The 131,722-nt window shown below is 34.3% G+C and overlaps 9 protein-coding genes, 1 long non-coding RNA gene, 1 other non-coding gene and 2 pseudogenes across 30 annotated transcripts; 10 read left to right on the top strand and 3 right to left on the bottom strand.

Annotated features, from left to right (window-relative positions):
* Positions 1–15,101: 15,101 nt before the first annotated feature.
* LOC121262942 (protein ECERIFERUM 2-like) lies at positions 15,102–18,961 on the top strand. The gene is made up of 2 exons (XM_041165649.1): positions 15,102–15,771; positions 17,958–18,961. The coding sequence occupies exons 1-2, from the start codon at positions 15,340–15,342 to the stop codon at positions 18,876–18,878; spliced, it is 1,353 nt and encodes a 450-aa protein (XP_041021583.1). The 5' UTR covers positions 15,102–15,339; the 3' UTR covers positions 18,879–18,961.
* An 8,187-nt stretch (positions 18,962–27,148) lies between these two features.
* Positions 27,149–29,908, top strand: LOC121263211 (annotated as a pseudogene).
* A 1,944-nt stretch (positions 29,909–31,852) lies between these two features.
* Positions 31,853–38,326, top strand: LOC121262888. Of its 2 annotated transcripts, XM_041165564.1 has the most exons (6): positions 31,853–32,168; positions 32,354–32,546; positions 34,412–34,498; positions 34,775–35,158; positions 36,245–36,395; positions 37,221–38,326. In XM_041165564.1, exons 1-6 carry the CDS (start codon positions 32,098–32,100, stop codon positions 38,126–38,128), a joined length of 1,794 nt encoding a protein of 597 aa, XP_041021498.1. In that variant the 5' UTR covers positions 31,853–32,097; the 3' UTR covers positions 38,129–38,326. The 2 variants fall into 2 exon arrangements, with proteins under 2 accessions (XP_041021498.1, XP_041021499.1); XM_041165565.1 differs by lacking the exon at positions 34,775–35,158.
* An 831-nt stretch (positions 38,327–39,157) lies between these two features.
* LOC121263153 lies at positions 39,158–42,660 on the bottom strand. Of its 6 annotated transcripts, none has more exons than XM_041165967.1 (3): positions 42,348–42,660; positions 40,730–41,237; positions 39,158–39,787 (listed from the first exon to the last, which is right to left on the bottom strand). In XM_041165967.1, the coding sequence occupies exons 2-3, from the start codon at positions 41,196–41,198 to the stop codon at positions 39,738–39,740; spliced, it is 519 nt and encodes a 172-aa protein (XP_041021901.1). In that variant the 5' UTR covers positions 41,199–41,237; positions 42,348–42,660; the 3' UTR covers positions 39,158–39,737. The 6 variants fall into 6 exon arrangements, with proteins under 6 accessions (XP_041021901.1, XP_041021902.1, XP_041021906.1 ...); XM_041165968.1 differs by having other exon boundaries at positions 40,730–41,205; positions 42,348–42,489; XM_041165972.1 differs by having other exon boundaries at positions 40,730–41,215; positions 42,348–42,485.
* Positions 42,661–44,971: 2,311 nt separating this feature from the next.
* On the top strand, positions 44,972–52,168 carry LOC121262857 (mechanosensitive ion channel protein 3, chloroplastic-like). The gene is given in 15 exon segments (XM_041165518.1): positions 44,972–45,259; positions 46,303–46,446; positions 46,545–46,604; positions 46,894–47,051; positions 47,632–47,755; positions 47,848–47,945; positions 48,046–48,159; positions 48,344–48,404; positions 48,830–48,979; positions 49,149–49,259; positions 49,362–49,529; positions 49,624–49,737; positions 50,343–50,399; positions 50,939–51,775; positions 51,777–52,168. Coding segments are annotated over 14 exon segments (2,169 nt in total). The 5' UTR covers positions 44,972–45,259; positions 46,303–46,368; the 3' UTR covers positions 51,816–52,168.
* A 1,508-nt stretch (positions 52,169–53,676) lies between these two features.
* On the bottom strand, positions 53,677–65,453 carry LOC121262817 (probable ubiquitin-like-specific protease 2B). Of its 11 annotated transcripts, none has more exons than XR_005940178.1 (17): positions 65,125–65,452; positions 63,668–63,999; positions 63,488–63,578; positions 63,336–63,385; positions 62,330–62,527; positions 62,189–62,249; positions 61,594–61,702; positions 61,019–61,075; positions 60,220–60,351; positions 59,743–59,943; positions 59,596–59,651; positions 59,428–59,521; positions 58,162–58,252; positions 57,192–57,311; positions 56,282–56,707; positions 54,006–54,988; positions 53,677–53,921 (listed from the first exon to the last, which is right to left on the bottom strand). XR_005940178.1 is itself a non-coding variant. In XM_041165434.1 (17 exons), the coding sequence occupies exons 1-17, from the start codon at positions 65,273–65,275 to the stop codon at positions 54,107–54,109; spliced, it is 2,811 nt and encodes a 936-aa protein (XP_041021368.1). In that variant the 5' UTR covers positions 65,276–65,453; the 3' UTR covers positions 53,677–54,106. The 11 variants fall into 11 exon arrangements, 10 of the variants coding, with proteins under 10 accessions (XP_041021368.1, XP_041021364.1, XP_041021363.1 ...); XM_041165434.1 differs by having other exon boundaries at positions 53,677–54,434; positions 54,675–54,988; positions 65,125–65,453; XM_041165430.1 differs by having other exon boundaries at positions 53,677–54,780; positions 54,868–54,988; positions 65,125–65,453.
* A 1,903-nt stretch (positions 65,454–67,356) lies between these two features.
* On the bottom strand, positions 67,357–72,350 carry LOC121263115 (MADS-box protein SVP-like). Of its 2 annotated transcripts, none has more exons than XM_041165908.1 (9): positions 72,023–72,350; positions 71,643–71,889; positions 68,903–68,981; positions 68,469–68,530; positions 68,291–68,390; positions 68,119–68,160; positions 67,844–67,885; positions 67,596–67,759; positions 67,357–67,500 (listed from the first exon to the last, which is right to left on the bottom strand). In XM_041165908.1, the coding sequence occupies exons 2-9, from the start codon at positions 71,822–71,824 to the stop codon at positions 67,482–67,484; spliced, it is 690 nt and encodes a 229-aa protein (XP_041021842.1). In that variant the 5' UTR covers positions 71,825–71,889; positions 72,023–72,350; the 3' UTR covers positions 67,357–67,481. The 2 variants fall into 2 exon arrangements, with proteins under 2 accessions (XP_041021842.1, XP_041021843.1); XM_041165909.1 differs by having other exon boundaries at positions 72,094–72,307.
* A 27,497-nt stretch (positions 72,351–99,847) lies between these two features.
* On the top strand, positions 99,848–99,942 carry LOC121263895. The gene has a single exon (XR_005940381.1). It is a non-coding gene; the product is annotated as a small nucleolar RNA snoR118 (small nucleolar RNA).
* A 1,248-nt stretch (positions 99,943–101,190) lies between these two features.
* LOC121263044 lies at positions 101,191–103,078 on the top strand. The gene is made up of 2 exons (XM_041165820.1): positions 101,191–102,445; positions 102,655–103,078. The coding sequence occupies exon 1, from the start codon at positions 101,278–101,280 to the stop codon at positions 102,223–102,225; it is 948 nt and encodes a 315-aa protein (XP_041021754.1). The 5' UTR covers positions 101,191–101,277; the 3' UTR covers positions 102,226–102,445; positions 102,655–103,078.
* Positions 103,079–114,211: 11,133 nt separating this feature from the next.
* Positions 114,212–115,492, top strand: LOC121263094 (transcription factor bHLH30-like). 2 transcript variants are annotated; one of them, XM_041165887.1, is made up of 2 exons: positions 114,212–114,697; positions 114,877–115,492. In XM_041165887.1, exons 1-2 carry the CDS (start codon positions 114,452–114,454, stop codon positions 115,360–115,362), a joined length of 732 nt encoding a protein of 243 aa, XP_041021821.1. In that variant the 5' UTR covers positions 114,212–114,451; the 3' UTR covers positions 115,363–115,492. The 2 variants fall into 2 exon arrangements, with proteins under 2 accessions (XP_041021821.1, XP_041021820.1); XM_041165886.1 differs by having other exon boundaries at positions 114,850–115,492.
* A 131-nt stretch (positions 115,493–115,623) lies between these two features.
* LOC121263027 (beta carbonic anhydrase 5, chloroplastic-like) lies at positions 115,624–119,486 on the top strand. 2 transcript variants are annotated; one of them, XM_041165795.1, is made up of 10 exons: positions 115,624–116,056; positions 116,165–116,305; positions 116,464–116,516; positions 117,600–117,761; positions 117,855–117,903; positions 118,041–118,154; positions 118,265–118,318; positions 118,444–118,526; positions 118,649–118,754; positions 119,072–119,486. In XM_041165795.1, the coding sequence occupies exons 1-10, from the start codon at positions 116,012–116,014 to the stop codon at positions 119,270–119,272; spliced, it is 1,008 nt and encodes a 335-aa protein (XP_041021729.1). In that variant the 5' UTR covers positions 115,624–116,011; the 3' UTR covers positions 119,273–119,486. The 2 variants fall into 2 exon arrangements, with proteins under 2 accessions (XP_041021729.1, XP_041021730.1); XM_041165796.1 differs by lacking the exon at positions 115,624–116,056 and having other exon boundaries at positions 116,220–116,305; positions 117,442–117,761.
* A 2,521-nt stretch (positions 119,487–122,007) lies between these two features.
* On the top strand, positions 122,008–123,911 carry LOC121263233. Its single transcript, XR_005940202.1, has 3 exons — positions 122,008–122,643; positions 123,368–123,494; positions 123,805–123,911. It is a non-coding gene; the product is annotated as an uncharacterized LOC121263233 (long non-coding RNA).
* A 100-nt stretch (positions 123,912–124,011) lies between these two features.
* LOC121263212 lies at positions 124,012–125,685 on the top strand (annotated as a pseudogene).
* The last annotated feature ends 6,037 nt before the right edge of the window (positions 125,686–131,722 follow it).

The raw sequence follows: 131,722 nt of genomic DNA, 5'->3' as shown, positions 1-131,722 counted from the left end.
TTTATTTGTATATGACTATGTACAGAGAGACATATATTAAAATTTTGGAGCGAATTATTAGGACTGTGAAGTGTGAACAATAATCCGAGAGCTATTCCTAAATCCCCACTACGAGTGTTCCTAATTTGTTTGATTTAATATTTATTTTGCATGAAAAAATTATTATTGTTAATTTATGATATTCTAATTGCGTTGTAAAAATAGTTTTATATAAATTGAGGAAGGATGAGTGAACTAAAACCTAAATTAGAGTCTTAAACTTGTGATGTTTGTCATATTGCAAACTAGCTGCTCTGTAATTATAATTTGTGTTATGCACTATGTATAACACATGTAAGTTTGTAACATTTATATTTGTTTTATAGATTAGATAGATTTTTCGTCGACTCCAATTGACGTTGATTCAAATGAACCAACCATTAATTTGGGAGATGATTTGAGGGAGACCCAAACATCAAAACCCCATAGTGCCCCTACTAGAAGTACTTGTCCATTACCCAACCATCAAAACCACCTGAAGAAAGTTCATGATGAGTTTTGTGCTGAGGAGTTGGTGTCGAATGCGAGACAAGTATTAGCATATTTGTATGTGGAGTATAATGCTACATTCAGTTCTACTACGAGTATCCAAGAACATGAACCCCCTCCGACATCTAGAACCATGAATGATGGTGATGGCAAACGTGAGACTAAATGGTTCTACGAGATGTATAAAACATCTTCTATCATGGGATCTACTATGGCCAAAATAGAAGTGGATCATATTTATTAGTGTGAGGCACTCATCCTGTCGTTTAACTTGTTGACTTGGTGAAAAATTAATGAGCCTAACTATCTTATACTCGTAAGGATTGCACGAGTCAACATTTAGTACGGGAGGTCGGGTGCTTGATCCTTTTCGGAATTTGTTGGCTCCGAGAATCGTTGAGACACTTATTTGTATTTAAAATTGGTTAATGCATCCGTCAACAACCATTGATATCTGGGAGGCTATAGATAATGTGTAGAGCGTCATAGTAAAATCAGGTAATGTTTTCTTTGTTTTCATTATAATTTAATTTTAGTATTTTTCATAATCCGAATTCACTAACATTTGATGTTTTATTCTTATTATTCAAATTTATTAATGTTTGTATATAGAGTTTGGCGCACAATCAAATATAACAACTATTGAAAATTGAAGGTTGAAGGAGCAAACATGAATATCACTCCCAATTTGTTGTCATTTATCTATGTTATATATATATATATATATATATATATATATATTTGCATTGTTGATATGTTTAAGACAATTTGTTTTTATTTATTTATGTTATATTTTTTACTTGTGTTGTGCTATGCTTAAGACAATTTGTCATTTTTTTTGTAATATATATTATGTAATACTAAACATCTAGTGAAGTTATTTTTAAATTTTTTAATTATGTAGTAAGTAGTAAGTAATATAGTTAAGAACAGTAGAAAATTACAAATGATATTAAAATTAAAATGAAATTGATTATTAAAATGGGTTTTAAAAATTCAGCAAATTTGAATTTGAAATCAATTCAAAAAAAGCTAAAAAATATCTTGAATAATGAATTGAGAAAAAAAAGTCTAAAAAAATATTGAGTTGGGCAAGAACAAATGTCTAAAAAAGAGTGAAAAAAGGAGTTCAAACCGATCGGTAACCAGTGAGAACCGGTCCGGTTGGTTTCACCCCTCTACATGGGTCGTTTTCAGCCAGTTTTTTAGGGTAAAAGTAACCGGTTAGTCGGCTAAGATTTTGGACCAAAACATCCCTACGAACTCTTGGCGTGTGCATTCAATTTGTGATTAGTTATCAATACAGTTCTTTTACAGGTACACGGGGGGGAATTGCAGCCGATAAATTATTAAAAAAAATAAAAGAAGAAGAAAGACGAAAAATACAAAGTGAGAGGAAAGTTCGGAACTAAAATCGCAAAACCACAGCAGAACCTATGTGAAACACTGAAAGCTATCGAATCCAGCCAAATCCTTTCGTTGGCATCGTCGTGGGTAGGCGTCGTTATCGTCGTTGTGGGAAGCCAATGAAAGCCAAATCCCGTTGTTGGCGTTGTTGTGAGTCGGCGTCGTTGTGGGTAGGCAGTCAAATAAAACCACCAAATTTGCCCCAACTGTTGGTCGTCGTTGTGAGTAGCCACTGGATTTTTTTTTCCTAGTTGGTACTTCAGTGTGTGTGTGTGTGTGTGTGTTTTTTTTTTTTTTTTTCCTGGTTGGTATTGTTTATCTTTGATGTGAGTTTGCTCTTCATAAATTAGTTCGTTTATATTTTTGCCTAAGAAACAAATGTTACGTGGATATGGGTTTATAGATCCTCATAGCATGAAGAAAGATATGGGTTTAAAGCTAGATCTTCATATTCTCCATTCAAGTTTATTAGTCTGTTATAGCAGCTCATAGCATCTTGGAACAATAACTGGGGATAAGTAGAGCAGAGATAAATTGAGGCATTTTGACATTGAAGTGGTTTCGACCAAATAAATCCTGCTATATTTTTTTTCAACATTGCATTTTGACATGAACAGAGATGAATTGAGGCAAGGCCAATGAAAGACTAGATGTTCACTAACAATTTATGTGTGTTAGTTCAAGCAAAATCTCTTATGAATATGTTGCCTCATCAACGTCTCTTATGAATATGAAAGACTAGATGTTCACTAACGATTGCAGTGGCTCGTTTATTGTTGCTTGGTGGTGTCTGTGACGAAGACGAAGGGGAGTCTATCAGTAGAGGGCTGCAAATCAAACGTAACGTTTCTAGTGTCCATGTGGAGGCCCGTGTACGCGGGGGTACCCCTCCCGAGTGCAAATAGAGTTTTTCTATAAATAACAGTGATCACTGACATAATAACATGTCTTTGTGTCGATCAGAGCCCATGTATGGCCCAACCTCGGGCCTTCGGTCTATATTTTTGTCAATGCAATTATCAGCCATAACACAATAGAGTGTGTTTGGATGTTAAGTTGAATTCTTTATGAATAGTAATAAGTTGAAATGATAGAGTGAATTTTGTAGAATCTACTTAAAATGAGTTTAAATATATTTAGATGTTAAGATGAGTTTAGATGTATTTATGATAAGTTAAAAAAAGTTATGGGTCCCACGGGCCACATGTAAAGAAGTGTTGAATTGAAAAAAGGTTGTGGGTCGCACGTATAAAGAGGTTTTGAGTTAAGAGGAGTTTAAGAATTTGAGAGTTGAGTATTTGGATGTTAGACTAAACTTAAAATTAGACTGAACTGAGTTGAACTCAGATGAGTTTAACAACTAAGCGAGATCTTATAGCTTAACCCAAAAAGCCGCCCAAATACCTTCTAATTGGCATATATAAAAATTAAAATAATAAAAATGCTTTAACTATAAAAATATTTCACAAAATTAAATTTATAACTTGACCTAACTTAATATGATATATTATGTTATAAAGTTACTTTTATTGTAAAGTAAATTTAACATATCATATGAAATTATGTTAGTTTGTAGATTTATTCTGGTGGAATATATTTATGCCGCTAACATTTACCATAAAATAAAGTTGGATCATCCCATCAACCTCGTTAATGCACTCATAACATTACGAATTTCAGTCTCTATTATGTGTATTATATATATATATATATATATATATATATATGTATATATTCTACAACGACGTGCACCTTACTTATTCACAATTTCCATGCCTTATTTTTAAAGACTTTTCATTGTGAAAGTGATTCCAAGTTGCTTTCAGAAAAATCAGGAAAGTGAGGCAAATATTCTAGGAAAATGATAGGTTACTGCATGGTTCTTTATACGTTACGCCCAAGAATATTAACAATACGTATGGTTGTTTATATGGCAGATTTGCTTCTACTGACCAATCCGTATTCCTTTTTATTGATGGTATTGCCGACGTACTCCCAAATATCTCTCCATGGACCCTCACGATAGCATTTCCATAAGTTCATGTCAATCTATCAAAAATTATTAGGTCTCGTTTGGAATTTAGATAATTTAATTTTAAAATGAGTCAAACATCTAAATATCCAATTTTCAAATCACTAAACTTATTTCAATTCAAAACTTTTTTACATGTAAGATCCGTAATTTTTTTCAACTCAACATCTATTTACACACAAGACCCACAACTTTTGTCAATTTTTTATAAATACATATAAAATCATTTTAACATCCTAACATATCTAATCTCATCTTAGAAGTGCTCTACAAAATTCATTTTACTATCTCAACTCACTACTATTTATAAAGAACTCAACTCATCTCAACTCAATTCAATATCTAAATAGACGTGTTGAGAATGACAAACTCAAATCTTTAGGACTCTGACGTTGTAGAAGTCCGAGGAGAGTATTATGGACACATTCCAACCAAAGCAATAGGATCTAAGGTTCAAGTTTTAGTCCGCTATAAATGCGACTTGCGATCCATGTGATTAGATATTCTCCAAAGTTTGATACTTCACAAATTATGCTCATTAGAAATTCCTTTGTTTGTTCTTTGCTATATCACGTGTACCAGTGACATGCGTTGCATGTCGATATTTTAGGGTAGAGTAGTGCTACAGATAAATATATTATATAAAAATAAATTTATAAATTGAGGTATTTTTATGTGATTTGTTAGATCTATTTTACAATAAATATAATTTTATAATTTGATATACTGTATCAAACTATGTCAGTTTATTAGTTTACTTTTATGTAATCTGTTTGTAGTTAAATTATTTCTCTTTAGGATAAAGATTTATAACACATCCACGAGATTCACACGTATTCTCTCGCATAAATAATTCACATGAATAACAAATATGTGTAAATCTTGTAAAATGAGTCTGTGCACAGCTCATTTATGTAGCATAAATCACTTATATGTATAGTGGGGAGATAACTTCAATAAATAATTAAAGTCAGTGAAACGGCAGGTTTGGGAGCAAAGATAACATAAAATTATAATTTCATTTCATCTTATTATTACAACTTTTTTCATGTTCTCGCACAAAATATTATAAATAATTCAATTTTTTCAAATCTCAATTCAACTTTTTAAATCTCAAATAAATAATAATATTAAAAAATAATATTTTAAACTTTCATCTAAAATAAAATATTATCATCTCACTCTCCAATTCTCAAGAGCGTCATTTTTGTCTCTATAGAGGAATTTTTTTTTCATCCTACAACTGCCACGCGCCCCACCACCAGATTCTTCAGTCGCTGATCTGTCGGACAGTAGAAGAAAACTGACCAAATGAGCGTCGTGTGCATCTCACAATGAGCGCGAGGCTCATGAGCTGTCGCGCCACGAGGAATTTGTTGCGGCCACGCGTGGCACCATCGAGTTCAACGGCTTCAGATCTCTTAGATTTGACTTTTACCTTCTTTCCAAGAATGGCGTGTGTGTTACACGCGCCTCCACCACCAGTGACGGTCTTATGTTGGCGTATTAACCCATCTTCCGATTGCTACTTCCCTATGTTCTGGTTTTTCCTAATCAAAGATCAAGATAAAGTAGTCGTGGAAGTCTCCTTCACCCAGTCCAGACCAGTAAAATGCAGCACACAACAATTTACTGTGACTTTTAACCGTAGTTTTATAGTCTGTTAATCAGACTATACAAAAACTATTTCGAGCGGCTCCCCCTTGTTGGGAAATAAGTAGGAGCCAATTTTTTTTTTGGCTCCATATCTTTCTTTTTTTTTTTAATTTCTCTTATGTTGCATTTGCTTATTTTGAGATGATTGTTGAGGACTTCCACCCCATTAAATCTAGTATCTTGTAACCACTTAATTTATTTATGAAATACTTGCTTAGGATAAAAAAATTAAAGTCAGTCAAAACATTTTCTAAGAGAAAAACAAAAAGATAAAAGAGAAGGCTCGAACTTCAAAATGTATTGATTCCAAAATTTATAGCTAATTCGTGTTGGAAAAAATCTACACAACTTTCTATTATTCACACAACCTCCACACACCACATTTTTTTTAATTTTTATTATTTTTTTCTTTTATCAAATATTTAATATATGAATAATGAATAGAAGAATTGAATTATTTTAAAAAGAATAAACTCAAAAAAAATTTAAAAAAATATGATATGTAAAAATTGAGAAGGTTGTGTAGCATTACTTATGTTGTGGTGAAAACAGATTTCGGATCTGTGTATATTGACTATTAAGCCATTGGCTACGCTTTCACGTTAACGGGTCAATTTCAGGAAAAACTTAGATGATCACTTTCAAACTCATGGACTCTCGGGCCCAACACATCCCAAAATAAGCCCCAACACAGGTCAACATAGGTCTTACTTTGACAATTCCAAACGAGTATTACTACTATGTCACGCTATTTTGTGACATCCCAAACGAGTATTACTACAATTCCAAACGAGTATTATACCGCTCATTTTGTGGTAGTATCATGTCGTCTATTAAGATAAAAATTCGATTCAAATTTTCCTCTATTACTGTGTTTTAAATTTATTTTTATTTTTTTAATAAATCACGTGACACTACGTTAATGAGACAATATCGGCAAAATAGTGGCACTATGTCAATGAGACAACATCGGCAAAATAGCATTTCTCATTCCAAATTGTTGTTTTTTTAAGAATTTTACTCATCATTCACACACCACGTACCACATATAATTTTTTTTTTATTTTTTGTTTTCTTTCCAAATGTATAGTGTATAGATGATGAATAGAAGAATTCAATTAGTTTAAAAAGAATAAAACAAAAAAAAAAAATAAAAAAAAGTGTGATGTCTGATATGTGAGAATGATTAGTAGCAAAACTCTTTTTTTAAAGTCGCCAAATTTTATGCTCTATAATACTTGAAAGGAAAGAGTCCTAAAAAAATTAAAGCTAAAAGGGAATTAGATCAGACGATGCTGCACCTACATCGATAATCTTTTTAACCGTCTAATTATTTTCTTATTTATTTTTGGGAATATTGATACACATAAAACACATTTTCAAAACATATTTCACAACAATGTTGTAAGATAAGGATATTTTTTGGCTCGACAAGGAGAAGCAGGTTTGACATGCAGATATGAGATAAGGGGTTGCTACCCAGGCAATTGCGAGGTATTATTCGGCTGGACAAGATTGGCTTTCCTAGTCTTAGACCTTAATTGTGTCATTGGTTTGTTTGGTTCTTGTTTTTCGTTAAAGGTTTTCCTTCGCCATAAGTGAGGGTGGTTTTCAATAAAGATTTGGAAGTGTCGTCATCCTTTGATTAAAAAAAAAGAAGGTATTTTGTAAAGCAATGCTACTTTTGTAAATTGTTTTACAAAATTACTCTTCATTTAATACATTGTTGTGAAATGTATTGTGAAAAATGTTGTATATAAATCATTTTCCTTATTTTTTGTGAGGTCTGAGCATGTGTTGAAAGTGATACTAAATTAATGTGAAACTTTTGCATCACTTTCAAGGTGATTTTCCCTCTTATTGGTCCATATAGCAAGCCCATAAGGAACCTTGGGGGGAGGGGGAGCGAGCCCAACCAGGCCCAATGACCCTCCTCTAAAAATGAGTCATTGGACCTCTACAATACTTGACCCGTGAGCAAAACCGACCCATGAGCAAAACCAACCCGTAAAGCAACCCTTACGTGGGAAAGACGGACGATAGGGACAGATGTGACTCGCCCCTGACACTCCCTAATGACACCTAGCCATCGGGAACCTATACTGGCAAGTGGACGAGAGATGCGGGGGACTCTCGATCTACTAACAACAGGCATGGTGAGGCTTAACAAGGAACATTTGCAGCATAAAGTGAGTCAGAGAGTCACGCCGCATTAAAGGATTCCGACTAGGCAAATAGTTGAAGTGACATGAACTCCCTAAGACAAGGTATGTGTTGTCCCCACCCAAAAATCTAGTATAAAAGCTAATCCCCAAGTACGAAGAACTTTGTCTGACTCATTTAAGTTCTCGCACAAGCTACTAAGGAGATATATTAACTTAAGCATCGGAGACTCCCCAGCCTCCACCAAAGCCTTTACACTCTCTGTGTTTTCTTTAGTGTGTAGGTGCGAGGACCAAGACCCGAGTTGCTGGAACCCGACCCAAATGCGTACAAAACACGACGTTAACAGTAATGCCATTTGTGGGATCCCTATAGACTTCACATGTTCTTCGTATGCCTGCGATAACTAGTTCTCAGACAACTCGGAGACAAGAAGAAGCAACGTCAACAACCATGGAAGCAAGGCTCACAGGGATGTAGTAACTAGTAGGAAAGCTAACTACCGAAGTAGAGACCCTCTGAAAAGAGAACGAAACACTCAGAGTAGCCACCAACAGACTAGAAAATGATGCAAGGCCAAGCAACAGTGAACACATATGATCCAGAAACACAGGAGGGGGAGGTGATGCGGAGGAAAAAAGAAGAAACATGCAGAATGAGCTACATAACCTCAAAGGAAAATATGAAGATATAACAAAAAAGATGGGCACATCTTTATCAGTAGACCAATTGTTCACTAGCACAGGCCTACCCTACAGTGAGGAGGTGATGGTCGTGCCCCTACCACTGAAGTTCTGAGTTCCTCTCATGGACATGTACGATGGGTTAAGGACCCCCTTGAACACCTAGAGACCTTCAAACCTCATATGACCCTGCATGGTTTCCTAGGAGAATTGGCTTGTATAGCTTCCTGCTGACCTTGAAGGGACCGACAAGAGTATGGTTCAGGTCTTTGGCGCCCGGGTCCATAAACAACTTTGAGGAGTTGGCTCGTTTATTCCTCACACAACTTATACCAAGCAGAAGAAGAAGACGTCCTACAACATATCTCCTTACCATCAAGCAGGGGGAAGAAGGTTTGAAAGCATACCTATCCAGGTTCAACAAAGAGCACATAACTACAGACGACCAAGACAAGAAGATAACTTTAGCAGTGCTCTTAGAAGGGGTATGGGCCCAATCCAGTTTATGGTAGAATTGGCAAGGAGAACTCCTGCCACGTTGCGAGAGTTTATGGATCAAGCCGACAACTTCGTCAACGTCGAAGACACACTCTGGGTCCTGACTGAACCAAGGAAGAAAAAGCTGGAACAGGCAAACAAGAAAGGGAAGGCACCAACTAAGAGCAAGGCTTGCGAGAAGTAGGAAAAAGGACTACGTGACAATAGGAGGAAGGAAGCCCCCACGAGAGGCCTACGGTTTCAATTTGATCGGACAAAACTCACCATCCAAAAAGATGAACGATTGGCCATCCTAGAAGACAACTACATGAGTACTAGTCACCACTATTGCACTTTCCATCAGTCCAACACTCCTAACACAGAAGATTGCATTTCCTTGAAAGGGGAAAGAACAAGCTGGACACCTGAGGCCGTTGTATCTTCCCGATCGAAGACCAGAGCAGGAGTGGAGGAAGAGATTGCAGGAAAGAAGTGCAGAGAGGGCCAACAGGCCAAGGAGGGAAGGAAGCCTGAGGCAAAAGGTAGCCGAGGGTTCGCTGGTAGGGGAACAACCTCATTCGGCTGAAAGGCCCACACCAGGCAAGCACAATACCGAGAAGTGTACTCAGTCGAGTATCACCCCACCAAATATAGGAAAAGTGAGTCGGCCCCTATCATCTCCTTTAGAGAAGACGAGGAGAAGGGGGTCCTCTATCCACACGATAACGCCCTGGTAGTGACTATGTTAGTAGCCAACTTCACTACTAGGAAGATCCTTGTCGACAATGGTAGCTCCACAGATATCCTCGTCTGAGAAGCCTTCACCCGGACAAGGATAGACACCACTCGACTCCAATCAACTCCCATGCCGCTGAAAGGGCTTCTCTGGGGACATGGTCCAGCCAGTCAACACCATCACAATATTTGCCATGGCGGGTAGAACCCCCTGTACGGCTTCCGACATGGTCAACTTCTTAGTGGTAAAAGCTCTCTCATCGTACAATGCCATACTTAGCAGACCTACCCTCAACAACCTGAAGGCAGTGACGTCGACCTACCACTTGAAATATATGGCCAGTGGTAAGAAACATCTCCTTCATCTCCGCCTTCTCCTTCGCATGCCTCTTCAAATAATCTCGTATTACTATATACCGTGATGGCATGAGAAATTGTGGCTCAAGAGTGTTGAAAAATTTACTAAAGCTTTTTTTGTCAACTGTGGTAAAATGCATCTCATCACAAATGATCATTTCTACAAGTAATTTCTTCAACATCTTCTCAGTGTATTGATGGATTGACAGTTTCTTAATCTGCGTACCATCAGTGGCCGTAAAAGTTTCGTAACTGAGGTTGGTCTGATCAGTGGCCTCCAATCTCTTGTGTATCTTATACCATTGGCAACCATTAATATGTGCTATTAATACAGAGGTGCAATACTTCTTCGAATGACATCCACAAAGTTGCCCACAGTGGTGGTATCTCGCCTATGGGTTCGTATGATAACTAAGAATTTTGGTGAAATGTTCACATGTACACAACTTTTTTTAGTAGGTCATAGTGGTAGATCGTGCTCAATATGCATCTCATCCTCCTCATTAAACATATCTCCATCTTCTACATCTATTGAGACTCGACTACTTGCACAGAAAGTAGCTGTTCTAGATGTGGGTCTAGGGGTGGAAGTACCTGTCGGTGTAGGTATTGTGGCATCCTCTTGGGGACGAGCGTCCCCACTAGGTGTATCATCCTTATCTATCTCAATTGTTCTGGAAAAATAAATTAAAAGCAAACAAATTAGAAAAAAAAAATTTATAGCATGTTATGTATATGATGCATTGCATGTATCACAGTCTACTTAAAATTCTTATGCGAACTCAAGGGTTTCAAGTTCTTACTTAAACTTGAAGACTTCATGTAAAAAAATAGGCACATTAAATAAGTCCTAAACATATATTATTGTCCGTATAAATATTTCTAGTAGTATTTGTTGATGTAAAAATGAGTGTGTTAGCATATTCTTGTGAAAACTTTTGTTAAATTGTGTTGTAACAAGTGTTGAAGTGTGTTAAAGTGAAAAAGGGTTGAAGTGAGCTCAATATGACTCAAGCAGAACTCATACAGAGAGTTCGCTTGACAGGCGCTCAACATAGAGCTCGAGCGGTAATCCAGACAAAGAGTTCGCTCAACACTCGCTCGACATGGAGCTCGAGTGACTTTTGAAGTATATCGTGCGCTCGACACATGCTTGATGCGTAGCTCGAGCGAATGTTAAAAAATTCTCGAGCGAACGTTTAGAAATTCTCAGTGACATTTTCACAAACACCTTTCGTTCACTGTCTTATTTATGCTTTTGTGAACAAAATTTGATTATAACCATTTCCTCAATACACATATTTCTACATCAAAATCAAGAACCATAACAATATATATGCTTGTTGAATATTCCATGGTAACAAAATTTCCAAAATTGAAAACTCTAAAATTCGAAAATTATAAAAAATAAACACCAATTGCAAATCAAATAAGGAGCAGAGGAGGTGGTAATATACCAATTGATGCTGACGATAAGTATTATACAGTGGCCCTGGGCCCCTGACGACTGCAGGAATGGCGCGGCATGAAGAAAATGTGATCCAAATAAAGAGAATAGAGAGAGAACAGTGGAAGAGTGAGGGGGAAGAAGAAAATGAAGGACGTGTGAAGAAAACGACATCGTTCCATTTCAAGTGGAACGGCATCGTTTTCTTCACACGTCCTACATCAAATTTTATTTTTTTTATTTAAAGTCAGAGTTCGGAGGCACTGGAAAGACGATACGGAGCAAACCTGTTTAGTTGTTTTAGTGAACCCGGTTTATATGTCATGTGTGCAATGGATGCAGTGAAATAGTAGCTGCTGTGAAGATTATTTCATAATAAAAATAAAATGTAAGCGTGATAAATAGCATAGCATCACGAAATGACTTACATATATCACTACTACTGATCATTAGCGAAATCGATAGGATTAACTTGAAGAGTTTAATTTCCAACCAATTGAAATGAATTCGACAATAACGTTTACATGGGTCCAATTAATATAATTTGGCTTGGCCTTGACTCTAATTGGTGATTAAAATAAAAAACTCCCATTACTTGTACACACGTACACCAGAATCTTCCCCTATCTACCCAACTGAAAAAAAAATTAGATGAACGAACGCTACGTTTGAATATTGAGATGAGTTGAATTAAATTGAATTATAAATAATAGTATTTAGTGAGTCCTATTAAGATGAATTTAATTTTTTTAAGTTAAGATGAATATAACTTTTGAGATTAAAATCATGTATGAAGTATGTTTGGATGAGTTTAATTTTTTTTTATAGAAAATTGAAAAAGTAATGAATCTCATTAATAATTAGTTTGAAATGAGTTGAATTTGATTCAACAATCAAAACACAACCGAAGAGAACGTGGCTTTTCAATCGATCACACATGCATTCCCTCTTTTGGTGATCTTTATAATTCTTTCATGAGCAGTAATCAACAGCTCTCTCTCTCTCTATTCAAACACATGTTCTTTTGGAGGACTTATATTGTTGTGATAAATTGAGATTTTAGGATTGCCAAAAAGTATAAAATATGTGAATAAATTTAAGCACTAAAATTTAAGTGGTTCGATTTGAATCAAATCTACATCAACAAGCAGAGACATGAACACAAAGAAACCCACTAATAAAAAAATAGAGTAAAAAACGAGCAGTTATAATCATTAAAACCCAAACACTTAAGATATTATTTAAAGAGTAATCCTATATATACTTACACTTTTATTTACGAGACTCATTTTGTTAGTTTTCTTTTAAATTTTAAATTTTAAAATTTAAATTTTATGATTTTCAACATATCAATAACTTACACGTGGATAAGTAAGTCTTTTACAAATTTTTCTTAAGTATATTTAATATTTTCTTTATCTAAATTGTTAACAAGTGCAACACAAAATAAAGTATTATTTGGTTATACCGCTCTTCTCTTACACGTGATTATAAACTAAAAGACCTCAAACTTTCTTCTATATATATTGTTTATCAATTAAAATGTTCAAAACTCTTTGTCGACCAATAAAATTAACATACAACTGAAAGGAAACTAAAGAGAACAACTATCTCTTTCTGCATATTTTCCTTCTCAATATATATTCTTTGTAGCTTAATTCTACATTCAAATGCATACTATTGAGTTAGTTGAGTTGTGAACAGTAATATTTTATATGTTTCATTGATATATGAGTTTAACTTTTTTAATTTAAAATGAGTTGAAGTATGTTGAGATGAATTTAACTTTTTTATGAAAAATTGAAAAAGTAATGGATCCCATCATATCAAACTAAAAGATCAGACAGAGAGAAGACCTCAAGCTGCAAAGGAAATAAAGAGTTTGAAAAAAAAATAAAAAATAGATTTATTAAAAGAAAATTGATATTTATAATTCTAAGATCATGTACAAAATTCGCTCACTCTCTTTAAAAAATAATTAAATATGAGATTTACATAAAAAAAAGTGATATTTTTTTCAAAAGGAGTGACAATTATATATAGCTTACGCACCCTATAATTCTATGTAGCATTACTCATAAATATTGTAAAATAATATTATATTTAGTTGCGTTAATTCATGAGTTTTACTGTTTTACTTTGGTTAAATATGTTTTTCAACCTGTAACATTTATAATTACATTCATAGCTTATCAACCATAGATAGGATTGCATTTGGATTGTTTACATCAACAGTACACGTAGATAAACATGCAATATTTTGTTTTATTTTTTGAAGAAATAAATCATGCATAAATCTTGAAGAGGCCATACCAACCGGCAACCATTAAAAGTACCTACATGGCTACATGAGTGGACGTCTGTGTCGGAGCTAGCCAGTACCACTATTGCATAATGAAACTCATAACCCACAGGAAATTAGGGTCTCAACAACTCAAAAGTCATGAAACATAAACTCCATTCACGAGAAACTCGAAACTCGACGGCCTCTCAGATGTTGTCGACATGGCCATCATGGTACTATATATTATCTGTGACTAAGGTCTAAAACACGCGCAAAAAATTAATATCGCTCCAACAATGTTATAAAAATTAATATTTATGACCTGATGAGAATAAATTTATTTTTATAAAAAATAATTAACAATAAATAAACAGTTTTTTTTTTAGTGCAACTTGCAAATTGGACGAATACTTCCGGCCATATATCCCACATCCATTTTTCACCATTTTCGTTGGTCTTCTTCTTCTACGCATGCCTCTATTCTCCTTTCACAGAGTTATCATTTTCACAAGGAGGGTCAAGTGGATAAGCCAAGATCTTCGCCACCATTTTTATAAATCGAGAACACAAGTGTTCAAAATTGCACGAAATTTATGGATTTTTTCACGAATAATACTGAGTACAAGTCTCAACTAATAGATAAGTCTCAAATAGATAAGTTTAGAGCACTCTTAATGAATTCTTCATCCTATCTTTTAAAATACGTATATTACTAAAATCTATTTTTTTTATTTTATATATTGACTTTTACAATATACTATATATCAACTTGTCTATTAATTTTTTTTTATGTTATTTAAATATTATACTTTTTAATATATTTGATTTATTTCAAATAAAGTAAAAAGTAGAAAATAGAGAGAGAAATGAATTAAATATTTATATAAGTATGAATAGTATTTTATAGATGTAGAAATGGTATTATAGCAAACTGGATATTAGTTATAAAATATATAATCTATTAGATAGATTATATTGAGCTATTACTTTCAAATTTAAAAAAAAATAATTTTTACATAACCCATTAGAATGGTGATAGTTATTTATAAAAAAGTGAGTCTCAATAATAAAAAAATATTTTTTATATACTTTTTTAGATGAAATGTATTTTTTCACAAAAACTTTTATAAAACTTTATCTATTTAGTACTTAATAGAAATCATTTTCTCCTTTTCCATATGCATTTACACATGAGTCGAGCCAGCCCGCGTACCCATACAACAACGGACGAACACATTCAATTGATCCAACCGTTACCGTCCTTCTCTTTCTCTCTGATCATTAAGATATCCATAATACTTGGGCACTAGGGGGTGCCCCACATTCATGTTAAGCTAGTACCGACACAGCTCGATGCAGCATGCATGGCGTCTCTGCGCTCTGCTTTAAATGCAAATTATGGAGACTTAATTCCTTCCCCCGGCCAGGAAAACTAATTCTCTGGACAAATCTCCTCAACTCTGATCAGGAGTACTATACTGCATGTTTTTTCATTTCCCTTCCACATTCTTCGTCCTGATCTCCTTTAAATTCTCCGGGCAAACTCACCCAAAAAACGTCACAACGAAAAATGGGCTCGGAAAACATGGGAAGCCTGGTTTCTAACTTCAAGTTATCGTCGGTGGTGCCGGCCACCGTAACCGGCGAGAACAAGGTGCACGAGCTGACGCACATGGACTTGGCCATGAAGCTCCATTACATTCAGGGGGTTTACTTCTTTAGGCGTGAAGCAGTTGAGGGGCTCTCAATACTTAACCTAAAGGAACCCATGTTCCAATGTCTAGACCACTACTCCACCGTTTCCGGGAGGGTTCGGAGATCAGAAACAGGCCGGCCATTCATCAAGTGCAACGACAGCGGTGTGCGTATTGTTGAAGCGGATTGCGACGCCACCATTGAAGAGTTTTTGGCCATGAAAGATCACAGCTGCTTTCATGGTAGTCTTGTTTATAATCAAGTTCTTGGTCCTGATCTTGCTTTCTCGCCTTTGGTCATTATACAGGTACTAGCTAGATATGATTTAAAATTTTGGAAGTACGAAATTTCTGCTGAATTGATTATATATATGTATGATCTGTTTTTTCAATACATTTATGTTGTGTTTAGTTTAAGGATGAATACTGATGATCATTAGCCCAAACTTTCACAAGCATTCCTTCTCAAATTCATTAACATTATTTGAATCTCGTACATACGTGTAGTTTATCTTATTTTATTAATATTATTGATATGAATTATTGATAAAGGGAAAGAAAACAGTAGTACTTATACGTACGTACTTTCTGTCATGTCGATTGTCTGGCATTATTGAATAAAGAGTGGCTCGACATTATAATTTTTGTTTTTTGTTTTTTTTGGATGTTTTTTACGTAATTTCTAAACACTTTTAAATATTTTTTTTAAAAAAGTTTTACAACATCATAAAAAAAAAATGCTAAAAACAATGTCGGTTTAGCATTTCTAATTGAAAAAATAAGAGTAGATATGTGTCTAGAAAATTGGAAATATTAAGGGTTAGTTTGGTTACATAAAATAGTGCTTTGTTTATTTTTAGAAAATATTTTATTTTATTTTATCTCATCTCATCTAATTATTACAATATTCTTAATTTTCAATATAAAATAAAATAAACAATTTAAGTTTTTCAAATTCTAAAATAAAAATAATATTAAAAAATATATTATAATAATATTTTATTTAACTTTTTAACTTTAATCTCAACTTATCTCATCTTATCTTATCTCATCTCTGAAAACAAATGAGCCCGATCTCATCTCATCTCATCTCATATCATATCATATAATCATTATAATTTTTTCAAATTCTCACATAAAATATAATAAACAATTCAATTTTTTCAAATCTTAAAAAATTATATATTAAAAAATTATATATTAAAAAATTATATAATAATAATAATAATAATAATAATTTATTTAATTTTTAATAAAATATTTTATTTTATTTAAACTACGTGACGAAACGAGACGGATAAGCCATGGAGAGGAGTACTGTATATAGACTTTCGAGAAAATGAATTTTACAGCTGATCACAGTGATAAAGCACGAATTAGGAAGGTGGAATGGAGGGACAATGATCAGTAAAATATTGGTGCTCTCGTCTTGTTTAGTAGTTTAATCAGTTTTTTTTTCAAATAATTTATATTTTATTCTTATTGTAAAGGAAATTTATCCATGATTTTCTGGAAGTAATAACTAGCAATGAAATAAGATTTGAAGCTAGAGTTGTTTGAATATATAATATAACTAGATAATATCTGAATTTAAGAGTTTTGGCCCTTAGCAGGCCGACTAGCTAATTAGATAATTCTCATTTTTTAGTAACGTTAAACATAAGTTTTAGGTATACAAACCCTAACCATTTGTAAAAATACGAGTCCTATTAGAAAAAAATTATTTATTATTTATTTTTATTTTTATGATGGGATTCATTTTTCTATGAAGAGTCTGCTCTCATGCGAAACTTATATACAACTTATATAAATTATTACAATTTCTTTTCTCGTTGAGAACTTGCTGTTAGGTATCTCGTTTGTGTTCACAGATGAGATAAGATGAGTTGAACTTAAAGTTAAAAAGTTGAATAAAATATTATTAAAATATATTTTTTTAATATTATTTTTGTTTTAAAATTTGAAAAAATTAAATTATTTATTTTATTTTGTGTGTAAATTTAGAAAAATTATAATAATTAAATAAGATAAATTGAGAAATGTTATAAACAAACGAGGAGTTTTTGTCAAGTTTCTCGTTATTTTCCCTTCGAACTTGCAGTTGCTATTAGGTCAAGAACTTGCTGTCACTTTTTGAAAATATGGATCGACAATATAATATCTGCAAAAGGAATTCTATACATAAAGCACTATTTATTTTTATACTCTATACTTATAATTTTTTTTTTTTAATAGAATGTGGAGTTGTTTTTTATAAGATATGAATGTGTTTTTTATAAGATGTGAGGTAGTAAATAATGATCAAGAAGAATTTTTCTATATGCAATCAGTCCCCTCACCTCGAATATATGCATTACACTGTCCGCCTAGCACCAAATGCATAACACCTAATTTTTTTCTTTTTCTTTTTTTTTATAACCCCTTTCGGAAAAATCTTGAAAGTGAAAAAATTTGACTGCTTTTTTCCATGTTGTCACTGCATGCTTGCAATCAGTTCACCCGGTTTAAATGCGGAGGAATGACATTGGGGCTCAGCTGGGCACATGTTCTTGGAGATGCATTCTCAGCCTCAGCCTTCATCAACATGTGGGGTCAGATATTGTCTGGTCAAATGCCACCCAAATCTCTCCAAACCCCAAATCCAGTGAAAGCGAAATTCCCACCTCCAAGTTGTGAGAAATCAGATTCCATGAAAAGGGTGGACCCGCTAGGAGATGATCACTGGCTAACTGCCAATGACTGTAACATGGAGACAGACTATTTCCCAGTAACCGCCAAACAACTTGAGCATATGGTAACAAATATCTGTGCAGATGACAAACTAGCAGCCAAGACCTCACATTTTGAAGTTCTCTCTGCAGTAATATGGAAATATATATCTGAAACCAGGGAAGATTTGGGTCCAAGGATTGTCACAGTCTGCACAAGTACTTCTCACCACAGGCCTAGGGAAAATGAGTATCCAACTAATGGCCGCATGGTGCTGAGCATGGTTGAAGCAGATTTCTCAGTGGCAAAAGCTGATGTTTCTGCAGTGGCAGAGCTAATATCTCAAAAGATAGTGGAGATCAATAATAATAATATTGGTAGTGTAGATGAAGAAATGGTGGAGAAGGGAAATGGGGAGGCAGATTTTATAACATATGGAGCTAACTTGACTTTTGTGAATTTGGAAGAAACTAATATTTATGGATTGGAGTTGAAGGGACATTGGCCTGTCTTTGCCAATTATACCATTAATGGGGTTGGAGATGAAGGTGTTGTTTTGGTGCTTCCAGGACCAACAAATGGCAAAGGGGAAGGTGGTGGTCATGTTGGTGCAGTTGCAGATGGAGTGACAGTGTCCATGGTTTTACCTAAAAATCAACTTGCTCTGCTCAAAAGCAAGCTTGAAAGGGATTGGAATATCGTTTGAAGGAAAACACGCGCGTGCGTGTTCTGATATAAGAAAACTGAGATGTTTGGTAATAATGAAACGATTGAGGAACAGGATTCTTAGGTTGTTTGTCAGTAAGAACGTTTATTTTATTTTATTTATTTATTTTTGTGATGTGCTGCTTTTGTTTGATTATGGACTCTCATGTATGTATCTTGTTAATTACCAAGTTATATTCTCAACAGTTTTTCCATTTGGTACTTTGAGGTCCACTTTATATTTTAAGCTAAAGTGATGGTATCCATGTATTTAGTGCAAAATATTGAGTATTTTTTTTATGTAGATTTTACGAAAGTAAATTTATAATTGATTTAATTTAATGTGATACGTTAAATCTATTTTGCGTTAAAAGTAATTTTGTAATTTGACATACTACATGAGGTTATGTTAAATTGTAAGTTTACTTTTGTAAAATACTTTTATGGTTAAAGCATTTTTCTAACTGATGTTATAATTAATGCAACCTAATTTATATTGTAAAAGGCAAACACACAAACTTTAGCTAAATTGGTGTAATTGTAGGTTTAACCATGCAACCCATATTTTTATGTTAGCTTTGTGATGTTAATTAGGTGATGTTTGGAAATATTTTTCATTTTATCACATCTCATCTCATGCCATTTCATCCAATTTCATTTACTTCTCAAACATCATTCAAGGACAAATACTTTCAAATTAATCATTACAACTTTCTCAACTTTTTAGATAAAAAATAAAAAACAATTCAATTTTTTCAAATTTCAAAATAAAAAATAATATTAAAAAATAAAATTATAACAATATTTTAATTTTCTAATATTTTTTATTCAATATTTTCTCTTTTGTTTCTCAAAACTCAATAAATATTTATCTCAAACTATCTCACTATTATTTACAAATCATCTTATTACTATTCATAAAATTTTTATCTCATTTCATTCTTCAAGCATCTCCTATGTGCCAATAGGTCTCCCTGACATATAAAATCGTGCATTATAATAAATTGTAATTCACACGGCCCGGTTTAGATTCACAACTCATCTCAATTCATCTCAACTCATCTCACTACTATTCACTACTATTCATCAACTTTAACTCACAAATATCACTACTATTCACAACACATCTCCCTACTATTCACAATTCATCTCAACTCATCTTCGAATTCAAACGAATTTTTATTTATTTTCATTTCTAAAATAGAGGATGTACAGAAAAAAGAAACACACACACAAATTAGAAATCTAAAATACCTATTCAAAGACTGCTTTTTAAATATGTTTTACATGCATCTACCGTCTACTTATTTTTTATACTGCTTATATCTATATATATATATATATATATATATATATATATATTTGAATAACAATAAAGAAAATAAAGAGAAAAAATAACAAGAAAATAGAGAGGGAGAGAAAAAAAATATGAAAAAAATTCATGCATTATCGTTCTAATTAATATGGAATATTGATCCTTAGCAGAAATACATAAAAATATTTTTGAGATTCAATTAATTATTTTACATAAAAATGCGAAAATGTATATATACTGATCACTACAACAAAAAGGCATTTTTCCCATGAAGACTTTTGTCCGAAATAGTTAGCATTATTGCTAGAAATGATTTTTTCCTACCATTTCGACTCGTAGGAGATTCCCTAGAAATAACTGGCAATAGATCCTGTCAGTAGCCACGAATTTAAATTTTATCCAAAATACTATTATTTCTGGCATATGATAGTAGTTGGAAATATATAATTTTTGTGGGAAATATGTCACACACGAGTGGAGCTTGCTCACGAGAAAAGTTTATTGTGATGAATGATGTTGCCGAAAATGCCTATTTCAAACAATAAATATGACAGGAAATTCTTTTTTTCCGCATGAAAAAAATATTTCTGGCAATTTGTTCTCATCAGAAATAGTCTTTTACGAAATAAAAAAAAATACTAGCAAAATAGTATCATAGGCTCACAGCCTTATACCTAAAATATATAAAAAATGTGAACAATATATTACAAAAAAGAAAATATTGGAATACAAATAACAATTTTTAGGTAGTTTTAAAAGAAAGGGAAAGAAAAATAAGCACAAGTACTAAACATAAAAAAATGAATGGAAGTGTGCGCCAATTGTTATCTAATCAGCCGATCTTAATGACTAGAAAACACGAGCAAATGAATAAAACTTAAAAGCAGGTAAACCTTTTTAGCATGAGCACTGAGTGTAGATAAGATCTGTCTTGATGATCGATCAAAAAGTAATGTATTTGTATCAAGCCCTCCAATTACGAATTATGTCCTAGAAAATAGAACGAAATGGTTTTATCAGTGTCAGAACCATACTTGATCAATATGAACACTATCTAGAATGTAAATCATTGTTAGAGTACCAAATTACAAGTAGCATATAACTTAAAAATAAAACAACTGAACCAAATGAAGCCAAATGATAGTTTGAAACTCCCCAAGCTCCTAATATCTACTGTAGAAATAGTAATTCCAGCAATCATACATGCATTATCTCAAAAAAAGACTTATGTAGCAGGGGAAATAAATATTTTACCTGAAATTTTTGTCATAAAAATATCTCAAAATCTTCCCAGGAATCCAATCAAAATCATCATGATTAATTGACCTATCAGAGAACTTCACAAAATAGACAATAATTAAGCACCAATGACTCATAGGCCATTAAGCACCAATGGCCCATGAGCCTAGCTAGTGGCAGAAGCAAAAATGAGGGTTCTATCATCAAACCAAGGCACTATGCCCTTAAAAAATAACCTAACAATACAAGACACTAATTTTGATAGGGATGTCTGCAGAAAGACCAAGAATGGCAAACGCTATAACTTGCAAATAAATAATTTTCCATGGAACTTCAGGAGTTTTTTTCACTTACCATTACAATAGCAGCACTTTCTTCATCAACAGTTGAGACGTTAAATTATTTGAATAGAAATTTCCTGTAAGTTGCATTGTCAAGGTATATATTAGTAGTGGAACCTCTCAATCCATATACAGCTTTTGGTGCTTTAGGTAGACTATGCCAAATTTCCAATTTACACATTCAAATATCTACAAATCACTCCATCTTACAACAATAAACTATACTCATACATCTTACTTATATTGACAGATACACAAAATTGAATCGAAACTACATAGCAAGAGCATCCATATTAGCCCTTATGGCCACAAAAGGGGCTCCATCAGTCCCAATGAAGTCGATAACACCAGTAACTGTAATTCAATTCTGGATTTTCGTGTATTTTTCTTTTGATTCCCACATCTCCGATCAAATTTTATGTATATATCTTTTTTTTTTCCAGCCCCAATAAATAATAAATTCCAGGGCATTTCAACAAGTATTTTGAAAAAGTCTTCTAACCAGAAAATCATGTGCTTGAAACCAAATGGCAAAAACTATTAAGAACCCAACAATTACTTGGTCAAGAAACACAAGACTACTAGCCAATCACAGCAATCTCATGATAATAAAAATATCTAATTCAATAAAATCAATAACCGATACAAAAAAAAAAAAAAAAACAACCCTTGTCATAAATGCACTTCATAGGAAAAAACAAATCCCATTTATATTTTCATAAGTACTAAGATCCTATTAAAAAGCTCATAAGAACATAACCCAAGTAGATTGGACTCATTCAAGATAAATGAATGGGAATAGCAAACGTATAAAATTACCTGAGCCACAACTTTAATCACTAGGATTTTTTTCCATCCCAATCTAGATTATCAGAGCACAAGTCATTATTACAACAAAAACTAGCACAATAAGAAGGTAAATAAGAAGTGAGTTAATGGTATATTCCACTAAAATTAGTCTTTCTGATGGGTACATAAGGACAATACAACAATAGTCTATCTTAAGAAGCATATGTAGATACTAAACAAGAGATTTTTTACCATATGACATACCACTATCACAATCTTTTGGTGGCTTCCAACATGGAGACAACGAAGGGTAAAACATTTTCTACTAAAAAAATAAGAAAAAAGATATTTACAACTGTGAATTGTGTAACTGTCGTGTAATCGTTTTGACAAAAAGTGAATAAAACATGAGACCCACATAAAAAAATTAATTTTTTAATAGTGGATCCCACTCTTTTTCAAAGCGATTACTGGACGTTTACGCACTTCACAGTTGTATGTAGAATTATTAAAAAAAAAAACTGCACTTCTTATGGTTCTATGTTTGGGTCTCAAATTAAAATAATCGATAAAAATAAATTAGCCTTATTTGGATCTAAAATCCTTCACTATTCAACTCCATTTCGAAGCCAACAACCAAAAAACCACTTCCATCCAGCATGGTTGTTGGCTTCGTTTGGTTATTGAACTCAACTGAGTTTAGCTGAGTTCATTCTAATTTTAAGCTAAGTCTAACATCTAAATACTCAACGCTCAAATTACTAAATTCATCCCAGCTCAATACCTTCTTACACATGAAACGCACAATATTTTTCAACTTGAAACATCTTAATATGTGGGACCCACAACCTTTTTCAATTTTTCATAAAAAATATTAAACTCATCTTAACATCTAAACACACTTAAAACTCAGTTTAGATGGGTCTCACATAATTCTCTTTACTACTCAACTCACTACTAGTCATAAAGAACTTAACTCAGTTTAGTTCAGTTTAACATTCAAACGTAGCCTAACAACTCGCTCACTTCCATCTCAAAGTCAACAACCAGATTCCATCCTACAACACAAATCAGACTCCACAAAATCTGATTAAACATGAGAATGCTCTCAAGCTTCTCCATATTACACATCTCCTTCCCATTTGTTGGGAACCAAACAAGTCGAAAAAAAATCTAAATTTAGAACGAAAAAATTTACAAATGTCAAAAAAATTAAAAATGAGAAATATTTTAATAATAAAAAAATTACATAAAAAATAAAAATAAACTATAAATTGATGATATGATAAATCAGATTATAAAATCATTTAAAATAAATCTAACAAATCTTATAAAATATTGTCAATTTATAAATTTAATTTTTTATATATTTTTTTAAGTAGCGTTCTTTTAAAAAAAAAAAAAAGTTGGTTGCATTACTGTAAAATGTTAAGATAGTTGACCGGTAAAATTAAACAACGACCGGTATTTATCCTTTGAATTGCCAAGAAATTCTACGAAGAAGTAATAAAGTGGGAAATCTGCTCCATTAAAAGCGCCGATAAGTTTTGGTCAAAGTCGGCAGGCCCACCCGCAAGTAGCTCATGTCTCCACACCTTTCCGAGTTAGTTTCCTTGTCTCTGTCTCTGTCTCTCTCCATCGCCGACCACTATCTTTCTAAGGCTCTCTCGTAAAGATCGATGTCTTTTTGGAAGAGAGAGATTTGAAAAAGAGAAGATATTTGACGTCTCATAAAAAGCGTAACGAACTTATGTGAAAGCTCTTCTTTTGTTTGTTAGGAACTTGAAATCCCAGCTCGAGCTTGAAATTTGGATGGCGAAGCCGGGTTCCAATGCGGGTTCGTTCGTACAGGCGCTAGAGTCAGCTAATTGGATATTGCTAGATGGGTCAGAATCGGACTCGGCAGTTGTGATCGTGACGACGTCGGTGGCCGTCATGATCGGGCTGTTGGTGTTGGTGTTTGTATGGAAGAGAACGTGGGATCGTAGTAGTAGCGGCAGCGAGGTGAAGCCGGTGGTGGTGCCTAAGTTTTCGGTCAATGATGAGGAGGACGATTAGGATGCGCAGTCCGGGAAGACCTTCGTTTGGTTACTCAAGTTAAGTTGAGCTGAGTTAAGTTTAATTTTAAGGCGAGTATCAATTCTCAAATTACTAAATTCATCCTAACTTAAAATTTTCTTATATATGGGACTCACAACTTTTTCAACTTAAAACATATTTATACGTAGGACTTACAAATTTTTTCAATTTTTCATAAAAAGTATTAAACTCATCTTCACATCCAAACACTCTTTAAACTCAGTTTAGATGAGTCCTATATAATTCTCTTTACTACTCAACTCACTACTATTCATAAAGAACTCAACTCAACTGAATTCAATTTAACATCCAAACGCAACCTAAAGTTTCCATTTTCTTCGGTACTCAAACTGGCACAGCGGAGGGCTTCGCTAAGGTGGTCAATTTAGTTCTCCTTCTTTTAGGAAATTGATTTTTTTATTTAAGTGTGCATTCGTGTTTTGAGTGGTTTGCGATAATTCTTGTCTTTTGTCTATATGTGTTTAATTTGGCTCACATGGTCGATGCCGATTCATTGTTGAGAGAATTGCAAAATGTTTGACGCCATGAAATTTCGGTTTGTTTAGAACAGGGATTAATGTGGACGTGATACTGGGAGTTAATTAGGCATTTCTTGCATTTAGGAAATTAGGAGAAAACTTTGCCGTTGTGTTTGTTCACAATGTGAGAGGGGCACTCTATAAATGTAAGCCAATCTGTATCTGGGTTAGTTTTGTTGAAATTACCACATGATACCTCTCAAGTTCCTCTGGTTCCTCCACACGAGCAAATCACAGAACAAGTACCACATGACACTAGAACGTAGTGGTGGAATATTTTCAGTTATAGAGTTGTTACAATGAGATGTAAAATATATTCTTTTTAGTCATTCTTTCTTCTTCTTTTATTCAGTTAAGCATTTGTCTATAAATAGCAAAGCACTTGTACATTCCTGATGTGATAATAGAATCTTCATTGCCTCATCTGCACTTTGTCATTCTGTTATTGCATTGTTCCCTTGCATCTTTTACTTCATGCATCATTTTCATTATGGTACTAGAGCTATGAGTCAAGATAATCCCAAAACCGATTCAAACATGCCAAATCCTGAGAGTAATCCTCATCATCCAGCAAGCCCATATTTCATTCAACCTGGTGAGGGTGCCTTTTCTCCCCTGGTTCCCGAGCTCCTAACAACAGAAAACTATGTCACCTGGGCAAGAACTATCTAACGTGTCCTCAACATCAAAAACAAGCTTGGTTTTATTTATGGTAAAATTTCTAAACCTATTAATTCATCTAACCCTCTCTTTACTCCATGGGAGCGCTGCAATGACATGATAATAGCTTGAATCCAACACTCTATTGATCTTGAGCATCGATACACCATCGCCCACGCCGACACTGCTGCTAATGTTTGGAATGACCTTCGCGAGCGTTTTTCTATCCAAAATGCACCACACATTTTTCAACTCAAGAAGGCTATTTCTTCTTTAGTTCAAGATGCTGATCTGTAAGCATCTATTATAACAAACTCAAAAGTTACTGGGATGAACTCAAAATTTACGAGCCAATGCCTTTATGCACTTATGGCTCGGTGAAGACCTTGATGGATTATCATCATCATGGCAAAGTGATGCAGTTCTTGATGGGACTCCAGGATTCCTATGACTCTATTCGAGCACAGATCCTTCTACATGATCCACTCCCTACTTTGAATCATGTCTTGTCTCTGATTCAACAAGAGGAACGACGTCGACAACTGCACTCCATTCCAACACCAATAGCAATGGCCACATGAGGACTTGACTAGCGGAACCTGCCTTCATCTCGCAAGGACAGATTGTATTGTTCTCACTGCAATACTTCTGGCCATTCCGTGGAACGATGCTTCAAAACTAATCCAAACCTTCATATTTGTTCTCGTTGTCGAATCTCTGGCCACACCAAAGAAAAATGCTACAAATTACATGGTTTCCCTCTTGGACACAAAAACAGTTTAAAAAATAAATCCTATGCTAACAACATTTTTCTTTAGCAGGACCAAGTTTCCAATGGCTCACCTATTACTCAGGAGCAGTACAACCAACTTCTTGCCTTGCTCAAGCCAACACCAAATGACAACACCTCTGCCGCCGTTAACCAAGTTCAAGCCATCCAATCTGATCCAAGCACTACTTTCATGTCTGTTAAAATCTTTTGTTTATCAGCACTCACACATAGCACCACTCAATCTCCACCATGGATCATCGATACAGGAGCTATAGATCACATGGTCTGTAGCCCCAAGTTCTTTACACATAATATTACCCCAAGCCACTCATATGGTCAAGTTGCCCAATGGCACCAACACCGCCACTACTCACATTGGTGATGTTCACCTTTCACCTCATTTAATCCTAAAAAAAGGTGCTTTGTGTTCTTGATTTTTCTTTCAATCTTATTTCTGCAAATGTTTAACTACACACTCTAATTGTTGTCTAATTTTCTTCTCGAATCCTTGTTACATCCAAAGACCTTTCCTCTTGGATGACGACTGGACAAGGTAAGGTGCATGATGGCTTGTATCATTTGCAACTCTAGAGACCTATCCCAATTGCTCTACATTCCTTTCTCCATACTTTATTTCCTTCAAAATCTACCAATACTGTTGTTGTTACAAAGTTTGATGAATTTACTTTATGGCACTATCGGCTTGGACACAGCTCCATGACCCAACGTGTTTTAAATGAAATTAACAAAGACTATGTTAGACCTTCGGCTATTGCAAATCTGCCATGTGATATTTGCCCCCTTGCCAAACAACACAAATTACCCTTTCCACAATCTGTCACCAAAATCACCAAAGTTTTTCAACTTATAACAGCTGACATATGGGGTCCTAATCCAACGCAAGCCCATGATGGCTCAAAATACTTCCTCACCATCGTTAATCAGTTCACTAGGTGCACACGGATTTATTTGTTAAAAGCTAAGTCTAAAGCAAGGGGTTCTCTTCAAAACTTTTGTTCTCTTGTTGAAAACCAATTTGAAACTCATGTTAAAATTATTCGAACTGACAACGGAGCCAAATTTCAAATGCCTAACTTTTATCAAAACAAAGGTATTTTCCATTAACTTACATGTGTTGCAACACCACAACAAAATGCCTTAGCCAAAAGGAAACATCAGCGTATTTTAAATTTGGCAAGAGTTTTAAAATTTCAATACGGTCTTTCCATGAAGTATTGGACTAATTTTGTACAAACAACAGTTTATTTAATCAATCGAACACCTACCCCAACTCTTGATTACAAGTCACCATTTGAAGTCCTATATAATACCAAACCTTCATATTCACAGTTGCGTGTATCGGGAGTCTTTGTTTTGCTTCCACTCCTAGTCATGCTCGAACAAAATTTGATCCACGAGCTCGTCAATGTTTATTTTTGGGGTATTCATATGGTATCAAAGGATACAAACTACTAGCTTTAGCCACTTATTTTTTGGGTATTCATATGGTGTCAAAGGATACAAACTAAGTTTGTTTGTTTTTTCACTCGTCCTTGCCCTTGTTTCATATTTGTCTTTTGTTATGTTCTTGTCCATATTTGTCTTTTGTTATGTTCTTGTCAATGTTTATCGTGCTTTTCATTTTCCAGGATGACTAGTCAAAATGGGTTGTTGGGAGTCAGAGAAGTCTTCTTGAGATAATGGGTGAGTTCCCATCTGCAAAGCCTCCTATTGGTGTATTTTTTGCAGCAATGGCACCTCGTTTGCAGCCCCGTTACTATTCAATCTCATCCTCCCCTAGGTATATTAGTCTTTGTACTTACAGTACTCATGGTTGGTTACTCGTAGTATACAACTTCAACTAATATTACTGCTTCTATATTTGTTTAGGTTTGCGCCCCATAGGGTTCATATGACCTGTGCTTTAGTTTATGGTCCAACTCCCACCGGCAGAATTCATAAAAGAGTATGTTCAACGTTGATGAAGGTGCTACGCATCTTTTTCATGTTCCCTTATACTGTGCTAATTGTATATGGTGGTTTGTCAATGCTACACATGCATCATGTCTAGTAATACAACTTAGGTTTAAAGTTTTAACATTCATTCATATTGAATGAGAACAGAATGTAGTTCCTCTGAAGAAGAGCCATGGCTGTAGATGGGCTCCTATTTTTATTAGACAATCTAATTTCAAGTTACTAGCTGATCACTCACTTCCCATTATCATGGTGGGACCTGGTACTGGCTTGGCACCACTCAGAGGATTTCTACAGGTTTGGAATAACTTTATGGCTAATAGGGTTTCCCTTACGGTGTATGAATAGATGAATATTGAAAGGTAAAATTGTTTGTCTAGGAAAGAGTGGCCCTTAAAGAGGTGGGTGCGCAAATTGGCCCTGGATTACTCTTCTTTGGATGTAGAAATCACCGGATGGTAAGGTTAACGTTGCTATGTGCACCTTCAAGTCCTTTAGTATTTGGAAATAAATGTGAGTACTGTTTATTCTGATTGATCGATGTTGATAGGACTTCATTTATGAAGATGAGCTAAATAGTTTTGTGGAGAAAGGCATGCTATCAGAGCTGATAGTTACATTTTCAAGGGAGGGGCCACAGAAGGAGTATGTTCAACATAAGATGATGGAAAAAGTAAGTAGTGCAAGCAAGCAAGCAAATGTTGCTGTTGGTGAGATGAATTATATAATCACCCATTGCATCAAACAAATTTATTTTTTCATGCACAGGCTGCGTATATATGGAGTCTGATTTCTCAGGGGGGATATTTTTATGTTTGTGGTGATGCCAAAGGTATGGCCAGAGATGTTCATCGGACTTTGCATACAATCGTCCAGCAGCAGGTAAATACTTTGTGTGTGTGTCAAAAGGTAACCTCTTAGTGCTATATGTAAATATGGTTCAGGGGTGTTTGCATGTATGTATTGGATTGTTGCAGCGTGTTACTTCTGTTCTTTAAGTTTCATGCCATCACAAGTGTCTTGCTTCATTTATATCATTAAACATATAATGGGCCAGGAACTTATTCTGAACGTTTATTTGCTTAATTTGGTTGGTGTCATGCAACATCCAATTGGCACTTTCCACTCCTCATCCCGCTAATTTTGTTAAGTGCTATTATTGCTGTCATGGACCCCATGGTGGTTAGTAGTCTGTTAGAGGAATCTTCTTTTAAAATCTTTTTCCGGTATATGTTTCAGGAAAGTGTGGATTCATCAAAGGCTGAGGCCATGGTGAAGGAACTCCAAATGGATGGACGATACCTTAGAGATGTATGGTGACAGTTCCGCTTTTTAATAGAAACTGTCACAATTCAAAAAAGTGTGGATTCATCAAAGGCCGAGACTATAGTGAAGAAACTCCGAACGGAAGAACTATACGTGGTGGCAGTTCCACTTTTTCATTTTCTATCCATGGCTGTTTTCTAGCCCAAGCCCTTTCGGTTGGTATCTTTCTGCCCTCCCGGTATTGTTGCAGCAAATTGGGACAAAGATGATGGTGGAAACTGAAACATGGCTTCCTATTAAATCTAATTGCGATGCAAGATCTTTGCATCCTCTCTCTCCAACCAAATAAGGGTGCACATTCATTTTTTAGGAACAACATAGTAGCAAATTACAAAGATGCCAGGAACAGAATAATCACAGGTGAGTATTAGGTTGTTTTGGATTGGATTTTTTTGTATGAACAATTGTAGTTAGTGGGGGAGTGAAAATATAAAGCCTGTACATTTGATTGACCAGCCACTGGTTTTCTATAAATTTAGCAGGCAGATCGATTCATCCAAAATGAATGGGGTTACTATCTGTGCATACGAGTTATCAGTGAACTGGTTCTGATGGTTGAATTCTTACTCTGGTCCTGCCTTTCAAGTTGTGCATCCGGGGGCTCCTGAGTCCTGACCTTTTTGTTTCTAAAGAGTTACTTCATGTATTATACTTTTGTATCGCTTATTACATTGTGTTAACGTAATATTGTTTATCAACCTTTAGATCATATTAACACAATGACACAAGTATGATGGGTTATAGTACATAGCATTTTTCAGATTCAGAGTTTTTTGCTTGGAACTCTAGAATCTAGAACAGGAGAGAGATAAACTTATAAAATGGGTTTCATGGCTTTTATTGAACATTTAATGCTATCTAATAAATTCACTCGAACAACATTAAATATTTAATAAATATTATGGGATATATTTTATGTATTTATTATCTCTCTCACATTTTGGATTCTAAAGTTTGGACAAAAATACTAAAAAATTCAAATCCAAATTTTTCTTTGAAAGACGATGGATTGAAAGTAGGGTTGTAATCGAGTCAAGCTGTATTGGTCTTTGAATTGTCAAGCTCGGCTCATCTTAGAAAACTTGAGTCCGAGCTCGAGATTTTTATATAATCTTTATTTGAGCTTGGTTCGATGAGCTAAAATCCTACCGTGAGTGCAAGTTTGAGCTCGGTTCAAGTTGTTTGTTTTTTTATTTTTTGAATAATATTTAATAATTAAGAAATTAGATAAATAAAAAAAAATAAATGTAAATTTAATAGAAGTTTTACAATTAACAAATATAACCTCTATTGAATTAGAAAATTATAAAAATTTATGAATAATTAATATGTAACTAGTTGATGTTATTCATAATAAAAATATATTATATGCCTAGATAAATTACTAATACATATACTAATATGAAATTATTAAATTTTATCAACTAACTATTGTACAAATTTTAGCTATGAAGTATATTTAATATGTATGCAAAATTGACTAGGCATGAGTAATTAGGTTACATACTATATATTTAATTATAACATATGTTATGCTTATATTATTAACTAATATATATATATGTATATATATAGAAGTGTATATATATATTTATCAATGTATGAATGAGTTTTAATCGAGTTGATTTGGACATAAACGAGTAAGTCTTAACGAGTCTTAATTGAGTCGAGTTTAGTTCAATATGCTTCAAGTAAATTGAATGGACATCTACTTTCATGAGCGAACTCTTTTTTCATTAATCAAATTTAATTCGAGTTTAACTAGATGAATATTAGAAGAGTTTATTTTACTTATATATTTTAAAATATATTATCAATGGTTAATGAATGGGTTGTACTTTCCTTTTTCTTCCTAAAAACAACAGGCCGCTCAGCTTGTACGTCCCTCATTTTTATTTTTATTTCATTTTTCCAAAATATTTTTAACGACGGTATTTTTAACTGACTGAACTAGACTTCGCCTTTCTCCTCCCTCGCGCTGTCTCAGTTTCTCATTGAAACTGAAACTCATTCTAGGTTTTAGGGATTTAGAAAGATTTTAGGGTTCACGGTTTAGATTCGATTGTCTTAGCAAATTTTTTCAATTCAAATTATTTCCCCTCAATAGGAAATTTTTTGGGAGATTTCCGCGCTAATTTTCTCTACCCATAACATGCCATTGCTGTACTACAAAAAGAAGAAGAATGATTGAGAAAACCAAGAAACTCATGAAGGGATCCTTAAGCGAAGAAGACATCTCCACTCTCCTACAAAGGTCCCCATCGGTCTCTCTCCTGTGTATAATGTTTGATATATATATATATATATATATATACTATTTCTTCAGGGCGATACGTTTTCGTGGGATCTTTATTCTATTTTCTATATTTTAATTTTGGGATCGTGTGTGTGTGTTGGATGTTAAAATTGATGTGGTGGAGCGGTTCTTGGATTGTTCAGGTATACGGCGACGACAGTGCTGGCGTTGCTTCAGGAAGTGGCGCATTGTCCTGACGTTAAGATCGATTGGAACGCCTTGGTGAAGAATACATCAACTGGAATTTCTGATGCTCGGGAGTATCAGATTCTATGGCGCCATTTAGCCTATCGCCACGCTTTGCTCGGTAAATTGGAATATGGAGCACATCCTCTGGTCAGTCTGCCGCTTTTCCCTGAATTTGCGATTCATTTACTAGCTAAGACCCGTTGTTTGTATACAAAAAATACTTTCAACTCATTTCATCTCACCATTACAACTTTTCCAAATTTTGATATAAAATATAAAAAAAAAATCAATTTTTTCAAATCTTAAAATAATAATAATATTAAAAAATAATATTCTAATAATATTTTTTTTCAACTCATCTCATTTTATCTCATCTCAATATCCAAACCAGTCCTAATTTTTGCACGTGAGTATTTCAATGCTCAACGCTGATGGTCGAAGTAAATTGGTTGGTGTAGTGGCTTGTTGTGACTTAATGGGGTTTATGAGAAAACATGTATATAAGACATCTAATAATAGTCAAGTTATATGCAAAACTATAGAAGGTCATAGGTTCGACCCTATCTGGCGCATCTTTCAGTTTACCTATAAAAAACAAAGTTATATGCAAAACTATTATTGCCTGCTAGTTGTGTTGCTGCGTGCTACTCACGCAGGAGGCACTTTAAACGTGTGATGTGTCTTAAGGATTCTGTAAATCCTCTAAAAGTGTTTTTGGTATTAAGTGACACCCCTTTGTGGATCCAGACCAATACTTTGACATGTGGGTTCTCACGGGTATTGAGAAAAAGAGAACGAACCCAGTTACATCTTGCTGCCAGTGAACGATTGCCTGCGTATATTATTTTGGTTTAACCCCAAAGATTCTGCACGTTTTCGAAATACCATATGGAGTGTTCTAATCAAGACACAAAGCATAGAATGGAAGATTTGTTTACTTTGGCCATTTTTGTTCCACCCATTTAGACTTACTATACCATTTATTCTTTACAAAATTCTATGAATACATTAGAAATATAGGCAATTTATTTTTCTAAAATACCTGAGAAATTTGTTATCTCTTGGAAGATGGAAGACCGTTCCTACTTGCTTCGTATGGTATATTTGGAGTGAAAGCAATTGAGGTAATTTTGAGGACGTGAATGCACACTGGGGGAATCAGAAACTTCTTTTTCAGCACTCTTCTCCTTTGTTCAGCTTCTATAGACTTTAATGCGCTTAAAGCCAAGATCCTTTGGATCAATTGGCAACACCTTGGTTTCTCACTAAGAGAACCAAGGATCAAATCCCCCCTCCCCATGTATAAAAAAAAAAAAAGGAAAATGGCAACTAAGGATAAATTAATATCTCAATAATTTACTTATTAAAAAAATGGGCTTAACTTTCATGATTTTCTTGCAGCTTTTTCTCCTTATAAATAGGCGTCTCTCTTGTATACATCTTTTACATTTGGGTTGCAACTTTTGTCTTTTTTTTTTAATGGAATTTTATTGCTAATAAAAAAAAGAAATGGAATTTGGCATCTTCTTCCATGACCATATCTTCAATGAAGTGGCAATCATGTGTGGTTCTTCTAGTGTGCTTATATGTGTGGTTATCATATGACTTTTTTTTGTATTTGGATAAACTAAAGTGACCACCTCTTGCAAAAGAGCTGTCCCCACAACAGTGCCTTAGTGCCACATGATGTTAGTAGGTTGGTTTTTTTTATACCATCTGTATGGATCCACGGAAAACGTTAGCCATATCTACACCTGTACTCTTAAAGTACTAATCAAGGAAAATTTTAGCCCTTGAAATATTATAAAGCCTAGTTCCACCTAATAAAGAACTGATGTGAGACATAAAACTCAAGTACCTTTATCATAATTCACTCACACAATGTGTAACTTAATCAATCTTGGATATTGCAATCATTGCAGAATGTACCTTGTATCTTGTCCCAAAAATAAGCTTCTCACACTTGGCATGTGCTTAACGTATTTATATTTCATTATTACACCGACTTGCAGGATGATGATAGTGATTTAGAGTATGAAGTTGAAGCTTTTCCTACTGTTAGCAGTAATGCTTCGACAGAGGCTGCAGCAAGTGTAAAGGTGTGTTGACTAAATTTCCTAAACGGATTTGCTTTAGAAGTATTCATTTTGTATTTTCGGGGTAAAACCCTTCATTTTGTATTCTCTAGGTATACCCCTAGGTTGGAGTGGATTCTGCTTGATGAATTTACTTTAATTCAGTTGGCATGTCATGTTTAACACATCTGATGGCATTTAATTTTTGCCTATCTTAGTGCTTGAATTATTTGTTGATATTTTACTGGTTCATAGATTTTAGTCTCCTGTTTATTTTCCGGGAATGGTTGCTTCATCCAGGTATTAATTGCCTCTGGTTTACCAAGTGAGTGTAGTCTCCCAGCCAGCTCAATAGTTGAGGCTCCATTAACTATAAATATACCTAATGGTTGGTCATCCAGAGTTCCTTCAGAAAACTCAGAAGCCACTTGCTCAATGCAAGGGACGAACATTACTATTCCTGTTTCTCTTCAGAAAATGCCCCTTCCTGCAGCTACACCTGTAGAAGGATTGGATGCAAATGGATCAGCAAGTAGCATGCCTCCTCGAAGGAAAAGAAAACCTTGGTCAGAGGCAGAGGATATGGAACTGATTGCTGCTGTGCAAAAATGTGGTGAAGGAAATTGGGCAAATATTTTAAGAGGAGACTTCAAGGGTGATAGGACTGCTACACAGCTATCTCAGGTTCTTTTCCTTAGCCAACTAACCCTTTTTAACACAGTTGTTCTCCCCTCCTATGACCTTTTTCCTTCAATGTCTTTTCTCCATTCTTACGATTAATGGAATCTATAGATAAAATCTATTTGCACCATTGGATTAACATTCAGGAGGGCTTTTTTGGATTTGGCCATTTCCTTATATATGGCTATCATTAAGAAAGGTGTTTAGAGTCCCCTAATCCCATCTTTGATTGACCAAGGAGTATTGATTTTCCATACTGCTTAACTGTTGGGTTTTACCTAGGGCATTGAAGAAACCGAGCTATTCATGAACAGCTTGAGCTCAATTTGTATAAATTGACTTGAGTTTGATTTTATTTAATAAAACAAACCAAGTTTTTTAACATAAAATTTAAGCTCTTTTAATTAAACGAGCCAAACTCATGCAAACTCAGTTCAACTCATATAAACTCATAAACCCATATAACTTTTTATTTTTTTATGGTATATTTCGAAGTTTACAATGAGAATATCTTAAGTATTAAAAAACATAGGAAGGAATCATGTTCTTAAGTACTTAGATTGTAACACTTTTGTGTACTGGATTCATATTTCTATGTCATATAGGTAGAGTTTTATCAATATAACTATATTATTGTGTACTGGATTCATATTTCTGTGTCATATAGATTGCACTTGGCAACTATAATATAATTATCCGTTGTCATCTAGTCCGGTCAGGATGCCTGGGTTTCACCCAGTTTTCCCGGGTTCAAATCCCGGCAACGGAACTATTTCGTCTGTTATTGTGTGGATTTTAGTTAGTGGATACTGAAAATTGGATAAGAATAATACCCAGTCCGTGTATTTATCTCTTGGTGATAGTTTTGTGGTCATTGTTTTCCCTTACCTTTGTTGTACTGATAATTAGTGTAATTTCCTGACCATGTGGTAGGATGTAGGTCAAGCCTGTGAAAGTACCCCTGCCAACTCTTAGAGCTTCGCTTGTTTCATTTGTCTTTCTTTTTCCTCGTCTTTTTCTTTTTTTCTTTTTTGCTTGCCTTTTTTCCCCTATTCTACAAAAAGTTAAGAATCTTTCCAACATATCCAGAGGTGGGCAATTATTAGGAAGAGACGTGACAACTTGAATGTGGGGCCTAACTCCACTCGCTCACAACTTTCTGAAGAATGGCGGGCAGCTCATCATGCAATGTCCTTAGCCCTCGATATGCCTATTAGAAACTTACCAGTAGCACGCCCTGGTAATCCCTCTGTGCTGTTTTTCATCCTATTTTTAATCTTCCAATGCATGATTTATCTGTCTGTTTCACGTTTATTGGATATATTTATATATATATATATATATATATATATGCAAGACTGGATATATAGCTTGATTACTTGATGGTTGCGTCACCTCTTTCATCGAGGACACATATGTTTAAAACCGACATAATCAGTTATCCCATAGGTTGTGGTGGGGGGTCAACAACAGCTGATGTAGTTTTCAAATCATAGTTATTTATGACTGGTAGGCAGCATCTTGAAGCTTCTTTGGTCTTGATCCAGCACTATATTTGTTTGAATTGTATGGGGATCTTATATTTTTTTTTTTTATTTGCAGAAAAAGGACTGATAAAAGCTTTAAGAGTACTATCTCACGACAAGATAATGATGTGTGGTTCCTCTTGGGTGCAAACAATTTCTAGGGCCATTGGGCTGGGAGAATTTTCTCTTGAATTACCCGAGGTGCACTTGCGAGAAAACTCCTTGTTGAGGACCTGTGCACCCCCGGAATTAGTCGGGACTTTATTCTTGGACACCCAGTGCCAATAAAAAAGAAAGATAATGATGTGTGGTGCTTAAAAGCTTTTAACTAGTACCATCTCAGGACAAAATATTGATTTGTGGTGCTTACAAGTTTTACACTAGTACTATTTTGCCTGAACTTCCAGATTTATGAAGTTTTGATGAATATGTCTGAATGCTTATTTCCGTTCTCATGATTTATTGCTTGCCTTTTCTAACGCAATTAATTTTATGTACTTGTTTAAAACTTGAATGATCTGTTCTTGAATTTGCAACAGCTGGCATGAATACAACCAGCAACTCTGTGCTTCCTCCTGCCGCTCTTCCCAGCGGTGTTTTACAAGTCCAAGACCAGCCTTATGAATGCTTCGATGCTACAAAATCCTCTGCCATTGGGTCATTGGGTTCCATATCAAAATCTCAATCCTCCATAAAACCTAAAACAAGGCCTACTCTTGGTTCAGATTCTGCGTTGAGAGCAACTGCAGTTGCTGCTGGGGCCCGCATTGCTTCTCCATCAGATGCTGCGTCATTTATTAAGGCTACTCAGGCAAAGAGTGCTGTCCATCTCAAACCCACAGATGGTTCTTCAACCAAATTGTCTATGCCTGGTGGTGTGTCAACACAGTCAGATACTCAAACTAATGTCCGCTATATTTGTCCTGGACTTGAAGCCAAACCTTGTTCCTCCTATAATGCTGGCAATGTCACAAATACTGCTGTACATACTGGTTCAGTAAAAGCTGTCTTGCCAACAGTTCAGCATGCTTCATCTTCTTTTGCCATAGCATCGAATTTGTCATCTGAGCAGGCTAATGCTGTTAGCTCTACTCTGCCCTCTGAATTCCTGCCAAAGCAAGAGGTTATGACTGCAGAGGAGATCAAAGTTTCCAAGTCAGGTTATGCACTCAAAGAAGTCGTGCAAGATGGAGCTCGTGCCTCACAACATGCACAGAAAGAGCAAGTTAAGGATGAAGCCCTTTCAGCGGACTTGAAGACACATTTCAAAAAGCAAATGGCTGATGTTAAAAATTCTGTTAGTTCTTTGAACATGAAGACAGCTGAAAGTGACAACCAGGGCGAAGCTAGGCAAAACGTACATGATCATTTGATGACCGGTTCACCAGTTAGAGGTAACAATCAATCTGCACTCGAGGAGAACTGTGAGAATCAAGGTGCACACTAGATACAGTTAGATTCGGCAACAATAATAGCAGATGGATGCAGTGAAAAGTCAAGGGTTTTATGCAAAAATGAGGCTGGCAATGAGATTGAGGGGAGAAGAACGTTAATTAATCTGTGAAATTGTAAATTTAATGAAAACTTATCAATGGTATACTTTTTTTTTTTAATTTTTTCAGAGATGATGGTATCGCCTTGGAGGCATATGAGTATGCAGGATGATTGGAGGTCTCTGGTGGATGCTAAAATGGACTGGGTGTTTGTGTGTGTATTAAGGTTCTGGGAGAAAAAGAAAAGGGCTTAAAAGTACAGAAATTCCCCGCAATTGCATGCAGGCATGAGACCGTCCTGGCATAGTCTGGCTAGTAAATAGTGATACTATTTGGTTCAGATTTCTTGAAATAAAAAACAAAAAATTAGGGGGCCCAAAAAAATATTCAATCCTGGGGTTCAGGTGGCAGGAGTTACCACTGCAAGTCTCCAATTGGAAATGCAGTATAATAAAACGTATAAGAAGATTGGTATTAATATGTGCAAAAGTTGGGACTCGTTTGGTTATACAAATTATCTTATTTTATTTTATCTAATTATTTTAATTTTTTCTAACTTTCACATACAATATAATAAAAAATTTAATTTTTTTAAATTTTAAAATAAAAATAATATTAAAACTTTATATTCTAATAATATTTTTTTTAACTTTCATTTTATTTGTATAATCAAACAAGACCTTAATAATTAAAGTCTAGACAATCTTATTTTTTAGGATTCTTTGTTTGGCATTCTGTGGGTTACACTTCCAACAGCTGTGGGTGGAGCTTTCAACATTCTGACTTTTTAATTGAAAAATACTTCAGCCACATAAATTTTATGAAAATAAATTTACAAATTAACGTAATTCAATATTATGTGTTAGATTGTAAAATAAATTTAACATATTATATGAAACCTTATCAGTTTGTAAGTTTATCGATTTTTGTGTAACTATAACACTTCTCTTTTTAATTTACCTACACATGCAGAGAGAGAGAGAGAGAGAGAGAGAGTTACATTCTTACTATTCACAGAATGTTTAGAATTATCACACTATCAAGAGTCATGTTATTTATACAGCACTATATACAATAAAGAATCACGGACACACACTCGTACTCATCTTCATCTTACCTCACTTTTTCCTTCATTTTCTTTCAATTTTCTACTCAAACTCACACCTTTCTTCTTCTTTTTTCCCTTCTGTTTTCCTCTTTTTCTGCCTAAGAACTCTCATTACCATTACATCACAGAGGTTATATTTACATCATCGAATTTGAATGGTAAGATGGCAACAGCTCAGTCCTTTCCAGTCAGCCCAGAAAGCAGCAGAGGGGAAAACAAGCTTTCTCCCAACACCGAGAGCGTCATTCATCCCTCTCGCGTCCTTCACCATTGCTGCTACTCTGATTGATATCAGGCTGGATGCAGCATCAGCCAATCCTTTTGTACTATTAACATCAACCATACATATTTCCTTTTCTTTTAATTCTCATTTCTTCCACCACACCTAAAACTTAGAACTATTTACAGAAGCAGCATAATAAGAACCAATAGTCAATCAACAGCAGTCCTGGATGTCAGCTGCTTGGCAGAGAAGAGAGCCACTGTTCCATATATTTCTTGCTCTCTGCAAAATGAAGCAAAATGTGGAAAAGAACTGAGTTCCGACAATGAAAACGTTAAAAATGTTAACAGAGTATGCCCACAAGTCAGCACAAAAATTAGTCGGATGCACGAAAACTTCAGTTGCATGGGCCGAAGCTAGAATTCAACAAGTTGAAGAACATATAGTCAATAGAATGCACCTGCACTAGCCAGCCCTAACTATAAACAATATAATTGTCCACAGATTCCACACCCATCAATTACAATGTACTTCACAGCAAAGAAGTTGAACTCCAGCTGCTTTTCAGCGATCCAGGCATGAACTAAGGCATTTTTTCAGCTCATTTAAATATTCAGAGATTCGACATCTAATGGAAAAGTTGGTGAAACACAGCAGCTTCTTTGAATGTGTTATATATGGGCATCCAACTCTTTTGAAACACAACTCCATCCTCTATGCCATTTCTATGGGGATAGGAAGTACAACTTACTCTACAACTACTAATGTTTCATGGAATCCAACTAACCAATATACGAAGAACCTAGTGACACTAATCACTCTTGGGCCATTTGGCCGAGATAAAGGTTAGTGTACCAGGGCCTAACAGAACTCTAGGGCCAATGGTATTGCTTCCTGCATGAACTTCACCAATTTTTTTTTTTTTTTTTATTAGTGATGAAGGATTTTATTGATGAACTTCTCTAACTTTACATTTATTAAGATCCATATATTGTAAGTTGTTTATCGACATTGGACGTCAAGCAAATTGAGAAGCCCTATTATGAAATCAAATTCTCTGTATGACTCGATAATTCAAACCAATTCAAATTCTTTTCAAATTCACGTGAATATACAAATAAATAACCAAAGCTAACCATCAAGTAATTTTTGAAGAGAACTTCACCCTTCCATAAAAAGCGAAATTTGATAAGAAGATGAACAAAAAGACGAAGAAACTCTTACCATCTACATACTGATCCAGGATGTTACCAGTAGTGGTGCTCAAGATATTTTTCTTTGAATTCCCCCCCACTAGATCATTATAGCCATGCCCATAGGATGGAACCAGCACAGCAAAACTGTCATCAGGATCATCATCACTCTGGAACCCAGGTCCATGAGGCTCCAACCATCCAATCGACCAATCCGAATCATCAGACTCTGAACCCGAAACACACCCCCCATCGGATGGGACAAGAACAACATCATATTCCCTATCAATTTTCCTCTCTTCCCGACTATGCCATTTCCGCTTCATCCTTCTTGATGTGGAGGCTATATTGGCACGTTTAGCAAGACGAAATTTCAGAGCATCAGATTCCCATACACTCGAATCAGATGAAGAATTTATAGAAGATCCATTGGAAATTCGGGGCTCTGGACGCTTCCCACTCCACAACCACCATGAAAGATTGGAAAAAGCCACGGCCATAAATCCACTTTAGAATCCTAGGCAATTGACACCAGCCAACTATTCAAAACACAAAAAGGGGGAAAAATAAAAAACTGTTAATCGCTTTATCTTCAATATCCAGTACTTGGGAGGAATCTTCATTGAAAACAATATGATAAATGAACATCCAAGAATAACAAAACGAAAGTCATATGCAAGCTCAATTTTCAGGAGTTAACAATGGAAAATAACTAGAAAACTAAGAAGTAACTCTTATGTTCTCGGAAAAACAAAAAATTACTTGCACGAATAATATGCAGCAAAATCTACGTTGTTTTTCATGAAAAAAAAAAATTAAATAAGTTTGGTTGCAAAGAAACCAGTAGAGAAAGAGAGACTACATCTTGTTGTTTGATCGATTGCGAAGTGCTGTAGAATTTGTTGGCTGAGTTAATATGTATTGGACAGTTGGACTGTCTTTTTGGATTAGTTAATAACCAAAGATGCAAAAAAAAAAAAATCCCCTTTCTCCTCTTTCCTTCAGATTTCTCCGAACCAAACATAGGCAAAAATGGTAACTTTTAAATAAAGCAAAGGGTTACATAACATCCACTGTCACGTTCAAAGGACAGAGACACGCACGGAGACGCAGGAAAGTCCTAATTAAACCCAGAAGATCTAGCACTTAAAACCAAAAACAAACCATCTTTCCTAAAGAAGAAAACAATCATTTGTCGAATTTGGCTCTATCAAAAATGCAATGAGCGAGACAAAACTCGAAGAGCCCACCTAAATCACGGCACTCATTCGCTCGGACAAATCCCTTTTTTTTTTTCCTCAAAAGACCAATCGCTATCATTAACCAAATCATCAAAAGCCATGTTTTTTTTTTTTATGTCGGACCTTCTAATCGAAATAGCACCACAATCATCGCAAATGGGTTGAATTTAAGGAAACAAACAACAAAACACACGTTAAATGAATTTTTTTTTTTTAAAATAAGACTTCATACAAAGTTCGTCGATTCTACGAGAGACCTTCGAAACAACAACTATAGCCGAAATTGGACAAAAAAAAAAACCATAAATATTCTTGCCGTATCGTTCAGACTTGGAATATTTGACGAAGATTCAATGTACCCAGACAAACAAAAGTAAATAAAAATAAAAATATAGTAAATTTAGATACCTTGAGGCTAGAATTACATGATGGCAATGGAACGTCGGGCTTTTACTTCTCACGGAGAGAGAGAGAGAGAGAGAGAGATGTGTAATCTACTAATCTATATGGCGTGTCGTATTGATTGATCTGAGCTCCTCCTCCAGTAGTTTGCCAGCTAAATAGAATTATAAGATTTTGATGCGAGCGTAATATTCTTGTGCGATAACGTGCACCAATGGGAAGACTCCTACCCATTCATTGGACGATGAAAAGGAACAAATGAACTTGGATGCAGATGATCACGGATCTGTTCTGTGGATATGGAATTGCCAAGTGGTAGAAACTGATTGAAGACAGAGAATCAGAGATGAAAATAACCATTACAAAATCCGTCCGATATGTGTTTAAAATTTAATATTTATAAATTTTTTTTCAAAAAAAAAAGATATTTGCTATATTAAAATTCTCTTTTAAAAAAATGATTATATTTATACTAGTATAATAAATTATTTTTTTTAATAATAAATTCTATTTTTTTAAATAAGTATGCCATACTATAAAATTATATTTAATACATTTTTTTTTTTAATAACTCTCGCTTTGATAAGATAATATATATTTTGAAGCATTTTCTCGGCAACCACATATATTTAATGTTTTAATCCCTGAAATGTAGGGGAATTGGGGCGTTAACATCACGAGGACTGAAGGTGAGGACAAAAAATAATGTAATAATGTATTGTAAAATCTCTATCCTCCACCTAATTAAGGACGAATGTCCATAAAATGTCCTTCTCATGGACCATCCAATTGTGAGTTGACATGTCTTTTGGCTTTTTAACTTCCTTCCCTCTTCAATCATTCATTCGTTCGTGTGCCGACGATCTAATACTTAAATATTTAATTTTTAAATTATTAAATTCATCTCAATTTAAAAATTTATTATACGTTAAATTTATAATTTTTTCAACTCAATATATCTTTATATACAGAATTCATAATTATTTTTAATTTTCAAAATATTAAATTTACTGACAATATTTTATTTTATCTCATCTCATCTCATTATGTATTTATCATATTTTAAAAATTCTATACTTTTTGTGTGTTTTAATTGTGTACTTTATATCCCTTTTATATCCATTTATGAGGCCCCAAAAATACTGAACCTACCGACAACATTTTTAAAATTTTAAAATTTTAACCTAAACCAAATGCCATTTCATTTCATGTATTTATGCTGGAAGACAAGAAAGGTATAGGATTCACGAGGCAAAAAAAAAAAAAAAAAAAACTCAAAACACAAATAATCGAGAAGTCAATCCAAAAGTTTAAGATGAGTACGTGTGACGTGAAAAAGTTATAAGCGTCCTCAAACATATTGGTTTAGTTAAAAAGAAATTATTTGTACTGATTTTAAATAGATAAATTTTATATAAATTATTATAAAAAAATATAAAAAAAACTATGTTTTATTAGTGAGACTCAATTTTTTACAAAAGATTTGTATGAAACTTGTTTATTTAGGATTCGTTTAAATAGTAAAATGAGATGAGATAGTTTTATATGAATTGAATAAAATATTATTAAAATATTATTTTTTTAATATTATTGTTGTTTTGTAATTTGAAAATATTTAATTCTTTATTATATTTTATGTAAAAATTTTAAAAAATTATAATAATAAAATGAGATGAAATTATTTCTAAATTCAAACAAGCTCAGAATTTAATCCAAACGGAACTTACTCTCACATAAATTAGGAAAATGGTGCTGTTTTAGAATTCAAAGACTTCTTGATTAGTATTCGCATTTGGTCCCAAGACGCGAACAGTATCACCGCGCATAGATCAATAATGGAACAGTGCTTGGTTGTGTGGAAAACTACCTCTTTATAAACCTTATTTTCTTACCTTTCCTCTTCAACATTCACTGTAAGAGTTCATGATTTTTATCACGGTAAATAAAATCAATTAATAAATATATGCTCTTCTATTAAAAAACAAAAGATTTAGAAATAAACTAACATCAAACCATAGGCGAATTGTCTAGATTCTAGTCCAACTAAATATATAAAATGAGTAATACTATACAATTTTAGGATGTGCAAACTTCACGTGCTTCTTTTGAAAAAAGTGAATTTCGATATTAAAAATTAATTTATTCATATGGATCATAAATTTAGTAATTTATCTACTTTTTTAAAATTTTTTAAAGAGAATATATAGGATTCGCACACTCTAAAATTCTAAATATCATTCATCATATAAAATTTTACAATGCTCAAATATCAAGCACAAATCTAGACATAGATATTACATAGAGAGATCCTATTGTGGATTTGATTTTTAGTAACTTACAGCGTCGTATATTTATTTTGAAAAAGAAATCGTTTAATCTAAAAAGAATATATACCAAGTGAATTTGTCAATTTGAGGTATATATTAGTCCAAAAATCCCCAACAATATGGCAATAAAATTTGAAAGCTACATATACTATATAATATGTATTGGATTAAATAAGAAAAGAAAAATGAGGATGATGTATCAATTCATCTTATCTGGTTGTTGATATCTATGACCATGAGAATGCAGACTCGCCACGAAGGACAGAACCACGTGGCAGCTCGACAAAGTGCCTGCCGGATCAGCGGAAACTATCTACAACACGCAACATGCGCACGTTAAAAAGGTTGCCAAATCCTTTCGCCACATAAAATCCACAGTAAAAATTCCTCGATCTGGGTCCGCGTAAAAGCCGTAAAACATCCAAAACCTTGCATTTCCATTTGAACACGTCGGCATCGTAGACTTCACCCGCCGCCGCATATTAGCATCTTTCCAGCCATTTCGCTCTTCTCAATGCCTCCTTCACGAGATCCGGTTTGCATTTGGGAGAGAAGTTCCCTATTGCTTTTTCGCTAATCTCGCTTTGCAAGGTAATCTATTTTCTTCTTTGTTTTTTTGGTTGTTTGAATTCTTTTTTATTGGATAATTTTTCTGTATATGTCTTACGGAAATTTTCGGTTCCGTTCTTGCTGGAAATTGATTAGTTAGTGGTCTGAAGCTAGTATGGTAAAATTCAGCTACTGTTTTATTTTTTTCCCGTCTTAAATAGATGTTCGATAGACTGAAACCAAGGGAAATTAGAAAAAAAGGCCAGTAGATGTGGTATATTATTACGCTTTTTGAGATCTAGGGTTTTGGACTTGGTTCGAAGCTCTCTCCTCACTAATGGAGGAGACAATGGAGGAGCTGAAAGTTTTTTTTCTTTAAAACATTGTTTTCACGGGGCCATTGTTTGTAACGGACTAAAACCCAAAACTTTTAAAACTTTGAAACCTATACATCTCATCATTACAACTTTTTCAAGTTTCCACGCAAAATAAAATAAACAATTCAAATTTTTTTAAATCTCAAAATAAAAATAATATTAAAAAATATATTCTAACAATATTTTATTTAATTTTTTAACTTTAATCTCAACTCATCTTATCTCATCTATAAAAACAAATGAGACCTAAGTGTCCATACTTTTTACTATTGTTTGTAAACTCTAGTTAGTTATTTCTTATGTATACTCCCTGTATACTTGGTTTTGCCTACTTTTATGAATAAAATACTTTGATTACTGATCAAAAAAAAAAAAAATCCCTCTGTCAGCACGGTTTCTGAACAATCTTTGGAAAACAAAATAAGGGGAGAAATTGACTCTTGTAATATTTAGCAGTGTTTTGTTCCCGAAAGTTGCAAATGAAATTTCCTCTTTAGTTTACTCATGTACAATTATCTGGATTTTAAAGAAAGCAAACGCTACATTTAGTAACAAATATCCGCGCCTAGATTTTGAATTGTAATAAACAGTACCTGTATTTCATTTCCATGCACTGAATTTCCAGTTCTTCCCATTGGCACGTGCCACATTTGTTTGGTAGTCTGAAATCCTTAAACGAAGTTGCTTTACAAGACTTTGGTTTCAAAGATTCGATTGAGTACGGACTGCATTGAGATCTTGTGCTCCCAGTGGCATTTGCACCACAATTCGTTGATGGCACCTGCTGGTTCTATGCGATTGTCCCGTGAATTGGGAATATACAGTAGTTATGGATGTGGTAAACAAAACCGAGTACGTGATCAATATCCCTCTAATATATTTACTAGTGCTTTATAGATTCTTTCTTTCAACTATACAATGCTGAAATTCTGTTTCTGTTTTGCTTACAGAGTGTGATGGGAGAGGTTCGATTAAACTTGGTTCGCATCAATCTCTCATCAAATAGTTTGGTAGGGTTTCAAAGAAGTCAGAAATTTATGTGCCTTTTTTGTTGCTATAGGAACATTTTTATGTTACTCGGCAGTGTTTCTCGAATGTTTGTTACAAGCTGTCGTATTCTTGGGTGCGGCTCAGTGTTTTAGATATGTGTTCTTTGTCCTGCATGTGAAGGTTTCAGCAGGTCAATGCTTTGAAGTTAGCATTCAATGCCTGCAAACATGCTTTGTGTGTGAAAGGAAGAATGAATGTTCTCATTTATCTAGTGTCTAAAGGCTATGGAAAACTCTCTTTTGATTTCAGCGACAAGATGCCTGGAGTCTCCATCTTTTGAGCTGTGTGCGTGGTCCAATATTTCCTGTATCCTCCGGATGTAATATTTTGTTGTGCCGTTCTGCTATAGTACCCGGGGGAGGAAATGAGATTCCTCTTCTGAAATCTGCAGCTGTGGTTTTGAAAAGGTACATCCCTTTTTTTTTTTTTTATCTGAAAATTCTCATTCCACAGGTAGTATAGGTCTGCATGCAAACCCCACATCACTGGAAGCCTGGAAAGGTTGTGATTGAAATATTCCCGTAGCATCTCATTCATGTTGCTATGTCTCTTCAACTGAATCAGCTTCCTATAGATATCACTCATCTTGTTGCAGCTGCATGAATTTCTTTTCTTGCTATCCTTTTCCTTTTGTAGCTTGATAAATGTTTGATGCAAAGAGCCCAGCTAGTTACAGGGCTCTCTCTCTCCCTCTCTCCCCCTAAGTGCTAAGCTTGGATCTACCACTGTCCCTGCAGTTGCATCAGTAATAGCATGAATGGAAACGGATTATGGCACTAAATTAGATTACTGTTTCATGATAAGGTTAAGTTAAATGCTTGATTACAATAAACCACGTGTTGTTTCTCAGTCTGCTTCACGCACTTATGGGAGTAAGGAGAATGTTCGTATTAAGTGCTGCTATAAATTAATTGCATTTTTTTTTATGTGGCTTCATCCTTCCTTTTCTTCCCCGTAAAAATACTTTTATTGTAATACATATTTCAGGTCATATGATGCTCTACACGGAATCTCTCCTGCACTTAAATTGATTCCTGCTGCCGGTATCATTGCCTTTGCTGCTTGGGGTCTTGGGCCACTCCTGCGTCTCAGCAGGACCATATTTCTTCATGTAATTAAAATGTTTTTCTTTTATAGTGCTAATTATTAAACAGTGGTCAGATCCCTGATGCCGATTCACTCCTTTATGACAAATTGCTGCAGAGAAATGATAGTAACTGGAAGAAAAGTACTACATACTACGTTATGACTTCTTATCTTCAGCCTTTTCTTCTTTGGACTGCAGCAATACTCATCTGCAGGTGTCTCTCTATGTTTCAAGGAACTAGAGTTCAGATGTCTTTCCAGAACATCTAAGTGTATCCCTCCTATCAGTACTAACTACAGCGTGCCTTGTTTCAGAGCATTGGATCGTGTAGTCCTACCTTCAGAAGCTAGCCATGCTGTCAAACAACGACTTCTGGATTTTGTGCGATCACTATCGACAGTGCTTGCATGTGCCTATTGTTTATCAAGGTGAGTGTAGTGCCTAATTCTCTCTGAAGATTTGCTGGTTATCAAGAATATCTACTTCGATATGATGTTGTCAACGTGTTGGATCTTATCTTTCTGAGGGTTCAGTTACTCTCTCTCTCTCTTAGGTCTGGTATCATGGTTTGTGGAATTATGGTTCTTATTTGGTGTATCTTTCCCTCTGCAGCCTGATTCAACAAGCACAACAAATCTTCATGGAGGCAAATGACTCTAGTGATGCAAGAAATGTATGTTTCTGTTCCTTTATCATGTTCTTAATATTTTTCCATCACACAACCTCCTTTATTCCTCTTATCATGTTCTTATTACTTGATGAATATGGGTTTGCTACAATGATTGTGTTAGGAAAGTGAAGAGAAAACACATACTGTGAAATGTTTGAAGTTTTCATGCATGTAGGCTGTACAAAATGAAGGCAAATTTTAAAAAAGCATGGTACACATTTTGTTAAATTGCATCTGGTGTTTACCCCTTTGACCTTTCTGAGGAAGCATTGTGGCATACCTCCCCTCCTTCTCTCTTTTCCTTGTTTTGTCTTTTTCTTTTTCTTTTTGTATAAAGGAGTCGGGAAATGAATTTAGCAGTTCTGGGGGCACTAAATTGAGGGCAAAAGAAAATCTCATTTCACAACAGTTGATTCTTTCTTTGGCAGATGGGCTTCAATTTTGCTGGGAAAGCTGTTTATACTGCAGTTTGGGTTGCTGCTGTTTCATTGTTCATGGAGTTGTTGGGTTTTTCTACCCAAAAGTGGCTAACTGCTGGTGGTCTTGGCACAGTTCTGCTCACACTCGCTGGTCGTGAGGTACATCTATATTTTCTTCTCATATTGACAGTTTTTGTGTTTGTAGTAGCATGTCTTATATCATTCTTGTATATACCTGTAACATTGCTACCTGACCATTGTTACTTTTGTTGTTAAGATAAATGTTCATTTATACCAAAGCTTGATACATATGTTTTATGGAATTCAGATATTTACTAATTTCCTTTCAAGTGTAATGATTCATGCAACACGGCCATTTGTTGTGAATGAATGGATTCAAACAAAGATCGAAGGCTATGAAGTTTCTGGTACAGTTGAGGTTTGTATTAAGTTTGGTTCCTTTGCAAAATGGCTTAAGAACTCTGCCACAGTACATAGTTTTTGCCCCATCTAATGAATGTTTTCCTGTATATTTTTCCAGCATGTGGGTTGGTGGTCACCAACAATTATAAGAGGCGATGATCGTGAAGCAGTACACATACCAAACCACCAGTTCACTGTTAATGTTGTGAGGAACCTTAGCCAGAAGTCACATTGGCGCATCAAGACCCATCTTGCCATCAGCCACTTGGATGTTAATAAGATTAATGTTAGAAGCAATTTTGGTTTCCTTGTGAACAAAGGACTTTCTGTTGATTCTATCGCCTAATATGGCATATTCATCATCTCTTTTCTTCATGCAGACTATTGTAGCTGATATGCGTAAGGTTTTGGCCAAAAATCCTCAAGTAGAGCAGCAAAGGTTACACAGAAGAGTTTTTCTAGAAGGTGTCAATCCAGAAAATCAGGCACTTATGGTGAGGCCTTTGTTTTCATTTTTTAGAATATTACAATATTGTATTCACACTTATAAGATGACTTGAAAGATATATATGATAAAAATGAAGTTATTTCATGGTTTCGACAAGTTTGCAAGAAGATATCATCTAAGTTTCTGTCCTTTTAATTTACTTGTTTAAAAAAAAAAGTTGTGACCTTCAATGTGGGCTCCCTGAGATTGCATTCTATCTTAAAAAATAATTTGTTTGCTGACTTGTGGTTGGATAGTGGTATTAGTTGTTAATAGGTGTAAGAGGGATGTGCTCTAAACTATAGCTATTAATTCGTCACACCAGGCTAGAGAACAGTTATCCAGTTACTTATGAAATATGCTCTTTTGAGCTCTCGTGAAAGTTTGGTTAGATTTTTATGTACAGAGTTCAACGCTTTATACTTCTATGTGGCATCTAATTGCTGCTCTTCTCTACAGTTTGAGTTCACCTTTATGTTGCTTCATATCAGTTGAATGTTTAGAAGATGTGCAGTCTACTATAGTCCCTTTCCTATCCTTTGGTGCGGTTAATGATGAGTATTGGTTTTATTGCAAGTGTTAACATCTGTCCTTTGGGTGATACTTTTGCAGATTTTGGTATCTTGCTTTGTGAAAACTTCACGTATGGAAGAGTACCTTAGTGTCAAGGTAAGACTATGGAATGATGGCGCATCTTGTGCAGAGTAATATATACCAGATAATGATCAGGGAAAATATACAGCTTCCTTTTTTTTTTTTTTTAATCAAAATAATGAAGATATTGATCATGTTATTATGTGCATTTATGTCCTTGGATCCTTGCTACTGTGATTGACTCTCCAAAACTTCACCAAAAGTATAGCTGCCAGATATTATTGGAAACTATTTGAGTGAACTTTGATTTTAGATGCCATATTAATTCTATAGAAGCTTCTTAGAGGACATGAGAAACCACAGCCTGTCATAAGAATTGGTTATTACTTATTAAGATAGACAAGTCTTAGAGAGGAGGGTCCCTGTTTTCTAGTATTAACTATTAAGGATTCTAGGTTTATTGCTTGGTGGCCGACAATTTGTGGTAATGGAACTTTGGTGGTGTCAAACACATTTTTCATTTCTGGATGTTAGTTTTGATTCCTTTTTAATGGTGTAGTTTGTCATCGACCTGGAATTTATCTCACTGATGATTATTTAATTGAATGAAACAGGAAGCTATACTCCTGGACCTTCTCAGAGTTATCAGCCATCATCGGGCACGGCTTGCCACACCCATCCGCACAGTTCAGAAAATATACAACGGGGCTGACTTGGAAAATATTCCATTTGCTGACACCATTTTCACTCGTTCGAGACCATATGCTAACCGTCCCCTCCTACTTATTGAACCCTCTAATAGAATCAGTGGTGATGATAAAAATAAGAGTTCAGCTCGTCCAATGCGAAATGTAGAAAAGGATACCAAGGTTGAAGCAGTATCAACACCTGACTCCAAGGCAGATAAAAATACTGGATCAGCTTCGAGTCTTGATCCAAAAGCAGATCATAAGACTCCGGCAATGTCAACCTCAGAAACAAGCTTAAACCCTAAGGCTTCAGCAATGCAAAAATCTGACACCAACATGGGGAATTCGGTGTCTGACTGTACAGCCCAAAACAACTCTGAGGTGCTGCAGCTCAAGCATAAAAACATGGAAGGTGCAGGGAAGGAGACAATGGAACTGAATTCTGAAGGTGTAACCCACCACGGATCTACAGTCGAGAAGCCATTAGCTTCTTCCCTGGAAGCAGGCAGTGAAAGAACAGAAATTTCTTCAGCCTCTTTACAAGCAAAGCAAGATGGTGGGAGGGCTGTTGCATCGCCTACAATACCAATGCCTCACTTGGAAGAGAATATCGTTCTTGGCGTAGCTTTAGAGGGGTCAAAACGTACGCTTCCAATTGAGGAAGAAGTGGCTTCATGTCCAACAATTGAAGAGTCAAAAGAGTTGACTGCTGCCAGAAATGGGAGCGAGTCTCCTCCCATTACCAACGATAAGAAAGACGGTCCAAATGCCAGCAATTCCTAGTGGCACACGAAGTGATTAGCTGCATCAGAAAGGTGGTGATTGCCGATATTGTAGTCCATGCTTCAGCTGATTGAAGTTGTACCAGTGTATGCAGCTGAGTTTTTGAAAGCTGCATTACATGATGTCCCATTATTGTAAATTAGTACTGTAGAATCAATCAAACATTCATTGCCAGCTTGAACCACCGAAGGGCCGAAGGCCGCCCGGGTGCAGCCAGAGGTGGGCCGGTAAAAGCCTATCAGTTGCTGCCTTGCGGGCATTATGGTTTGTCTTTGTTTTAGATAGACTCAAATAGGGTGAAAATCTTAGGTGTTTTAAATCATTTCATTATTATATTTTATTTGGTGGACGAGATGGATGTTCACCAAGGTTTAATGTTGTGTTAGGATAGTGCTGTGTATTGTAAATTTCTCATAGCCGGGGCTTCTATCCCTGTTCAAGGAATTACTTCCAAAGCCTCGTACGCAAATTCCAAATGGCATCTCAGATGATAAGGGAATTGGGCACGTCCTTTAGTCTTCGTATTCCGTGCATTTCGTCTCCGTTGATCTGCTGACGAGATTCAAATTTATTGGCAATTGATGTGTGACCAACATTTTCAAGTTTGGAAAATTCATGCATATCTGGAGAAGCCAATTATCTTGTTGATTAAGCAGTTGCTCATCTTCCAAGAAGCTTGGTAGGGATAATTTACATAAAAGAAATCAGGTTTGCCTAGTTTTACGCAATAAAACAGTATACTTTTTGGTTCTTTGTTTTCACGAGTTTGGTTTTGGGACCTCCGAACCCTTTACTTGTAAACGGTACTCATCGCCAAAAGCGAGAGTTCTAAAAATAAAATTGGTATATAATCCTTACTAAAAAAAAAATCCAAATTCATGCACGATGAAGCAAAATCTAATCAATTCTCCCAGCGTTAGGTACCTGTTGCGGAATGACGTGGTTGATATTATTTAAATAAATAAATTAAAATTAAAATTAAAAAAAAATAATAATAATTTCTTTAAAAAAAGAAAAAACCCCATCTCAGAATACTTCTCTAGTATTCTCACTACTTAGATCTACTCCCTTTAGACTTCATTCCAGACCTACTCACTTTGCCTTGTTCTTTCATTCTTTCAACACTTTCGTATACTCAGGTGATGAAAGCCCCAAATCATGATCAAATTGTTCTTTCATCCCAGATCTACTCATTTTGCCTTGTTCTTTCATTCTTTCAGCACTTTCGTATACCCAAGTGATGAAAGCCCCAAATCTTGATAACACTTTCTGTGGGGAAGCTGATGCAAAGAAGAAGATGAGAAGATGATGAGAGGTAGCTGAATTTAAAAGAAACGCACCGTTTTATTTTTACATATGGTTAGCCGTGTACGCAGGGGTACCCCTCCCGGGTGCAAATAGCTTTTTTGAAATCCAATTCCTTCATTGAGCAACTTTTATTTCTTAATTACTTCAAATGCGCCACAGGAATGACTGGAAATAACATAATTTAAAATAATAATAAAAAAAAAATCGTTTGCGAAGAACAACACCTAAAACTTCAAAATTATATCCTCATACGTATAAAAGCTATAAACGCGCAATCGCTTGGCTCCCTTCAGATTTATTGATCATGAGTGCTCATTGAAATTGAAAACAAGCCTACGTTCAAAACTAAGTCTGCTATCCAATTAGCACATGGTTTGGATTGTAAGTTCCCGTTCAACGAAACCCAAATGTAAGTTTCCAAAGCATTCTAATGATACCGCAATCTCTCCAGTAGCCATATACCTAGTCCTACGTGGACGTGGTTGTTTCTGGTCTTGTCTCCATTTCACCCACACACCTACCTCCCTCATCTCTCAATATCAAATATGGAAAGCTTACAAAAGATAATTATAGAAAGAAAACTTACAAATTGTCCTAGCTTGACGACATACATCATATCTGGCTTGGCATCATACTAACTTGGGTTCGAACTTGGAGTTAGGGAATTCAAACAAGCTTTAACAAAATTATCCAAAGCAAACAACAATATCATCTCATCTTTGAGAGGCGGGTAAAATTATTTTTGAGAAAACTATATCTGAGCAATTTTCTATCAATTCTTCCATATGCCAGCAACAGTCATTATAGAGCCACAACACTATTCACAATATGTCAAATTAATTCCTGGAGCAAGAGAGAAGAGAGTAAAAGAAACGGCAAATTAATCTCGAGTCATACTTACAGGGTAGGGTTTTCGTGCTGGCTTCCCAAGAGTGTAAGATTTCATTCCCTTGAAAGGGTTGTGTAAGCCGCACCAAATTTGCCAGCTAAATTGCCCCTATATTACTCTGCAACCTGATTATCACCAGTCATCAGCATGGTATCACCTGCAACGTGAGGTGGTGCAAGCCGCAGCCTTTTTGCAGCTCGTTGCCCATATGACTCTGCAACCTGATCATCACCAGTCACCAGCACATTATCACAAGCAACCGCTGTGTTATCTATAATATCAGGATCTTGATGCAATGAGATGGAAATTTCTTGATGGGTGGGCAGCTGATCACCATCTCCATAAATTTTAAGCATTTTATCAGGATCTTTGGAACCTTCAACAACAGAAACGTCCAGCAACTTGCTAGCAGCAGAAGCAAGGCTTCCTGTCAAACACTCCATATTTTCTGCTGATGGAGATCTTTGTTTGTCTGTTTCTTCTTTCTGACTAGTACCCACATTTTCTCCAACAGAGGAATTTCCAGTAATATCCATGTCCGAATCATCAATGACATCCACGTCCAGCAACTGGGTGGGCAGCTGATCACCATCTCCATAGCTATTATGCATCTTATCAGGATCTTGCGAACCTTCAACAACAGAAACGCCGAGCAACTTGGGGCTTCCTGTCAAACACTCCGTGCTTTCTGCTGATGGAGATGTTTGTTCATCTGTTTCGTCCTTATGACTCGTACCCACATTTCCTCCGACTGGGAAAGTTCCAATGATATCCACGTCCGAATCATCTGCGGCGAAATTTGATGTTTCTGAGGATGAGTCAAGATTGCCGTGCTCTTCTTGCACAGAGATCCCTAAATTATAAGAAGCTTCACCTCTACAAGCTCTAGGTGAATATGGATTGCTACGTGCTGGAGGTGTGATGCCAGCCATTTGCCGTAAACCAGCTTCATCAGAAGGCAAAAACACGAAAGGGTCACTGTTTTCTACACCATCCTATCATGAGACAGAAAGACAAAAGGCATAAGAAGTGCAGCTATTGCAGTTGGTTTCATTAGAATTTAGAATCCATTGCTTCTTACAATATGGAGTTACATCTTGGGTGGAGGTCAGGGAGACAAAAGTGAGTTGGCGTTATTTAACTAACTCAAATTGCGACCACTAAGCTGCATATTAAATAATAATTACAAATGAAAAGTTTTCCTCCCAAACTTTTTTGATAAGTTCCTCCCAAACAGTACTCCCAGTTGATGAATTTTCTTATAGGTACTATAAAAAAAATTTCGATAACTAGTTTCCAGTTGATGACTGAAAAGCTACTTGCACCCTTTTTAGTTTCTGACCCTTCCTCTATTCCAGGACAATCCATGAAAATATGTTCATTTTTTATTGGCACCAGGTGTCCAGAACAAATTCCCGACTAATTCCAGCGGTGCCCAGGCCCTTGGCTAAGAGTTTATCCCAAGTACACATCAGGTAACTCAAGGGTGAATCTTTTAGCCTGATGGCCCCTAGAAATTGTTTGCACCCAAACTTCGAACCTTAGACTTGGAGGAAGCATATCACCAAGACCAAGGCTCTTACCACTTGAGCCAACCCCTAAAGGTTAAATGTTCAATTATTCACTTTACAAAATGTGAAAGCATAATTATAGGACCTTTCTTTTGTACCTTTTTTTTATAAGAGTAAATTTTTATTGATAACAAAGGAATAGCCCAAGTACACCACCGGCTTTTCTTTTGTACCTATTTTGAAGTACAATGGAAAAGACACCAAATATAAGATGAATGTATTTTTATTTCCACATGAAAGTAATAAATGATATCCCTTCAAAAAGTTGTTTCTATTAAGGTCTTGTTTGTTTTCGCAGATGAGATGAGATGAGATGGGATGGGATAAGTTGAGATTAAAGTTAAAAGTTGAATAAAATATTGTTAGAATATATTTTTTTAATATTATTTTTGTTTTGGGCTTTGAAAAAGTTAAATTGCTTATTTTATTTTGTGTGAGAATTTGAGAAAGTTGTAATGATTAGATGAGATGAGTTGAGAGGAGTTGTTAAAACAAACGAGGCCCTAATCAAACAAACAAGGTGAGACGTGTATTTATTAGCTTCATTACATGGGTCCATGACTGGCACAAAGAGAGAGAAATGATTCCCAAAGCATTGCCCAAATCAGTGTTCATGTTTTCAGCAGACACGGCAGTTTCCAAACTCAACACACTAGACATGCACATACACAAGCATGACAAAGCAACATACAGAGAGAGAAATGATTCCCAAAGTACCTCTGATGTTGATATAGAACCATTGAGATGATAATAAGATGATGGATGGTCACAAGATGGATATTGTCCAAGTAACAATCCTGCAGTGGCCCCTGACTCAAGAAACTCTGTAAGTACCAAGCCTGAGTTGTTAGCACACTGGGAACTCATTGAAGATGCTGATAATAGAGTCATTTCGATACCAGGTCCAGCTTGGCAACTTGATTTATTGCCATGGTAAACAATTGAAGGATTGCATCTCTTGGAAAGAAACTCCACACAAGTTTCATTCTTATTTTTCACTGGAATTTCAGAGGGCTCATCTTCATCACTGCAAGCAGCTGAAGAGACTTCTGGAGAACGACTTTTAAGGATATCATAGATTAACCTCTGTATGATAGTACGCTTGAGGGAAGCCTCAGCAGGAGAAAACCAATTTGCATTAAGCTGAGAAAATAAATAAGTTTGCAATGTTAGCATCTAAAGAATAAAAAACTGAAAGAGCATAATCGCTGGGTTTGAGTATAAAATCTCAAATTAAAGATGTTCAGGAATGTGGGTTCATGGTGCTTCGGTTACAAAGAACAGAACAGTCAATTGTCCAAACTTCTCCTTTTCTTCCAACAATATTAAAAAAAAAAAGCTTAGCCTCTTTTCATTTTTAGTGTGAAGTAGGTATTTCCTTTGTATACGTCCTGTGTACTTAGGCTTTGCCTATTCATGGCAATAAAATTTCTTATTAACTATAAAATATATATATATATTAAAAAAAAGCTGTGCATTGGGAGTTAGGATCGAAGAACACCTTTATATGTTTGAGGTTGTCATTAATAATGCCAATGAAAAACTTGGGAGCACTTGATTGTTTAGAATGGACTGAAACAAGGGAAGAAAGTTAAGAAGTTCACGAGACTATGTTAAGCAGACTTACAAACTTGGAGGATTTGATTATTTTGAATGGACTGAAATTAACAGGAACTTCAGTCAAAAAGAGCTCCAGATAGTGGAGCAGAAACAGACCGCAGTCAAATGAATTCTCCTGCTGCGGCAGCTGACACGCAATGGAATGGAATGGAAAAATGTCAGAAGAACAAGACTTTACACACCCGCCGCAGGGAGGAAGACAGAAAGAGATAATAATGAATAATAGAAAATGCTAGCAAGAACAAGTTAAAACAAACTATATGGGAGGAAAGTAAAATAACAAAACATATCAAGTATATAACAATGCATCTGCTTCATTTTGTTTCAGCTTGTAACCATCACCCAAATAGAGAGAGTTCTCTTATGTAACCAAACAGATAGTCATCTTCAGTAACTAAACAAATAGAGTAGAACTGCAGATGAGGATGGATATTCTAATAAAAAATAATAATAGAAACTAAAAAACTTTTTCAATCTAACAAGCTTCAAGAAAATAAACCTCCCAACTCTTGCAATATCTCGTTCAGGAAAAGAAGTGCACTTAAAGCAAAAATATATACTTCTATGAGAAATGCCGTTTCTTCATACTAGATTTTGTCATCCCTAGTCACAAATGCCAATCTGACACATTTTAAGTGGCTTTTCATCTAATTGGATGGCATACGAAATCACCTAAAATGTGTGACATGGTACGTGTGACTGAGGATGACAAAATCTAGGATGAAGTGTAGCATTGCTCTCTATTTATTTTACAAGTACTCAACAGAAATATTTATCATCTTCATATGAGCATCAGCATTAGACAGCCGAGGAGATCTAGATTTCTTGTCTATTCGGTTTTATAGTCTGACCAAGGAAAAAAATCTAAGTTTTTGGAATTTGATCCGCTTGATGTATAACCCGAATACTTTTAAAACTCAACAAATCTGACTGCTATGAAATTATGGAGAAAAAATGATTGCTTGTAAAGGCAATACCTCAAGTGAGACAAACCGCAAGTTGAGGAATTTGGATGAGATATCTTCCTGTGTTTCTTTTTCCCTTTCATTCCACTCCTCCCACAAATAACTGTCATTTCAAGGTTACAATAAGTGTGCCAACAATTTGCAAGATGTCACTTCCAAAAAGGTACAACAAAACAAGTTTAAAATGACACAAGATAAACATGTATAAATTAGAAATATTAGAGTCATACGTCCAGCAAGGGAACAAAAGAGTGAGAAAAAAAGAGATAAAATAATTGATGAAAATCACAAGTTAAGCAATGTAGTTGTTACATTAAAAAACCCAAGTAAATTAAATGCCAACAAAAGTACTCCAATCATCTGGAATAAATCCAACTCAGCTTGCTGTCTCCATCCCAAATATGACTCTGAATCTCTGGGTGTTTTTCTCATAATAAATCAAATTCAGTCTGCTCATTGGTCATCCAATAAAAATTTTCTAAGCAACAAAAGAAAAACACCAAACTTAGGAGGCAGTGGAGGAACACAGGTGGAAATTAGCAGGTCTTGATATGAGAAACAGAATACTTCTCACAAGCTCCTCTCTACTCTACACCACTATTATAAAGAAGAAGTTGAATTTACAAGTTACGACCATAAATGGATGTAATTTGCCAATGCAAAGATTTATTTGATTAACAAAGAAACAAAATTCCTTAAATGATTTTCTGATCACAAAATTGGTCCCAGTCAAGTGAGGCAAGCAATGTTTTTCACCAATAAATTACCCATATCCCACTACCAATCAGTCCCACAGTTTGTTGTTAAAAACATTAGTGATTGAGCGGAAGGTTCGACACAACTTGCATCCAATCCATTTACTCTAAAAGAAACCCTTTATTTGCTAAATGTGTGCTCTTCTTTTACGACAACTCAAATACATGAACACTTGTTGGTTTCAAAGAGTGATGTCACATGCAAGACAATTGCACTTTTGACCATCTGATGGATAACATGAAAATATATTACATAAAAGTAAGATTTGCAGAAAACATTGAAGCAACTATACTCTCTCTGTCTCTCTCTCTCTCTCTGACCCACTGGGGGAAGAGGCGTGGAGCCAAATTCTGCTAATCTCATAGGAGCCTTATCCATCTCTGCATGCAAAGTGATAAATCTAGAGCGATGTGGAAAGACATGAAAAGAGCTAATGTTTCCAAACAATGTCGCATATACTCCAAAATAACACACCAATCTGTCAGAAAAAAACATGTATGCTTAAAAAAGTTCAAGGGATACCTTTGAACAAGATTTTTTATACCCGTATGACTTCCTTTGATAGAATCCATATGCAATATACACGGTACTTTAGGTGACTTTTCCAAGTTATCATCTGAAAGATGACGACAATAAATGGTAAGAAGATTAATAAAAAGAGGCAACCCAAACCCATTCCAAAAAACGTACCCTTTAATCTAGCCACTTCACCAGGATGACATATGACTATTAAGCTCCAATGTAGGCTGGCATCAGAATGCAGATATAGATCATATCAGTGCTCAAATTTCATAGAATCCTACTGTGATAAACAAAATAATTGTTCAGATTCCTTACTTAAAGTTTATAGGAATGAAGATGTAATCTTTCTCGAAAATATTAACTTTCCTCGTCCATTTACGAACACGTAGAAAAGCAGCCCTGCCATCAGATGCACTGGTTGGATCTTTGTCCATGTCAGCCAACTTCCGGAAGAAAAAACTATTAAAAAAGTGGAAACGGTGCTTATCCTCAGGTTGAATCTGATTCTTCAAATACCTGCCAACCAATTAAAATCTTAAATAGTCAATGGCCTTTCAACAGATTCAAACGTTCCAAAACATGATGAGCAAAGATCCATAAGTAACTTAGCAATGCTAGCCAATGAAGTTTAATCATAACTGCCAACTGCATCGGCCTTGAAGAGAATAAACAATTGACAAACGGGGAAAAGTAAAAGATGCGCCCAATTATAAAGTAAGTTTCACTAGATCCAAAGAAGAAAATGGTAGGTCAATAGTCAAAATTAAACGATAGTGTATGAATCTGACTTACTTGATGTAAAAGTCAATGATTGTATCATTTATAAATGTCTCTGGCTGTAATAGATCAACATCTCTCTTACTGATGGAAACAGCATCAGAGTCCCCTTTTGGATATACAACCTCTTCAAAAGACTCATCAAAACTGCATATAGAAGTGTCAGTTATTCAGTACTAAACCACAACAACTACCCAGTGAGTCAACATGGAATACTTAAACAAAAAACACCATTTCTCCACAAATAGTGGAGGAATGAAAGTTATTGTACAGATGCATACAAATTGACGCCATTATCTGACATAAAGGAAATTCTAGAACTTCTACTAAGCGTAACTCGATACCGTACAAGCCTTTTCTCTCTGCTATACCTTTTACAGGAGATGTATAATAGATCCATCTGACAGTTATAAGGGATTCCCCTTGTGTTCAGTATCTGTATTTTCTCATTTATTGACAATTTAAGCAATCAGAAAGCGATATATGTGTGTTTCCTGCACAGTTTGACAGTTATAGAAGATACAAAAATGCATGCTTCTAAATAAACCAGAGAAAAAAAAATCCCTCTCTATTTCAAATCAATAAAATATCAGGCACGATATTCCAAAAAATGCAATAAGCTCAGCATATTCCACGATTCAAAAGGGCAAAAGCAAATGTGAAGGATATAAAGAGAAAATAGGAACTCCTAAAAGACGGATGAAAGCTGACAAAATTGCAGGACAATCAAAGAACATTGTAATACAACCAGCCAAATGCATCAAAGTTTACAAATTCACAGTTCCATTTAAATGAGTAGAAACCTTTCACTCACTTGGGAAAATAGTGACTCTGTCCACGTAAATCATCACCAGCTATTCCCAGATCCGTACTACACGAAGAAAAAGTTGTATCCCAAAATATTAGAGCAAGTGACCTAATAATGAGATTTAAATATCGCACTATTGCAACAGAAGAAACTGCAGCAAGTTAATAAAAAGTCATCCTTTAAAAATATCTCCAGGTAATTCATTGTCACAAAACAATGACGAAGTCAGAATTTCCAGAACACTAGCAAGGCATCATGTCATTAGCATGAATCATCTAATGACTATACTGGAAACCCAAAAGAATAGGAGAAGGATATCGTTCTTGATTAAAAAACTCATCAGAAATGTCATTGCAGGATGCAAGACACTCGATGCTAAAAAAAGGATAGCAACCCTCAACTTTTTTTGTTCTTTTTTAAATGATAAGTTAGCAAAGTCCAATATAGCATGACAGCTCTATCAAGCCTACATCTTATATGACTAATTGATTTTCACTCAAAACAAGAAACATTATTTAACTACGAAAAATATAAGCAAAAATAATATATATTAATTAATTAAGGAAAACTTAAAAACTTACTCAACCATGACATCCCACACAGCCGAGTATTTCATATTCAAAGAGGTGATCACTTGCTGTTTGTGGGACCAATTAGGGTCAACAACTGCCATCTTCAACTCCTCAATGCCTAGAAATTGAGGTATATGGAGATTATCAGCAAAACATAAAAATACTATCAGCTTAACACTCTTTAAGTCCTAACAAACATGAAGGCATAAAGCTATACCACTAAAGTTAAGAAAAAGAAAAGTAAACCCCATCCTATTCTAGACATTGGAGTTCAAACAGTTTTAAAAACCAAAATGAAGCAAAGATTATGCCTCATAATAAGGTATTGTTAGCAAAATATGTATGTGCATATTTATATACATATAAATCTGAATAACAATTCAAGCCTCATTGATATCAAATACCCATAGGGCCAAAAGTAATCACTTACAACCATACTATTACATATTCATTTTTTTCAGTGAAGCGTAACCAACCATGACAGGGCTATTTGGCATTAGTTTCTTTAAACTAGCAAAGCATTTGAAGTGCTAATCAAACTAAATGAATCCAAATATGAACAAGAATGAGCATCAATTTATGTAATTTATTTAAGTACACTGACCTGAAATGCGCTGATCTGCATCCTCTACTATTCTGCGTATCTCTATAAAGACAGTTTCAACCTGAATGAAGACAACATGAGAAAGCATACATAAATGAATATTAATTAGCAAAGATGCCTGCTAGGAATGTCAAAACTTACTCTTTCCATCCACTGGCACCGAATATCAATAAGATCATCGATTCCCCATTCAAAATCAAAGATATCTTCACTTCCATGTGGATTTGAACCACTGATTTTGATGCAATTGTGTGAAAAAGTTAACAGGGCGGCCGTACAATAGATATCTCGATATATAACATAATCAAGACAAAGCACGACCTCCATATTTATGTCATCCTGTGAATTGCATAAGAGGATAAGTCACAGTTCAAACGGACTTCTCAGAACTAGAATAGAGATAATAGAGCAAAACATACCACAAGTTAGCAAAAAAATTGTGCCAAGAATTGTCTAGTAAGTTATATAGGTACCGATAGAGAAGGTAATGATACTATTTGCAAACCTTCTATAAAATATATATACATACACAATAAACCAACATTAAGATCACCAATTCACTCTGAGATGCATCTATTTCATTTCCAAATTGAATCCAAGCATTATACCGTGAGCCAACATGAACCCAAACTAGCTGCCAAGTATAAACCATGCATATGAGGCCCCCACTGAACCAAGTAACCAACGAATCCAGTGATTATAAAGCGATTAGCATTAGTTGGTTGGCAGCATGGAATTAATAGTGGGAACTTTTATTCTCTCAATAAGTCATTAAAAGTCATACAAAAATATTGCAAATTTCCCAAAAGTGCAAAGGGGTTTCGAAAGCATTACATTATCTATGAAAAGTGGGCAGGGATGATATTGCAAGACTATTTGACATAGCCAAGCAACAATAATGCCCCTATACATGTTCAGAGTTTACACAGAGAACACTTTATGACGAAGAAATACTGAACGGTTAGTCCTTCAGATCTAAACAGAATCCCATTTAAACCTCGTGGCAGGTAAGATAAACTCTGCTCAATCTCTACGTCAGCATTCACAATACTTTTCAATCTATCAACAGAAAAGATAATTTTTTTTGATAAGTAATAAAGATTTTATTCATACGAATGAAATAGGCATCAACAGAAAAGATAATTACCATTTCCACATTGCCAAAGCAATGATCCGATGCGTAGCCGTTTAATGAAACTGAAATTATACAACGAATCCTACTTAGAAATAGGAGGTGATCCACATAAATGCAAAACACACAATGGATTATTAAGTACTGAGAATCCTCTGCGAAAATACCGCCATCATCAGCCATTTCAGAAGTAGGACTTGATGCAGTATTCCCATTCATGCTCTCATCAGCCTCTGAGACCACATCAACCGGCTCATTCTGTAAAAGTCTAAAAAATGTAAACATCACTTTTAATACTCATTTTTTGCATTCATGATTAATTATTACAGATATAAGTTCCAAATTACACTGGATGGAGACTTCAAAAGGTCGTAATTTATCTGGCCTTTCCCTGGGGGGGAAGCTTCAAGGCTTGAATCTATTCTCTCCAGATCAGAATCTAAATTTCTGAATTTTTTAGTATCTAATATAGAAAAAGGTTGTTCATGACTAACAGAACTGGAATGCAGGGCAGTATCCAACACACACAACTCTTCCTTTTGGGTAAAGTTCTCTTCCTCTGCACCCAAAAGGCAACATGAATCAGCAATGTCACAAGTAAGGCCACAGTCAGTCGCATCAACATCTACACAGGGTACACAATCAACTTCCTTTCTTCCAACATTGGCTCCCTGCACAGCTACAAACAATGATATGCAGAAAGTATATCATGTTCAATCAACTTAGTTTGCAGCAAGCTTATATTAAAAAAAGAAAAGAAAAAGAAGTTCAACAAATCCTAAACAGATGTGTAATATGTAATAGTTAGTGCATGAGACTGAAAGTTTGTAAACTTAAACAAACTAATTAAATAATTGACGGTCTGAACTAAATCAAAATAAACTGCCACCAAAGAGTTTAAATGGCTATAATACAATAGTCCAGCCTGCTGTCAACTTAACAGTAAAACCTTCACATTATAAATTTTATCGTTCGATGTAAAGTGAATCCACCCCCCCCCCCCCCCCCCCCCCCCCCCAAAAGACCAAAAATATGAAGGAACAAGTGCACACACCACCAATACAAAATGAAGCCTCCTAAGGCCTCTTGTTGACTTCCCTGTTATGCACTGTAGTGCATGTAACAATAGAAATGTATAGAACACTATAGACCTCTGCTTGAAATTCAACTCAGTATGTGTTGAGCCCAGCCCAGTCAATCAGAATCCATCATGCGAATCCTTTTACCCAGCTAATGGAAGAACTCGACAAATTTGGAGAATATTTTCAGAAATTATGAAAGAAAAATCAAAATCAATAGCATGGATCGAGCCTATGGAAACTATCAACTCACATTTTGCCCATAAATCACACTTCCTATATCTCCTAAAGAAAATGAGGAAGTGTCGCAGCCAAAACAAAGAATATCGCTAAACCACACGTGGCCAATTAGTTAAAATCGATAATCACCATCAATGGAAACATGTTTAATTTGTATTTTGATGAGAAAATCATATCGAAACAGATTCCTAGATGAGAGATTAAAGAATCCATTTTTTTATCGGTTAAAACCAAAGTAATATGAGAGATTCAAGACATTCACTATTGAAGAGATCCAAACAACTAAATAACTAATAAATACACCCTTGCACTGTTTCACCCGCTATAGCATTCATGCTCTACTGATATGGCGCAAATTCATCGCCAACATATATAGCAAAAATAAAAATTACAGAACGATCACAAAAAGCCGTTTTGCGGGTACTTCGACGTTAAGTTCCCAGGAAACTGCTGGGAAAAAGAAAAGCAAACTGAGGGAACTTTACCACACTCGAGAAACTCGTACTTCAACATGGCATGATTGTCGAGATTAGGGTTTTTGAATTTTCCAAGGTATTTTCCTGATGCCAATTCAGGGAGCTCATCCTCTTCCTTGAAATCGAAGACGTCGAAAGCTCTACGCGGAGAGCTCTTCATCACCAACTCGACCAAATCGGACTCGGAACTCGAGCGAGAGCGACTCGGTTTGCGGGTATTTGGGGTTTGCGAAACTCGGGCAAGACTGGGAGACGAGAGGAGAGAGAGAGAGAGACCGAAGACGGAGGAAATTTTAAGCGCGGTGAACGCGTTCGCCCTTATTTGCACGTGAGCGAACGTCAGGGTGTTCGAAGGTACAAAATTACGGATAGGAGTGCTGCAGCAAAAAAGTACGTAAAATAATTTTATAAATTCACGTGTTTTTATATTATTTGTCAAATTTATTTTATAATAAAAATAATTTTATAATCTTATAAATCACATTAAATTAATTTAATTTATAAAATTAACTTTATATTATTATTTTATAGTTAAAGTATTTCTCAATTAGAAATCAGTAGAGCATATTAATTTGCATATAAAAAATTGGAAACAAATAGCCAAAATCTTCTCAAATTAGTACAATATATCCTCTTTATAGAAAATTCTAAAACCCTATTTAATATGATTTTCATGCATTTGATTTGTACACTTGTAATATTGAGCCAGTTATAATATAATTAAAAATGCTTTTTTGAGACTTCGTTTGGATTCGAAACTAGCTCAACTCATCGTCACAATTTTTTCAAATTCTCACACAAAATATAATAAACAATTCAACTTTTTAAAATTTTAAAACAATAATAATATTAAAAATAATATTATAATAATATTTTATTCAATTCATCTCTAAATCTAAACGGGATATAAATCTTTTCATCTTGAATTATGTATTACTTTCTATTTAAATGATTTACATAAAAAATAATTTAAACTATACCAGATTTATTAATATGATTAAAATTAATAAAACATTTGTAAATTGTAAATAAAGAATAACATTTTTGTAGATATAAGACAAATGCAGTATATCTTAATGAAGGAGTAGGTTGGAGTGACATTTTGTTAGGAAAAATGTAGACTAAGTGTATCTATTATTTATATCCATTAGTTTTTTTACTATAGTATTTGTGTTTGTTTACATTTTAGTATTGTATTTTTTGTATTTTTTTAAACACAAAAAAATATTTAAAAAACTGCAGAATAACGCCGTCCTTCCTGTTCAAACTTACCATACCAACACGCAGATCATTTTGTATTACCAATTAAAAAAATAGCATTTAAAACGATTATTTACAACAAAAATAATTATAATTTATGACGATAACAAATTTCCTTTAACAAGAAATAATCATTTCCTTAAATTACTAGCAACAACTAAACCAGTTTTCTTATAATATAGTACTCAATTAGCTTATATCTTGTACGCCACAGAGAATATTGATCATGAAGTTCCTCTAGATTATTTTCACAGCATATTATGATAAAAATATTTTAGCTACAAAGGAATTATATAAAAAAAAAATTATAAATTGACGTAATTTAATACAATACATTATATTATAAAGTTATATTTTATGTAAATAATCATGCACATGTATCACATAATGTCAATCAGGCTATAAATTTATTTTTATATAATCCTTTTGTACTTATAAGTTCCTCTTATGGTAAAGGAATCCTTGGGGGCATTTACTCTCAAGTCAGTCTTCAATCTCATACAAAAAAGTTCGGCAAGTCTGGTTAGCAAAACTAAAGATCACCTAGCTAGCTAGCTAGCTAGCTCGACATCCTGTAACGAAGTTTGCTGGCTGAAAGTACGGAAGACAACCTGGCCTGGGAAGGATCATTAGGAGTCGTGTAACTCGTGTTTCTTACAGATAAGATTTACATTAGGGTTTAATGCATTATAAGGATTCGAGTTGGGTGTTTCACCGTGTTTGCCTATTCATTGAGTTGTAATCAAGTTGATTTCTCTCTTACCTGTTTCTTTTGTTTTCACCATTACTATATATCCTTCAACAGCTTGAACGTCTCTTGCTTTGCTGCGATTTACAACATGTTCCCATCTACGGGCTCCCTTTCAACATCCATCCATGAGAGTGTCTATATTTCACCTAGGAACTCGGGTTACAAAATTTTCATAGTAATTTTGCAAGCATACGCATAAAGGCACCAAATTCAGAGTAGCCACAGTGGGCAAAGGCGAAAAATACATATCCACAAGAAGTTCTCGTCACTTGTACTTTTTGACTACAACTTTCAAGATATCTAATTAAAATGACCAGAACCCATACTTAAGTATTTCATGAGTCTGCTGATTTTTTCAGGTAGAGAACGGAAGCCTGCACAGAGTAATTTATAAGTTTATAACAATGTTATCATTAGAAGAAAAAAATAAAGGAGAAACAAAGTTTTCTCTGTGTAATTAAATACATACCCTAATTTGAGAGATGTATCAGAACTATCATCCTCTAAAGAAGGCGGGCCGCCGCCACTGCTGCAAACATTGGTGACAGATTCTGATGACAGGCCTTCTTCCTGGACCACCGTGTCTGACTCCACAACCGCGGCTCTTTTTCCCTTAGACGACAACATCATCATCTGCAATCCAAAAATCTCATCATCCACCAATTTGTTCATGCAAATTTCTGAAAAGAAAATACAACAAAGATTAGAAATTCTCACCTTCTTTCTTAACTCACTGTTCTCTTCCATCAACTGAGCTCCCTGCATTGGCAGTCCATGCGAGAATGCAAAGAAAGAAAGACAGGTGAAATTCACACTCAGTTGGCAATGGTAATGACATTACATCTCAGGAAAATTAACTAAACTGAAACCCAAGACTACTAGAGGTTGGAAGCACTTTGAGAACAAGATAGTTTTTATCAATTCGAATGCATATTTTTAAATCCAGACATGTCTCTCCAGTAATGAAAACATAGTGGAGTCTCTTTACAAACCTTTCTTTCAAGTGTGGCAACCTCAGTCAGAAACCGGTCTTCCTGAAAGATATAGGAAACTCCACATGTTACTTGATATATCTATCACCTTATGTGTATGAGTGTGTGCATGTCTAAATCCGGCATGTAATTGTGATATACAGAAAGGAAACAAGAAGTCCGACAAAAAAACCTTAGTCTCAAGAACACGGGTAAGTCCAGCTTCAAGCATTTTTTCTAGTTTTTGCAATTCCTCCAAATTTAGTCCTTCGAGTTCCTCTCCCCTTGTCTGCCTGTTGGCGAATATAATGAAATTAGTACAAGCAAAGTCGACAATGAAAGATAACTCTTTAGCAACTATAAAAATGTACCTTAGTTGGTGTGTCTTATCTGCCATTTCCTTGCTCAATTTGATGTAGTTGTTATTCTCTAGCTGAAAATGACTAAGCGGTCAAATGACATGTAAAATCACTTGTAAAGCTTGAAAAGAAAGGAAAGATATCCTATGTGGGGCTTGGATTCACAATTTCTATGAAATGCCATTGTCTTATCCATGACATTTAGTAGAGAATCATGACAAGGATTAATTCAGTCATCCTCGTATTAATTCAAGAAAAAATTAAGCAAAATGAAGTTTTTCCAGTACTTGATTAAAAAAGAACTCCAAGAATATGCTACATATGGATAATCAATCGATCGGGACACTTTTTTCCCTTGAGACATCAAGCCTCCTGAAATATGCTCCATTAGCCGCAAGAATCCAAAAACAAATAAATTAAAAAAGATGTGACTAGAGATAAATTACCTGCAGTTCAAGACAAGGTTGGTCCATTTGTTTAAGGCCATTAGAGTGCAGATTATACCTTTCAAGTACATCCTTCATACTTCAAGTTAAAGATGAAAGATAATCTGGTTAGAAGATGATCCACTCATGGAAATGAACTTCAAAAACATAAACATGGATGGTGGGTGAAGTGAATGACAAATTCATGTATGTACAGGTACGTTGAAAGTATATAACTGATCTAAGATTTTAGTCCTCAGCGATCTGCGAGGATTGTAAATGCCATGCCATGCATGCAAACTCCATAATTTTGAACTATTATATCATCCAACAATCAATACTTTCGATCTCAGCTTTGTCTAAAATGCAGTAGTGTAGTGTGAAATAGTTGTCTAGGAGTTTTTATTGATCATAAATGCCTTCGTTGCTCAGTTTCCACTGAATAAATTGTTATTATTTTCAGTTGTACTAAATGTTATATTTTGTTTGTTAAATTTATATATATATATATATACATATAAAGCTCTTTTGTGAGATTGAATTCATTTCTCTTTTTTAAATTTAAGTGTTTAATATAGCAAATTATTCATGTTTTTCTGAAAAAATTACACTGAGTATGACAATTAATTAACTACCACTTTAAGATTAGAAAAGTACCTATATTTAAAAAGAATAAACACACTTTAAAATGATGGCTATATACTGAAATAAATAAAAGATAAACTAATAAATAAAACCCTCATGCGCCTAGCTAGATCGGATCATGATCAAGTGTCTTACACGTACGTACACAGCTAATTAAATCCAAACTGAAATGTTCTGAACCCCATCCCATCGTGAAAAGACTAATCCTCATCACAGCTAAAAATGTTAAGAAGACTGATCCCATCGTGAAAAAGACTGATCCTCATCCTCATCCTTATCACAGCTAAAAATGCTTAAAAAAATGATAGATTGTAATTAGATGACAAAGTTTCAATCATGCAATCAATTTTTTTTTTAATTTAAAGATAATGGTTGAAACTTCTGGAACTCTAAAACACGTAATTTTTTTTAATATTTAATATGGACAGAGATCATTATATTAACGGCTTGTTTGGGAAGTGAGATCAAATAAACATTTTATAAATAGTAATAAGATAGTTTATGAATAAAAATGAAATAGTTTGAGTTGAGTATTGTTTAAGTTTTGAGAAATGAGAGGCAAAGTTGAATAAAATATATTATAAAATTAAAATATTGTTAGAATATAGTTTTATATATAATATTATTTTTGTTTAAGAATTTAAAAAAATTGAATTATTTTTTATTTTTTTTATTGAAAGTTTGGGAAAAAATTGTAATAATTAGTTTGAAAAAATCATAATGATTAGTTTGAAAATCTTGTATTTGAATTATGCTTGAAAAGGAGATGAATATTTTGAGATCAGATCTATTTCCAAACAAGCCCTAAGCCTTAACTTACAATCTCCAAAGACCTAGTATTACTTATTTGGCACTTCGATATGTCGATATTGAAACTAGAAAAAATATATTTGCAATCATAGAGTGTCATGTAAGCACCACACACTTTAAAAAAAAAAAATTAAATAAATATGAACCCATATGAAAAAATTAATTTTTTAATAGTGGATACTACTCTTTTTTTAAAAGAGTGCGCAGCACTTCCACAACTCATAATTGTATCAAACACTACTCATAAAACTATTATATATTCCTCGTGTTGTTGCCCACTCGTCCGGCAATATTCCTAGCGTATCTGATCTTCTTCCACCGCTAATCTTGTTCTCAATTGGTTTTACTTTTCAAACACGCTTTAATTAATTGCACCTACCACCTCTAATACATCATTATAATACACGCTTTAGTTCCCTTTCACCACCAAGAGACTAAATGGAGCTTAAACATGCTTTGACCACGTTAACTTTAGCTAAAGCATTCTTAAATACAAGATCGAATTTATAAAGTTCATTAATTAAATCCGGTATTAGAGGTGTTACCAATTATCACGTATCTCGTACGTTTGGTAGTGAGAAGTGTTGAGAAGTGTAATAATAAAGTAATAAAAAAATAATAATAGAATATTAAATAGTAGTGAAAAGTAATGAATAGTAATAAAAATAGATAAAAAATAATAATAAAATAATAAATAATAGTAAAGTATTCTGAGAATTTCATAAATATTCTTGGTACATGACTTTAGGGATGCACAAGATTTCCTAGCTATAGCTCTTTAGGACTTTAGGGATGCCCAAGATTTCCTACTCGGAACACAATTTTCTAATTTCTAACACCCTAAATATGATGTATAGGCAGGAAAATAACAAGGTTAAGCTCGGATCATTGAAAAAAGAAATGCCTAGCTTGAGGACACGTGTTAAACATTTCAACATGGGATCGAATATCGATCGATGAGAGTATGTGAAGATCTAACAACTTTATGGCATGGTCGATGGATGGAGAAGATTTGGAATAGTGAAAGTCCCCCAAACGCAGAGAACTGAAAAACCCATAATCCTTGAAAAGTTCCTAGCATTGAATATACGTAGAATACGAGGTTTTTAGATTAAAGAAAACATGACATTTGAGCAAAGATCTCGATTTTCTTGCTACGATGATGTTCTTCTCTCTCTCCCTCTCATGGCACGCACGCACTCAGAGTCTCAGACACAAACACACAAAGTAAGAGAGTTGAGAATATATAGTAGAAGATCATAAGTCATACATTTTATCAAAACGATAAGAAGAGAAAATGCAATACCTTGAGCTGCAAAACTCGAAGAGCTTTCCAGTAGCTGAGAAGATTATGAGCGCAACCTCAGCATCACACAGAACAGAAAGCTCTTCAGCTTTCTTTAGAAGCCCTCGTCTTCTCTTGGAAAAGGTAACCTGCCTCGCAGTCACGTTGTCAATCTTCTTGATCTTTATCTTCTCCCTCGCCATCCCTCCGAAAGAGAAAAAAAATAGCACCTAAAATTGGGTAGCACGTCACGCTCAAAGTGGGGTTTCTGCAAAATTTCTCCAAATTTAGCAGAAGCCCTAGTAAAGCAGCTGCACAGATCTAGGTAAATGGACAGAAAAGAAAAGAAAAGAAAAGAAAAAATAAGAAAAGGAAAAAAAAAAAAATCCAGAAAAGCCCACCAATTTTATCTCCTGAACATGCAAACAAGCATGAGAGAAGAGCTGGAATTGTTGGGATTCTGTTCTTTTACCTCGTTGGTTATTGCAGTTCAGAAACCCTGCTAGGTCTGAGCTTTACCAAAAGTCACCAATTACAGAGAGGAGAGGATAGGAGAGGCGAGGCGGTTTGTAGAGAGAGAAAGATAACAGTTATAGTGTTCAAGAAAGGAAAGGGCACCTTCCCATTTATAGCCAAACAGGCCTTTCTTTTATTATCTTTGATCAAGTTATTGGCATTTCGCTGCCCCAAAACAAGTTATAAAAATAAGAGAAATACTCTCCATGAGTACCGTTACCGTCAGCAACTTTTTCACTAGTTTTTTTCATTTATTTTGTGACTCGTGCTTTGCTATCGTCAGCAATGAAGTTGGGTTATATTTTATTTTTAATATTTTTAAATTAAATTTAAATACTGAATTGAATTGAATTAAAATAAGATAATAAAATATTATTATAATATTATTTTTTAATATTATTATTATTTTAAAAATTAAAAAAATTAAATTATTTATTATATTTTATATTAAAATTTAAAAAAATTATAATAATAAATTGAGAAAAATTAAGGATTCAAACATATTTTTTAAAAATTAAAAAATATTAAAAATATATATCAATATAAAACTTCCTTCTGATTAAATAAAAAAATTTAAATACATAGGCAATTAAAATAAAAAAATAAACTCACACGATATATTAATATTTTATTTTTGGGTATGCAGCAAAGCAAATTAAATAGTAAGGTTTAATATGTGGAGGACCTCCTTCCGTACCCCCATCACTCCCATCTCATAATTACTACCAACCGACTGCAATGCATCAGATCAGTGTTTCCTGTGTACTTTATTGAGCGATAAATATACTTGGGTCTGAGACCGTGACAAAATGTCAAAAACCATCGTCTTGTTATTCAAATTTAAATAGAGCAAAGATATGTATGAATTGTCAATCTAATACTTTATAACGAGGAAGGTTAGATATTAGACTTGTTATTCAAATTTAAAGAATTAGAGGAAAGACATATATGAATTGTCAATCTAATACGAAAAATGATAGTTACGATTGTGAGTTTGTAAATGTCGCACAATCATTTTAAAAAAAATAAATAAATACGATATCAATTTAAAAAAAAATTAATTTTTTAATAGTAAAGCGTGCTCTTTTTCAAAATAACTCTACAATACTTACACATTCTATTACATTATGTAGCACTACTCATCTAATATTTATTATTGTCTGTATATAGTTTTAAGGTTGTATTAATTATAATATTAAAATTTATTTTTAATGAAATGGAATAATTTCATTGGTTGTTTTAAAATAAGTTGTAAAATAGTTGTAGATGTAATATTACTTATATTTAAATAATAGTAAAATAGTTTGAGTTAAGATATTTTATTTAGTTTTGAAAAATGAGAGAAAAAAATTTAAATAAAAATATTATAGAGTTAAAATATCTTTGGAATATCAATTTTTAATATTTATTTTATTTTAAAATTTGAAAAAAAAAAGATTATATTTTTTTTTTGTTTAGAAATGGAATATTTGAGAATATCTTATAATACTCAAGAACAGTTGTATTGTCAAACAAACGAGTATGCAAGTCCACTTCATTTGAAAAAAAATTGAGTCCAAAAAAATCTTTAATATTATTCCTAAGATTTCAATTCTCTAGTCCAAACATTTAATTTTCTATTAATAATATATAAATATAAACCGATGATAGATTTATCAATTTAATATAATATTAAAGATTTTTTTATGAATCACCCTATGTTTTATATCGAAAGCTAAGGTCTCGTTTGTTTTTACAGATGAGATGATATGAGTTGAGATTAAAGTTAAAGGCTAAATAAAATATTGTTAGAATATATTTTTTTAATATTATTTTTGTTTTGAGATTTGAAAAAGTTGCATTATTTATTTTATTTTATGTAAAAATTTAAAAAAATTGTAATGATTAGATGAGATGAGTTGAGACGAGTTATAAAAATAAATAAGGCCTAAATTAAGCCGTTAATTCAAAACAAGTACTGATAATTTTATATATTATCAAAATAAATATCATGAATTCGAATATTTACTCAACATTTAATTTAATTTAATTTAATATTTTAGGCATTAGACCCTCTTAATAAGAATATTGACTCATATGCAAGGAAAAAAAAAAAAAAAGACTTAAGGGCTGGTTTGGATTCAGAGATGAAATGAGATAATTTTAGATGAAATATAAAAGTTGAAAAAAATTTGTTATAATATTATTTTTTTAATATTATTATTGTTTTGATATTTGAAAAATTAAATTTGAATTTAAAAAGATTGAATTGTTTTTATATTTTATGTGAGAATTTAAAAAAATTATAATAATAAAATGAGATGAAATACTTTTTAAATTCAAACGGGACCTTATTTTCATCAAGTCTTTCGTACTCTTAGGCTGTGTTTGGATGTTGAATTGAATTGAGTTGAGATAATAAAATATTGTTAAAATAATATTATTTAATAATATTATTATTTTTTAATTTAAAAAGATTGATTATTTATTATATTTTGTATTAAGATTTAAAAAAATTATAATAATGAGTTGAAATAAGTTGAAATGAGTTTGGGATTAATCTAAACACAATTGAGAATTCTCGAACTAGGGTCACCAAGTGGTGGGCTACATTATGAGAAGAAATGTCTCACCTTGTCTTTTTTGTGACTTTATGTACTCACATCATTAATGTATGGATTTTAATAGACAGGAGATTATAATATTATTTAAGGTGTCGTTTATTTTTCTAATTTTTTTTAATTTATCTTATTTTATTATTATAATTTTTTTAAATTTTTATATAAAATAAAATAAATAATTCAATTTTTTAAAATTTTAAAACAAAAAAATATTTAAAAAATATTATATCTAATTTTTAATATTAATTCCAATTAATTTCATTTCATTTATAAAAATAAATTAAACCTAAATTTCTCTGAATAAAATAATAAAATATTGGAAACCAAATAAAGAACCTACTGGAGATTTATTTATTAAAAATATTAGCTCTTTAAAGAGCGCTTGATTAGTTCGAACCCCCAAGGGCCCCACGATCGTCTTGACCTTTTCCTTCCCTTCAACCTCAACCTACCAAACTTTTCCGCGGAGCCAAATACCTCTTTATTAGATTTCATCACCAGCTGGCAGCTGCCGCTACTTTGAAAAGGAAAAGCATTTTGATTAGCTTGATCAAATTTATTTTTAAAATTTAGTTAATATTATATTTTTTATATCTATCTATTTTATTTTAATTCAATCTTCATATTAGATTATTTACTTTCTAAATAATAATAAAATATTATTAATTTAATAATTTTGTTATTTAATTTATTTATATCATGTTTTATAATTCTACCAATTTAATATTAATAATAATTATATTCTAATTAAATTAAATTAATATTTATTATATTATTAATTAAACTAATATTAATATTTATCACATCTATTAAATATTATATTAATATTAATAATAATTATATTATAATTAACTTATCATTAATAATTAATATTCTAATTAATATTAACTAATTAATTTATTTTTATCACATTTTATATTTAATAATAATAAATCTATTCAAATTTCTTAATTACAAAAAATACCTACATATTTTGTGTGAAGAGTGATAATTGAATATTTTAATATTTGGCTAATATATTGTTCATCTACAAATTTAGAAAATCACTGTAGTTGAAGTCTAAAATTTTATAGCAATGTCTAATTCAATGTGATGGTTTTTTGAAACATATTAACTAAAATTTTGCTATCATTGGATTTTGGCAAAACCAATGAGGATGCTCTAATAGCATTGGCGATTAGCCAAATGTATTTTTATCTTCAAATTTAACAAATATCATTCATATTTACTCTATATTAAATTAGCTAAATTATTTTCATCCAAAATATAAGCTACCGTAAATTCATTTTTCTTTTCAAATATGAAAAGAATTATAACAAATCTAAAAGTATTTTTTGAGATTATTATATTATAGATATGAGATTTTTATTTACATATGAGATTTTACCATCTATATACATATGAGATTATTATATTATAGATGAGTAATGCTAAAGAGAAGTCATTGTAGCAGTGCACACTTTACACTCATTGCATGGCTGCTTCTAGTTGATTGTTCCCAATACTCATTTGAGGAGATGTGTGGTCTAGATAATGCCACATCATGTGTGCAAAATGGATGCTCCCAATAGTGACTTCTATCTATATTTATTCATTATAGATTGTTGGATTGTAAAAATGAAAATGAATATGATTGTTAGAGGTTATTAAAACTTATGAAAATAAAATAAGCAAGTAATTAAAAAATAAAAATTAATTAAAAAAATATAAAAAATAATATTTTATCATTAAAGAGAGTGTGATAACTAATCTAATATAGACTTCAAGTTTTGAATGATTAGCTAAAAGTAAAAAAGTTACGTATCAGTAAAAATTTGAAGAATAAGATGGTCAATCCAATGTTAATGCTCTGAATGTCCATTTCACTCCAAGCTCCCGCTAGGAGCTATCGCTGACATTTTATTATTATTATTTTAAAATTTTATTTTTATTTCATGATTAAAGAAATGTTTTTAATGATATTGTAAATTTTAAAAAATATATATATTTAAAAGTGTTTAAAAAAATACATGTAAAAAAAGCAAAAAAAAAACACATGAAAATAACTAGCGGAAACCAGAAAAATATACTCTCACCACTGATTATTACAGCTTGATGTTACTACTGATTTTTTTTTAATTATTCTTTTTACTTAATGATTAAAAAAATATTTTTTAATAATATTGTATTTTTTATTTTTTAAAAAAATATTTAAAAATATAAAAACATATATGTAAAAATAGATAACAAAAGGAAGAAGAACCTTTATATCTAACGGTAGCTCCCCAGTGGACGTAGCACCATCCTTTTGAAAAATAATCACGGTGATCAACACTATTCATCATTACGAATATATATAAGTTGAATAATATTAATGCTGGATAAAATTATGCTCTATATAAGATTTCGATTAGATGTTTGCAGGGGAAAAATCAGTATCTTAGAGCATTGGTATTGGTTTTATCAAAATTATTTCTAAAATTTGATGAAAAGTACATGATTTCTATAAATCTAAAAATTCTCTAGTCATAACTCCATATTGAATTAGCCATTGAATTCATCAAAATAATAATATAATATTATTTTTTTAATAAAAATATTTTTATTTTTTTTCATATTTTACAATTACACTAATTATATGTTGATTAATAATTTAATTTGATTATTACATTATTATTACAAGACGGTTAGAGATTAAATGTGAATAAAAAAGATATTTGGAGATTAAAAGTGAATAAAAAATAGATTTGATGAATGAATAGTAGACCTTCAAATTTGAAAAAATCTATAGATTTACTGTAACTTAAAGTTTCACATTTATCTATTTGACTAATCTAATGCAGTCCTATTTTGATGAAATTCATCAAATTTTATATTTGATTAGACTTTTGATGAAGCCAATACCAATACTCTTATAATTTAGCTAAGAGATAAGGTCGAAAATTAAATTAAGAGATAAAGTCAAGGAAAGATAAGATAAGTTGATTCAAACTCCTACAAAAAAAAAAGACACATAAATTCCTAAAAGAAAAGAAATTCAGAACCGTTTTGAATGGCCAGATGAGATAAAAACGATGAAATAGACGGCTGGTTTAATCTATCTATCCCAATGGTGAAATGGGCATCTATATCTCATCTTGATTTTTCAACAAATGCAACTAGTGTTTGACATTAAACAATGAAAAAAGAATGAATAGTGAAAAGCAGCGACCTATCCTTTTTTTCCATCCCTTTGAATTTATGTTTAGTTCACGCCCCTTTTCCTCTACAGTAATGCTATAGTAACGTTTACTACCAGTGTATCACATTTTTAAAATAATCACGATCAACTACAAAAAAATATATTTTGAAAAAGTCAAAGTATATATGGGTTTTTAAATTAATAATAGATATTATTTATTTTTAATATATTCATAATATTTTCCACCTAATAATTAAAAATACTTTTCAATAATTGGTGGGACCTAATGACCCACCACTCTATAAAATTTTTAAAAAGTTAAAACTATCTCATATCATCTCACTATCTAAACATATTTTTTTACAAACTATCTCATCTCATCTTAATTCAAAAATCTCATTATTATTCAAAATATTTTATCTTATCTCATTTGAACTATGTAACCAAACGAGGTCTCAAATTTCTAAAAAAAAAAGCTTCACAAGGCAAGTTAGATTCAATCACTACAAGAGAATAGACCTCTATATAAGGAGAAGATCTCCCACAAATATGACGAATTCTCCAGAGACTCTCCACAAGCTCCCTACGTACAAACTCTACCATATATAGCGACTTCAAATGATCTTTTCTAAATTTTTCCATTGTATTGTGAGATGTACGAGCCATGAGAGATTATAAAATCATGCATTACAGTGGATTTTGTCCCTAAAAAATATGTGGATGTAGACTTTTATGCCGAATCACGTAAATTTTCGTATCTCTATTTATTTATTTATACTTGCTTATTTACGATTTATTTTATGTATGAACGCGAAGAGTACCGTATTGACGCCCGAATCATTATCGTGAGTCGAGATGATTCTTTCCTCATTTCCGGTCTGTTGTGCAAATTAAGGCATTAACAGTGTTGATGTGATATCGGATGATTTGTGCAATATTTTGGAGGTCCCATTGAGATGTGTTTAAAAATATGAAATAGGTTGAGATATGTTTATCTTTTTATAGAAAGTTGAAAAATTAGTGGGTCTCATCAATAATTGGTTACAAATAAGTTGGAATAGGTTTGACATCCAAACATAGCCTAAGTCTCTTCTTTCAAGAAAAAATGAGGTTCATTACTAAAAAAAAATGTATATTTTAAATTTATTCAAAATTTTCAAAATGTGTGTACAAAATTGACACATTCTAAAATTGTAAATATCATCTCTCTTACCGTTATTATTACGAAAAACTGAGTTCAATCACTCGGAGCAAGCGTCGCGTAACCGGCTTCTGATGTGGCAACAAATAGAAACACACCGTTTTGAAACTCTCACATTTCCAAAATGCCACTCGACCGATCACATTTCGAAACTCTGAGTTCCCACATTCTCTACGACTTTTCATTCCTCATTCCCTCCCTCTTTGCTCCTCACGAGAGTCCTATTTCTTTGTCCCCTCGAAGCCACGTCCCTCCCCTCAAAGCTGCCGCTTACGACCTCTCTTAGTGTTGAGATTGAAAGTCTAAGACCACCCACACGAAGGTAGCAATCCCTTCGTCATCCTCCCTCCGTCTTCATCTTCTGGGAAGAGCCCATTCCCCTTCATCTTGAAAAACCCTAACCTTCGAACTTCCGGCACACAGCTTCATTTCCGACATCTGCTACCACAAATCCGAAGTCCTATTTATATGGGCATATTTTCTATTAACATTCCTTAATTTCCACTTAGGATTTTTTTTATCTACGAAATGTGTATTTTTTTATGTGTTCGATCTACAAACTGTTAGGGTTTTTTAAGTTCTTTCTCTTTGTATTACCGAATGGTATTTTCATTCTTTGGTTTGAAGGTATGGTAGATGTCTATTTTATTTTTATTACCAAGAAACGTGAAGATTTTTTTTCCTTTCTGTTGTAATCAAAATGGTAATTTATGTTATTTTTTGACTGATTTCTAGTACCCAAGATTATTTTTCAAAGTTTTGTTGACCCATTATGGAGGGAGATGAAAAGGAAAAAGAAGAAAAAACTCAAAACGACTGTACCTTACTCTGTTTCCACTTTTGATTGAGTTGGAGCTCTTTAATTGCATTCACTTGAACATGTGGTTTTATTTATTTTTATTTTTTTGTGATTGTTTGGTTTGAAAAGTTTGAGCTTGGTTTGTAAGGGCTTTGTTTGTTTGGGTTTTCTTTGGAGGATGCTTTGTGTTTAAGGTTTCTTTCAGTGTCTGTGTTCTTTATCTTCTAAATGAAGCCTTTTTATTGTAAACTGTAGTTTGGTAAGTTGTAAAAGTAGATGCCAATTCTGTCTTCTATTTGACTCACTGGCTTTAAAGGCTTGTGCTATTTCTTTGCTGCTTGTTTAGGTGCTTTAAATCTTGAATTTTCCTGTTTTCTTTATCCATGGAAAGAAAAAGAATAATTGATATGGTTTCAAATCTGTTAAAACTTTTAGCTGTCAACCTCCTTAGCTTCTTCACAATCTAGTGATGTGGGTCTTGCATTGAGCTTATTGTGTATGTTATTTTGTGATTAAGAGTTAATTGTCAATTGTCCTTGCCTATAAAAAAAATAACTAAGAGTTATAGCTGATTTTTTTTGTAGTTGCAGCTTCTAACAAATTTCTTTAATGCATTTTATACCCACAGTATGCACATGGCCAAGTATACACTTTAACATTTTTTTGTATTGGACCAATTGCTTCTCTGTCACAGGTAATCCAAACTATATTCCAGTACAACTTATCTTAAAAAGTAATGTCTCAACTAATTGTCTCAAGTAGAAGAAGATGATCAAGGAACAATGAAAATACTCACCCATGTTACGTCCAGATGGAAGGCAAGTACATATTCTTTTATATTCCTTTTATATTATGCATTATTTTCTTAGTCTGTTATTTGCTTATATTTTACTTTTCAACTTGTTTGCTTTGGAGTTTTTTCTGGTAATCATGCTTAGACTATTGAATGAGTTGTGCCTGTGGTATACGTGCATTGATAAAACTGTTACATTCGGTTAATCAAGCTTGTTGAACATTTTTGGAGGAAGACTAGTAAATCTTGTTGGTTCTCTCTTCCTATAGTGAAAAGCCAGAATGTGTCAGTGCATTTTTAAGCCAGAATGTTGCTGAAAAGCTTCAAGGAGTCCACAAAAAAGGGCAAAAAAAAAATTGGGCGTTTGCATTCACATGCCCACTGAAGTTGTAAATTCTCCTCATGAGATTGATGGCAGAACGAGTAAATAGGTGAAACTATTTTATTGTCAACAACCATTTTCTTTACAATATTTAAATATTGCCGGGAAAATGTCTCTATGAATAACATTGTCTCTATTCAAGTTAGTTGGCCCTTTTGTTCAAGGTCTTTACATAGCTTATAAAGATTGCCTTATCTAATCCTCCACAATAGCTAAGAACTTCCCTCATATTTTGTAAAAAAATTTAGTTCCGTTGTTTCTTTGAAGTTTAAGTCAAACATTCACTCTGTTTGACTCACTTATTTTTTCAGTTGTCCTCTTACAAAGAGCTTTTCCATTTTACACTTTTGTCTTTGTATGAACATTGGATGAACTTTAACGATGCTAACAAGCTAGTGCCCCTCTCAGCTTTGCTACTCTTAAATTATTCAATTTTATGTTTTTTCCCATTATCTATTATACTTATTTCCAAATATAATTCGTATTGAAGAGAGCCCATGTACTCGGTCTGTTTAACTTCATTATAACTTGGTTTTAATCTTAATCTTAATAATGGTGAAATTTGCACCTAGTTTTCTCCAATGAGAGATTACGTTTTAATGTGTGATGCTTGTTGTATAAACCACTGATATGTGTGTCATTCCATTGTGATTCTGGTTCATGTTAGAATGTCATCATCATCACTATCTTCTTCATATTTTGGCACAACCATCATGCTTCTGTAATATTGAAACTGCATTGAGATACTCAAATACTAAAAGAAATCCAGGCCGACCCTTCTTAAGGTATCTAAAACAACACAAAGGTAACTGGTACTCTTGTAATGTAACTTGAACTAATATATTGATTAATATTACGTACATCTAACACTTTTTTATATATGTGTTAAATATTAGGGATTACCATATTGCAAATATTTCAAGTGGGCAGATAATAATCAATACATAGAGTCGGATCTACAAGAAATAAAAAATAAACTCTTAAGGAAGGAGGAAGAGCTCGAGAAGAGACTCATCGATATCAAAAAGAGAGAGATTCAGCTCCGTAAAATAGTGGATGAGATCGAGAAAAGAAATGGTGCTATCCAGTAGAAATGAGGAGGTTCATAAAAAGGAGTTTGTCCTTTTTTAGAGAGAAGCTCTCGTAAGGCGTTCACGCACGCTACCCTGGCTGTATTGGGATTTTGTGATAGTTGTTTGTTGTTACTTGGTAAATTGGTAGTGGTTTATGTTACAAATCATAATTTGAGTTTGTAGTGTAAGTGTTGTAAATAGCTTAGAGAACTGAATTTGTAGTTCAAGTGTGATAAAATAGCTTAAAGAACTTATTTGTATAATTAAGTGTTCTAAGTTATTTGGAGTTGTGAAGTTGATGTTTTCCCCTCCTTTCTTCCGGTTGAATAAAATATTCTTGAAGGCAGGTGATGCCTGTTTACTTTTTAAAGTCTTTTCGATGGGAGTCAATGGATAGTCATTGGAGAATCCTCATGGGTTGGTACAAATCTTGTTATTTCATGTTTTGAATGGCAAGGATGGCAGTATTTTTACGTTTTGACAGGCAAGTAATTAAAGTCCCTACAATTTCCGCATACTCTTGGCAATGCAATTCTTGCTAATCAAACTGCAAACTCAAAACTGAATTGGTGCATCATCACTAGGAATATGCAATTCTTACTAATCAAACTGCATCATCACTTTTTAGAATATAAAATATTCCAATGAAATAACCAGGTAAAAAACAATGCAAGCTTTCTTTCCACTAAATGTACCTATAAAATGTACCTATTACTTGCAAGCTTTCTTCCTACAAAAATAATTACAACAGCTATAATTTGCAAGATTTCTTTCCACAAAAATAAATTGCAATTTTCAATTTGTGTCATGCTTTCTTCCTACAAAAATAATTACAATAATTAGAATAACTTGCAAGCTTTCTTCCCACAAAAATAAATTACAATTTTCAACTTACAAGCTTTCTTCTCACAAAAATGTACCTACAAAAACTATAACTTGCCAAGCTTTATTCCCACAAATATAATTACAACTACAACTTGTGCCATGCTTTATTCCCACAAATATAATTACAAAAACTACAACTTACAAGATTTCTTCCAAAAATAATTACAAAACTTGTCACTTGACAAGCTTTCTTCCCACAAATAATTAGAAAAACCGGGTGTTTCCACGATTTCTTCTTCCAAGCATCCAACAAACTGGTTCAGCACAACCTCTACAGACAATAGTCATGCATCTCGCTAAATTAAGAATATTTAATGAGAAGTCAAATCTTTTTATTTTATTTTATTTTATTTTATTTTATTTTATTTTATATATATAGGTAAGTCATATCTAATAGACAATTTTCATGCATATACCACAAAATTGAATCATAAGTTATAAAGTTTCAATAAATATAAGCAGAAATTAAAATTCAACCATATCATTGCATCGGTTGTGATCCATCCAACCCAAGTTGCAAAGGTTATGATCCATCCACTCCAAGTTGCATATGTAAAAAATAAATATTAAATATTAAAGTGACATCAATATGACTATTAAAAATATCAAAAGTTTAGAATTATTACACTTTCTTGACTCCCAACCATATTTTGGATTCCATTAATGTCAAAAGCTGGGTTGACTAGAACAGTATAGTGATAGATAGATAACAACAAAAATATGGCAAACATAAGTCTATCACATGTGTAGGAATTACTTCTCCAAGTAAGGCAGCAATTTTGCAACAAAATTATGTATACTTGCACGTTTCCTTCAACAACAAGATCTATCTCGAATGGTCTAAATAAATTCCTACATGTGTTTTGGGCTGGCATATCTCCTCCATCTCCCTAATAATCAGGTAACAAGTAAAAACTCTATGTCAGCACAATATTTACATAATAAATCAACCCAAATAAACATGTATGTGACAAATATTTTTGTTATTATAAATATCAAACATCTTTATGTTTTCCCTTTACATTTGTTTCATTTGTCTTGGTTTCAACTTTCTGTATGTCTTACTCCATCCTAGATGCTCTCATCAGAGATGGGGGTATGTTTTTTCCGCGCACAACACCTGGACTAAGTACTTGCTGCGAACTATCAACTGTAATTGTGTCATTTATCGTTAAACCAACATTGGAATCCACTTGGGTCATTAAAGGGGGTTCTTGGTTGCCACGATATAAATCAATCATTATATATAACTTTTTAGTTGCATCTTCAATATGCTCTTTTGAACTCGTTGCATGAGTAATCATCCGATAACAAATATTCAATAGACTTGAATATCTATTAGTATCTTCCAGCTAATAACCTGTGTCATAGGTACTGTGGATTAACATGTATCTCCGTTTGATGTCCTTACTTCATCGATCTAAAATGTTCCTATCTAGCAAAGATTTTATCCAATTATATTTGAATATGGTTAAGATATGCCTACACAATATCCCCTTCATCTAAAATAATTCACATGAACACGTAACATCGCAATCTTCTCATTAAAGTCCACATAATATGTAACATATTTCGTGAACTTCTCAACACAAATTTCATCTTTTACCAGGTATGTCTTCTTCACACCATCCTGTCTAAGTAAAGATGGATCCATATCGAGTAGACCCATAACTTGTTGCTGAACTTCCCTGAATTTTGCATTTGTGTACAACTCTTAGAATCTCTTTTCAATTAGAGATCTAGATATACATGGAATTGTAACGATAAATGAGTGGAAGTCTGAACTGATTTCATTCTTGATTTTCTTTGTCAAGGCATTGTCAAACTGGTCAATAAACTCCTTCAAGTGTGTCTTTGCATGAACATATCCTTCAAAAAATATATTCATACTCTTGCTCCATTGTATTGTACTCATGCCAGAATTATAATGTCTATTATACCAATTGCAAGTCGAGAAATACAGGAGCAAGCTTTCACAATAATCAAAGAGAGGTTCTTTTTTAATAAATTTACAATGAGAATGAACTTGATTTCAACATCAGGATAGTGGATTGTGAGCAAACCCTTATAGCATCAAACAGGAGAAGTAAGACACCAATTTACCACCTATCACATTCATTGAAGTCTCAATGCTATATCTTAATAAAAAATAAATATTCAAATCTAATAATTGTATTTTCAAGCCACAATGCACCCTTGATCTTGAACATAGAATGTTCAAGAAAGCACGAGAACCAATAAATTGTTAATAAATATAATTACCATGATAACGATGTTGACGAAGATAACGATAATAGTAAAAAATATCCTCAAGTTTTTCCTATAACAATATTGCAAAGATAATTATGTATTGTTTTGTGATTTTTCCAATGCTAATCCTAAAAATATCCTCCAAGTGGCAGTTCCTATGATCAAGTTTTTATGGCACCTGTGAACGTCTTTACATTGGGAGGGTCTTGATTGGTAGGACTTGGTTACCCTCTAAAACTGTTATCATTTGACAGTGGAATGGCCCAAGGACCATGGTTATGGGGCTTCTTTTTGAGAAGTGGAACAAAAATTTTGGTAAGTCCCATGGCATTATAGCATACATAAGTACTCTATTCTTTTTTCTTTAATCAATTACCTTTATTTCTTCTTTCCCGGTTCACGTTAGTGTTTTCAAACTCCGGTTCATTGGTTTAAGAAGCAAATCACGGTTTTGGGTTCAAATTAATGGTTGCTCCCAACAATAAAGAATCATCCATGAAACATGAATTCATGCATTCAATATTCAACATGCATAATGCTTCAAGCAATACCTTACAATATGAGAACAACACAAACATTCATCAAAAAGCAATTGTGAGAAACTGAAATCCATTTTTAGACATGTTGGAATTTGCATTTGCTTGTGTTGCCAAGACTTAGGGAATTTCTTTAACCATTCATGCAGGCTGAACTCGGTGGCACAGGTAGTGGAGTGGGATCAACAGAGCTTCACTTTCTATTGGAAAAAAAAGCCTCAAAACAGAGATTGAAAAAATAACTTCAAAACAGAGGTTGAAAATAGATCTTCAAGCCAGTAAATTCAAAAGAAATCCAAACGGTGATTTCTTACTACGTGGTGAAAAACAAGACCCACACGGTAGAGTACTGTGAAGAAGAAGATGAAGACCCACACTGTGATTTCTTACCAGTTTGCTTACAAACGATGATGCCGAAGACTAAAATGCAACGATTCAATTTTTTTCCACTTTCTTTCGACAATCAAAGCACAATGTGAAGTAAGAATAAGCACATTATAGTTTTTTCCACTTTTTCGCAGAGCTCATAATGATTTCGGAAATTTGAAAAACAATCCAACATTTTCATCTTTCCGCATTTCTTGTTCTTCGTTTTCTTTTTTCTTTTTAACTTTTTTAATAGAATATAACGGCTGATGTGGCAATTTATCCATCATATGCGATTATGCCACGTCAGTCGTATGCCCACGTCAACCGTATGCAAGGGCCGAGTACCTCTATAAGAAGTGTATTATTAAAAGCAAATTTTACAAGAGGAAAGGAATAGAATCTCCATCGAGACCGTAGTTTTGTATTAATCCAACTTGTAAATTGATAAGTTGCGATTGGTCATTAAAGGTGTTCTATGATCTACTAAGGTGGATACCGTGGATTGTTTCATGAAACTATATACTTACTTTCGCATCTTTATGATTCTAGATTGATTAGAGAAAATAAGAATATATAGAGAACGATGATGGTGGATTCATTTTTTTACGTGATTTATACTTTTTAATCTTTATAATGTCATTTTAATTAGAGAAGTGAAAATATGTTAAGCCGATTCATATAATATATATATATATATATATATATAATATCTTAAAATAAAGGGCAATGCTAAGGTGCACACCAAATTTGCACCTCAAATATGCACACCAATACAAATGACTTTTTTCTTTTTCTTTTTTTCTTTTTCTTTTAAGTATTTTTCAAACATCCTTAATCATTAAGAAAAAAAAAACAATTTCACTAATAGTCAGTACTATCTTAATCATTAAGAAAAGTAAAAGTAAAAATCAAAATATATGAGTGAACACACTTAGTGTATATATTTGAAAATCATACTACAATTTTTCTAAAATAAATAATGCAGAGCTTAATTTATATATTCACTTGAATACTATCATTTATGCAATACAATACTAAATAGGAAAAAAATGAGTCAAGATAATATAAAGATTTGATAAGTCAGATGAATTAGATGGGTGGGTAATGACTGTTTAAGTTGTTAGCTTCGGAGAAAACTTAATAAAAAAGATCGCTTGCAAGCATATATTTTGACGCATCAATGAGGTAGATAATATAAAGTTGAATAATGTAAAGCCATGTTATATCAATTAAAAAATAACGTTTTTTCTTATAATCACAATAAGTTACATAATAAATAGTGTGTTAAAACACTCATTTGGGTGTGAGATGAGATGAGAGTTTTGTAGAGAAAAATTCTATATATTATATTACCATTCCACTTTTATCCCACTAAATATGATGTGACACATTTATCATCATTAAATGATCATTTATTGCATGTTTCTTTATCATCTAATAGTGATGAATGTACCACATATCACTTAATATGATCAAAATTAGATGAGAGTGTAGTGTATAGTATTACTCGTGAAGGAAAATTCTATACACCATTCTAATAACATAGTTTGTGAATAGTAGTGAGATAGTTTGAGTGGAGTATTTTTTGAGTTTTGAGAAATGAGAGAGAAAAAGTTGAAATAAAAAATATTATAAAGTTAACACATAGTTTTATAATATTATTTTTGTTTGAGAATTTGAAAATGTTGAATTATTTTTTACTTTTTATTTAAAAATTTAAAAAATTTATAATGATTAGTTTGAAAAATGAGCCTAATTAGAGTTGTTGGTTATGCAGCAAACTAGAGAGAGAGAGGGTAAATTCATTTTTCCGAAATAAAAATTACAGAGGAGTAATAAAATAAGTGTCATCTCGACTCCGGCTTGATAAAACCACACATAAGAAAACTAGACGACAGCAAACTAGATTAGGACTAGGGGTGGTACCGCCCCCTACGGGGCGGGGCCACCCCTCCCCCGCCCTCCGCCCCCCGCCCGCATATGCGGGGGTGGGGAATTTTTCCCCGTACCCCGCCTCCGCATGGGCGGGGTGCGGGGGGTGGACCTCCATCAGTCCGCACCCCCGCATCCCCTTTATGAGACATCGACCCAGTACAATTTTCTAGACTCTAAATGGCCCAGAATCGGTTTTGGGCCACTTTGGGCCCATAATTGGTTTTTGGGCCACTTTGAGCCATAATTTAACTTAAAAAATATATAGATTTAAAAATTAAAAATATATATATATATATATATATATATAGAATCATAGATTGAACTATTAAGTAGATATTAAGTTTTAACTATTAATTAATTAAATAATAATCATCACTAAGGCACTGAGCTGAAATTAGTAGTTTACAATTATAAAAATTAAGAGAACTAATAAACTATTACATTATTACAAACTCTTCTAAAAAAATAAATATTACAAATTGTACAATTAACTATTGTAGCAACATTACAATTAATTGTAAATTAACAAAATCATATTTTTTCAATTTGATCAATTTGATTTTGGGGTGGAGCTGTAGCGGTGAGTTCACTGAATGGTGAGTTGTGTCGATTGCTGTGAGACTGAAAATCAAGATCATAAAAGTTAATAAGTTATAAAACCTGAAATATTAATAAGTTAAAAATAAAACAAATTAGAATTAAAAAGTTATAAAGATGAAACAAAATTTTAAATGCAAAAAACAATTAAGGGAGAAATTGTGCAAGCCATGGCAATGGTGGGTCCAATACAAAATCATACTGCATCGGAGGTAGCCGTAAACGCCGTCTCATGTATTACTATAAGTATTAAATTTGAAATCAAATTAATGAATACCAATTAAAAGAAAATAAATAAATTCAAATAAGAAATTAGAAAATGAAATTAAAATAAATACCAGATCCAGGCTGATCATCACCCTCCTCCTCGACTTCGGCCTCTTCATACTCAAGAACATCTGGAACATGAATTGGAGTTCCCTTGATCCAATTCTGCGTGCAAATCAAAGCCTCCACAGTAGCAAGAGCTAATGAACTCCGAAATGAATCTAATACACGCCCTCCAGTGCTAAAGGCCGACTCTGGGGTTACGGTGCTAACAGGAATGGCCAAAAGTGTGCGGGCTATCTCTCCAAGAATGAGATACTTCACAGTATTCACCTTCCACCAACTTAATATATCGAAATATCGTGAAAATGGTAAAATCTCTGCTGCTAAATATCTGTCTATCTCTGACTTAGGGGTGGGAAGCGGGGCTCCGCCCCCGCTGCCCCGCCCCCGTGCGGCGGGGCGGATCACCCCGTCCGGCCTATGCAGGGGGCGGGGCCACCCGCCTGCATCTGGGGCTCCCTCCGGGGGCGGGGGCGGGATGGGGGTGACCCCCGCCCCGTAAATACCCAGGCCCCGCCCCGGATATATATATTATATTTATTAATTTATATATTTATATAAAAAAAAAAAAACCCAGGCATGAAACGACGTCGTTTCATGCCTGAGTTTATATCAAAACCCACCCCCAGCCCCCCTCCTGATTCCCTCCCTCGCAGCCTCGCTCAGACTCTCAGTCGATCTTAGTCTCTCCCTCTCTCTGAGTTCCCAGCGCCGCACCCAGTCCCTCTCTCTGCATCGCCGTCCCCTTCACCGTCGCTGTCGCACGACTCGCACCTGGACCATCTTTCTTCATCTTCGTTACCAAAGATCTGAAGGTAAGAAACCCTAAATTCAAAATTTTATTTTTTTTGTGATTTATATTTTTAATGGAGATTGGAGGAAGGATGGGGTTTATCAGAGATGGAAGATGAGATTTTGTGAATTATGTGCTGTGGAGCTTAAATTGTGCATGTGGTTTGAACTTTGAATGAGTCCCGTGCATGTGATTTTTTTTTTTGTTTGATTTATACTTTAAAGAGGGCCATATTATTTGTGTCTAATTAATTTAGATTGAAACCCTAAATTAATTTAGGGCTCCAATCCGAAACCCTAAATTAATTTGAAACCCCTAAATTAATTTAGAGTTTCGAAATCTCCAATTTTATCACATTGTAAACAGACTTTTATATCAACAATTTTAATGACATATACTTTAAATGTATGCTGAAAATAATAAAGATTACAATAATAACATTATTCTTAAAAAAAAATACAACTTCTATGATACTAACAAGAAAGATCATAACGTGGGGTTATGATACTAACAAGAAAGACCATAAATTTGCAAACAACTTAAAGTCTTAATCTTGAAAGGGATAGACCATCATAGACTTTAGTTGGTAAGTGTATACTTCAACAAACTTGATAAGGCATTGGCCATGTACAGTAGAGATGCCAATTAATATTGACATAAAGAAGTTAGGTAAGACATGGATCAATTTTTTTTAATCATTCTTGCTCTTTCTATTTTTATTCTCGAGCTTTATTTTAGTATTTACCTTGTCAACATGCATATATGTAACATAATGCTTTACCTAAAAATGGCAACAAAAGAAAAAAAGAGATAAAAAAAGGCATACTATGTTAGTCCTGACCAAATATTGTTTTGGCTTTGAATATGTGATATGAATGGTAATTATATAGTCATATAGTCTTGGATTGTATACAAATTATATTCTAAATTTATTACAATGTGTCCTATAATGTGATTATATAAGAGTTCACATTCATATACATATATATGAATGTGAATGATACTTTTTTTTATTCTACTTTTTTTTATGTTCATTATATAGTTACTATGCTTATAGTCTTTCAAGTCTAAGAAACTATAATCTATATTGTTAATATATAGTTGGCATGTTGCTATATTTTCTATAATTTCAGATTTCTTGTTTACTTGAGTTCATGGATATGCCAGCAGATTATAGTGACAGCTCTCCTTTTTAGGCCGAGGGCACCCCTACCCCTACACCTACACCTACCCCTCCTACTCATACCCCCACCCCTAGCCCTACAGCACCTTGCCTCGCCCTCAAGCCCAGCAAGAAACCTGCTTCAATAGTTTAGAGTCATTTCACCAAACTAGAGGGTGGTGACCCAAGTAACCCCCAAGCCAAGTGTAACCATTGTGGAAAAAATTATGGATGTCACTATAGGAAACATGGTACCTCACAATTAAAGGTGCACTTAGAAAAGCAATGCAAAAAAAATCCAATATTAAGATCATTACAAGAGAAAAGCCAATCTAAGCTAGAAATTGGACTTAAAAAAATGGTGGATGGGACTAGTGGGGGTGCAACTTTGAGGGGATATACTAAGTATGATCCCGATGCGTGTAGAAGACACCTAAATCGTATGGTCATCATGGACGAGCTACATTTTCAACTTGTTGATGAGAAATAGTTTCAAGCGTATTCTCGCTACTTGGAATTATGGTTTAATATTTCTTCTCGCCACATGGTGGCAAAGGATGTAAAAAAATATTTTTACATTGAAAATGAGAAGTTGAAGGGTCAATTGGCGGATCAATTTGTTTGTCTCACCACTGACACTTGGACATCGATCCAAAATTTTAATTATATGTCTTTGACTGTGCATTTTATTGATTGTCATTGGACATTGCAAAAGAAAATTATAAAATTTTATAAAATCACCGATCATAAAGGTGAGACAATTGGGAAGGCTTTGGAGGCCGCAATAAAGGAGTGGGGGTTGACTCGAGTTGTTACAGTCACAGTCGATAATGCCTCGTTTAACGATGTTGCATTGGGACATCTAAAGACCTATCTTAGAGAGGTAAATAAGACACTGATGGGTGGTGAGTGTCTGCATGTCAGATGTGCAACACATATTCTGAATCTGATTGTCATTGATGGTTTGAGGGATCTTCATGACTCGATTGCTCGGGTTAGGACTGCTGTGAGATGGGTGAGATATTCTCCTTCGAGGTTGGAGAAATTCAAGGTTACTGCGAGATCTGCGGGCCAAACATCTAAGAAATGCCTTTGTACTTATATGCCTACACGATGGAACTTAACATTTCTGATGTTGGAGGCAGCCCAAGAATATAAGCTGGCATTTGCATTATTGGGTGACGAAGACATCCAATATGTTAAATATTTTGATGATCACGGGGGATTGGGGAAACTCGTAGATGATGATTGGGAAATTGTAGCTGTTTTGTAGAGTTTTTTAGGCTTTTTTACGATGTCACCACGAGACTATCTGGAACTTTGTACCCTACATCTAATGTTGTATGTCAGCAAATATGTAGGATAAAAGAAGAATTAAATGATATGGTCGTGGGTGGTCACATTAGGCTGCGGGAGATGATATTGATTATGAGGATAAAGTACGACAAGTATTTGGGAGATTAACTAGGGCTAATATTTTATTATATGTAGCTGTCGTCTTTGACCCGAGGTATAAGTTGGATGGCATGATATTTGAATTGGGCCTTGCGTACGGGCAAGTATGGGCTAAGCTTATTGCAGCAAGGGTTCGGGAAACCCTTAATAGATTATTTGATGAGTTTTCTACCCTGCGGAGTGGTAATATTGCGGCACCTACACCTGCCCCCTCAGCCTTAAGCTCACAGTTTTCTGAAGTCGAGGTTGGAAAAAAAAGTAGATTGGAGTAGGGTGAGAGGTATGAGTAGACCCCATTTCTCCGGAGTTCTGTAGAGGCTCAGTCAGAGATAGACAGATACTTAGCAGCAGAGATTCTTTCATTTTCACGAGATTTCGATATATTAAGTTGGTGGAAGGTGAATGCTGTGAAGTATCCCATCCTTGGAGAGATAGCCAGCACACTTTTGGCCATCCCTGTTAGCACCGTAGCCTCAGAGTCGGCCTTTAGCACCGGAGGGCGTGTATTAGATTCATTTCGGAGTTCATTAGCTCCTGCTACTGTGGAGGCTTTGATTTGCACGCAGAATTGGATCAAGGGAACTCCAATTTATGTTCGGATGTTCTTGAGTATGAGGAGGCCGACGTCGAGGAGGAGGGTGATGATCAGCCTGGATCTGATATTTATTTTAATTTTATTTTCTAATTTCTTATTTTAATTTATTTATTTTCATTTAATTGGTATTCATTAATTTGATTTCAAATTTAATACTTATAGTGATACATGAGACGGCGTCTACGGCTACCTTCGATGCAGTATGACTTTGTATTGGACCCACCATTGCTATGGTTTGCACAATTTCTCCCTTAATTGTTTTTTGCATTTAAAATTTTGTTTTATTTTTAACTTATTAATATTTCAGGTTTTATAACTTATTAACTTTTATGATCTTGATTTTCAGTCTCACAGCAATCGACACAACTCACCATTCAGTGAACTCACCGCTACAGCTCCACCCCAAAATCAAATTGATCAAATTGAAAAAATATGATTTTGTTAATTTACAATTAATTGTAATGTTGTTACAATAGTTAGTTGTACAATTTGTAATATTTATTTTTTTAGAAGAGTTTGTAATAGTGTAATAGTGTAATAGTTTATTAGTTCTCTTAATTTGTATAATTGTAAACTACTAATTTCAGCTCAGTGCCTTAGTGATGATTATTATTTTATTAGTTAATAACTGAAACTTAATATCTACTTAATAGTTCAATCTATAATTCTATATATATATATATTTTCAATTTTTAAATCTATATATTTTTTAAGTTAAATTATGGACTCAAAGTGACCCAAAAACCGATTATGGGCTTAAAGAGACCCAAAACTGATTCTGTGTCATTTATAGTCCAGAAAATTGTACTGGGCCAAAGGCCCATAAAGGGGATGTGGGGGTGTGGACGGATGGAGGTCCACCCTAGCACCCCAGCAGCGAGACAGGGTATCCTGCCCCCGCCCATGCGGGGGCGGGGTACGGGGAAAAATTCCCCACCCTCGCATATGCGGGGGCGGGTATCACCCCTACTCTGACTGAGCCTCTACAGAACTCCGGAGAAAGGGGGTTTGCTCATACCTCTCACCCCACTCCAATCTACGTCTTTTCTCAACCTCGACTTCAGGAAACTGTGAGCTTGAGGCTGAGGGGGTAGGTGTAGGTGCCGCAATATTACCACCCCGCAGGGTAGAAAACTCATCAAATAATCTATTAACGGTTTCCCGAACCCTTGCTGCAATAAGTTTAGCCCATACTTGCCCGTACGCAAGGCCCAATTCAAATATCATGCCATCCAACTTATACCTCGGGTCAAAGACGACAGCTACATATGACAAAATATTAGCCCTAGTTAAATCTCTCCAATACTTGTTGTAATTTATCCTCATAATCAATGCCATCTCCTGCAGCCTAATGTGACCACCCGCGACCATATCATTTAATTCTTCTTTTATCCTACATATTTGCTGACATACAACATTGGATGTAGGGTACAAAGTTCCAGATAGTCTCGTGGTGACATCGTAAAAAAGCCTCAAAAACTCTACAAAATAGCTACAATTTCCCAATCATCATCTACGGGTTTTCCCAATCCCCCGTGATCATCAAAATATTTAACATATTGGATGTCTTCGTCACCCAATAATGCAAATGCCAGCTTATATTCTTGGGCTGCCTCCAACATCAGAAATGTTGAGTTCCATCGTGTAGGTGTATCAGTATTAAGACCCTTCTTAGATGTTTAGCGCTCAGATCTAGCAGCAACCTTGAATTTCTCCAACCTCGAAGGAGAAGATCTCACCCATCTCACAGCAGTCCTAACCCGAGCAATCGAGTCATGAAGATCCCTCAAACCATCAATGACAATCAGATTCAGAATATGTGCTGCACATCTGACATGCAGACACTCACCACCCATCAGTGTCTTATTTGCCTCTCTAAGATAGGTTTTTAGAGTCTCAATGCGACATCGTTAGACGAGGCATTATCGACTATGACTGTAACAACTCAAGTCAACCCCCACTCCTTTATTGCGGCCTCCAAGGCCTTCCCAATTGTCTCACCCTTATGATAGGTGATTTTACAAAATTTTATAATTTTCCTTTGCAATGTCCAATGACAATCAATAAAATGCACAGTCAAAGACATATAATTAAAATTTTGGATCGATGTCCAAGTGTCAGTGGTGAGACAAACAAATTGATCGCCAATTGACCCCTCAACTTCTCATTTTCAATGTAAAAATATTTTTTTACATCCTTTGCCACCGTGTGGCGAGAAGAAATATTAAACCATAGTTCCAAGTAGTGAGAATACGCTTGGAACAATTTCCCATCAACAAGTTGAAAAGGTAGCTCGTCCATGATGACCATACAAGTTAGGTGTCTTCTACACTCATCGAGATCATACTTAGTATATCCCCTCAAAGTTGCACCCCCACTAGTCCCATCCGTCATTTTTTGAAGTCTAATTTCTAGCCTAGATTGGCTTTTCTCTTGTAATGATCTTAATATTGAATTTTTTTTGCATTACTCTTTTAAGTGCACCTTTAATTGTGAGGTACCATGTTTCCTATAGTGACATCCATAATTTTTTCCACAATGGTTACACTTGGTTTGGGGGTTACTTGGGTCACCACCTTCTAGTTTGGTGAAATGACTCCAAACTATTGAAGCAGGTTTCTTGCTGGGCTTGAGGGCGGGGCAAGGTGCCTTAGGGCTAGGGGTGGGGGTATGAGTAGGAGAAGTATGTGTAGGTGTAGGGGTAGGGGTGCCCTCGGCCTGAAAAGGAGAGCTGGCACTAGAATCTGCTGGCATATCCATGAACTCAAGCAAACAAGAAATCTGAAATTATAGAAAATATAGCAACATGCCAACTATATATTAACAATATAGATTATAGTTTCTTAGACTTGAAAGACTATAAGCATAGCAACTATATAATGAACATAAAAAAAAGTATCATTCACATTCATATATATGTATATGAATGTGAACTCTTATATAATCACATTATAGGACACATTGTAATAAATTTAGAATATAATTTGTATACAATCCAAGACTCTATGACTATATAATAGCCATTCATATCACATATTCAAAGCCAAAACAATATTTGGTCAGCCCGGACTAACATAGTATGCCTTTTTTATCTCTTTTTTTCTTTTGTTGCCATTTTTAGGTAAAGCATTATGTTACATATATGCATGTTGACAAGGTAAATACTAAAATAAAGCTCGAGAATAAAAATAGAAAGAGCAAGAATGATTAAAAAAAATTGATCCATGTCTTACCTAACATCTTTATGTCAATATTAATTGGCATCCCTACTGTACATGGCCAATGCCTTATCAAGTTTGTTGAAGTATACACTTACCAACTAAAGTCTAAGATGGTCTATCCCTTTCAAGTTTAAGACTTTAAGTTGTTTGCAAATTTATGGTCTTTCTTGTTAGTATCATAACCCCACGGTTATGATCTTTCTTGTTAGTATCATAGAAGTTGTATTTTTTTTAAAAAATAATGTTATTATTTTAATCTTTATTATTTTCAGCATACAATTAAAGTATATGTCATTAAAATTGTTGATATAAAAATCTGTTTAAAATGTGATAAAATTGGAGATTTCGAAACTCTAAATTAATTTAGGGGTTTCAATCTTGGAAACCCTTAAATTAATTTAGGGTATTTCGTTTAGGGTTTCGGTTTCAATCTTGGAAACCCTTAAATTAATTTAGGGTATTTCGAAACCCTAAATTAATTTAGGGTTCCAATCCAAATTAATTAGACACAAATAATATGGCACTCTTTAAAGTATAAATCAAACAAAAAAAAATCACATGCAAGGGACTCATTCAAAGTTCAAACCACATGCACAATCTAAGCTTCACAGCACACAATTCAAAAAATCTCATCCTTCATCTCCGATAAACCTCATCCTTCCTCCAATCTCCATTAAAAATATAAATCATAAAAAAAATAAAATTTTGAATTTAGGGTTTCTTACCTTCGGATCTTTGGTGACGAAGATGAAGAGAGAGGGATTGGGTGCGAGTCGTGCGACGGCAACAGTGACGGAGACGACGATGCAGAGAGAGGGACTGGGTGCGGCACCGGGAACTCAGAGAGAGGGAGAGACTGAGAGCGACTGAGAGTCTGAGCGAGTGAGAAGTGAGCGAGGCTGCGAGGGAGGGAATCGGGAGGGGGGCCGGGGGTGGGTTTTGATATAACCCCAGGCATGAAACGACGTCGTTTCATGCCTGGGGTTTATTTTTATTTTTATTTTATATAAATATATAAATTAATAAATATAATATATATATGGGCGGGGCGGGGTATTTACAGGGCGGGGGTCACCCCCATCCCGCCCCCGCCCCCGGAGGGAGCCCCAGATGCGGGCGGGTGGCCCTGCCCCCCGCATAGGCCGGAGGGTGTGATCCGCCCCGCCACATGGGGGCCAGCCCTAAACTCATGTGATATTAGCTAAAATTTGAATTTGCATTCGGTTAATTGAACGAGAATGGTCAGGCTTCGTTTGGATTCTCAACTCATCTCAACTCATCATTACAACTTTTTCAAATTCCAACCTAAAATATAATAAACAATTCAACTTTTTCAAATTCTAAAATAATAATAATATTAAAAAATAATATTCTAACAATATTTTATCATCTCAACTCAACTCAACTCAACTCATTTCAACATCTAAACACAACCTGAGAGCACTGACATTGATTTAGTCAAATACTAGTGAAAGCTATCATTTAACTAATGTTCCTCAAATTTCATTTACATTAGATTAGTCAAATAAAAGTCATCCAATATATTTGCTATAGTATATCTATCTTTGAAGTCATAACTAATGTAGCTGGCTTATTTGCATTTAAAACCTATCTTAACTTATTTTAGCTTATCATTATAATTTTTCTAAATTTTCATATAAAATATAATAAATAATTTAATTTTTTCAAATCTTAAAATAATTTTTTTAAATTTCTACATAAAATATAATAAATAATTTAATTTTTATTTTACTATTCACAAACCATCTCAACCTATCTCAACCCATCTAAACTCATATCTGAATCCAAACCAAATTCAAATGAATTCTTTATTATTTTTTTCTCTTTCCAGTTCCACGGCTCGTTCCTCTTTCTCCTTCCCGCGACTCTTCTCCTTCTTCCTGCCCTCTCTATCACACAGTTCTCTTCTCTTTCTACCTTGCGCGTCTCTTTCCGGCAGCCAATGCGTCTCTTTCCGGCAGCCACTGCCTAGCAATTTTTGTCAGCTCTTTCCCGCAGTTCGCTCCATCAGTGAGGTCCAGATTTGATCCCAACAATAGGGTAAAATTTCTGCCTTGGCACTCGATCCCAAACATTCAGATTTGGGTTGCTCCGTTGTTTGATTTTTCCTTTTCGTTTTACAAGTTTTATTCAGGAAATTTTGTAGATTTGGGTTTTTATTCGTCTCTTTATTTTTCATTTTTAGTTTCGAAGTTTTCTTGGAGACGACTGAATTTTTTTTATTCGAAATTTTTTGTAGATCTGTGTTCCTTCTCCTGCGCACAACGACGGAGTTGAAGAATCGAAGATCCAAACTCTCAAAGTCGCAAACTCCTACTGATCTTGCTTCTTAAATCCTGGAGGTAAGGCTAATCTTCTGAGATTTTTTGGAATTATCCCTTCTAAGAACAACTTATGATGTATATATAAAGGTGTTGTTAACATTATGAGATATGTTAACATTCTCGTTGCTAAACTCATGATGTATAAAGATGTTGTTTTTCATTGATCTGTGGGTGCCAATGTTATTTTCGTTTCGTTGATTGGGTGACATTCTCTTATCTGTGGGGCTATATTCATATTCACAGCTTTCTCTTCCTATTTCTATGATCTGTGCCATTCTCAAAACACTTGTATAATATGTAAAAATGACAGAAAAGGTAATCAAATGGCTAATAAATAGTAGCTTGAGTGCTATTCATCTTGACCTGCCTAGATGAACAATAAAATTACCCAAGTACTAGATTTAAAAGAAAATAATAAATGTGTTTTTTTCTAAGCAAATGAATAGAGATGTTTTTTGTAATTTTAATCAGTTGACTGGTTGCAATTTTTATAGTTCTCTCACTAGTCTCTTGAATTTGGGTTAAATTTTGTATGTTGCATCATAGTTCGTGTGACTTCTGTGAGTGTGTTTCCGTGCCTTTATTGAATACTTCACTGGACTCTCTTGCATTTGGATTGGATTGGGTTGGGTTGGGTTGGGTTGGGAGAGGGAGCAAAGTTCATGCAACTTCCTTGTTATGCATTTGGCAGTGATAGATTTTCTGGCAGTTCAGCTTCCCTGCTTAAGAAAATATAAACAACAAAGGGGCCATTTTATAAACTTTACAAAGGGGCCATCTTAGTAAACCCTCTCAATAGGAGGAATGTTAACCCATGCTAAACTTCACATCATTTTCTATTATATTTTCTTCTTTGATAGGTATTTTTCTTGTATAAAACCTGTGAACTTGGAGTACACATTTTGAGCTTCTTAGTAAAAATTTTGTTACTTTTGAAAACAATGAATAGAGAATTGCTTATGGGATTCATAATGACTCCAAAGGGTTAGTGCCGATTTTTGTTTTAAAGCAGCCATTCTTCTGCAGAATGTTATCAGATTTTAAAACTTGCCAAATCCCCTTATGTTTTTATATCTTAGCAATTAATGACTTTTTTTAAAATTATTATTATTATTATATATTTTACTGCAATCCTGTTTTTGGGTCGACTTGTGGCTTACTTATTATTCTTGTTATCCAATCATTTTCTATGTTGGTATATAAAGGATAATGTCGAGTTGATTATCCATGAAGATGATGAATATGCATGCACGGGGCTCCGAGCAGTTGATTATCAGTTGTTTTATTGATGGACAATGCAGCCCTAGAAAGTTATATCTGATGTTGTCCCTTTGTTCAAGCAGTGTTGGATTATATGGGATATAGCAGGTAGTGTTGGATTGTGACTATTATATGTGTTGGATTTGTGTGTAAATATATTTGTGTTGGATTTTTGGGTTATAGCAAGTAGTGTTGGATTGTACATATGATATTTTTATTTAGATTGTTATATTATACATTATTGGATTGTAAAAATGAAAATGAATATGATCGTTGTAGGTTATTAGAAATTATGAAAATAAAATAAAAAATTAATTAAAGAAATATAAAAAATAAAATTATTTTATTGTTATAGAGAGTGTGATAGCCGATCCAATGTAGACTTCAAGTTTTGAGTGATTAGTTAAAAATAAAAAAATTATATATTAGTCAAATTTTAAAAAATTGGATGACCAATCCAATGTGAATGCTATGAGTGATTGATTTTGATAGCTTAAGAGAATTCACATCCCATGCCCCAAACCATCACTTTTCCGATAATTTGAGGTTTATTTTAAGATTTTGATTAAAATACTCTCTACATCCCAAACTCTATTTTAGGAAAAATGTTTAGGGGATGACATCTTCTAAATCATTTTTTATCAATATTTTATTCTAATACATAAAATAAATTTTTCTTCTAATCATCTATACTTTTTCTTATACTCATATTTGTTATAGTTTTAAATGATAATTTTAAAAATAATTTAATTAATTACGAAAATATAAAAAAAATTAATTTTAAAAATATTATCACATCCTCAAAAAAAATAATTTAAAGTTTTGTTTAAAATATTCACTAGAGTAATAGTTCAAAATATAAGAAAAAATATTGAGGAGTTAAGTTTGTAAATAGAAGTGAGAAAAAAGTAATAAAGAAATAATATAAAAATATTGTTTTAATAGAATAGAGAAATGATATGAAATGAAATATATGAGGTTTTTAAAATATGAATAAAATTTAAGAAAAATGTTTAGAAAATGTACTTTTTAACTAAATTATAGGAGATTTTATGGAGAATGACATGTGATGTAAGATGATTTTAAAAAAGAGTCGTGCTATTCATAAGCTTCACATACTACATACTTACTTAAAAATATGTCATTTTATTTTTTTATCCTATTTTACTTACAAACATGCTTAGAATAATTTTTATTACGTGAATAAAAATATAAAATAATATATTTTTAAATAAATGTGCTGAGTGTGAGGTTTATGTCTAAAATTTTTCATTAAAAAAACATGATGTAATTTTTCTATTTTTTTTTAACGCCCACAGCTATTGTCCATTTGTTATCGTAAGAAAACGCAGTCACCGGCCCGAAAACATCGTTTGCCGAGGACCTAAACACGGCGGAAATGGAAGACAACCCGAGAGCCGAAGCCGAAAGATTACTAGGAATCGCCGAGAAGCTCCTACACAACCGAGATCTTGTGGGTTCGAGAGACTTCGCAATCTTGGCCCAGGAGACGGAGCCCCTTCTTGAGGGGTCGGATCAGATCTTGGCCGTTGTCGACGTTCTCCTCGCTGCGGAGAAACGTATAAACAACCACCACGACTGGTACTCCATCCTCCAGATTGACCGCAGATCTGATGATCCAGATCTCATCAAGAAGCAGTACCGTAGGCTCGCTCTGCTCCTCCACCCGGACAAGAACAAGTTCCCTCTCGCCGATCAGGCTTTCAAGCTCGTTGCCGACGCCTGGGCCGTCTTCAACGACCACTCCAGGAAGTCAAACTACGACAACGAGCTCGGCATCTTCGCGAAGGTCGATCTCAACCTGCAGCAACCGAAACTGCCGGTCCGCCGTAGCCAGCCGCCGATTTATAGGAAGGACCTCTACAGGAATAGCAACATTAGTTTCAGTAGCGGCGCGAACGAGAGCATGGAGGATCAACGGCTGAGATTGTCGAGCTTCTGGACGATGTGCCCCTACTGTTACAACCTGTATGAGTACCCTAGGGTTTACGAAGGGTGCTGCTTACGGTGTCAGAGTTGCCATAGGGCGTTCGAAGCAGTGCTAATCGCGTCTTTGCCACCGCTGGTGCCGGGCCAGGACGCCTACTATTGTTGCTGGGGGGCCTTTCCGATGGGCTTCGTGGGTGGGAATTCGGACAGCGCAGGAAAGAGTACCATGGCAGGTGGCGCGAGGTTTCCGAATTGGACGCCATCGACGAAAGAGAATGTTAGGAATGATGGAACACCGTTGACAGCGGTGGGTGTTTTGGATGGGAACTCGTCGGGACTGAGACCCGCCCCGAGAAAGAGAGGAAGGCCGCGGAAGAATCCTGTGCAACCACGATGATCTAATTATTGGGACTAATATATATGCGACGGGTTTTGCTATTTGGTCACCGGAGATTTGGGGGAGGATTCAAACATTGTCAATGCAGAAATATTTTCCAATGAATGTGACGGGTTGGGTCCGGGGGAGATGATTTTAACGTTTTGTGATGAGTAATGTGCCGGAAGATGTTGGAAGATGCGTGGCTGTGGCACTGGCCGTGGCTTCTGCTGATGATCCAGTAAGGCTGTTGTTGACTACTGTACTTTTACTAACGTCATTTTACTTTTGGTTGTCGTCTCTAGATTTTAGGTGCTCTATCTTAAACTGAATGGCCTAAAATTAAACAGTGGTTTTATTACTAAGCAACAATCTGATTTCGGTAATTTGTGTTTTTTAGCCACTCATTTGAAACCCTTATTTCTGTGTTTACATGAATGTACATTTCAGTTGGGTGGTTTAAATCATGGATTTTTCACGCAGCTTTTCCTCTGCAAATTGCTTGCAGAGAGAGTTTGGAACGCTGCAGTCATGCTCTACTTGTTTGTTTATTTGTCCTTTCAACTAGCATTCCAGTTTGTTCATAGCTTAATGGGAAATCCGAGTTGCGGTTGGTCGGGTTTGCACGGTGAGCGGCCGGACATCGGTCATTAACATTGCTACATTCTTGATAACATGCGCGATCAAATTACTACACCATATCCATCTAAGCTTTCTTTTTCGTCAATATTGTATTCTCTTTGAGTAAATTGATATATAAAGTTAAAAAAACTGCACACGTTTGGAAAAGAAAGTAAATGTAATCCATTCGAAAAAGATAAAAAAGCTCATATTTGCTGAAGCACGAGTATCGATTACTTTTTGTGAAAGGCTATATTTCTTAATTGGTAGGAAAAGTTTGTTGGAGAACTATGACCGTCGGAACCACCCAGTGTTTCTTTTAACTTGGCTTCGTTTTTTTACCGCTAAAAGTCTCTCTTAGTACCCTTTATTAGCCAGGTATGAGGCTTGCTTCTAGGTGATTTGGGTGATAAGAGGTTATAGGTTTGAGTTTCCATAAACTCGATGCTAAGGAGGTTTTGCTCAATATCCTTGCCAACCAGTTCAGCATCACTATGCTCTTGGTGGGGTTGGGGTTAGATTATGGTTCAAGTCTATCTTGAGGGAGGGCTTCTGGTTTCTCTGCATTGATCCCACTTTGCTACCTCTTGTTGGATCCACTTCCTAAGGTATACAAGGGTGTAGAGAGTAGCAACCTCTACTGCCTCCTTTTGGCTGAGGAAAAAAGGTAATATGGAGGAGACTCGAGGGATATTTGGAGAATGAAATAGGATTATAAACATGTGAATAGTCGCGAAATAATTTGTGAATAGTAGTGAAATTGTTTGAATAAAGATGTTGTATAAGGACTTGAGAAATGAGAGAAAAATATGAATAAAAATATTATAAAGTTAAAATAATGTTAAAGTATAATTTTTTTAATATAATTTTTGTTTTGGAATTTGAAAATTTTGAATGATTTTTTGTGTTTTGTTTAGAAGTTTAGAAAAATTGTAATGATTAGATGAAAAAATTGAAGATTTGAGATTGAAAAGTGTTTGTATTTGATGTTTGGGAAGGAAATGAGATGATGAATTTTGAGATAGATGAAACCATCTCTATTCTCCAACAATCCTTGGTGATTAGGGATTTCATGTGAAGCTATCAGGTCCTACGAACAACTAACATTACATCCTGTTGTTTTCCATTTGCTGTTTGTTTGTCTCGTTTTGAGTTTCCCAATGAATTATCTAAACATGAATGTTTCCGCCTATTCTCATACTTTTTCTAATGTGGCGTTCCGTATACATCATGGTTCACTGATTCACTCACATTATTAATTTTTTATGGTGTATATTTGATTGAACATTGCTTGATTTATCTCGTTCTCTTTGTGATTTTCACTTATTTCGTTTCTTCCTCCATCCAACCTTCTATCAGTTGCGCACATAACAAGATGCTGGACAGAACGATTGGTGGTTTTACTTTCAGTTCTGGCTTGTTTGAGCAGATAAAGAGTTTTGGCTTTAATTGGTTTGTAAATAGAACATACTTTAATTTCACTAGTTGCTGAATTGGCTCTCTTCACACCTCTGATACAAAATCCCAAGGTGGAAAGAAAGAAAGAAAGAAAGTAAAAAGTTGCAGAGAATGGTTAGTAGTCATTCAGAGACATTCGCCCCAATATCTCCCTGATAAAGTGAGTCTATTTTAAACATTATAGTTAAAGATCAGGTACCTTTTTTGGGTTTTACGCCTCACTAAAAAGTCTGAGACCTCATGGTCGATGATTAGTTAGGAGAGAGATATAATTTTTTATTTTAGATAGAAGTTTAAAATATTATTTTTTAATATTATTATTATTTTTGAATTTGAAAAAATTGAATTGTTTATTATATTTTATATAGAAATTTAAAAAAGATGTAACGAAGAGATGAGAATTTTGTGTTTTATCTTTACCCCAAACCTGCCGTGACCACTGTCTTTTATTCCCGAGCCTTTACTCTTCTTATGGAAAAGTCCAATTTGCAAGTAACATCCTCAGTATTCAAATTTTATAAATTTAAGTTTTTTGGCGTGAATGGTATGCTCTCAACATCATAAGTTGCCCATGCGAGCGTGCAGCAGTGCCCAATGGCATATACTAGAGATTAGGATAGAGACTTTGCCATCTTTGTTGTGACCTCGATGGCTCTTAAGGGGCAGGGCCTGATCAAAATAGTAGATGGTGCCATGCCCCTGTGCTTTTCAAGACAGAGACTAGCCTTGCCGTTTGAAGGGTACGGGCCCAAATAGATTGAGGCTCAATAAACATAGCAAGGCCCACAACTGGATCTGGTGCCAATGCTTGTACACAAATTGATACTGGGATAGCTCCTAGAATAAAATTTTTCTTATCAGTTACTATTTATCATCCTACATCCTCTGAAAAATACATTTATATTCTATGAAAAATACTCCCACACCCTATAAAAAAGTTATAGGTGTGGAGTGTGAGAGTGAATAGTGGCTGATGCATAGTAAATCTCCTTTTAGAATATCCGATCAGAGCATCCAATAATATTTTTGACCCTATGCAATAAGATTGTCTTTAAAGGACCTGATATTTTCCCTTCTGTCTCTAAGTAATATTGTACACCACACTTTTTATCTCATTTTCATTCTATTATGTAAAATGTGACACATTTATCACCATTAGATGATAAAAAATTATCTAATAAAAGATCATACAATAGTGATAGATATGTTACATCTAATAAAAGATCATACAATAGTGATAAATATGTTACATCTAATAAAAGATCATACAATGGTGATAAATGTGTCATATCTTACATAATGAGATGAATGTGTCACATCTTATATAGTGAGATGGTAGTATAATGTATAAAAATTTTCTTAATGGTCCCCTAAAGAGTGGGGACCGATTAAAATAAGTACATCAGAAGCTCAAAGCATGACTTCCCTATTCTCATTTATTGAAGGGCAATAGCTTATGCTTTCAACCTATGTTTTGGATATCTATTCCTCCAAATCAAATGCAATTTATAGTAATATTATGGAGAGGCTTTCAAAATAACCTCGAGATAATGAGAAGAAAAGTATTATTCTGTCATTCACTTGTATTCCCATGGTCATCATTACCACCCCACTAAAGCCTTGGTCTTGTGCTATTTCTAGAAGCTTGCCATTGTACATATTGCTTGATTTTCCCTATTAGTATTACAAAACATACTAATTAGAGTTAGGATTTAAATTTATTCGAATTATTATGAATATAATACTCAGTTTCACTTGAAAAAAAAAAAAAAAAGACGAGCAATAAGAATCCTGGGCTTTCTTCTTGGCTTCTTCTTCGCTTTTATATATCCCTTTGCTTTTTATTTCTCTTTTTGTTGCTCTTTTTTGGTTCTGGGTAGGTTTCGCTCTCCTTCCTCCCGAAAGTAGTGAGAGAGAAGGGCTGATATCATCTCTAGGTCTATTGGCGAGAGCTCAAGCCACGCGCGAGTTGGAAGAAATTGTGGAAGGCTGGTGGTTTAATTGATACCAGTCCTATTGTATCAAGTGTTTACATAAACAATTACATAGTTTGAATTACAACTGCGCCAGTTAAGTGGAAAACAAAGTTTAAAATACAGGTTCAAATTGTCTTTGATTATAAGCTATGTATCATCTTGTCTATTTGCATTTTGAATTTCAATCATTTTTGCTTATTTGCCTGTTTAGTGGCAAGTGAGCTCGAGACAAGTGATCTTATGAGCAGGTGGGGGTCTAGAAAAATTGAGAAATTATATTTATAGTTTTAGGATATGCAAGTCTCAAACACTCATTTTTAAAAAAATAGAAGAATCTTGTATCCACTTGATTTTTTCATTTTCAAATTAAGCGTAATGCTTGTATACCTTAAAATTATATTTAATTTTAATCAATAAAATTATTTAGAGACCTAAAAACTTGTATGTACATTACTCACATGGTGTCGTTTGGATTCGAAGATGAATTGAGATGAGTTGAGATGGGTTGTGAATAGTAGTGAGATGAGTTGTGACTAGTAGTGAGATTTGTGAGTTAAAGTTGATAAATAGTAATGAATAGTAGTGAGATGAATTGAGATGAGTTGAGATGGGTTGCAAATACAAATCGGACCCACATAAGCATACTTTTGTAGCAATGAGCCGAGCTATAGCCAGGAGGAAGGTATGATCTACGAACACCCTCAGAGGTCCCCACCATCCTCCCTCTGCAGTAGTACCCTCTCTATACTAATCTGCTCCTGTTGTCTGTACTTTGCCCAGCTGCCAATCAGATGCTGATCTCACTTCCTACATAATATCTTGCTCTGTGACTTGGCATATTATATCCAACATACGCATTTATTCTACTTTGGAGCAAGGTTGCTTTATACATAAAACATTGCTTGCTTGATTTATACATACATGAAACTATAGAAGAACATGACCAAATAAGACTCTAGGATTATATTAACATATTACATGACCCTCAAGCTATAATAAATTGACACTTTACACCATGTATTAAAATTTTTAAAATCTATCTATTTTTCTCTCGACTCATTATCCAACATACAGTGCAAGGTTGTGGACCCTATGGTGGAGAAGAAATCAGTTAGTCTTTAAGAATATTTTGTTAGATCCACATGTTGTGATTCACAAAGTCAATCAAACGAAGCTGGATTTATGTATAGTTAATCCTAGTATTGAGCAGCAAGTTAATGTAAATACCAGAAGGTCAAATCCATAAGTTTGTCCACCTCAAAGTTTTTGTAAGGTTAATTGGGATGTGGCTGTTGATAAAAATCTTTGTAAAATAGGAATTGGGGTAGTAGTCAGAGATGAAATAGGTAATTTTTTGGCAACCTTGAGGAAAAATCAAAGTTCTTTGCCTGATCCGAATCTTGCTTAGGCTTTAGCAGCAGGAATTGCAGCAAAATTTGGAGTTGAATTAGGCATGAGGAGGATCATTCTTGAAGGGGACTCCAAAAAGGTAGTAACTGAACTCAACCTCAGGAAGCACAATGGGAGCTACTTTGGGATGATTATTGGTGATGTTCAAGTTACAATGACAAAGTTGGAAGCATGTAGAGTCAGTCATGTGCACAGGAAAGGCAATTATGTTGCCCATAATCTAGCTAAGGCTACTTTATATGTATCTGATTACATTGTTAACATGGAGGAAACTCCATTGTTTCATCACATCTTGTAATACTTCTTTTCTTTTCTTTTCTTTTCTTTTTTCCTTTTTTTTTTAAGTAAGATTACATTAGGATAAAATAACACTTACAGAGTAGTCTTGGAAACTAAAATTAACAAAATACATCAGTGTTGGGAGGATCCTTCCCACTATGGAACTGTAGCAGTGATGGTGGAATTTGAATTAGGGGAATATTACCAAAGGTTTGCGTTGCCGTTGCCTACTGCGCTAAATGATGCGCGCATCAATTTTGTAATTGATGAATTTTCCTTGCCTTCCAATCCTTGAATGACTGTAGGTGATGTCTGATGTCGTTGATTATTGGGCTCATAATCCATTCTTGAAATGGCGAGGTGTTTAAGATTTCTTGGATGGTGAATTTTGAATCTCCTTCTAGAATTATTTTTTCAAGCTTCAATTTTTCCGCTTATTTGATGGCCATTAAGGCTGCAGATGCTTCTCCGCTATTTGAGCTTATCTTGTTGATGAGATCAATTTTTGCAAATAATAACTCCCCATTGTCCGCCCAACAAATCGATGCAAGTATAGATCCTTCCTTTCTCATGGCTATATCAAATGTAATGAGATGATATCCATCCGGTTGTCTATCATCATGTTCCTCAATCTGATATTCTTTTCTTGCCCATGCTCTTGTGTAATGTTTAACAAACTTAAAAACAGATTCTACATATATGGAAATTGAGGGAGTTGTAAAATCATGTTCAAGCTTATTCCTTATGACCCACAGATGATCCATTGCCACAGTAGCAAAAATCTGGAAGTCACGCTGCTCTTCTTCAGGTATTTTTAGAATGGGATAAGGATTAATGATTATGCTGATCCAGTTGGATATCGGTTGACTTGCAAAGTGGAAGATATCAATGGGCCACTTGGATTGTCTCCACATCACTCTAGAAAAAATGCAGTTGAGGAAGAGATGATGAAGATCTTCAGGTTCGGTTTTACAGAGGGGGCATCGGATTTGATCTTCATCAAGAGAAATAACTTTACTGATCTTGGTTTTTTGTGGGGAGGTTATTGTGACTGATTTTCTAGAAAAGCATTTTTAGTCGATCTTGAATCTTCATTTTCCAGAGGGTCCTCCAATTAATGGGCAGATTACTAGTAGAAGAAAATCCATTCTGATGTACCAAGGCTATACAGGCAGATTTAACATAGAATTTTCCCGAAGCATGATGGAGCCATTTGGTCTTATCAGGTATGTGTTGGAAGTTATGGTTTGCTAAGGGAACTTTTTGGATTTCTCTGGTGGTATTTTATGAGGAGAGAGTATTCAAGAGGATGGTGTTCCAGCGCCTTGGCTCTTCTAAGATGAGTTCTGAGACAATCATGGAATGATCAACTATATCATTGGTGGGATGTGGTTGAGGTATATTGTTTGGCAGAGTGGGAATCCAAGGGTCAATCCAAACTCTTGTGGTGGCTCTATTATTGATCTGATAGCAAAAACTAGACCTGAGGAAGTCCATTTGTTTTAAAAGGCTTTTCTAAAATTTGGAGTCTGATGACTTGGGGGATACCTCAAGAAAAGAATTTGATCTTAGATATTTTTTTGAAAGAACTTCTTTCCAAAGACTGGTGGATTCGTTGATGAAAGTCCAAGCCAGTTTGGATATGAGGGTTGAGTTTAAGATGGAAGTCTGTTTCAAACCAAGACCACCCATGGATTTAGGCAGGCAGATCGAATTCCATGTTTTTGGGATGAACTTCTTGTTTTGATTGTCTTCATATCCCTACCAGAACCTTCTTAGCAGTGTATCAATTTTTTTTGCCATTTCCTTAGGGAAGATAAAAGTGGACATGGCATAAGAGGGAAGAGAGCTTGCCACTGATCTAATGAGGACAGTTTTTGAAGCCTGGGAAAGAATTTTTGTCTTCCAACCTTGAATTTTGGCTTGGATTTTGGCTATGAGATCATATAGGAATTTCTTCTTTTCAATACCATTAGTGAGGGGCATGCCCAAATATTTAGAATTTGGAGGAGAAGTTTTGAAATCAAAGAAACTTTTAATAGTATTGATGGAATCAGAATTGATGTTTGCACTGAAATGAAGAGAGGATTTCCTATGGTTGATATTTTGACCTGACCAAGAATTATAAGTGGCAATATAATCAGCAAAAGCTTGGGCTGTTTGAGAATTTGCAGTACCAAAAAAAAAAATAGATCATCAGTGAAGAGCAAATGGGAGATGGAGGGTCCTTCTCTTGACAGTTTTATGCCTCTAAGACAACCAAGATTTTCTTTATGGATGATGAGTCTAGAAAGCACTTTAGTGCCAAGAATGAAAAGAAATGGAGATAAGGGATTTCCTTGTCTTAATCCTTTCGAGGGTTGAAAAAAACCATTAGGGGATCCATTGATAATGATTGAGTAGGAGACAGTGGAAATGCATTTTTTAATCCAATGGATCCATGTTTGATTGAAACCAGAGTGGTGCATAACATCTAGAAGGAATGACCATTCCGTAGAGTCAAAAGCTTGGCCATATCAATTTTAATAGCCATAGTACATGTTCTGGTTCTTCTTTTTTTCATGAGGTGGAAAATCTCTTGGGCTAAAATCATGTTTTCTTGAATGAGTTTGTTTGGCAAGAAAGCAATTTGATAAGGAGATATGATACTTGGCAAAACAGCTTTAAACCTATTAGCAAGAATTTTTGCTATAATTTTATAGTAAACATTTGAAAGACTAATAGGTCTAAATTGGTTGATATCATTTGGATTTTCGACCTTAGGGGATCAAAACAATATTGGTATGGTGGAGCTCTTTTAAGAGTTTTCCTTGAATGAAGAAGCTTTTCACGAAAGCCAGAATATCAGATTTGATGATTTCCTAAAATTTTTTTGTAAAATAGACCCGTAAATCCATCAGGGCCTGGAGCCTTTAAGGATGGAAGAGCTTTTACAACAAGGGAAATTTCCTCATCAGAAAGAATATGACAAAGATAATCATTTTTAGCAGCAATGACTTTTCTCGGAAAGAGATTATCCATATCAACAGGAGGTATAGGATTGAAAAATGTGAAAGTGTTCTGAAAGTGCTCCAAAATGGTTGCAGAGATAATGGATGGATCTGAGGACCAATGATTACGACCCATTTTAAGGCATTCAATATTGTTACTTCGACGTCTAATCACAGTAGAAGCATGAAAAAATTTAGTATTAAGATTCGTAGTGGTGAGCCAAGTCACTCTAGATTTTTGATGCCAAAGAGATTCTTCCCTAAGAAGGAGTTCATGGAGATTTGCTTGCAGATCCTATTCCAAGGATGTAGGGGAGGGAATATGATCTTGACCCTGGATTGACAAGAGAATCTTAGAAAGATTTTTTATTTGAGTTTGAATATGCCCAAAGCTGTTGATGTTCCACTCTCGTAGGGCTTTTTTTGTGTTCTTGAATTTTTTTGAGAGGATAAAAGAGGGGGTGCCTCTGAAATTAAAACTCCAGGCTTTTTTTATAATCCCAAAAATGGAGGGATCTCTCAACCAGAACTCCTCGAATTTGAAAGCTTTGGGATAAGACTGCCTATTAGAAGAGTCCAGTAAGATTGGAGCATGATCAGAGGAATCACGTGTGAGGGTGGTGATGGAAGCATGAGGGAACAGATCAAGCCAAGCTAAGTTAACAATCCCTCTATCTAATCTTTCTTTGATGAGATTGTAGTCGTCTCTCTTGTTTGACCAGGTATATTTTAGACCATTAGAACCAATATCAATCAACCCGAATCTATTCATGAAAAGAGTAAGCCCATTTAATTTAGAGGATTGTGCAAAACATTTACCCCCTGATTTTTCAGATTGGGAAATGATTGAGTTAAAATCCCTATTGCAAGAGTAGGCCTAGAAAATGACTCAGTTGTCCGATTGATTAGATCCCAAAAATGTTGTTTTTTGCTAAACGGGGCAGGACAGTAAACAAGATTCAGTAACCAAGGCATATGAGTAGGATCAGAGTAGACCAACACATATATCATATTGTTAGAAATATTCACATATTTCCAGTCGGTGGGGAGTGGACAAAATACGAAAAGCCAAGCATATTTACAATACGTTCATTTTCACAAGGAGATAATAAAGTTTCTGAAAGAAAAATAACTTTCACAAGGAGATAATAAAGTTTCTGAAAGAAAAATAACTTCAAGATTATAGATCCTGATATTTGCCTTGAGGGATTGAATTGCACGAGGTCGGGCGATACCTCAGCAATTCCAAGCAATGAGCCTCATGGGTTTTTTGGTGACAATGAGGACCCTGCCACTCCAATCATTGGATTAATGAGAAAAAGATTCATGGTTTGAGTCTGAACTGTATTACCCGAAACTATCAAGGCTTGCCTCTGATACGGAGCATAGTGGCAGGTGGAACTGTTCTTTTTGCTCTTACGATGTGGTCTGTTCTTTTTCTCTTTTCGGATTGGAGGAAGTTTAGTGAAGTGGTGTGACGCAGCTTTGAACTCTGGAGGATTATCCACAGGGATCTGGGGCTCAGCTTCAAAATGGAATCATTCATGCTCCTTGTTGATTGTATCGGAATCAGCCACTATGACAGTAAAAGATATAAGGAATTTTTTATGCAGATATTGAGGAATTGGCTTTACTGAATTGATGGTTTTTCTCTTTCTAGATGACTCATTGGATGAAACTGGAGAAGATGTAGGAACTATAAATGTCAAAGCCATGTTCCTCTGCTATAGGGTTTGGAAATTAGGAGATGCTGGGATGGATTTAGTTGGAAGGTGTTAAAAGCAATACAAGCACGTCCAGATGGGCTCACCAAGAGGGATAAATTCTGGTTGGGTTTGGACCGTTCAGAAATAAGTGGGCCTCTGTTGGTTTGGATAGGATTAAGTAAAAGCACGTCTTCTAATACTTCTTGTTATCAAAGAATGAAGCTTTTCTTAAAAAAAAAAAAAAAAAAAAAAAAAAAACGTGTAAGGTGTAAAATTTGTATAAATAATTGTTTTGTTTTTGTTGTTTATCGAAGTTCCGAAAAGAAAAAGATAAATTACCGGAGATGAGAGGCACACAATAAGAGGTTGTCGACTGATGATGGGTGATGTCGCTTTTGATTCCCTAAGAATAGTAGCTGTCCGCGCCGCCGTCTTCAACAGTGGCAAGCAAACAACTGCCCTTTTCCTGCTTCTGAAAATGACCCATTTGCCACGTTTCGCTTTCTCCCATTCCCACTTCTCCTTTTTCATTTGTCGATGGAATAAGCCAGCGCTCACAGTCCACACACACCACTCTGCCTATCTATCTATCTGCCACTACTGTTGTTTTGTATCCCTCCTAATTCCTTGCACATTGTCTCCCACTACCTCGTTCTTTCCTCTCCTTTAAACTGCCAAATGCTGTTATTTTATTGAGAAATAAGTTGCATAAATTTTAAATAAATAAATTTTTAAATTTTTTTTTTATAAAAAATAAAAAAATTATTTTTTATTAGTGAAATTTATTTGTTCTTTTTAATAAAGAACTTAAAATTTATCTGTTAAAAGCTCGTAACTGACGTTACTCTATTTTGTATCTCTCTGACCGTCCAATAAAAAAAATACCAGAAATGAACTCCAAATTAAGCAATACGCCAAGAATATACGTGTCACCTATCCATTAGCCATTTTAAAGAATTAATGATGAATATAAGCGGAACAGTCTGTTCCCATCCCCAGTTTACAGGAACAAATTAACCATAAAGAGTCAAACGAAATTGAAATGACTGGTCCGATCATCGATCAAACAAATTAAAGAAACTTTTTTTTTCTAAAACTTTGATTCGGTCCGTTAATATTAAATAATTATTTTCTGACCATCATTCTATCATCTTTTGATATTAAATAATTATTTAATATCTAATTATTTGATGCAACAAAAAAAAATAATAAAAAGACGGTAAAGAAGGAAGAGGAATACAATTTTTTAATAGAATAATGCTAAAGAAAAATTATTATAACAGTATACACTTTATACTTATTGTATAGTTGTTTCTAATTATTATTCTCAATATTCAATTAAAAAGATATATAATTTAAATAATATCACATCATATATATAAAATAGATATTATTAATAATAATTTCTATCTATATTTATTTTTTTTAATCTCTTAATAACTCCTCGATTAACGTTTCACTTTTTATAAATATATATATATATATATATATATATATATACCACTAGAGTTAAACCTCGAACCTGCATTTTCAGGTTTTCTCGACGATCAACTATCCTCTCCCCGTTCTCATCCTCTTTTGTTTCTTCTGCTCGCTGTATCTGTCTCTGTTTCTGCGCCGGGTTACTCTTATTAACCGACGTCGGATTCCTTTGTGTTGGTATCTGAGTTTTCCATTGGATAACTACATCAATATATATATATATATATATATATATATATATACATGTGTGCTTGTATTTTTTGTTTTTTAATTGAAGGTCGTTTCCTTGCACCGTGATTTTTGCTTGTAGAGAAAGAACAGAGATATGCTTCCTCTTCAGAGCTACTACGGGTCGAGGAGCTGGTTGGAGCGAAAGACAGAGCCCGGTCAACAACAAAGCCCTACGGTCAATACGATGGACGGTGGTGATTCGATGTTGAGCTCGGCATCGAAGGGGGAGAGGAGATCGGAAGAAGCATGTAAGAGCCACAAGGACGCGGAGAGGAGACGCAGGCAGCGAATCAACGCCCACCTCTCCACCCTCCGCTCTCTCCTACCCAACACCACCAAGGTCTTCTCCTATGTCTTCAGTCTTTCTCGAAGTCTTTTTTTGTTGGCCAGCGGCCACGCAACATTGCAACAATTTGCGTTCCTGAATCGTTATTTGGATCGGAACGCGGGGGTAGTGATGTAATTCTTGGAACTCTTTTGTATGCGTTACAGACAGATAAGGCATCGTTGCTGGCACAGGTAGTCCATCGCGTGAAGGAGCTGAGGCAGCAAGTGGCTGACATGCCGTGTCGGGAAGGCAACGGCGACGCGTGTGGTAGTGGATCCGACGCCGTGCCCGACCCGTGGCAGTTACCGGGAGAGTCAGACGAGGCGACCCTGAGCTACTGTGACGACGGGAAGAAGGTGAAGGCGACTCTGTGTTGCGACGACCGTCCCGGTTTGAACGTGGATTTGGCACGAGCGATTAAGTCGGTCCGGGCGAGGGCAGTGAGGGCGGAGATGATGACGGTGGGTGGGCGGACGAAGAGCGTGGTGATGGTGCAGTGGGCCGGGAGTGGTACCGGTGGAGACCATGAGATCGGGGCCTTGAAACGGGCTTTGAAGGCTGTGGTGGAGAATCGGGCTTCGAATTCTGGACTGGGCCAAGGCGTCTCAAGGAACAAACGGGCTCGGACGAATGGTTCACTTACGGACGATAATGACTTTTTGTTAACAGGGCTTTGATCCATTTCTTACATGTTTCTTTTTCTTTTTACCGATCAAATATTTTTGAGGGGGTGAGTATGTGTTTGGGGGTGTCAAATAGATATGTATCGACCATCATTGTGACAAAATTTTATGAGGCTGGCATTGTGGCATTGTTGGAATGAGATGACTGCTCGTCCGCAATATCTTTAGTGACTTTCGTGAGATTGGAAAGAGACCCAAGCCAAGGCAATAAGTCGGGGGGAAAAGGAGGATAGTGACCAAACACAATAAAAAAGAAAGGGATAATCACGTGTCGTCCGTCCTTGCTATTTGGATAAGTATGTCCTGCATTGCATGTCTACTCTTCATCCCCCGACTCTAAATGAGGACTGTTACATCAATTACATAAAAATAATCTTTATTTCATCTGATTTGTGATTTGTTAGATCTATTTTATAATAAAAATAATTTTATAATAAAATAAATTATATCAAACTATGTTATTTTATAAAATTATTTTTATATAATCACTTTACCGCTATAGAATTTTTCACTCTAAATTATTGTTGTAAGCGTACGAGAGCCGCACTCCCACATACCAAAGAATTTATTATAGTTTTAACATTTATAGGATAGATAGGTACAAATATGGCTTCAAATGATTTGAAGGTATCACCCAACACCCATGACCCAACTGCAAATGAGGCAACAGAGATGGTCTGCTAAATTCGTGAGTAACATGATGCTATTTCAATCTTAACCTGAACGGTCGACCATAAGCGTTTGTTTTTTCATTCGCTTCATGTAAAAGCTCGACTCTAACCTTGGAAAAACGCAGGTTGTACTGCTTGCTCGTTCGGTCATATCAAGAATGGCAGTTCCAAGCTCCTCCTCCTCCTGGATTTCTGGAGGCTCACCCGTTTCTGGTTTCACCTGTTCATTTGTTGGGTTTTCCAGAAATTTGCTTAATCCACTCCCCGTGAGTTCTTCCTCCCTTATCCTCTCCTCTTTTATCTTATTCTTACCCATAATCTGCTTAGCTTTTTCAAAGTGTTCTGTTGCATTTGAAAGAAAATTTTACTGTTTGATCCGTATTAGTATTAGTCTTATGGTATTCTTCTATTGTTTGATTTCCAGACCAAATTGGCAAAGAATGTGGAGACCCAAGTAAGATCACTGCCTTCAGTCCAGTAAGTACTTACTTTCTAAAAGAAAATTCTCTGTTGTGATTGTTGATTATGATTAATATGTGAAAAATCTCGAAGAAAAATGGGAAGTTTGGAAAATAGAAAATATCGATCCCGATTGGCTGAAACGAGCGGTACCAGGCTCAAATTACTCTTTTGGGACAAAGTGGCAGAATTTAGTATTTCACACGAGCGGTGAAGATGTCTGTTACATTTTGGTGATCAACAATTATTGTTATGCTTCATCCAAGTTCGGTTAGGTTCTGAAAATGAGAACATCGGTCTCAAACGCTGAGAATAGGGCTTGTTTGGATAGAGAAACGATTTCATATCATCATTACAACTTTTTCAAATTTCCACACAAAATATAATAAACAATTCAACTTTTTCAAATCCCAAAACAATAATAATATTAAAAAATAATATTCTAACAATATTTTATTTAACTCATCTAAAACCATCTCATCTCATCTCACTATCCAATGGAGCACTATATCTGTGTTAATTATTTTCCAAAAAAAAGAAGGATGGAAGAAGTTGTGCCTGTGCAGAAGGTTGATTAAAGTAATTTTGCAGTTTCATTAATTGTCTTTTGTTGCTGCTAATTTCATCTGCAATTAGCAGTTGTTAAATGCATCAATTTTGTTGATTCATATGTCATTCATTGCCCTTTCCTTTATTGGTAAAAGTAGTCATTTTAATTTATCAAATCATCACACCATCTGTGTTTAACCCCATAATTTTGATAAGAAAATTTATTTATACAGTCTTCCTATATCTTTTTCCCCTTTCCTCAATATTTTTGTATGTAAAGAAAACCTGGCTAATGATTTCAATTGATTTTGGCCGTGGTAAGATATTGATTTCATGACAATGCTAAAAGAATGCCATGTCTAGTTTTTATTGCTAAAGACTCTTGTTGTTGCAGACATCAATGCAACTGTTACTTTTGTTGCTGACTCAGAAGATAAGGATGTGTCAACTTTCCTTAAATACTTTGCTGTCTGTGTGTAACATTACTTCAAGGGTCTGAATTGAAATTTCAATGGAAATTGTCTTAAAAATATTTGGCTTCTCTATCTGTAGGAGAAGCCAAGTCTTGAGACTGAAGGCTGCAAGCAGTTCCCTTGGATCGGCACAGGAACACATGAGCTATGATTTGAAAGATGTGAGCGAAATCGATGGAGGCCAGGACTTGTTTGTTGAGATGAAACAGAGGTTTCTTAATTTTAAGAGGCAGAAATATATGTGAGTACTAGTTAGTATGCATATGAGTACATTCCTAGCTTTGAGAAAATCACTTTGCCCAATACCAGCTCACTGACTTGTGTCTTTTAATAGAAAGGAGTCGGAGTACTTTCAGACTATTGCTGAAGCTCAATACCCAAAGGTGATAAACATACTCGAGTCAATTCTGTTGATTGTTCTTGATACAGTACGAAGTGTCTCCTACTTGCTTACTGTGCTCCTTGAAGTTGTTGTGAATAAGATTCGATAGATATGTTAAGCTGACATATCCAAAAACAGTTTATGGTGATTGCTTGTGCAGACTCTAGGGTGTGCCCTTCTAATGTCCTTGGGTTTCAACCTGGAGAAGCCTTTATGATTCGGAATGTTGCAAATCTTGTCCCTCCTCTTGAGGTATTCCGTAAAAAGTAATTTTATGTTGTGTACTGAACAGACAAAATATTCCAATTGATTTTGTCCATGGCCAAACATAACAATTTCATTTTGTTTTATCTTTTTTACAGAATGGGCCTTCAGAAACTAATGCTGCTCTTGAGTTTGCAGTAAATACTCTTGAAGTAAGTAAAGACCTTTACTCTCGGAAAAAAATGAAAATGAACCCTCTGACATTTTAAATTGCCTGAGCACTTGTTTAAGTGTCTCTGCTTGTTTACCGATGAAATCACAAATCTACTGTTTCCAGGTTGAAAATATTTTAGTAATTGGTCACAGTAGCTGTGGTGGAATACAAGCCCTTATGAGCATGCAAGATGATGCAGACTCAAAGTTTGATTATACAACTTTTGATTCTGTCTTTAGTGTACTTATGGCTTCTTACCATATTTTAGATTATATCTTTGTGTTAGGTTTTACTCAATTTCATGTTTCTGTTCATTTCTCTCTTTCAGAAGTTTTCTTCATAAGTGGGTCGTGAATGCAAAAGCAGCCAAATTAAGAGCAGAAGCTGATGCAGCCCACTATAGCTTTGACCAGCAGTGCAGACACTGTGAGAAGGTTCACTTCATATAACAACACAATCTTAGTAGGCTATCATATGAAATTTGCAACTAGAAACACCTATAGAAATTGTCCATGTTCCAAAGTGTGATATTTACTTGAGACTTCAATAAGCTAGATTCAACTTGGCAGAACATTACTCTTTTTGATAGGTAACTTGCTAGAATATTGCTAATGAAGTAGATGAGATTCTAATGCCCGTGAAGGCAAAGCTCACAAGAGAATTCATATTAGAAGAATTATAATTCCGGTAGAGTTTCCAAGTCGGAGAACCCGCGGATCATTGGAGTAATTGTTGTTGAATGTGGTGACAGGATTCGGTCAACCTTTCGTTAATGAACTTGCTTACATACCCGTGGATAGAAGATAGATTCAGAAAAGAGTTGCTCTCTATTCATGGTGGGTATTATGATTTTCTGAATTGTACATTTGAGAAGTGGACTCTTGATTTGAAGGGAAGCAGCATTGAAGAAGGGGGCACATTCTCTGTCAAAGATCAAGCATTTTGGTGTTGAGTTGTTTGCTACAAGCTGGGATTGGTTGTTCTACAATCCAATTCAAATTATGTAGCATATCTGTCTGTAAAAAGGAAAGTAAAATCAGGTTCAATTGTAAAGTTGATCATTTTACTTTTATAGGGCCTAGAATACAGATAGATGGAAAATTATTAGGTGTCTTATTTATTTTTTCAGACTAGCCCCAAAGTTTATCGATTACTATTTCTCCTCATTTACAGGTTTTAGAATAGGCAAACTTCGTGTACTCTTTTTGAAAATTTGAATTACGAGTTCCTTTTATATTGTCACAGAATACCATTTTATTTTTAAATAACAATGGTATACTGAGTCTATACTTTGAATAATAAAATCACAAATGAAACACTGTCATTTAGTCTTGAAATATGCAACATAAAAAGATTATACAAAAATAATTTTGCAAACTGATGTGTTTTCATGTGATCTATTAGATATATTTTACAATAAGCAAATTTATAATTTAACAAATCACATTAACAACGTGTAAGATTATTTTTTGTAATCTATTGGTGTTATAGTATTTCTCAATGGGCAGTGCTAGTGTGCCGCACAGCTTTGACCGCTCGGCGTGCCTATTAGTATAAATCTCACTTTTTATTTTTTATACTTTTTTTACCATATTTAAATATTTTTAAAAAATAAAAAAGAGTTTTGTTACACAACCTTCACCACACTCTACACTCCATATTTTTTTAAATTTTTAAATTTTTAAATTTTTTTTTAATTTTTTTTGAGTTTATTCTTTTTAAATTATTTCAAATTTTTTATTCATTATTCATATAATAAATATTTGATAAAAGAAAAAAATAATAAAAATTAAAAAAAAATATGGAGTGTGGAGTGTTAGGAAGTTGTGAAGATTTATTCTTTTCTCATTCTTTGTCAATATAATAAGGAAAACACTAGTATGTCGATATAATAAGGAAAACACTAGTATATCGTCCCAACTTGACCGCTCTTTTTGATCTCTTGGCGAAAATTTTTTTTTTTTTTTACTTAGTGATTAAAGAAGTGTTTTTAAGTATATTGGTGTATTTTTTTTTTTGAATATTTAAATGTATTAAAAAAATGTGAAATGAAAAAAGAAAAAAAAAAAAAAAAGACTGGGCGGCGCGCCCAGCGGTAAATGCTGGCGGCAGGGTAGCATTGCCCATATAATAACGATCGCATATCGAGAGACGAAAGCAATTGCATTGGAGGCTTTAGCACGAACCGGGAGCGAGCGGCTTTCGAGTCATCACGATCTCGCAGCGTGGCGACAGCATTGTCTTTTGCGACTGTCAGTCCTCCTCTCTCTCTCTTTCCCTCCATCTTCGCAAATATAATTTCCTCAATTTTATTTTCATTTCTGTGGTTACGCTGCACGATCTTTCTTCTTTATCTGAATTTCTTTCAAACTCAATCTAAGCTGCATGGCTCAGTCCTGTTTAAATGCAAGTGTCTCCGTTGGATGTGCTTGCTTTTTCCTCTATAAAATGGGACACTTTCTTTGGCATATCAATACGTCCGAACATTACGAGAACGAGAGCTGATCATTTATAGCTGTTTTGGTTATGTCCAATTCATTTTATTTTGCTTTTTAGTTAAGCTCGTCTATTCCGTCATTATTTTTCTTCCTTTGTATCTTGAATCAGTCAGAAATGAAAAATCCTTATCAGTTTCTACCTTGTGCGTTTAGGCGGAAATGAGAAAGAGAGGAATCAATTAGACTTTCTGATTTATGGAAGGATTGTTAGACTCTGTTTTACCTAGCTCATCAAAGACCACACCACCTGTCTTTGTTATTATATTACTGATTTATTCGAAGAAGAGTCCGTACTATTGCTTTGCTTAGTCGTATATATTCATTTTTGCACCGGAAGTTAAAAAATAATTGTCTGCTTTCTTTCCACCATCTTTGTATTTAGTCTTGAAAGGATGGCATGCTGTGTATTGGAGAATTTTCCGGGGAACGCATTAATTTTCAAAAGCTTCTTTGGCCATTTCTTTGCTACTACTCTTTTTCATTGGCTGTTACATTTTTTAGTTGGCGGTTGTTTTGTTTTATTATTGGTAAGATTATTGAGGTCTCTTTTCTTCTTTTTCTTGTTTCAATCCTGCCTTTTGTGGGAGAGAACCTATAACATATATAGTTTAAGATGCCACTGGCAAATTTCTTAAATATGAAACTTTGCCACAAACTAATTTTTTTGGTGAATTTACTTGTATGTTCTCTGAATGATCTGTGGATTATTTTAATCACATCATGTCCTCTGGTCATTTACCTGGTACAGTGTGCTGATTTTTTTTTTTTTTTTTGTCTTCTCTTGTTTAGAATGTGGATGGTGTAAACTACTTTCATGTGAAGGTTGTTGGATTATATTTCATTGCAACTACAAGAGTTAATGTGTCACCTTCTCTTGTCTTGGAGCTTTTGCAAAGGATTTCCCATGTCATTAAAGATTATCTTGGGCTTCTTAATGAAGATTCATTGCGAAAAAACTTTGTGCCTGTGTACGAGTTGCTTGACGAAGTCATTGCAACTATCCTGTCATACTGTGCTAATTCCTTTGTCCTTATATTTACTGAGCATATATACAAAGCTCTGCCTTTTCTTTTTGGCGGCTCAGCTAATGCAGTAACTTAAATCTTGCTAGTGAATTGTCATCTACCATGCTTTGTGTTGAAGCACTGTTATCTCTTTATCCTTTTTGTACGAGTTTATTAAGTTCAAGCATTTCATGCTGCATTTCTGAAGTATATGCATACTTGAGTGGTTTTGAGAAAATATATTCATCTTGGAATTTTTTGCATCAAAGTACAGCAAATATATTAACCTGTGAGTGCGATCTGGTGGAATGCATGTGTTTTTCTTCCGTTCAAGAAGTACTAAGATTCCCATTCCACAATAAGTTTTGACACTGCATTGAACTTAAAATTACCGATTGATTTTATTGCTTTGACTTTATCAAACATATTGGCTTACATGCATTTGACTGTCTATTACTGCCAGGATTTTGGTTATGTACAAATGACTTTCACCGAAATGTCGAAGTCTTATGTTTTTAATGAGCCGATTGTGGTTGGTGCTGAACATTTGCAATCTCTTGGCCCTGCTTCCATTTTTGTGGTAGAATGTCATCCGAATAATCCAATTCTCATATAAAAGGGACTTAAGTGGTGTAATTTTGATTGTTTTCTTGTGCGTCACATCCTATTGATTGCTGAAGTTGGATATGTTCAGCAAGGGACCAAAAGATAGCCAGGAACTGCTGTGACAAAATCTGTTGTAGCAACTGAGCCTGGGGGTCAAACGAGGGAGGAAATCTTTGTTGATATAATCGAGAAAATCAGCATCACCTTTAGCTCAAGTGTGTGCACAAGGGGCTTGATTTGACCCTACATTTGTGATTATTCTGTTTTCTGTTTTTCATGGTATAAATTTATATAATTGAACTATAAATGGCTAATGAAGTTAGCTATGTTTATCAGCACTACACAATAATATTTTTGTAAGAGCACTTAAAAGTGTGTGTGTTATAAGAGCACTGACGAAAAATATATATTTTTAATAAGAGCACTATACGATAATAAATAATCAAGCCCTCTGTATTTTCTTGATGGTAATGAGAAAACTCACATCTTTGTCTCCCTCCCCCCAACTCCTTCTAACTCTCATGACAGTTTCTTCAACTTTCTGTGGGCAAACAACATATGCATCTTTTATCTTCATTTTCTTATTCTTCTTTGATCTTTTAACCATTTATTTTATTCTTTCTATTATTTATTGAGCTAATGACAAAGTTGTGGCTTTGATATGTTGCTCACAACAATCATATTTCTGTGAGATATAATAAATGGCTCTATATGAGTGCAGAGGTGTGAAATAATTATTGGGAACTGTTTCAAGAAAATGTGCATCCCACTCTTTTTGGATAGACTAGGCAAGCCCCCCCCCCCCCCCCCCCCTTTTTTTTACTTCTGATAACTCAAATCGTATGAAAACCATTTTTGTAAATTAGATTTGGGAAAGGAATAAAGTAATAATCTCGGATTGGTGAACAATTTCTAATCAATTTAAATTTGTTTAAACAGGGATATATACTGACTTCTGTGATAGATGGGAAAATTCAGATGAAGAGCTATCTCACTGGCAATTCAGAAATCCGCTTAGCTTTTAATGATGACCTGGGCATTGGAAGAGGCGGGAGATCAGTCTATGGTATTTCTCTTGGTTTACTGTTTACTTACACTGCCATTATATTTATATAATATTTGTTCAAACTTGAACTTTCCTTCATGCTTGCAATGCTCAAGTTCTTCATATGTGTCAACGAGTAAACTATCAAGTTTAAATGTCACATGTCCATGTAATCATGTAGCTTTTGACTGGTAAATAATTTGCTTAGTTATGATGTTTTTTTTTTTCCATTGTGAATTTATGTTCACGAAAATGTTGTACGCGGTTCTTATCATACTTATAGATCCTGCTTTCACTATTGCATTCCATGCTGATGATTTCTGTAAAATAGATTACCGGAGTTCATCTGGGTCTGGAGCAGTGATATTAGATTATTGTAATTTCCATGAGTCGGTACGTCTAGATAGTTTTGACATGGAGAAAACTTTGAGCTTGGTGAGTGAAGGAAAGATATTGTAGCTTGGAAATGGTTATCGGTTAGAGAAATATATGTGTTCATGCTGTCTAAACCGGTGCTTCATGATGCTAATTCTATTAGGTACCTCCAGATGGTGAGTTCACCGTGATGAACTACCGCATTACTCAGGAGTTCAAGCCTCCTTTTCGTATTAACACTTTGATTGAAGAAGCAGGAGCCCTTAAGGTTAATACTGCTCTGGTTTATTATGACTACCATTGAAATCGCCAAAAATACTATTTGTATGTCATCAAATTGCATGCATTTCCCATATGTCACAATGGCCATTTATCCGTCCTGGCTTTTTATAATTTTGTTTCTGACGGTTGACTTAATATGCAAATAATAGGTTCCAATATATCTAAAGGTCACCACGTGAATGCTGTTATTAATTTAATGCCCTTAGATTCACCCTATGAGGCTGGTATGAAACAACATTTAAAATTGCAATTGCAGGCTGAAGTGATTTTTAAAGTACGTGCTGAATTTCCCTAAGTATCACTGCACACACAATTTTGGTTCTGATGCCACTACCAAAATATACTACCAGGTATTATTCTATGCCATCTTTCTATCGTCTGATAAGGTAAATTGACAGGATTTTTTAACATATTAACATAGCTTGCAATTGTTGGCTAGATAAAGTACATGAGCAAAGCTATTTAGAGAAGGTCATAGTTACAAGATGGTGGTTCATCATTTACAGAATCAAGAGTCAACACAAAGCACATTTGGTTGGGTAGAAGACATAGTGTTCCAGTACAATGTGCACTGATTAAATTTTCAATTGATGTTATTCAGAGCTAGTTTTGAGTTGGAACCTGGAGCTACAGCAGATTTCAAGGAAACACATAAGAGACTTGAGTGGGGTTTAAAGAAGGTTATAAATTCTTTCTGGCATTATGAAGTAATTTTTAGTAAATTTAATAGTTGCTAGCTTTTGCCCTTGTAATGAAATTTTATGCCTCCTTGTGCAAATTTACTAATAAGTGCAATGCACAACAGATTGTCGGTGGATCTGAGCATACTCGCGTGCAAAGCTAACATTTTCTATGGAATCTCAGGGTATGATTTGCAGCACATAATCAGTCTTATATATCTTGGTTGACGCTCCAGTTACTTTGATCTTTTATTATGTAATTTCTGATTATTTTAATGTGATGAATTTATTTCTGTGTAACATTTACTGCTTATGATAGGAAATATCACGAAAGAATTTGGGCCTGTTAACATGACTTTTACAATACCAATGTATAATGCTTCAAAGCTTCAGGTAAGAGTCTTGAACTTTGTAAGTTGGCTTTTCAGGATACTACAACTTAAGGTTTTTGCATCTGCATATTGATCCCCTTGAGGGACTGTGTGCACCAAGATTGCTTTGTTCTACTGTCATTTGAATGTTCCATTGAATCCTTCACTATTATGCTTTTGTACTGTGATTTGGTCCTGATCTGAGCATGCATTCTGTGGGTTAGAAGGTTGTTATGATTATTAAATACTTGAATTGAACTGGGTAATTATGGTTGGAAAAACTGGATGATAGTTTCATTGTAGAGATGTTTTATGGTATAATATGCTGACATCTATCTCTGTTAGTGCCTTCGTAGATGCTCAGTTAGTGGTATGGTATGTCTGTCTCTCTAATGCAGGTGAAATACTTGCAGATAGCAAAGAAATCTGGAACATATAATCCATATAGGTGGGTGAGATATGTTACTCAGGCCAATTCCTATGTTGCTTGCATCTGATGCGGTTAAAGCTCCCCCCCCCCCCCCCCCCCCCCCCCCCCCCCCGCCCTCGCATTGCGTTCTCCCCTTTTATGGTGAAACTTTTTTCCTAACTTATCATTCTAATTGAGCTACATGTCCAAGTATCATTTACATAACTTTATTTATCAACATAAAGTATCATTTAATGTGCTCTTGGGGATCCTATAAAAGGGGTTTTAGTCAGACTATTTAACTCTTTTAAACTGAACTTCTTTTAGGCTCAATATTGACCTTCACATGCCAAACATGTTTGCCAAAGATCGAGAATCTAAGGCTAAGAATTACTTCACATTAAGAAAAAAGAAGTTCAAAACTATGTTTTATAAATAATAATTGCGTCTCGAATTGGATGTAATATTATTTCAGATTGAGTTGAAATTTATTATGATAAGCATTTGATAAAATATTATCAGGTGTATCATTCCGGAGAAATCTATTAGGTGTAATTCGAAGTCAAAGCTGTATACAATACTGAAATGAGAAACAGCAAAATATGTCGAATCTGAGCCCGCTCTTGTCCATGAAACACACGAAACAGCTGGAGGGAATGGGATCCGATCAACGGCTAAGCTACTACTACAAATCTAATCCCTTCCCGGGAGATACCCCACTCAACTTCTACACCTTGAGTTTCCATTCTTAGTAGTTTGAAATCACATATTACTAAAACTGGTGCCAAAGCATGTATCGGTGTGATTAATTTGGGTATGTTTCCTTTGTACACGTTAGTTGAAATATTTTGCAGTCGTCTTGCAAGCTTGCAATAGTGTTACCTTGGTAAAGCGATGTGTAATATTTGTTATGTTTGTGTGTGGTATACATGATACATGTAACAAAAATTATTAGTTTTCTTCGACCTCCCATTTTCATACTAAAGTTCGTTCATAAGTTAGATTTCGTTTCACCAAGTGACTGCCTCAAAACATAAATAGTTGCTTTGGGAAAGAACGTAATGAAAAAATATGTTATTCACCATATTTTTAACAAACAATGTGCCTAAAGTGACCTTGAATGTTTCGCTAAAACAAAATAACTAGTTTGCCAATTACTGGATAACTTTTTTTTTTTTTTTATAAGTAAAAAATTATATATATCAAAAGGAGAAATCAAATACACTGAATGTATACAAGAAAACACCTTATTCAAAAAACCCATAATGACCCAAAAAGTCCGTGGAAAAACAACCCAAAATACACTAGACCAGACCTCAACCCCTTGTTTCCCATAGAACTAAAACTCTACCCGAACACCCAGCCCAACCCCAACTCTTTATTCCAGTCTTCACAATACCCTCTCTTTAGGCTTTTCTCTAGTTGAGCTACCACTCTTAGTGCCATAGTTGATTGCCCAAGAAAAACACTGTAACTCCCAGCTTTTCTTGAAAATTGATTTGATTCAAGCACGTGGTTTGCCTCAATCGCAATGATTAGTTCTTTAAATTGATCTTCACATCCTCTATGTGAGATTCTCACAAACCGCTGAATCTCTTTAACTTTATGTAAAATCCAGTCCGCTATTGGAGGAAGAGAGACCAAGGGAGTAACGTTATCCTCAGACACAATATCTAACTACACTTCCGACTCTACACAAAGCACCAATGCCAAACCCATAGGTTTTCCAGCAACTCAATTGGTTCTCTCCATTAGAGATTCTGGGGTGACAGCAAGTCCCTTCACCTATGAGGTGATAGCGGATTCTACATCTCCTTCAGACCTTGGCAATACGCCATTTTCCTTCAACTCTGACAAGGGAGCCATAGTTTCTTTAGGGACCAAGGGTGTAATACCGACTATCGGTCTATCCTGTGTTACATGAGACGAATGACATTCCACTGATGTCTCTACATAAATACCCAATGTAGACCCCGCTTCAAATAACCTAGATTTTCTTTTGACCCTCCATACTCTCCTGGATTTGGTTATAGGGACAAGGCTGAATCCAATCTTCTGTTTTCCTTTTTCTGAGTTTAAATGATTCGGGCCTATCTTGTTACTTACAACCTTGTTGCCTCCAACTGAAAGCCGGTCTATTTTTGTAGACAATATAGTTATTGTTGCCTCCAACTCGCCAAGTTGGATTTTCACCTCCTTTAAAGAACTGTGCATCTTGACAAGCTGGTCTTGAGACATGATTTGCAGACCCTCCTCACTCTGAACTCTCGAAGCTGACTCGTCTTTAGAGCTACTGCATAGAATCACCTCGCCACATGTCTGCTACGCAGCTCCTGACAGAGTCATGTCCTACAACATCTTGTACTTGATAACTTAACATAAGATAATGAGGGATAATAAATATAAAAAAATGATGAGTGACATTATCCAATAAAATAACTAGGGATACAACTAAATTTTCTGGACTACTAATTTGATTTTGGTATATTCAAATTAAAAAATTAATATTTTTATTGTGGTACGACTATAAAATAGTTGCTTTAGTTAAGGTTTTCACATATCTATTCAATCAAGTCATCCAAAGCTGACGCTAAAAAAAATATCATCTAAAGCTGACGTGATTTAGGTTGTGGTTGGTTGTACTAAACTAAACCCATCTCAATTTATTTTATAGATTTTAACTTAAACGGTTAACTCATTTTAATTTAAAAAAATTAAACTCCTCTTAACGAAACTTATAAAATATTATTATTTACAATTCAATTCATCTCAATATTAGAGATAACCTTAATTTGATCTGTCAAATCTTAACATTAACTTCTATAATCCAAGCTATGGTTATTTGAAAGCACATTATATATAAATATATATATAAGTTTATTCCACATCATGTTTCCAATTTAGGATGGAATCCCAATTTTTGCCAAATTGACTGTAAAATTACCCTTTTGACAGTGGCCATGGAAATACTAAAAAGCAGTGTTAAATTTACTTTTGCTTTTCCTGAAACCCTCAGCCACGTTAAAATCACGCAAAGTGATTCCTCTCTGTTAAATTTATAAAAGAAAATACTTCCATCCATCAACCATGACATCTTTTCAAGACCTTATACTGATCATGCTACTACTCATTTTATTGTTTTAATTTTTACTACTATTTTGACCACTCCATTTTAAAAAACTAATAATATTTTTCGTTTTTCATTTCTCGAGTTTTGATTAGATAAAAATCAACCGATAACTGATTTTTTAATCTTGCAGTAAGTAAAAATAAAATAGTCAAATTTTAATAAAATGGTGGGCTGACATTGACAAGCACTTTCCATCTTACTAAGTTCTTACAAGTAAAGACTTTACGTTTTTTAATCTCTTTTTTAAGCAAACATAGTAAAAGGCAATATTACAAATTTACAACAACCGTCGTCAGTGGAAGTGGAATGAGAGGGGTGGGGGGTGGGTGACGGATTGCTACTGGGATTCTTTTTATATATATATAAATATATATATATATATATATATTCTATTCAGCAGTCCTATGCAATATAATGCTTAGCAAGTGTGTTGTATGGAACTACTGAATAGAATAACTCTTTTTTAATTCAATTATTTTATAATTTATAGATACTTAACTGCGCGTTAGTGTCTTAATATTAAATATTATTTATTAATGCGAACATTAAATACAATAGGATCCACATTTTATATTTGTATTTATCTAAATTATACAAAGTTTTCGGATAAAAAAAATATAAGAAAACGTTATACAATATATTGAAAAATCCTTTTCGTGGTTAAAACTAAGAGATAAGAAAATGAGCAACCTGAAGGGAATAAAGACAGGTTTATTTATTTATTTATTCTCTCTAATCAGATTGGAATTGTAGAACAAGAAGTAACTTGTCAAAATATTTACAGTAAATAACTCGTGGAAGAAGATTCAGTGCAATTGGGATAATTAATGTAGCTTATCTTCGGGTTAATGATTTAGTGTATTGTTGGTCTAATAACTTGATATATTTATAAAGTCTTAGCAAATGTAAGTTTTGCGCTTTTAAAAATAAAAAATAAAAAATGATAAATTTAAGATTTATATGAAAAAAAATTTAATTTTTAATAGTAGATGTAACTATTTTTTTAAAATGAATACGTAAGAACTGCATACTCTAAAACTCTATCTAACATTCATCCCATAATATATAATAATTAATGTAGAGAATGTATAAATATTCGTTGTTAAAGTGTGACTGGGCACCAAATATTTTTTTTGTCAAATCAATGGTGTAATTTATCTTGTGTTTGATGAAGTAGAAAGAAAACAAATATGCTTGGAAAAAAAAAAACAAATAATTATCTATGTGGCCAAAAAATATGAAAAGCTTTCATAACGGAGGTGATAGACTTTTTGTTTTTGGCTGGACAATATAACAATATATTAAAGTAAATAAAAGGTATAAACAAGAGAAAAAATAAACTCCCAAAAAATATTTCGTTACAAAGTGAATGGAGAAATTAGTGGAGAAAAAAAAAAAAAAAAAGTATAAGTCCAAAAACTGACTCATTAAGGCTACGTTTAGATATTTGAATGACTCAGCTTATATAAGTTAGATTCTATTTTAGATTTATCTCAATATCTTAATATTTAAACACATAACTTTTAAATCATTAAATATCACTCAATTCAAAATATTTTTACATGTAGAATCTACAATTTTTTTTAATTTAATATCTTTTTACACGTGAGGCTTATAATCTTTTTTAACTTTTATAAATATATATAAACTCATCGTAATATCTAAATACATCTAAACTCATATTAGATTGGCCTCATAAAACTCATTCTATAATTTCAATTCACTACTATTTATAAAAAATTCTCAACTCAACATCTAAATGTAGTCTAAATTGTAAAGAGATCGATGTTTCAAATAATTCAGACTAATTAGTTTGCTATGAGAAGTGACAAAAGAATCATACAAGATTAAAAGCAGTGGAAGATATATAATAATAAGAAGATGATTTGTATTGGTTTATATGTGCAAGTTTTATGTTGTCTCTTTAAAATTAAAAAAATTAAAATTATATAAAAAAATTCACATTTTTTACAATGGATCCTACAAAAAAAAATGTGAAACTTGCAAATTGGACTATTTGAGTACAAGATTATAACAAAGGGTCATGCTAGTAGGCCACCCAACGCTTACAGCTGGGCATATTGCCAGTGTAAAGTTTTTTTTTTTTTTTTAAATTTTATTTTAAACAATTTTTAACATTTTTAAGAAAAAATAAAAAAATATATAATTTTATTAATAATTAATTTCTTAATTATTAAATAAAAAAATAAAAAATAATAACTTTTGATAAGGTTGAAGAGATGGGTATGTTTAGAATTTAAAATCAACTCAATTTATCTCAACTCATCATTATAATTTTTTTAAATTTCAATACAAAATATAATAAACTATTTAATTTTTTTAAATTTTAAAATAATAATAATATTAAAAAATAATATTTTATCATCTCAACTCAACCCAATTCAACGTTTAAAAACAGTCAAAATCAGTCATTTAACATTTTCGTATAACAAATATATGCCCCAATGATCGGCCAGTGAGTACGCATACCTCGAGGCAAAGCTCCAAATTGAGTCACTTGATATTTCTTTTATCTTCCTGCCTTTTTTATTTATTTAACGGAAAGATACTCATTTTTATTAAGGAATTGAAATTATAATTGTGATTTATTAATATATGAAAAATTCAGATTATGACTCAAATTACGTATCAATTTTGAGGCTTCTCCATGTACAAATTTTTTTATGATAGATATTATCTTAATTTTTAAATAAATTTTCTCTTAACAGATAAAGCACTCAACAAAACAGAACTTAAAAGCCCTCAACATTAGTTGAGAAGAATATCACAGGCTATTCATAACCTCCCTCTTTCCAACCTGTTGTAAGTTTTACTCCTACGAAAACCCACTACTGCTTTTTATCTACGATTGACTTTAATATCTTTCTTTGAATCTTCATGTTCACATTAATGCATGTTGCGTTGCTTTTTTTTTTTAAATATATATTTTAATTACAAAAAGATCTTAAAAAAATATATTTATAAATTAATATAATTTGATA

Source organism: Juglans microcarpa x Juglans regia, chromosome 4S, assembly GCF_004785595.1.
Source record: "Juglans microcarpa x Juglans regia isolate MS1-56 chromosome 4S, Jm3101_v1.0, whole genome shotgun sequence".
NCBI lineage: Eukaryota > Viridiplantae > Streptophyta > Magnoliopsida > Fagales > Juglandaceae > Juglans > Juglans microcarpa x Juglans regia.
The sequence above is the reverse complement of the archived record's forward strand: the minus strand, read 5'-3'. Positions and strand labels throughout refer to the sequence as shown.

Coding starts and splice junctions, on each gene's coding strand:
- LOC121262942 (XM_041165649.1), top strand. CDS start 15,340: ATGGGCTCGGAAAACATGGGAAGCCTGGTTTCTAACTTCAAGTTATCG. Junction 15,772..17,957: donor CGCCTTTGGTCATTATACAG/GTACTAGCTAGA, acceptor GCTTGCAATCAG/TTCACCCGGTTTAAATGCGG.
- LOC121262888 (XM_041165564.1), top strand. CDS start 32,098: ATGATTGAGAAAACCAAGAAACTCATGAAGGGATCCTTAAGCGAAGAA. Junction 32,547..34,411: donor AATATGGAGCACATCCTCTG/GTCAGTCTGCCG, acceptor ACCGACTTGCAG/GATGATGATAGTGATTTAGA. Junction 35,159..36,244: donor CTGCTACACAGCTATCTCAG/GTTCTTTTCCTT, acceptor CAACATATCCAG/AGGTGGGCAATTATTAGGAA.
- LOC121263153 (XM_041165967.1), bottom strand. CDS start 41,198: ATGGCCGTGGCTTTTTCCAATCTTTCATGGTGGTTGTGGAGTGGGAAG. Junction 39,788..40,729: donor CCTGGATCAGTATGTAGATG/GTAAGAGTTTCT, acceptor TTCATTTTGCAG/AGAGCAAGAAATATATGGAA.
- LOC121262817 (XM_041165429.1), bottom strand. CDS start 65,275: ATGAAGAGCTCTCCGCGTAGAGCTTTCGACGTCTTCGATTTCAAGGAA. Junction 64,000..65,124: donor GTACGAGTTTCTCGAGTGTG/GTAAAGTTCCCT, acceptor CATTGTTTGTAG/CTGTGCAGGGAGCCAATGTT. Junction 62,250..62,329: donor GGTGCCAGTGGATGGAAAGA/GTAAGTTTTGAC, acceptor GTCTTCATTCAG/GTTGAAACTGTCTTTATAGA.
- LOC121263115 (XM_041165908.1), bottom strand. CDS start 71,824: ATGGCGAGGGAGAAGATAAAGATCAAGAAGATTGACAACGTGACTGCG. Junction 68,391..68,468: donor GATAAGACACACCAACTAAG/GTACATTTTTAT, acceptor ATTCGCCAACAG/GCAGACAAGGGGAGAGGAAC. Junction 67,760..67,843: donor ACAGTGAGTTAAGAAAGAAG/GTGAGAATTTCT, acceptor TTTGGATTGCAG/ATGATGATGTTGTCGTCTAA.
- LOC121263044 (XM_041165820.1), top strand. CDS start 101,278: ATGGAAGACAACCCGAGAGCCGAAGCCGAAAGATTACTAGGAATCGCC.
- LOC121263094 (XM_041165886.1), top strand. CDS start 114,452: ATGCTTCCTCTTCAGAGCTACTACGGGTCGAGGAGCTGGTTGGAGCGA. Junction 114,698..114,849: donor TCCTACCCAACACCACCAAG/GTCTTCTCCTAT, acceptor TATGCGTTACAG/ACAGATAAGGCATCGTTGCT.
- LOC121263027 (XM_041165795.1), top strand. CDS start 116,012: ATGACCCAACTGCAAATGAGGCAACAGAGATGGTCTGCTAAATTC. Junction 116,306..116,463: donor ATTTGCTTAATCCACTCCCC/GTGAGTTCTTCC, acceptor TTTGATTTCCAG/ACCAAATTGGCAAAGAATGT. Junction 118,319..118,443: donor TTGCAGTAAATACTCTTGAA/GTAAGTAAAGAC, acceptor TACTGTTTCCAG/GTTGAAAATATTTTAGTAAT.